Source organism: Rousettus aegyptiacus, unplaced genomic scaffold (assembly GCF_014176215.1).
Source record: "Rousettus aegyptiacus isolate mRouAeg1 unplaced genomic scaffold, mRouAeg1.p scaffold_m13_p_5, whole genome shotgun sequence".
NCBI classification, from domain to species: domain Eukaryota; kingdom Metazoa; phylum Chordata; class Mammalia; order Chiroptera; family Pteropodidae; genus Rousettus; species Rousettus aegyptiacus.
In genome coordinates, this window is record NW_023416308.1 from 44,169,459 (window position 1) to 44,313,637 (window position 144,179).

The window sequence follows — 144,179 nt, forward strand, 5'->3', positions numbered from 1 at the left end:
AAAGCTCAAGGAACTTGGGATGGAGGTTATAGATAGAAAACACTTATAATACAATGAGATAAATGCCAGCAGTTGAGTGAATTGGGGAAGATGGGAGTGAAAGAAAAAGAGCCCAGACTTAGGGTCGGATGAGGAGAGGCTTTCACAAATGGCGTTTGTGCTGGGTAAAGACAGTCAGCTAAGTAAGGAAAGGAAGAATGGGGCTAATAGCAGAAGGAATAACATGTAAAAAGACAGGATGGTGAGATGAGAGAGCATGATTATGTTCCAGGAGGCTGGCAAGCCTCACTTTGTAAAATGTGGGGGGAGGCAGGGGCAGATGATTCCAGATTCACATGAGTTGGGTGTATTAAAAAGTTCATGTTACAAAAAGTGTTGAGGGAAAATAAAATAGAAAGTGAAATATTGTATAAGTCTGTACAAGTGCTGTGATTATAAAGCTGTCTCCAAATGGCCTATAGCAATTATTCTAAAATGCACAACAGCTGTATTTGTCTCCTTTCTACCATTGCTGAAATTTACACTGTCATTGCTCCAGGAGAAAGGCTTGGCACTAATAATAGGTTGGCTGACTATGGCTGGAGTGTGACAGACCTCTAGTTAGAGCCCTTAAAGACTGTAAGCAGAGGAGTGGAAAAACGGAAAGCTCAGTGGAAATCAAAGTGAATGTAGTCAGAGCGCCGCCTTTTGGCGGCTGTCATGCCTGCAGCCCTAGAAAACGATCGATTTTGCCTTTTATTATACTGTGAACATTTACATGACTTGAAAGTCATGTTGTGCCTCTATTCATGACACTATACTTTTTTATTTGTTCTATATATCCCTCCTCAGATTCCCTAACACCAACTCACACCAACCAATCTAATTTATTTCTACTCTGCTTACAACTATCAACAAATTCTTTTCTGCTTACTTCTTTACTGTTTCCTCCAAACTCTTTGTCCCTAGGAGCTCCCAAGTTTCCCAGTGACTCAGTTACTTCCCGAGGGGTAACTTCTCTACTCTCTTCCTAATACAAGTAATAAATAAAGCCTTGGTTATCCACCTCTGAAAATAAACAGTATTATTTAAAGCCATGTAGAAATTTAATATTAGACACAAAGGACAAAATTTCATTAAGTTGACTGCATTCAGCTGGATTTTTTGAAGCATACCTGAGATAAGGATCTGTGTATGAGTGTTTATTATATAAATACTCACAAAAGGAATAGCTAAGGAAATTAGGTGGCTTTAGTCTGACCCTGCAGGGAAACTTGACAGTGAAAACTGCACTAAGAGTTTGTTCATTAGTAATGGAGCCTGGCTGTTATACTCTCATTCACACCTACCAGTTACTTGCTATGAGCCAGAGGGCAGTGGTGGCAGGTAGTGAACTCCCAGGTATTTCCTGCTCTTTTCTGGGGCAGGCAAAACTTTAGTAGTCCAAGAGAAGTCTCTAAAAAAGTTCTGGGTGTGGGTCTTTGGAAGCAATATAGCACACAAAGCCTAGAGAAGGGAGCAAGAAATAGTGAAAGAAGATCTGAGAAGATCTGGGAATACCACTGAAGGTCTCCACTGCAGAGAGAGTGAAGATTCATTGGAGGCACTAAGTTTCTTATTTCTTCAGAAGACAGTTGCTTTCTAAGGAATGTGACAATCAACTTTTCAGAGCCTAATCATATAAATATATGTGTGAGAGAGAGCACTGTTTTCTGATACTATTCTTGCCAAAGGAAGCTCTTCTCCCTTCAAAATACACAATGGTTTTGCCGTAAATATTTGCAGAGGCTCATGATTCCTAATTTGATCACATCTTTAAAGAATAAGATATGAATTTCTAATCAAGATGGTGGAGTAACTAAACAATGAACTTGCACCCTCTCATAGCCACATCAAAATTACAACTAAACTATAGAACAACAACCACTGAGAATCGTTTGAAGTCTAGCTGAACAGAAGTCTTATAGCTAAGGATATATAGAAGATGCCACACTGAGACTGGTAGGACGGACAGAGATGCAGAACAGGACTGTTGCCATATCCATGTGTGGTTGTTAAAACTTGGGATGGATATCCCAGTTGCAGAGTTTCCCATGGAGGAGCAAGGGTCTCAGCACCACACCAGGCTCCCCAGCTCAGGGCTCCAGACTGAGAAGTTCCTACAACTTCTGGCTGTGAAGACTAGAAGAGATTGTAACTGAGTGAGACAGAGGGCAGCCGGAGTCTCAGGTATTCCTCTAAAAGTGCCCACAAATGGAATTACTTGCTAACAAATTCGATCCCTCTGAGCTCCACCAGTGCTGAGGCAGCAGCTCAAAAGGTACCAGGGACATACAGGAAGATCTGAATTGTCTGGCTTCAGGGCAAGCACTGGAGGGGTAGCTTTCTTGCAGACAAAAGTGCTGGCAGAGGGCATTGTCCTTTTGTTGGGCCTTCCCCACTCTTGGCATGCAGATGCAGGTGGCTGCCATATTTGAGTCTCCATTCACCTGGCTAACATTGTTGGCCCTGCTCTGGTGATTCCCTGAGATCCTGCCCCACCAAATTTGCAGGCCCACACAAGCCACTTTCAGTGGCTTTTATATGCAAATGGCCTGTCTTGGTTCAGGCTGTTGACTTTCCTAAAATCTCTCCAAATAAGCAGCATCTAGCCTTGGCATGCCCCATTGCTAAGCAGCCCCAAGCCTGGTACTAGTGGCAGCTGGCCTTGGTTCACAGTTTAGCCTCTCCTAGGTACCTCCAAGCCCAGCACAATTTGCAACTATCTACAGATCATTCTGTAGCTAGTGGCCCTAGGCAGGACACAGGCAGCAGCCGATGGCAGCATACCTGATGGCAGCTTCAAACCACCCTGGAACACCACTGAGCCACCTCCACAAATGATACACCCAAATGGCAGACTGGGCAATACCAGAACCCTTCTAAAGTAAATCTTTCTTCATAGAGTTAGTCCCTGCACAATAGCTTTTGCACTGTAGTCCTGGCTAGTCCTCACAACTAATAAGCCTGATGGTTAATCCCTTCCACTGATGTACAAACAGTAACCAAGTCTCAACTACAAGAGACAGGCACACACACCCACACAAAGGACACCCCTGAAGCACTTGGCTCAGGTAACCAAGGAGACTGTGCCACTGGGCTTCACAGGACACTTACTACATAAGGCCACTCTACTGAGATTGGGAGACACAGCAGCTCTACCTAATACATAGAAACAAAGAGAGGCAGGCAAAAAAAAAAAAAAAAAAGGACAAAGAAACACTCATCAAATGAAATAACAGAACAAAGCTTCAGAAAAAGAATGCAACAAAATGGAGACAAGCAGATGCAGAGTTCAGAACACCGGTTATTAGGATGCTCAATGTTTTCAGCAAGAAATTCAATAAAGAGATAGGAAAAATAAAAACAAAGACAGAAAACATGAAAAAGAACCAGTCAGAAGTGAAGAATATAATAACTGAAATTAAAAATATATATACATTAGAAGGAATCAACAGTAGATTAGATGAAGCGGATGTTTGAATAAGCAATTTAGGTAAGGTAGCAGAAAATACCAATTAGAACAGGAAAAAAAAACGAGTATAGTTTAAGGGGCCTCTGGGATAACATCAAGTATACCAACATTCGCATCATTAGGGTACCAAAAGAAGGAGAGGGAGAGCAAGGAATTCAAAACCTACTTGAGAAATAATAACAGAACATTTCCATAATCTGGCAAAGGAAACAGACATACAAGCCCAGAAAGCACAGGGAGTCCCAAATGATATGAGCCCAAAGAGAACCAAGACATATCATAATTAAAATGCCAAAGGTTAAAGACAGAGAATCTTAAAAGCAGCAAGAGAAAAGCAGTTAACTATAAGGGAGCTCCCATAAGACTGTCCCCTGATTTCTCAACAGAAACTTTGTAGTCAAGAAGGGATTGGCAGGAAATATTCGAAGTAATGAAAAGCAAGGACCCACAACCAAGATTACTCTACCCAACAAATCTATTGTTTAGAATCAAAGGACAGATAAAGAGCTTCCCAGACAAGAAAAAACTAAAGGAGTTCATCACCACCAAACTGGTATTCTAAAGAAATGTTACTGGGGTTTGGGGGGAAAAGAGGAGAAGGAGGAAAGATAAAAAATATGAATAATAAAATGGAAATGACTACAAATCTACCAACAATTACTTTTTATGTAAATGCATTAAATGCTCTAGTCAAAAGATATAGGGTGGCTGAATGGATAAGAAAACAAGACCCTTACATACGCTGCCTACAAGAGAGTTCAGATCAAAAGACACACACAGACTGAAAGTAAAGAGATGGAAAAAGATGTTTCATGAAAATAGAAACAGAAAAAAAAAAAAGCTTGGGTAGCAATACTTATACCAGACAAAATAGACTTTAAAACAAAGGATATAACAAGAGACAAAGAAGGACACAGTAATCCTATCTCTGGGTATTTATTTGAAGAAACCAAAACACTATTTCAAAGGGACATGTGCATCCATATGTTCACTGTAGTATTATTTACAATAGTCAAGAATTGGGGGCAACCTGTGTGTCTATCAATGGAAAAACGGATAAAGGAGAGGTGGTACTTACACACAATGGAATATTACTCAGCCTTAAAAAAAAAAAAAGAAAGAAATCTTGCCATGTGCAACAATATGGATGGACCTAGAGGGTATTATGCTGAGTGGAATAAGTCAGACAGAGAAAGACAAATGCCATATGATCTCACAGGGAAAATCTAAAGAATGAAATAAACAAACAAAATAGAAACAAACTCAGATACAGAGAACATTTTGATGGTTGCTAGATTGAGAGGGGTAGGGGAGTTAAAGATGGATGAAAAAGTTGAAGGACTTAAAAAGTACAAATTGGTAGTTACAAAATGGTCACAGTGATGTGAAATGTAGCATAAGGAATATATTCAGTAATATTGTAATAACTATGCATGGTGTCAGATGAGGTGATCACTTCATAAATTGTATAAATGTCTAATCTCTCTGTTGTACACCTACAACTAATATAGTATCGTATGTCAACTATAACTGAAAAATAAAAAAAATTTTAAAAAGTAAATATGTGGTAATAAAATCTGAAGTCTTAAGTATACTAATGTGAAGTCTAAACAAGTAGTTTGCAATCCTGGTAGCAGATTAGGATTATCTGGAGTGCTTAAAAACCTTTTTTAAAATTACCTGGGATTTACTTCCACAGATTCTTATGTTACAGCACAAGGTGGGGACCAGGCACTAGCACATTTCTGAAACTCCATAGATGATTCTGATGTGTAGTTGGGTCTGAAAACCACAAGTTTAAAGCAATGCAAATAGACTCACTTGTAGATGGGTGGACCGAATGTCCCTTTATTCAATTATTATTAAATTCTGCTTTGATGCTTAAAAAAGGAAATTGTTGTGTTGTCTGTTTGGCACACATTTCCCTTCTCAGACAATTGCCTTTTTCCCCAGTTCCAGTGGCCTAAAAAAAAAAAAAAAAAAAAAAAAAAAAAAAAAAAAAAGTACCCTCTCTCACTTTTTACTTAGAGCAGCTTTGTGCTGATTTCTATTATTTGTAACTAAAAAAGGCTTTGTTAAAACAATGATAATGTGGCCAGGTACAAAGTTTGTGCCAAAAAAATATCTCTTAGATAAAGTATGTAGAAGAATGTGGTAGTGCATATACATTTCTGAGCCTGTGTAGAATCATTCCTCCCCACCATGTTTGTCTGCCTCACTAGAAGTCACTTAAAGGCAAGAGGCCATGCCTTAATCGGCCAGCCAGCATCTAGCACAGTACAGTCAGATAGTGGATGTTCAATAAATAATTTTTTAATTCAACTTTTAGGCTCGTCAAATAGAATATGTATTAGTTTGCTAGGGCTGCCATAGAAAAGTATCACAGATTGGGTAACTTAAACAACAGAAATTCATTTTCTCACAGTTCAGGAGGCTGGAAGTCCAAGATGGTGTCAAGAAGGTTGGTTTCTTCTGAGGCCTTGATCCTTGGTCTTCATGGGGTCACCCCTTGATCTGTGTGTTTCTGTGTCCTAATCTCTTCTTGTAAGGGACCCCAGTCATATTGGACTAGGGACTGCCCTAATAACTCAATTTAAATTTAATCACTCCCTTTTAAGCACCCTATCTGCAAATATAGCCAATTCTGAAATACTAGGTGTTAGGACTTCAACATAAAAATTTTTTAGTGGGGCGTAGATGCAATTCAGTCCATAATAATGGATGAATGTTCATTCATTTACTTATTCATACACTTTCATTTATTGCAATGAAACAAGCTTAGTATAATCCTCCCAACTAAAGACTCTTGAGTATATCATCATTGCTAAATGTGCCAACTCCTTTATAGTCTTAGTTTGTAATTCTCAAAGAATCCTAGAGATTGAATTAACTCCAAATTACATGATAACTCTTTGGAGGAAATCTAAGACTACAGACTTCAGAAAAATAGGTAAGTTCCCAGCACATAGTCTTATTATTAAAACTGGAATGGATAGAGTTTTTAAAATTTTTTGCTTCATTTCCATGTTTAAAAAATTAAGACTATTTTTAGGTCAATTTTGAATTCACAGCAAAATTTGGGAAAGGTACAAAGATTTCTCACATATGCCCTTCCCCTATACGTGTATTGACATTCCCCACCAGAGTGATACATTTGTTACAATTGATAAACCTACATTAACTTGTCATAATTACCCAGGCTATAGTTTATGTTACAGTTCACTCTTGATATACAATATGTGGGTCTGGACAAATGTATAATGACACATTGATATCATACAGAGTATTTTCACTGTCCTAAAAATCATCCTCTCTTTCACAACACTTGACAAACACTGATCTATTTACTGTCTCCATAGTTTTGCCTTTTCCAGGATGTCATATAGTTAGAACCAGACATCTCAGATTGGCTTGATAGCTCATTTCTTTTTAGTACTGAATAATATTCCATCGTTTTGATGTTCCATAGTTCATTTATCCATTCACCTATTGAAGGACATCTTGGTTACTTCCAAGTTTTGGTAATTATGAATAAAGCTGCTATAAATATTAGTGTACAGGTTTTGGTATGAATATAAGTTTTCAGTCTCTTTGGGTAAATACCAAGGAGCATCATTTTGGAATCATATGGTAAGAATATGTTTAGTTTTGTAAGAAACCATCAAACTGTGTTCTAAAGTGCTGTACTATTTTGTATTCCCACGAGCAATGAATGAGAGTTCCTGTTGCTTCACATCCTCACCAGCATTTAGTGCTGCCATTATTCCAGATTTTGACCATTCTAATAGATGTATACTGGTACTTCATTGTTGTTTTAATTTGTATTTCCCCAATGACAAGTAATGTGGAGCATCTTTTCATATGCTTATTTGCCTTTGGTGAGGTTTCTGTTAAGGTCTTTGGCTCTTTTTTTTGTTTGTTTGCTTTTTGTATTGTTGAGTTTTAAGAGTTCTTTGTATATTTTGGATAAGTCCTTTATCAGATATGTTTTTTGTAAATACTTTCTCCAAGTCTATGGCTTGTCTTTGCATTCTCTTGACATTGTCTTTCAAAGAGCAGAAGTTTTAATTTTAATGAAGTCTAGCTTATCAACTATTTCTTTCATGAATTGTGTGACTTTGGAGTTATATCTTAAAAATCCCAAGGCCATCCAGGTTTTTTCCTATGTTATCATACAGGAGTTTTATAATTTTGTGTTTTACATTTAGGTCTATGATTCATTTTGAGTTAATTTTTGTAAAGGATATTAGGTATGTGTTTGGATTAATTTTCTTCTGTATGTGGATATCTAATTATTCCAGCACCATTTATTGAAAAGACTGTCTTTACTCATTGTAATTCCTTTGCTCCTTTGTCAAAGATCAGTTGACTATATTTATGTGGGTCTATTTCTGTGCCCTCTATTCTGCTGCATTGTTCTATTTGTCTTTTTTTTTTTTTTTTTTTAGCTTTATAGTAAGTCTAAAATTGGGTAGTGTCTGTCAGTCCTCTCGCTTTGTTCTTCTTCAATATTGTGTTGGCTATTCTGGGTTTTTGCCCTATAAACTTTAGAATCAGTTTGTCAATATCAACAAAATAAGTTGCTAAGACTGTGGTTGGAATTACATTGAGTCTATAGATCAAGTTGGGTAGAAACGACATCTTAACAAGATTTAGTCTTCTTATCCACAAACATGAAATATCTCTCCATTTATTCAGTTCTTTCATTGTTTAGAGTTTCATAGTTTTCCTCATATAGATTTTGTACATATTTTGTTAGATTTACACCCAAGTATTTCATTTTGTGGGGGTATGTCAGCAGTGAGCTGATCAAGAAGGGAAGGCTTTGGTTGTGAGACACCCAGTTGAAAGAATGCACGAGGAGCCGAAATGAGAATGAAATGGCAGGCACCAACTTTATTGCAGGGAGAGTGCGCTTCTGTGCTAGGTGACCACATGGGCTTTATATGTGTCAGAACAATAGTGGCATTCTGCCACACATGCGTAATAAACAATAAGCTGAGTCATACTTGCATAAGTTAGGTGCAGGTGCCTTACTACATTAATGTAACATTTTAAATCCAGAGTCTCATCCCTAGCCGTGAGCCTGGATCATAGCCAGACCTGGGACCCACAGGGGTGACGTAAATAATTTTGTTTATAATTTCAAATTTCTCTTGTTCATTCCTCATATAGAGGAAAGTGACTGACTTTTGTATATTAACCTTGTGTCCTGCGACGTTGGTCTAATCACTTATTAGTTCCAGGAGGGTTTTTCTGGTCAATTCTTTTGGCTTTTCTACATAGACGATCATGTTTTCTGTGAATAAAGACAGTTTCATTTTTCCTTCTCAATCTGTGTAACTTTTATTTCCTTTTCTTGACTTAGTGCATTAGCTAGAAGAACTTCGACGATGACATTCAAAAAGAATGGTGATAGAAAATCTCCTCGCTTTCTACCTGATCTTAGTGGGAAAGATTACAGTTTTCCACAATTAATGTTAACTGTAGAGTTTTTGTAGATATTCTTTATCAAGTAGAGGAGGTCCCCCTGTACCTATTTACTGACAGTTTTTATCGTGAATGAATGTTGGATTTTATCAAATGCCTTTTCTGCATTTATTAATACGGTCATATGATTTTTGGAAATGGTTTTTCCAAGGCTTTTACTCCAGTTTTCACCCTAAATTTAGTCAAGTCACTCTTAAATTATTTTACTTTTTAAAATTATTTTCTTCCTTTCTGTGCCTTGTTGTGTTACTTTTCAATGGAAATAATTTAATATAGTAAAATGTACAGATCTTTAATACAGTCTGGTGAGTTTTGGAAAATGTATAAATTCATATAACCAACATCCCAATCAAGATATGATAAATTTCCAAAAAGTTCCTTCATGTCCTTTGCCTGTTTTAGAATTTCCTATAATTAAAATCATATATATATATAATATATACACATATATATATAGTAAGGCTTCTTCCTCTCAACTTAAGGTTTTTTTTTTGAAATTCACATGTTATGTATGTCAATAATACTTTGATTTTTATTTCTGAATGATATTTTATCATATGGATGTTACTCAATTTATTTTTCTAATTTCCTATTGATGGATATTTGGGTCATTTCCAATTTGAGACTATTAAATATAATATGGACATCCTGGAGTAAGTCTTTTTGTGGATGCACACTTCTATTTATCTTAGGTAAAAACCTAAGAATGGATTTCTGGGTATTAGGATAGATGTATGTTTAATATTTAAGAAACTACCAGATTTTCCCAAAGTGGTTTTACCATTTTATACACCTACTAGCAATGTATGTGAGTTTAGATTGCTCCACATCCTTGCCAACACTTTTATAAAGTCTTTTAAATTTTAGTCATTCTAGTGAGTGCATAGTTATATCACATTGTATTTTTAAACTGCATTTCCCTAATGACTAATGATGTATTGACCATTCATACTTTATATATCTTTTTGTTAATGATTTGTAGGAGTTCTTTATACATCTAGTTATAATTTTGTAAGATACATGTATTATATTTTCTCCCAGTCCATGGCTTATCTTTCCATTTTATTAACAGTCTTTTGAGGAGCATATTTTTTATTTTGAATAAGCCAACTTATCAATTTCTTCTGTTATATTGAGTGTACTTTGTGGGCCTGTCAAACTAATATTTGCCTATATCTAGGTAGAGAAAATAATCTCTTATGTTGTCTTATCTCTAGAAGCATTATAGTTTTACATTTAGATATAAAGCCCTTCTTGAATTAGTTGTTGTATATAATGTAAATTCGAAGTCAAGGTTCATTTTTTTATACAAATATCTTGTTTATCACCAATTATCAAAAAGACTTTTTCTTTCTTCCACTGAATTGTATCAGCACCTTTTCTAAAAATCAGTTGACTCGAATTTATTTCTGGACTCTCTATTCTATTGCATTGATATGTGTCTATTATAAGGTTTCTCAACTTGAGCATTACTGACATCTCAGGCCAAGTAATTTTTTGTTGTGGGAGCTCTCCTGAGAATTATAGGATTTTAGCAGTATCCCTGACCTCTATTAGTAGATATCTGTAGTACTTATTCCTAAATTCTGACAACCAAAAATGTCTCCTGGGGGACAAAACTGTCTCTGCTGGAAAATCACTGGCATATTCTTTTGCGAACACTACCTGCCTTGAAATGGTTGGAAAAGGCAAAAGGTGTATCTTAACATTTCTAATATGGTTAAATACTGAGAATGGTATCTTTTGATGAAGAAAAATCCTTAATTTTAACATAATTTATCAATCTTTCATGGATTATGCTTTTTGTATCAGATTTAAGATATTCTCTTTCCTCAAAGCATAGGATTCTCTAAGTGTTTTATGAGTTTTCGTTTTGCTTTTTTTCACATTTAAGTCTTTAATATACCTAAAATTAATTTCTATTTATAAGGCAAGCACCCAAAATTATTTTTTATATGGATAACTACCTATCTGAGCACCATTTATTAAGTCTATCCTATCCCCACTGGTCTATCATGCTGGTCTGTGAAAAACCAAGTTTGCGGAAATTAGCTTATTTCTAGTACTCTATTTTATTATTACCTTTTTTATCGGGAGGCAAAAGTTATTTTCACCTTATTGGTTCCCATGTGTTTAAGATATTCATGAATTCTTCAGAACTCTTGGTTTTAAGAATTTTTTTTTAGTATTTCTATATTTTCTAGAGAAATAAAAAGGGGATGTGACATTATTTTGAATACGAAGACCAAATACTTCTAAAATGAAAATTAACTCATCGACTTTACTGTAAGTTGTTTCAATTTTCCACAAACCACATTTGCCTACAAGACAAATTTCAGGAAGGCTGGAAACCATCTTTTTTTCAACTAGCAAAAAGAAAGCTGTTTCTGAAACATTTGCTTAACACCTGCAATTTAACCTTATACATCATCTAATTCTTTAATCTAGGGATTATAACAGAAATGTACATACTTTCTCCTCCACAGCAAGAAAGTCCATTTCCTAATTGCTGACAAACTGGCCCTTAAGGATATTTCTGACTAGATCATTCCTGGAAAGGATCTTAAAGCTCAAACAACAGTCACACCTGTCAATCAGCCTCAGCCATCAGCTTTCAAATCCAGTTGCTCTGAAGCCAGTGGCAAAACTATTTATAGAGTGAAGCCCAGAAGAATTATAAGTATACATTTTTTCTCCTTTTCTTTTTCTAACACCTTCCCTTCCTTCTCACTTATCCCACATAAACTCCATATAAGTACTTAATAATATTGAAATGGAGTTATTTCATTATAATATACACTATATTTTGGGTTTGAGGCAAATCAGAAGCAGAAATATAAATTCATTGACTTAGAAAATAACCTAGCATTGGGACAAAAAGTTTTCTAGGAAAGGGAAAAATATTTCAATTTCTCTTTTGGGAAAATACTCTGGGAACTATTCCCTTTTTTAACATATCTATTTGCTATTGCTTCTTCTTATTTTTTTCCTGAATACTCTTGAAATGATTATCAACTAATAATGTAATTATTCTGAAGCCTTTATGTATGGGTTTTAAGGAAGAATGAGAAGGGATTTTCTGTGGTGACAGCACACGTTCCATGATACCCACTTTTGATATCTGATCACCATGAAGCTTGCCAACTGATGGCCAAGTACTGATGTATAGTGTTCATTAAATGCTTTGGTTGGACAAGGTATCTATAGCTGATTACCATGTCCAGAAACCGGTGGTAGTTAAATCCAAGAGGGCTGAGAGAATTTTTCGTATCTAGAGCCCTCAAATTGATTGGATAGAATTTTTAAGCTGGTGCCCTGTTTAGAACCATATAGCAGAAAGATGTTTAATCAAAACTCAGGGGGTTATATTTACCAAATGGCCTGTACATACCTCTTTCAGGGACATGGGTATAGAATGTCTCTGGTGGTCTTTTAACAAAACTTTCATAAATAAGGGTAATAAGTTTCCACCCAACATTAAATAAGCAATTTCCTGAAATGAATATTCAAAGACAAAATAAGAGTTGCTCCAGAGACATGGTAAAGACACACAGAAATAAAGCTTTCCAGCAAAGTAGAAGCATGCAAATAAAATAAGCTAAGAAATCAATTTGTTTTGCAATGACCCCCAGGTTGAGGCAATAAACACACGGGTTTTGGTTACTCATGGGGGAATAAAAAGAAGGCAAAGCCACAAACAAAAAGTTCTAAAACCATTAGACATAAACATGATTAGCCTGTTGAATGTGGAAGATTCTGATCACTCTAGCAGTTTACCTGCCAGGGAAAGGTATCTCCAAGTGAAAGAAGAATTCCCAGTCCTGGTCCTGGCTCCTGAGAGTAATCAGGTCTCCCAAAGGAGCTGCACCTGATCTGTACCCGTTTTTTTTTTCTGTTTGTTTTTTTTTTATGCCACAAGCTGTGGTCACATGCAGGCCAGAAGCCTGTAGGTGAACCATCACAATCACATGGTTGCCGTGCCATTAGCATAGCAAAGGCCACCATTCGTATAAAATTCACACCAAAGATGCTGCTTGAGGCCTAGACCTGGTCAATAGTAATAGCAGTAACCCCTAAAAAGGGCTCCACCACAGCCAGCCTACATGTAGATTAGGGACAGATGAAAGTGTGCCAAGCGAATCACTGTCATGATACATGTAAATGTGAAACATGGTCAGTAGTTACAGTTTCCACCAAATTATTGAAAATACAACTCCATTAGGGCACCTTAGCTCTTACTGTGCTCTCATAAGCATCTGGCACAAACTTAAAATACTACAAAATTTTGCTTTGAGCTCCAAAAAATCTAAAATGGGACACCTTGGCAATTCTTCTCTATTTTATTATTTTTTAAAATTAAATTTATTGGGGGTAATGCTGGTTAATAACATTACATAAATTTTAGGTATACAACCTCATAATATGACATCTGTATACTCTATCATGTGCCCATCACCTTAAGCCTTGTCTCCTTCCATCACCATGTATTTGACCCCCTTTACCCTCTTTGTCCTTTCCCCATGCCCCTTCCTCTATGATGACCACCATTCCGTTGTCTGTATCTAGGTTTTTAAAATTTTCATTTTTCATTTGTTACTTTTTGTTTTAGATCCCACATACAAGTGAAATCATTTGGTCCTTGGTCCTTTTTCATCTTACTTATTTCACTTAACATAATACGCTCACGAGATTCCAAGTTCATAGATTGGAAGAATTAACATTGTTAATATAGCCATATTACCTGAAGCAATATACGGATTTAATGCAATCCCCATCAAAATCCCAATGGAAGTTTTCACACAACTAGAACTAATAATCCTAAAATTTACACAAAGCCACAAAAGACCCAGAGCAACCCAAAGAGAGAGAGAGAGAGAGAAAAAACCAAAAACCAGAGGCATTACAAACCCTGACTTCAAGCTATGCTGCAAAGCTACAAAAATCAAAACAGTATGATATAGGCTGAGAAACAGACACACAGCCCAATGGCACAGACTTGAGAGCCCAGAAATAAACTAACATATATATGGGTGACTAATTTTCAACAAAAAAGTCGGAAACATACAGTAGAGAAAGTCTTTTCAATAAATGGTGCTGGGAAAATTCGAAAGCCGCATGCTAAAAAATTAAACTAGACTGCTGACACCATATGCAAAAATTAACTCAAATACTCATTATTAAGACCTGCAATAACAGAAGAAAACATTATGGACCTTGGTTTCAGAGGAATTTTTAAAAACTTGATCCCAATGGTAATTCTTGCTCTTGATAAAAATTTTGACCAAGACTTTAAAGCACCATAACCAATGGGAGTGTGTGCAGGAAGAGCTAGTGTTTATGGGAAAACTCTACAGGAAGAACTCTATGCTTATGATAAAGCTCTATGGTTGCAACCCCTTTCCTTAACTTCCTTCTTCTCCTCTGTAAGTACTTCTCCATCTTGCCAGCAGTGGTGTGTGCACTGAGTTGCAACTTTTTTTTTTTTTTTTTTTTGTGATAAAACATCTAGCAAAACTTGTTTACACTGGACACTCCCCATCCCCATTTTAGTGTTAGGGAACCACGCTGGTCATCAGTGAATAGAGGCTCTGGTCTGTTTGGTTTAGACCACTCCATTTAACCCCCGCTTCTCTTTTTTAAAAGAATAATTTTTCGTGTCATTGGACTTCGAAATGGCTACAGGACCAGGTGGAAAACCATCTATTAAGCGGTCCCTGGACAGGATCCCAAAATGGAGAGCAGCTTTAAGGCATCCGTGGGGAACCTTGAGCCAGTAGTGAGACCTAAAACTGAATAAATCTTAAAAGCAGAAGGCGGAAAAACGCGCCTTGGGAGCAGAGCGTCCGCGGTCTTCTACACCACTTCCTGGGCGCCAACTGTCCGGGACGTAGTCGCACTCTACAGCGACGCTGACCGTTAGCCGCGGGCGGGGCGGGATCACGTGGCCGACGGCGGGTCAGAACCCGCTGTGCGCCAAAGTACGCGGAGCGGCTTGGCCCTCGGCTCCGCGCCTTGTATGCGCGCGCAGGCCCGGGGCGGGGCCTGTAGCTGAGCGTCCGGCGCGCGCTTGGGCGGAGGCGGAGCCGGGGCAAGGCGGAGGGCGGGGGGTGGGGCCTCCTCCTCCTCCTCCTACGGGGCTGGGCTGGCGGCGGCGGCGGCGGGAGGCGGGTGACCAGCGGAGGGGCCCCTCGACCATGACTGCGGAGCTCCAGCAGGACGACGCGGCCGGAGCAGCCGATCGCCACGGCTCGGTGGGCCCCGTGGGGGAGCGGGCTCCGGGTGCCAGAAGGGGAAGGGTGCCGGGTCAGAGCGGGGCCGCGGGGGCGGGCCGGGAGGGGGCTGCGGAGAGCGCCCGGGCAGTGGGGCGGCGAGGTTGAAGACGGGGGCTCAGCGGGGAGGCCAAAGTCTTTACAAGGCTTGAATCGCAGAGACTGAGTTCAAGGGGTATTAGATATTTTGGAAAACGAAATATAAAGGACTGGACTTGCTGTTGTCTGCATCAGGGATCTCTAAGAGCGCTTCTGGGCCCCGGCCAGAGGTGAGAAACTTCCAAAAGAGGCAGCTTTGGTCGTTTGGGTTTTTTTTTTTGTTTTGTTTTTAAAAGTCAATTTTATGGCGGTGTTGCTTTAAAGAGTCTCACGCAGAGCGAAGTTATCTAACTTAAAGCCAGTATTTATCAACACCTTGTGAAAGACCTGGGGTCCTAGTTCCTACTTCCTATCTTCCACCTCCCACCCCTGCTTTTTTTGTTTGTTTGTTTTAAACAGAGAGCAGCCGCCCCAATAGTAATAGTAATAGTAGCATTCATCACTCTAGATTTTTAAAGGAGAGGGCAGCGTGATGAACAGAAGGTATGTGATTGTTTTCCTATTCCTATTATCTAAGAAGGTTGAAATCAATACAAGGATTTCTGGGCTAAGATGGTGAGAGTAAAAGAACACTGGTTTGAGAGAAAATCCAAAGGCTAATGTTTGTGTGAAGAAACTTGGGAAGTGGGCAATTTGAGAATGTCTTCTAACGTTACTTTGGAATGTTATAACTTAACACTACCTCATCACCCCTTAAGCACTGCGCTTTTTCAAGACAGAGTGAGTAACCTGTGCCAAATATTCAAATTCAAGTTTGTAAGTGAAGAATTTCATAAAAAGATTTACAGTACGAAGTTGTCATATACCTCCAAGTGAGAAAACTTTTATGCCTTTTTACTCTTTTCCTGCTCTCAGGAGACCAGTAGTGTATAAAGTGAACACACTTCCTTTTATAACTTCTGTAGTGAAAGATACCTCCAGGTCCTGGGCACCAAACTGAGAGTATGTGCTGGTTTCTAAGGGAAATAGCATTGTTGGTGTTCAGTGCTTATTGGAATTTGAGTCACGATTTTCTCTGGTTTCAGAGATCCATTCTACGTGTTTTTAGGACAGTGACTTAAAAACAGGTGGGAAAATCTTACTTTTGAGACAGTCATGTTGATTTAGAGAAGAGACTATTTTAAGGGCGAGTAAGTCATATTTAAATTTGTCAGTGTTCTGTCAGTCGAAACCATGTGCCTGTTCATCAGCAGCATCTTCATTTCCCTGTGCCACAGTTTGAGCAGTGACCACTATCTCAGTACTCTCTGTTTGAGAGTGTGTATGTGAGGTGTTTGATGAGCACTTGTATATAAGTCATAGCTATTTTTGGAAAGCCTGGAACCTCAGTGGCCTGGCTGGCTGTAGTACCGTGATTCTTGGCCACCTGCAGAGTGATGACATTTGTTGTTCTTCCCAGTGATTCGCTCCACACAGACAGATGATAAGTTTGGTATGCTTGATAATGTTTGCCCTTTTTGTTTTTACTAATGTAAAATGCTTGAAGTTAGCAAGGCTAGATTGAAGGAATCTTACTTGGAGAAAGTAACTTTTACATTTCAGGGGAAAAATTTTAATAACTTCTTCCTCATCTTGGTAGGTTTCATGTTAGAATGGACTATATTTCTCTATCTTTAATTCTCTGAAGCATTCTACATTTTCCTTAGAGCAGCAGTTCCCAACTTCCTTGGCACTGGGGACCGACTGGTGTTCTGAGAATCTAATACTTGATGATCTGAGGTGGTGTAGCTGGGGAGTAGTTGCAATTGTGGATGACGCTTCGCACCCTCGCCCGCCTCTTGTCTTCTGCTATGCGGCCTAGTTCCTAACAGGCCGCAGACTGATACGTCTGTGGCCCGGGGACACCCGCCTTAGAAGATCTTTAGTTCTGGTTGAGAAGAGCTTTCCTTCTCTGACATTGAGAAGCTATTTAAAACCTAGAATGCTTCCCTTCCCTTGTTGGTCATTTGTACATGCGACAGACAGAACCCTCCCAAGAATTTTAGTGAGGGAAAAATGTACTCTTGAAAAATGTTCTCAGTACTTACTCGAATCTAAAAGAGGACACTTTGTGATAACACTAAATCCTCCAGACATATTCAGATGTCTAAGGAGAGTACTTACACCTTGGTGTATTTTAATCAATTCTTGACTTAGATTAAAAACAAAAAAGAAAAAAAAACAGCAACATTTACTGTTATTGTAGCATAAACAACTTGAAGTCAGATTGGTTCTTATAAACTTGTCATCCTTGACAGCTGTGCTAGGGTTTATCACATGTTCTTATGCTAACTGAAGCCCTGTGAAAACCTGCCAGTTTCAGTGAAAATTTAATGTCATTTTTGCTTTCCCTTGATTTATTGCCTTTTACTCCCTTTTATCTTGTCTCATTATTGTGGTTTTTGGAACATTAGAAAATTAGTGCTTAGTTGGCTTCCACAACACTCATGCCTCCTTAGCTATAAACAGTTTCTGTTTACACAGTGAGTACAATATTTATAAAACACATTGACAAATAATGCCTCAGTAGGCAGGATCTTCCCATGTGTTTTGTTTCACAAAGAAATTTAAAGCAATAGACAAGTGAAGGAGATATTTTCAAGGAAAATAATGATGCTGGTAGTAGTAGTAGCTAATATTGTGCACGTATTGTGTTCCAGACACAGTGTTCAGAATGTAACATAACTTGTTTCAGTACTTATGACTACTCCATCGAGTTTTCTTATGAGAAGGCTTATAGTTGTTAAATAATTTTCCCAGGGTCACCCAACTAGTAGATGGTACAGCAAGGATTGAACCTAGTTCAGTCAAGAGCCAAAGATACCCCTGAACCTGCTTCTTAATTGACAGACTCATTGTCCTACGTCAGAAACTCTTCTACTTTCTAGAACTCTCCGGATGTTTTTGGTTTTTAATTTTTATTTTTTTCAACTAAAGTTGACATTCAATATTACATTAGTTGCATTGCAGGTATACAACATAGTTAAGACATTTATATAACTTACAAAGTGACCCCCTCCATAAGTCTTGTACCCCCTGACACCATGTATAGTTATTACAGTATTATATTCCTGAAGCTGTGCTTTACATCTCCATGACTGTTTTGTAACTATCAGTTTGTACTTTTTAAAAATTTTAATACATTTTATTAACTCAGTATATCCAAAATGTTATTTCAACATGTCATTAGCATAAAAATATAAATGAAATATTTTGCATTCTTTTAAAAAGTATTTTGTCTTTGAAATCCAGTATGTTTTTGCCCTTACATAAGGTGACCAACACAATTTGTACTACTTAGTCCCTTCACCTTTTTCACTTAGCCACCTCCCTAGAATTTTCCTGATGTTTTAAACTTTCAATCCGCCCTGCACTTTCTGAATAGGTAAACTTTGCAACTTGACAGAGCTTCTTGACATCTTAGGAAGACTCTTCGTCTCATAGTTTTTTGTTTTTGTTTTTGTATTTCCTCTTCAGCATCTCTTCTCAGTGGAAGAGGTACACTTCCTTTCTTGATTTCTTAGAGATGAATCTAGATCACGGGTGTCTAGAGACATTTTTGATTGTTACTATTGGGGGAGGATGTTACTGGTATCTAATGAAAGCCAGTAATGCTGCTAAATGTCTTACAATGTACAGGATACCTCCTACCCACACAGACAAAAAGTTGTCTGATCCAAAATGTCAATATTGCTGCGGAACCCTGATATAAATGATGTCTCTCCTTATTCACCTGTATTATCTCATGTCTCCTTTATGCTAGCTCCCAGATGCATTCACTGTCTTCTACTCCCTCGCAACTCAAAATATGATCCATATATCTGTATTACCGAGGAATTTGTTAGAAATGTAGAAATTTAGATGTACCGGAGCCAGCTTGTACTGCCTTTCCAGGTAATTGTGTACATCTCTTCCCAGCTCTGTTCAATTATCTCATGTTGATAGTTTGAAATTGTCACAGTAGATATCAGAGCAATAAGCAAGCTCTGCAAATCATCATATCACTGTTTGGGCCTCCACCCTAGACCTACTGAATCAGAAGCTGCCATTTGACAAGATCCCTGGGTGATAAACTTCAAGAAGCTCTATCCTATTCCATAGAATTCCCATTTTCCATTCAGCTGTGAACATGTCCCTAATCCTCAAACAAAATAACAAAATCTGCTTCTGCCCTGTCCAAGTGTTGCCTTGTCCACCTCTTTCCTTTTATTTTATTTACTTTTTGAACAGTTTCTAAGTCTGCGTGTTTGTTTTCTAAAACGTTTTTCCAATTACAGTTTAATTCCAATTCATTGTAGGAAACCTGGAAAACAGACCTGGGCAACATTAGCCCTTGGCTGATAGGAGGCACAGCTCCCAGGCTGAGGCAAGTTGGTTCCCCGATTCTACCACAGCTTGAGGTGGCAGCAACAGGTTCTTCAAAAGCCCAGTTAAGAGATGACTGTAGGGACCAGTTTAGTCTCCAGCAAGAACAGGACCGATAGAGAAGCTGACCAGGTAGCAAAAGGTTAGGGCAACAAGTGATTTTATGAGATCAGCATCCCCGAGCTGCCCAACAAAAGCCTTGCAAATAGCAGGCCATTAGTATTTGTCATTAGCAAATAAAAGGGATATCTCGGAGGTGACTAGTGACCAATCACCTTACTACAAATAAAAAGTAGTAATTTCGTTTACTGTTCTCCCTTAGTTATTCGAGTACCCCTTGAGTCTCGTTCTTATGCTTTTATTTGTAATGATTGCTCATTGCCACTTTTTCTTAATATTTATTTTGGCATTTGATTTTATTGCTACCTATTATCAACTGTTCTGTTTTTTTCCTCAAAACTTCCAGTATATTTTTCACCATTTGCCATTCTCATTACAGACAGAAGTACAGTGTAGGCCCTCACTTCTGAATTGGATATATAATTTTACAATTTTCTTATGAATATGAGCCCTGTAAAAGATGTTTGAATTTATCTAATATCGCCTTTTTCATCTCATAAATGCAGTAATGGGTTTCGGCAGTTTATCACACAGTCTAAGGCAGAACCCTAGCTTCAGGCTGCAGTTTGGTGTCCTGTTAGTGCCTTTGATGCTACAGCTACCTTATTTCCTGAGCTCTCCTGCTTTGGACTTTTTGGCCCTGCGTTCGGGTTCTTCTCCCTTTCTTCTCTGCTATGGACTAAGCTGTTTGCTTTCTTGGCTCTTGCTGTCCTTTTATTAACTGTTTCCCAATCTCCATTTGTAATCTTGTACCCTCTATTTGTGAAGGCTTTGGAACAGTTCTACTTACATGTCAGCCCCCTTGGCCAAAAACATTTGCTGCATACCTCCTTTTCCTTCACTTATTATACTAGGCATGAAGATATATACTTGTGGTAATAACAATGGCCATATGCCAGCTACTGCCCTGAGTACTTTCCTGTACATTTCTAATATTCACAAAAACCCTGCAAGGTAGGAATTATTGTGTCAGATATTAATGTAGCTTATAAGGACCTGATATGAGATTTTAAACTCAAGTCTGTTTCCCTCCTTATTGCAGATGAGAAATCTGGCTTACTCAAGATTAAATGCTAAGTAGCAGAGCTGGGACTTAAAGCCATTTGATTCCTGCAGCCCTCCTGCCCTTGCAGTGCATGCCTTTCCAAAACTAAGCTTTTTGACTACCACTTAACAATTAATGAAGCACTTAACATATGTCCTCCGTGAACCTAAACAGCAACCCTATGAAGTCAAATTTAATGTGATTAGGAAATAAAATTTTTAAAGTGACATAGCTAGTGATAAAACCAAAATCAGCACAGGTAATGTTCTCCTAGGATATCAGTATTTTTCTTACAGCTGCTTGATGAGTTTCGTTGGGCAGGCAGGTCACAGTATTTTACATTTATATGCCATTTTTCATTTTATTAGTAGTTCCTATATACATTATTTCATTTGATAGTTGCACCAGTGTTGTCAAAGCTTATACAGTACTTTATTTTACAGATGTGGAAGTTGATAGTTACAATAGTTGAGATTGCCCAGAGGCAAATGTGTCATAGGATCTGGGCTACAGAGTGCCATTTCCACTATCTAAGCTTTCTACATAAAAAAAGAGGTCAGAATACCAGATGTAGAAAGCTGTATCAATGATCTGCATGAATAGGTGCTAGCAGCATGTTACATGATGGCTGGGCATCAGTTTTAACTTGGATGTCCTAAACAAATATTTTGTTTTTTCAATATTAATAACTAAGTTAGTACTTTCCTGGTGTTTTTTCTTTTTGTGTGTGTGTACGTGCATGTGTATGCATGAGCAAACACAAATATCTTAATTTTTATTCAACTGAGGTGAAACTTACATACAATTTACTATTTTAAAGTCTATAATTGAGCGACATTTAGTAGATTCACAATATTGTGCAATATCTGGTTCACAAAACATTTTCTATCTAGTTCAAAAACATATTCATCACTCTAAAAGAAAACCTGTATCCACTAAGCAGTCACTCCCTATTGCCCCAGTCTCCGGCAACACCAGTCTGCTTTCTGTCCCTGCATTTACCTATTCTGGGTATATCACATAAACGAACTCATACAGTATGTAACCTTTTATGCCTGGCTGTTTTCACCTCGTATGTTTCCAAAAAATTCATTTAAGTTGTAGCATGTGTCATACTTCATTTCTTTTAGTGACTGATTAATATTCCACTCTGTATATCTACTGTACTTTATACACCATTTTACATTCCCACCAGCGATGTGCAAGTGTTTCCGTTTCTCCACATCCTAGCCAAACGCTTGTTATTTTCCATTTTTGTTTTTGGTTTGTTTGTTTATTTTATAATAGCCATCCTTATATGTGAAGTAATGTCTCATTGTAGTTTAGATTTACATTTTATGAATGGCTAATGTTGGAAAGCATTTTTTCATATTCTTATTGGCCATTTGTATATCTTTGGAGAAATTTGTGTTCAAGACTTTAGCTCATTTTTGAACTTGGTTTCTCTTTGGTTTGAATTATAAGAGTTTTATTATAATCCAGATTGGTTATTTGAATTATGAGGTTAAATATAATCTGGATACTAGACCCTTGCCAGGTTTGTAATTTGAAAATATTTTCTCCCATTTTGTAGGTTTTCATTTAACTTTCTTGATAATGTCCTTTGATGCACAGAAGTTTTTAATTTGGCTAAGTTCTGCTTGCCTATTTTTTTGTTGTTGTTGCTCATGTTTTTGATATATCTAAAAATCCATTGCCAACTTCAAGGTCATGAAGATTACCTCAGTTTTCTTCTAAGAGTTTTATAGTAATTAGCTATTATGTTTAGGTTCTTGATCGATTTGGAGTTAGTTTTTGTGTGAGGTAGGGGGCCAACTTCATTCTTTTGCATATGGATATCTAGTTGTCCCAGTACCATTTTTTGAAGGGACTGGTTTTTTTTTTTCCCCATCAGATGGTCTTGGCATCCTTGTCGAAAATCAGTTGACCATAGATGTGTAGGTTTTTTCTGAACTCATAATTCTAATTTGTTGGCTTTCCTTATGCTAGTAGTACATTGTCACAATTACTATAGCTTTGTAGTAAATTTTGAAATCAAGAAGTGTGAGTCCTTCAACTTTGCCCCCCCCCCCAATATCATTTTGTCTATTCAAGGACTATTGAAATTCCATATGAATATAAAGATCAGCTTTTCCATTTCTGCAAAAAAGGTCACTGGAATTTTGATAAGGATTGCATTGAATCTTGTAGATCATTTTGGGTTATATTGCTATCCTAACATATTAAGTCTTCATGATGATTAATTTTATGTGTCAATTTGACTGGGCCATGAGGTGCCCAGACATTCGATCAAAGTTTATTCTGGTTATGTGTGTGAGGGTGCTTCTGGATGAGATTAACAGTTGAGTCTGTAGACTGCATAAAGCAAGTTGCTTTCTCTAATGTCTGTGGGCATCAGCCAGTCAATGGAAGGAAGACCTGAATAGAACAAATAGACTGAGTAAAAGGAAACTTCACTTACTTGGCCCCTGAGCTAAGACATCAGTTTTCTCCTGCCCTCAGACTGGAACTTATACCATCAGCTCTCTTGTTTCTCAGGCTTCCTAACTCAAACTAGAGCTACACCAGAGTTCTCCTGGGTCTCCAGTTTGCCAACACCAGATCTTGGGACTTTTCAATCTATATAATCACAAGATTCAATTTAAATCAATTTACCCACAACACAGGAAACTATGAATACAGCGTTGCTACACACACACACACACATGCACACCCACCCCCATTGGTTCTCTTTCTCTGGAGAACCCTGAGTAATGCAGTTTTCCAGTATATAAACCTGGATGTCTTTCCATTTATTTAGGTTTCCTTTAACTTTTTTCTCAATGTTTTATACTTTTCAGTATACAAATTTTTCATCTTGGTTATATTTATTCCTAGATATTTCATTCTTTTGGACACTATTGTAAATGGAATCATTTTCTTAATTTTTTTTTTCAGATTGTTCATTACTGCTTTACAAAGACAACAGATTTTTACTCATTGATCTTTATAACCACAGTTTTGCTGAATTTTTTACACTCGATCTTAGCCAAAAGGCTGAGAAGCAATGTTGAATTTTTTTTATTAGCTCTAGTAACTTTTTTGTGTGTGGATCTTTTTAGGGATTTTATAGATCATGTCATCTGTGAATAGAGATAGTTTTATTTCTTCCTTTCCAATTTGATGCCTGTTATTGGTCTTGCCTATTTGTTCTGGCTAGAATTTCCAGTACAGTGTCAAATAACATTAGTGAAATTGGGCATCTTTGTCTTGTTCCAGATTTTAGTGGGTAAACTTTTAGTCTTTTCACTATTGAGTATGAGATCAGCTGTGAGGTGTTTTTTTTTTTTTTTTTTTTTAATAAACGCCCTTTATCATGTTAACGAAATTCCCTTCTAGTCCTTAGTTTTCTGATTTTTTTTTTTTTATCATGAAAGGGTGTTGGGTTTTGTCAAATGGCTTTTTCTGCATCAATCAACATGATCATGTGTTTTTCCCCTTCATTCTATTAGTGTTGTGTATTAATTACATTGGTTGGTTTCCTTTCTGGTTTTCTTTTATGTCATTGGTGACAGCATTCTTTTGGGCATCCATTTTTCAGTATTTGACTAGGCTTTGTCTCTTTATTCTTTGAGATGTGCAGAGTATATCCTACCTTTCCATTTCTCCTCCCAGCATCCCACCTGTCTTCTCACACCCGGTTTATTCAGTAGCCCTGTAACTCAAGTTAAGCTTTCTTTTCCTAGTCTCATCCCACTTTGAACTAGTTATTCATATGCCCTAGATTAATCCCCTAAAGCACACTCCTCCCCCTCCCCCAGTATACCTGCTGAGGAACTTAATGGAAAATTCACTAGACCAAGTCTAAATTCATCCTGACATTTAGAACCCTTCCTAATCCAATCCCATATCACCTCTCCTGTCCCTGTTATTTATCAAGAATAGAGTCTACGGCCATGCTATCCTGAACAAGCCCGATCCTGTCTGATCTTGGAAGCTAAGCAGGGTCAAGCCTGGTTAGTACTTGGATAGGAGACCACCTAGGAAGACCAGGTGCCGTAGGCTTAAGAAAATAAAAAAAAAAAATAAGGGATTGTAAGATGACAAGGTCCTTGCAATCTGTGAGGTCAACCAAGGTGTTGCCTCGCCTAAAAAAAAAAAAAAGAAAGAAAGAAACTATACACTACTAAGCCGCACCTAATAACAACTTAAAATTTTACTGTTAGATTTCTAAAACTGATACAGGACAGGGCAAATTTCCCTGAGTGGGGAGAGACCAAGTGCTGTACCGAGAGAAGAAAAGGATCCTTTGGTGGAGAGTATAGAAAGAATTCAACACACACCAAAGTTAGAGTCAAAAGGAAAGTTTATTAGAAAAGGGATAACTTCACAGAGTGTGGTCTTCTCTCAGAGGCAGAGAGTGAGAGGGACCAAGAGAGACGTGGAAAGGTAGTGAGTGGGCCCCTTTTTCTAATAAACTTGCCTTTAAGTTTCGCGTGTATGTTGAATTCTTTCTGCCTTCTCTGCCAAAGGACATTCTTCTCTCAGTGAGGGGCTTGGTCTCCCCGCCACTTGGGGAAATTTGCCTTGTCCTGCATCAAAACTATGATCATGTAAACTTGATTTTTTTTTTTATATCTTTCTCTATAATTTCGTAGTTTCTCAATTAACCTTAGCAGTATATTGCTAAAAATGACATTTTAATTTCTGAAGATGCATTTCAAAATATGACCTATTGTAAAAGCTTCCCAACCTAATATGTATTTTGGCATGTATTCAAAGAAATGAAAACATATTGTCCTGATGTGTTCTAAAGTAAGAAAAAAAGTGAGATGTGGGTCATTATGGATAGTATAAAAAAATATATTCATATGCATAGGTCATTTCTGGAAAGATATATTCGAAACTATTAATAGTGGTTACTCCTGGGAAATGGGACTGAGATGTGAAGAGGAGGGAAATTTTCTTTTCATTTTATATCCTTTTTACTGTTGAAATTTCTTACACAGTGCATTTGAAAAAAAGATGAAAACATTTAAAAGTAAATAATGCTTAGTTCCTTTTTTCTTTTACTTCCAGTTCAAACCCTTCTACACCATAAAAGTGTTGCTGAATTTTAAAAGTTTTTAATTTTTTAAAAAAACTTTAAGCCAGTTGATGAACCAAGAGTCATTTTCATTGTGTACCTAGTATTTGCATCATTAAAATAAGTTATCAAATAGCCTTTTTCAGGAAATTTAGTTGTAGCCACACAAAAAAACTTCTTTTTTGTCATTTTTAGAGAGTCATTCTTATGGCATTGTTAACAAAAATTTTTGCCTTCCACTGCGGAAAAAAAAAAAAGCAAAAACCAAAAACACAGAAGAAGACAGATAATGGAGCATGGAATCTAAACCACAGCAGCACAGCTAGGTAGGAAAGACATGTCTGTTGTCCCAGTTTCACAAGCATTTTTATACATCAAGTAGGGAAGCGGAGAGAAAGGTGTAAGCCATTCTGAAAGGATTTACATTAGCTGTAGACAAAGGCGATAGGAGAAGGTGAAACAGAGCTAATTCTGGGATAGGTGCAGCAAGCAGAAAGAAGCGTCTAGTCGTGTGGATTAAGTGTGGGCAGCAGCACTTCATGTGTGCATGAGAAGTAGAGGCTCCTGGGGTTTGATGACACCTGGCTCTTCTTTCTTTTGGATGATCGAGGAAATAGCCACCTGGAAATTAATCCTAAATTCCAATAGATACACAGGAATGCGAGTAGTCTTTTGTCACAGCTGGTCCATAGCAATTAACAGGCTAACTGTTCTGTCTCTTTCTCTTACTCCGGCCTGTTCTAATTTTAATTTAGGTCATCTCAGAATTTTTTTCTCATCAACATGTTAGGTTTCTGCTTTATGAATAAATTGGACCAACATAGAATTGTTACTGGAAATACAACTGAAAAACACCAGGGCTCTATGGACAATTGTTCCTTGTTTTGTGGAAGTTGGAAAGTTAGTGGCAGTCTCAGAATGCATTTAAGACCCTGTTGTTCTGGATTTCTGGAGTTGCTGCTGTATATTTTCATTGACTCATAACATTATTATTTTACTTTTCTTGGATACTTAAATTTTATTTGAAAATCGTAAAACAGATCTTTAATTTTGGAGGAAATTTTATTAGGCACATGGTAGTTTTTTGGAGTAAATAAAGGAACATTTATCAATTACTTACTTAGCTTTAAATTTAGAATGTCTTTGTAAGAATAGACAATTGAGATCAGGAAATGAATGATGAAAGTAGCATTCCTGTTTAGAGGAATGGAATAGTCTAGAAAGCTCATCCCAATGCTAAACTGGGTGTTTTCTAAAGAGAAAACTCAATTCGTAATCTCACAAATTTGCCTCATGTGATCAAAGAGAGTTTTAATTAGTTGCAGTAGGATTAGGCCATTTACTGTTTATTTCAAAAATTTGATAGCTTAATGTTTTTACTGCCCGAATAATCCATTTTACTGCTTATTATTAGATGTGTTATTTCTTTGCCGTAAACCTTACTCCTGAGAAGACTGGATTGCTCCAAAACCACTAAGTAGCTGAAGTCAGAAAGCTTGAGTTCCTTCTTTCTAGAGATTTACGTGTACGTCTTTTCTTCACTGCCTCTGGGCAAGAAAAGAGAGTACTTTTTGTTTTATGAAAACAATGTGGGTTTAACTAAGGAAATGCAGACCTGTTGGCTCTTGCCAGTTATTTGACTTGATCATGACTGGAGCACAAGCTTTGTCTTGTCTCATGTTGGGTGTGTAGTATAATAGATAGCATCGTTGTTATGGTGAAGTTAATATTTAAACCAGCTTCCTGTGAAGTTCCAGGAGAAACTATGAGTTAGTAATACAGTAGGATCCAAACGAGCTTAGTTTGTTACTTTAAAATTAACATTTAATATATTGTACTTACTAGGATTTGGGTTGTGGGTTGAGAAATTAGATTTAGCTAAATATTATAAGATTGAGTCATGTCATAGAAATTGTTTATGTGTCAACAACATAGCTTAATCCTTGTGAAATTTGTTATTCACACTCAATGGTTATCATTGATTTGTCTTTTAATTCAAGACATATGATGACAAAATAAGTTTTGTAAATTCTCACCATGAAGATGCTTCTTAACGTTTTAAGGTTATTACAAGGATTACATATGTTAAACACCTAAGGTTCCTGGCACAAAGAAAGTGTTCAGTAATGTTAAAATTGTTACAAGCACTGTCCTATGGATAATTCAAATTAGGTAGTATGTTGTATAATTCTTGCCTTTACAAAGGCAAAAATTTCATTTTTAAAACAATTAGAGAACCACATGAGAAATACTGGTTAAAGACAGTCACATTCATTCACAAGCTCATTCATTCCCTCAACATATGAGGTTCGAAAGGAGTTAGAATAGTAAGGACCAGAGATACTGGGAACGACTTTAATGAATAAGATGAATTTATAACCCTTGACTGTAGGTTGGCATTCTATGGTTAAACAAAGGTAGAAGATATTACTAGAGATAATGGAAGTAACTCTTTAAGGCATGGGAGGATGAGTTTGTGAAATAAGGATTTGTATAGAAGAAAAGGTTGAGCTGGTAATGGTCTTTGGCAAGATGAGGAATTCGGATTTGAATTTACAATGAAGAACATTGTTCTTAGAGCTGTACAAAATGATTTTATAAAGTTGTCATCTCTGCCCATAGCTTTTAAAAAGGGGAAACTTATAAGTTTATTTTCCTCTCCTGAGTGTATTGATTTCCACTGCTACCTATTACAAAGTGGGGAGAGGAGAATGGGGCTTTAATCCAAGGCCAAATGTAATGAATAGTAAGTTATTTAATATTTGCATACCATATTTCATTGACTGAATTTATTTGGCATTCTGAGCTCTCTGAAATTGAGATGCTCCATACATTTACTGTATCCAAGTAGCAGATGTGATGTGGTTATCATCTGCACATGTGTGGGTTTGGTCATAGCTGTTTCTACTGTCAAGACAGTTGAGTTATGGGTACCACGCAATTAGTTGACCTGCCATTTCAAATGTCTTTTAAAAGATTATACTGTGATTCAGCATTTAAATGAAAAAAAAAAAAAAAAAACTCTAAAGAAAGGCATAGAAATAGAACCACAGAATATAAATTTGATTTTATGTGAAGCAAAATGGTTGCAATTTCAAATTTTTTTGCAAAGCAGTAATCAAGTGCTTTATGAGACCTAAGAAAAGAGGATGCCATGGGTATTTTAAGTTTTGTTACAGAGAAATATGGAAAAGAATTGCCTAACATGTTGGTCCACAACCTTTTTGGCACTACAGACCAGTGCTCCTATGAGAATCTAATGCCTGAGGTGGAGCTGAATGAAGCCTTGATGGCTAGACTGAGAAGTGGCTCCAAATACAAATGAAGCTTCACTTGCTCACATTCTGCTGTTTGGCCTGGTTCCTAACAGGCCACAGCCAGGCACCAGTCCGCAGTCCAAGGATTGGGGACTCCTGGCCTAATACATGCCAGGCAGTATACCTAGAAGCAGGGGAAATTGCTGTATTTCTCAACATAAATAAGAGCTACAAAAGGCTGATGTGACCAATTCTTGTGTCTCCTAGGACTGTCATGTCATGAAGATTTAAGGGGCAACTATTTTTCTTTTAGTGGTGCATAAAACAATGTTTTTATAACAAATATCAGCTTAGATTCAGTCAAAGATAGTTTTTACCTCAAATATTATGTTTTCTTGATGATAGCTTATTTAGAACTGATTGTATTATTAAGTAATCAAAGTTGTGATTATATATAAAGACTGGCAAAAAATAGGACTTATTAAGATCCAAAGGTCAAGGTCAAAATACAAGAATAAAATATTTGCATTATTTCGCATTAAATAGGTTTTCTTGCTTCTTTTCTTTGTCTTCTCAGATACAGCATGGCATAGAGGTTAGAGTGCAGACTCTGGAGTCAGGCAGCTTGGGGTCAAATCTCAGCTCCATCCCTTACTAGCAATAACCTTGTGTAAGTTACTTAACTTCTCTATGCCTCAGTTTTCTGTCAGATGGACATAATATCCATCTCAGGTTTGTGATGAAGGTTAAATTAGATAATATATATGGAGTGTTTAGGATACCTAGCTAAAAGTAAGCAGTGTATGTAATTATTTTTGACTGGGATTGTTTTCTGTGAATCTTAAATGTGAGTTGATATATAGAGTAATTTGAGGTGAGGATGTGATTGTTTATCCCATTGTTACCTTCTTGGCTTCAGTTTAGGTTTAATATGCTACTCTATTCCCCCTTCCAATATTATCGCACTTTTTGGTGGGGTGTATATGGGTTTTGGTTTCTTATAAAATTGCATATGATTGAGAGATACAGATTCACGTACTTTTACACAAAATCAAATGGAGTTAGAATTAGTTTGGAGAAAACTTTAATATTTTATTTTTCTAAAAATCACATGCTTTGTGTTTTCAGCTTTTGCCAAGGCTTAATCTGGACACCTGCTAGTCTGATAGTCACTCTCCCAGTGCATAACGACTTTCTTTGACAAGACGCATAGCCTCAAAGACTGCTGCTCTCAGCAAGGTCAGGTTCCATTTCTAGCCTATGACTGCGGCCTGTGACTAGAACAGAAAGACTGTACAGGGATGTTTCAGTTAGTTATTTCTAGTCGTGTGATACTTAAGTGTTGCACTGGGCCCTCAGCTGTTGAAGAACACAGGATACTGTTTCTATTACAGCTGGCAGTGAATATAGACAGCCTCTTGGAGATGTATTAGTAATTGAAAGACAGTTAATGGTGAAACATTAAGTATTGAATCAATAATTCTTGGATGACCTTAGGGATAATATAAATTAGATTTCTTCTCAATGAATTAAATTTGAACTATTTCGTTTTTCATATTCATCTAAATGAAAAAGAGTTATAAACTGATCTTGCAGTAGGTGGAAGTTACCACAAGATAGGTTTTTTTTTATGATTCAGATCAATGAAGAGAAAACATACCACAGTTTATTTCCCTGGGAATTTTATTCATAATTCAGAAAATTCTAGCTTTATCTATATTTCATTTTAAGCAGTCAAACCTAAAATTTTAAATATGTTGGTGGTGTCATTTGTTAATTACATGATCGGAAACTTATTGTCAGTGAAAAATGACACACACAAATGGCATGTGTGGCGAAGCTTAAAATAGCACATCATCACATCCATGCAAATTCCCTGGACTCTGTATATGACCTATTTATGTACTGCTCACAGAAAGAAAAACCCGAGACACTTTAAACATTCCTTAAGGCTAGAATATTATATTTAGATGTTTTATATGCTTGTAGTTTTACTGTTAACTCATATTTCTTTCACAAATGCCCGAAGGATTTTCCATGAGTAAGCTTTTAAAAGAGCAATAGATTTGGCGTTTCAGAATGAGTGACAGCATTGGGGCTGGAGAAACTTTCTCTCTAGCTCCTTTAGTTCTTTTGGCTGTTGGAGTAATTCAAATGACATACAGCACATTAACAGGAGAAAACCAAATTTTAATATGTATACACGGGGAATTCACACAAGCGTGAAAATTCCAAATACTGCGGCAAAATTAGGTATATATGTCATTTTGCACAAAGGAAAAAGGGATGGAAGGGTTTGGGATTTCCAAGGGAAAATAAGCAATTAAATAGACAGTTCACAGGGAAGAAAGTGGAAAACACATTCTTGCTAGGAGACTGGGAGACAAGGGGACACAATTCACATGTGCTAAAGTGAATATGCTAAGTTGATTATGCTAAGGTTCTCTTCTTGAAGCAGGTTTTTCTATCTGAATCTCTTTGGGTAGGAAAGGGAGAGGTAACTTTTCCTGTTTGTTGGGCTTTAATTGTTTTTAGCTCAAAATAATCTGCATGGCAGGATGGCACATACCAGGGAGATCCCACCCCCACAAAAATCAATACCTTGTGGCTTGGATGTTATCGGTTGTTTGAAGTAAAAATGCAAGTCTCAGGCCTGGTTATCCAGGAAGCTTGTACTTTTTAAATGTATCCAAGTTTACTTTTTGACTAACATATGTCTCTGTTTTTGTTTGTTTTGTTTCTCAAATGTAGAGCTCCCAAATGCTTTTAAATCAGCTGAGAGAAATCACAGGCATTCAAGACCCTTCCTTCCTTCAGGAAGCGCTGAAGGTTAGTTTCAAGGCTTCTGTTGATCAACAGGCTTTAAAACAGTTGCCCATATCATAGTTATGTCAATTCAAACTCTTTTTATGCCAAAATGAAAGTGCATATTAGGACAGAAGCTCTGTGGGTCAAATGACTCATTATCTTCAACATGTAAATTATAAGGGGAGTGGAGGAAGTCGGGGATAGGGAGCATGGGGATCCCTGCAGGGTAAAAAAGGTTTAAGAAACCATTTACCTTGTATAGACTTTGTGTGGATCCTGACTCAAATAAACAAAGAAATATTTGACTCAGGGAAGTTTGAAGTGGTTATTTGATAATTTAAGAATTTGTTACTTACTCAAGGTGTGATAATAGCATTGCAGGTTATATTTTTTAAAAGATACATAATGAAATGTTTACTGAGGAACTAATAAGAAGCTTAGGATTTGCTTCTACATATCTGGGAAGAAGGCAGGCAGAATGGATAAAACCAGACTAACCATGACTTGATAATTGTTGAAGCTGAGTGATGGGTACATGGGGTTTAATTATACATTCCCTCTATTGTTGTAAATGTCAGAAAGCTTTTCTAATAAAAATTAAAAACAAATAGAAATATGGTCACCACTATAGAATATGGTAACTGCTTGGTGTTTTTATTGTAGAGACTGACTTCATGTAGAATCTCTGTTAATTGCTAAGCCCCTTTTTGATAAATCGTGCCTTAGCTATTCTGTGAAATCAGGAATAGTAGCATACAAAGCAGTGAGAACAAATCTCCATAAAATTTCATTCTTGTTTGCATCTTGTGGTAAATTAGAGCATAATAACATCCTTCTTGTAACTAAGAATTTGATATATGCTTTAAGCATAGTAGACTTGCTCTCCTCCACCATACTTTTCCCCCCCTACTTTCTACCCCAGGATTCTGCCTAGACTTACTTAGCATGTCACCAGGGTAGTAAGTTATAACCAAAAAGCTAATTTGCTACTTATTTTAAATGTGAAAATTTACTTTTGAAATTTTTTTCCTCTCTTTAGGCCAGTAATGGTGATATTACCCTGGCAGTCAGTCTTCTCACTGATGAAAGAGTTAAGGAGCCCAGTCAAGACACGATTGCTACAGAACCTTCTGAAGTAGAGGGGAGTGCTGCCAATAAAGAAATATTAGCAAGTAGGTATTGCCTATCTTGATCCTGTTCTCAGCTTGCACAAACAAGAGATGAGTGTCTGTGAGTTTCCTATCAATAACATCAACCCTTTGGAAATAATGGTAATGATAACTAATTATTGAGCCATTACTATGTGCCAGGTACAATTTTAAGGACTTAAATGGATTCATTCATTCAGTTAGTCAGTCATCCATCCATTTAGCACTTATTCGGTGAGCACCGACTATGTACCAAGCACTCCTTTAAGTAGTGGAGATGAACAGAAGAAACAGAATCCCTGCCATCATGTAGCTTATTTTTTCATGGGGAGATCAACAAATAGATAATGAATTATAAAGTATATTACAACATTGTAAGTACCATATAGAAAAGTAAAGGATGGAATGAAAGAAATGAAAAAAGGAGTTCCAGGGATTAGATTTTAAATGGGATAGGCCTTCGAGAAGGGGTGAGTGAGTAAGTCATGTGGGGCTTTAAGATGGGAATATACATTGGAATATAAGGAGCAGCAGGGAGGCCAGAGCTGGGGCTTAGTGAGTGAGGAGGGCAGGAAGAGGTGAGACCATAGAGGGAAGGGAATAGGAGGCAGATCATGCAAAGCCTTCATAAGCTTGGCTTTACTCTGAGTTAGATGGCTAGCCATTGGAGAGTTTAGAGGAGAGGAATGTTGCAAACTGGTTTCTGTTTTATATGGATCATTCTGATGGCTATGCTGAAAACAAATGTTGGAGAGCAGGTAGTGAGCATGAGTCAGAGCATATTGCCTAGGACAAGTCAAGAGGCTATTGATGTTAGCATGGGCCAGGATGGAGTAGCGGAGGGGTGACAAGTGCTTACTATATAGGATTTCCTTACAGAGGAAATAAGGGTTATCAAAGAAAGAGGACTTAAAAGTGACTCCAGATTTTTTTCTACTAAGCAGTTGAAAGTGTGGAGTTGCACTTAACTGACATGGGAATAATTGCAGGTGGAGCATATTTGGGGTGGAAGATGAAGAGATCGGTTTTAGCATTATTAAGTTTGAGACGCTTGCTAGACATTCAAGTGGAATATCAAAAAGGCAGTGGAGATCCAAGTGTGCAGTTCGGGGAAGAGATCTGGGCTGGAGATAGGTAACACTTGGAATCATAAATTTATAAATGGTAGGTAGTTATGCAACTGGACGAACTCTCTGAGGCAGTGAGTATGGAAAAGAGAAAAGATCCAGTGACTAAGCAGTGGGTACTCCCAGTGTTGGGGTGGTGAAGAGTGCTGATGGAGTTTGGAGGAAGACCAAGAGAACCAGGAGAGTGGTACTCTGGAAGCCAAGGAGGCTTCCAGGAGAAGGGAACCATCAGCTGGGTCAGATGGCATTAATGAATATTTGGGCTGTTCATAATTTTGAGCTATTCTGAATAATGCTGGTGTGAATGTTCTTGTATATGTCTTTGGTGTACATAGTGACTTTTTTCTATCAGCATTTTTTTTTTTTTGGAAACTCATGTTGAAGTTTATAACTGTAATTCATTTATTTTCACTAGTGTGTAGTATTTCATGATCTGAATATACCACAGTTTAGTATTTATTGACTTTGGAGTTGCTTCATATTTTTTTTGCTGTTATAAACAAGGCTACTGTGTGCTATTTTGGTTTATGGTATTGTGCATGGCTAATGATGTTGAGCATCTTTTTATGTGTTTATATCTTTGGAGAAATGTCTATGCAAATTATTTGCCCATTTTAAAAGTTGAGTTATTTTTCTTTCATTATATAGTCGAAGATCTGTAGATATTCGGTATAAATCCCTTATGAGGTAACGTGATTTGCAAAAATTTTCTCCCATTGTGTGGGTTGTTTTTCACTTTCTTGATGGTGTCCTTTGAAGTCCAAGGTTTTTTATTTTGATATAAAATTTATCTTCTTTTTTTTTTGGTTGATTGTGCTTTGGATGTCATCTCTAAGATGTCATTGCTTAATCCAGGGTCACAAAGATTTATATCTGTGTTTCATTCCAAGAGTTTTGTAGCTTTTGCTCTTATTATGGGGATTTGATCCACTGTAAGTTCATTTTTATAAATGGTATGAGGCCTGTGGATTAAAGGTCATTTTTTTTGCATGCAGATATCCAGTTATCTCAGCACTAGTTGTTGAAAAGATATTGTTTCCTTGTTGATTTGTCTTGGTACTTATGATGAAAACCACTTGACCATAAAGATGAGAGTTTTATTTCTAAAGTTTCAATGATGTTCCATTGATCTATATGTTTGCTCTTATGCCAGTAGGACAGTCTTGATTACTACAGCTTTGTGTTTACAGAGTTTTTTCTTTCTAAATTAAATGTTCTTCATTGTTCGTATATAGAAATTCACTTAACTTTTATACATTTATCTTTTATCTAACTTCATTTTTCTATAGATTATTTTGGGTTTCTCTTTTAGGTGATCGTTATCTGTGAATAACGATAGCTTTGTTTCTTATTTCCAGTCTTCACATTTTTTAAAAAATTATTTTTATTGCACTGACTAGAACTTTCAGAGCCATAGTGCATAAAAATCCTGATAGTAGACATCTTTGCCTCAGTCTTGGTTTTAAAGGAACTGTGTTTAACATTTCACCATTAAGTATAAAGTTTGCCATGGGCTTTTCATGGATAGTCTTCCTCAGCCAAAGAATATTCTTTTCTCTTTCTAATTGGCTTGGAGTTTTTATCCTGAATAGAGGTTGAATGTTTTCAAATACTTTTCTGTATCCATTGAAATTATCATTTTTTCCTTAACTCTTAAGATAGTGAATTTTATGGGTCTATTTTCTAACATTAAGTGTTCATTCCTATAGTGAACTCAATTTTGTCTTACTATATAATCTTTTTATGTACGTATTAACAGGATTAAATTTGCTAATGTTTTGTTTAGGTTTTTTACATCTATCATCATATGCGAGTTTGTCCTTTGCCCTTTCTCTTATTGTTTTTGATTAGTTTGAGATACACCAAGGTGTTATGCCAACCACATAAAATGAGTTGAGTAGTATGTCTTCTGTTCTCTAGAATAGTTTGTGTGATATTGAAAATATCCAGTCTTTGAATGTTCAATATTTAGCCAGTGTTTTATAATGATAAATAAAGAGACTATTTATCCCATAACATACAGGTATGGGATAAATTTTGACTCTGGAATAAGACTGCCAAAGGGAATATTTGATTCATGGCCTTTTAGCCCCTGTTTATTACTGCACTGATAGCTAATCTTACTTAATCTTACAATAACTATAAGTTATTCGTTTAACTCAAGCACAGAGTAACAAAATTGTTGGTAAACAGATGAGCCATTGTAGTGAGAGGCAGGGAGTATATTTAGTTTTGTGAATGCTTTTACTTTTTTTCTAGCAATACAGACAGAAAGACAGTGCTTCCTGCCTGTAGACTAATTAAATTTCAATTTATCTTACAGAAGTAATAGACCTTACTCATGATAACAAAGATGATCTTCAGGCTGCCATTGCTTTGAGTCTCCTGGAGTCCCCCAAAGTTCAAGCTGATGGAAGAGATCTTAACAGGTTATCGATTTAATTCATAATCTTTATTTCCCCCACTAGTGTGTAGGTCAAAGGCAACAGCTCTGTGAATGCCACTGAGAAACAGTTCTGCCAGGCTCCTCAATGAAATTTCTTTTAGGAGAAAATTTAAATTTATATTGGCTTACTTATTCTGGTTCACTTTTGAAAAAGCCAAATATGATAACTGTCTTTTTGTACCCTGTGGTCTTTGAGTAGAAGCCTGCAGGCTTTGTAGTTCATACTTGCTAATTGAAGGGGAAAAACCCATCCTAGTCAAGTATCCAGTAGATATGTATGCTTTTTAAACTTTGAGCTTTTATAAACTTTGAGAATTTGCTGGCTATTTGAAAATGAAATTATGACTCAACTACTGTGTCTCAAAAGTGAACAGGGAATATATTTTTTGAATTGGTGCTAGTTTGGTGATTATATAGAATTGTCCACACAAATATCTAGTTCCAGTGGTGGCCTGTCAGTTCCCAGACATGTTTATTCTCTCATATGGTTGAGTTGTTTCTTTCAGGGAAACACAGGACCATAGTTTGTGTGCTAGACAGTTCAGAGTCTCTTATTTATAGTAGAGTGTCTCTCTTGCCTCTTTCAATGACTCAGTCTGGGATAGGGCGCTGCTGTTGAAATCTAAAACTAATGTGAAAGCCATAAATAGTCTTCAGATTCAATTAAGTACCAAAGTCATGGACCTTATTGGTAATAATCTCTGTTATAGAAGGATTGACATCTCTATGTTTAAATCTTACTTTTCACTTAAGTTATAAGCCGCCTATAATTATTATATAGCCACTGATTACCCAGTAAATAGTTTAACTGACATTTTGAATTACCTGTGAAAAGTTACCAACATCCTCCATACAGTATATTGTTCCTTAACTTTTTCTTTTCTTGATGTGTGGTTTGTTGGCACAACACAGGATACACGAGGCAACCTCTGCAGAAACTAAACGCTCAAAGAGAAAACGCTGTGAAGTCTGGGGAGAAAATCCCAATCCCAATGACTGGAGGCGAGTTGATGGTTGGCCAGTTGGGCTGAAAAATGTTGGCAATACATGTTGGTTTAGTGCTGTTATTCAGGTATGATGTTTTTAAGAGACAACTGTGTCTGCTGGGAATAATTTTGTAATTTATTAAACTGAAATGTGAGAAGCATAGCTTTAAAAAAATGGAAACATATATAAAACTAGGACGTTTTCCCCATGGCGTTGTTGTGTTTTGGTTGCTTTCTTGTGTTCCAGATTTAGATGCTTTGGTTTCTAAATCAGGCAAGACTAAAATCAGAATCTTCTGTGGTTGTAAACATGTTGAGTAGGTGTTTTGGATCAGCACTTAGTGAATACTGTTATTATAGCAGAACAAGAGTTAAAAAGGAGAAATCAGTTGTCGGGAGCTATTGTAAATATCCAGGTGGGTAATGATGGTGGCCTGGAATATAGTAGTAGCATAAGCCATGGAAGGAGAGAAGTACGAGCATTTTAGAGGAACTTAGGAAATCAAATCTACAGGATTTGGTGAGCTACTAGATTCAGGATATTTGCAGGAGAGAACTGAGAAAGACTCCCAAGGTTTCTAGTGTGAGTAACCAGGTTGATAGTATAATGCCATTTGATACTGGAGGAGATAATTTGGGTGTGTGTTAAGAGTGGGATTTAATTGTTTTATACATGCTGAATTTGAGGAGCCACATAGAGTTACCCTGTAGGCAGTTAACTCTGTAAATCTGTAGTTGAATAAAAATATCGAGGCTGCTGATAGAATTCTGGGACTCAGTAGCATAGATGGAGATAAAGCCAAGGGAGTAGATGAAATCTAAAGAGAGTTGCCTCTCTAGAAGTATCTCCAGGCATCTTAAACCTAACGTGGCCACAATGTAGCACCTGATTCCACCCCAGTATTCTCCGTCGTCATACTTGACGTCTATACAGCTGCTCAGCCAACAAAGTTGCCCTCCCTTTCCACACATAAAATCCATGGCTTGCTTAACTGTGTGCCTGGTGCTATTTTAGCACTGGGGAAACAGCAGTGAATAAAACAGGCTTTACTCTCATGGAGTTTACTTTGAAAAAAGTGGAAAATACAGTAAACAAAATATGTATCAGGTGGCAATAAGTGTCATCGAGACAAATAAGTGAGGGTAAGAGGGGCCTAGAGAGGGAAGGTGCTATTTATATAGAATGGTTAGGCATGGCCTTTCTGATAAAGTGGGCATTTAAGCAGAGGCCTACATTAGGCAAGGGAATGAGCCATATAATTACATAAAGAACAGTTCATGTAATTACATAAGGATCATTGGCATCCTTGGCATCTGTGTTGAGAATAAAATTTAAGAGAGTATGTAGAATTAAGGACCTCAGTTCTTTCCTTGAGAAATTGAGAAACTTCCCTGGATTCTCATCCCCTTTGACCTTCATGCTATGAGAGATACTGAGCAGAACTAATAGATAGAGGGGATAATTGAGGTTTCTGAGAAAGCATGAGGGAATAGGATATAGAACATATTGGGAAGAATGGGAAAAGGGCAAGAGAGTAAGAGGGGAAAGGAAAAAGAATAAATGATGGCTGTAGATTATTTTTTCCTCTGTAAAATAAGCAGCCATTTTCTGAGAGGAGAGAAGTGATAGAGTCAGACTTTAAATGGAGCAAAAGTTTAAGAGTTTTTGCAGGCATTTGGAAACCAGTTGGCACCAGAATACAATAGTAGGATTTCTAAAAATTTGAAGGTCTACTTGACGTTGTTGACTTTGAATGTATGGTGATATCAGTATGTCCTGCTTTTCTTGGGACTTCCTTTTAGCAGCCCTCTGAAATTTTTACATGGAAAATTAAATGTATTTAGTGTGGAGATTTTGCTGGATAAGGGCAAAAAGGCAGTTTGAGAATGTAATGAAGGGTGGTTAAAGACCAGAGAATGAAAGCTAAAGAGAAGGAAAAAATCAAGACAGGAAGGAACTAATGGTCTGAGAGAAAAGAAAGAGGTCAATTTGCTTGAGTTCTTGATGAAGTAAAAGACCATACATCCTGTGGGTAAACAAATAATCGAGAAGACCTATTATGGTTCAAGAGTGAGACTTTCTGAATTTGTGATCTGATAATTGGCATCTTTTTAGGTATTGACATACACTGACTTTGGATGTGGACGTGAGTATAGACATGAAATAGAAGAATATGTCACTAGAGAGAAGATGCTCAGGAAGTCAAAGGGTTGAATGGATGAGTACGTGTTCCCTCAATAAACATATCTGCTGTATGTCTAGTACTGTTCCAGGCCCTCGAGATACAGTGTAGGAGTGAACAAAACCAAGACAGAGTCTTGCCCTTATGGAATTAAAAATTCTTGTGTGGCAAGACAGATATGGAACAATACACTGAAAAAGTAACTAAATAAATTTATATAATATGTTAGACAATGATCAGGGATAGAAAAAAGAGCAGGGTAAGGGAGATTGGAATCCTGTAGGAGAGATGGGAGCAGGTTACAATGTAAACTATGATGTTAAGCCCACGAGATGAGATTGGAACAAATGCCAGATACGCAGAAGGCAAGGGAGTGAGGGGGAAGACCAGTGCAGGTGAGGGAAACCATGGGGCAACACCTTTAATGGGACTGTGTGGCTGGAATGCTAGGAGCAGAGGGGAGAGTCATTGGAAGTGAGGCTGGAGAAGTAACTTGTCTTTTCTTCTGAATGAGATGGGGAGTCACCTAGGGTTCTGAGCAGAGGAGTATTGAACTCACTTAGATCTGGGTTTTAAAAGGCTCACTCTGGCTGCTGTGAGAGTAGGTGGAGCAGGCAGGAATACAAGTGGAGAGACCTTTTATGGAGGCTACTGTGGTCATCCACATGAGAGGTAATGGTGGCCTGGACCAGTCTGGTAGTTGTTGAAATGAAGAGGTTGGATTCTTGACTTGCTCTGAAGGTGGAACTGATGTTACATGGATTGGATGTTGGCTGAAGTCACCTGGTAGGATAGTAAGAACTATTAACAGATAGTCTTCAGTGAGTCAGGGGCTTAATTTTGGTTGTTTTAGAAAGATAAAAGATCCTGCATGTAAGTGAATTGATACAGGACAAGGCAAGTTCTGGAGGCAGGGAGACCGTGTGCAGTGTTCCAGGTGAGCAATGATGGGCGTTTGATTAGAGCAGATGATAGGGACTGATAGGGAGGAAGTGGTTATAAATGGCACCCCAGAGGCTGAGTCCAACGAACTTTTTTCCTTATTGGATGTGGATAGTTAAGAAAGTGAAAGGATTTGAAAATAGTTCTAAAGTTCTAAATTTTGATGACTGGAAGAGGAGGATGCAATTGAATGATATAGATAATAGACAAAAGGAGATGAAGCAGATGTTGGAGGATAATCTACTGATACTGGACTTGGAAATAGGAGTGCACTTTTGTGGTTTTTACGAATAATGGCATCTTTGGGACAAGCCCAATTTTGAAGTGTAGCGACACAACCGAGAATATAAAGCCATATTTCTCATTGTAGAACGAAAGTCCTGGAAAATTTTGCGGAGTGGTGAGCAGCGTAGGAATAAAACCAGGAAGAATGTAGACAGATGGGGTGGAAAGAGAAGAAAATGGGTTGATATAGAGCTCAACAATCTAGTCCTGTCTGTAGATAGAACTTTGGTATAACAGCATGACCTGACTTCAAATTCTCTGTGCAATTGTACACACTTCAGCGGTTGAATCCCAGTAGGGCTTGTGATTGAGTGAGGGAAGTTGGAGGTCTATTGTCTACCCAGGATGCTGCTTCAAGAGTTCTAGTATACAGGCTAGAGGGACTTTCATTTGAGAATTATGCTGAGATGAAGATTTTTAGTCATAGAAGGGATTTTAAAAAACATTAACTTTCAGAGGATATTTATAGTAGAAAAATGTATGATTTGCAAAACAATGAAAAGAATCCTTCTTCCAAATTCTGTCAGCCACAGATCTGCTGTTAAATTTTTTTTAAAATGGTACTGTGATAGAGTGGAGAATAGTAAACACTGCTATACTCACCACTGGCTTCAGAAATAAATGTTACAAATCTCCGTACTATTAAGTCCCTGTAGTTACCATCCCCAGTCACGTCCTCTTTTCCCCTCAGATATAACTACATGTGTATGTATCCCTAAAAGGTATGTGATATCATTTTATATGTAAGTATATTTAATATAAACGATATAATACTGTATTTTTCTGAGGTTTATCCATGTTGATACATGTAGCTCTTGATCATTTTCACTGCTACATGTAGCTCTTGATCATTTTCACAGTCCAGTTTATGAAGACTTTTTTTTCCACAAAATTATTTTAATGATTACCTAATAGTCTGTTGTATAAATGTACTGTAGTTTATCTAATCTGTTCCTCTTGTTAGCCATTACATTTTTTTCTAGGTTTTTCCTAAAAGAATTAACATTATTTTAGCTAAATTTTTATGCATAGCCATTAATATTTTCTTAGACATAGTAGAATTACTACGTTGACAGTTAATACATACTTGTAAGGTAAAAGAAGAATTTTTTTTTTTTTTTTTGCTGCAGTTAATTTGAAAAAACAGGCCTTGAATCCATTTCTTTCTTTATTTCAGTCTCTCTTTCAATTGCCTGAATTTCGAAGACTTGTTCTCAGCTATAGTCTGCCACAGAGTGTACTTGAAAATTGCCCAAGCCACACAGTAAGTTGCTCTTGAGGAGTTTTCACTGTTAGTTACTTTCATCCCAAAAGCTTTTACATTGTTGGCTAAAGCTGACAACTGTAATGTTCTTTGGCTTGTGCTAATAACATTTTCATTTCCAGATGGCTTTTTCTTTTTTATATCTGATAAAAAATAAAGGTTTTCAAAAATGTGAAGTTACGTAGGAATACAATAAGAAAAACAGTTCAAAGAAAGTGATGTGTCACCCAGGTGGCCTCAGCATGTCTGCTTGTGGGTGGGAGCTTCAGAAATCTCTGTTCTGTTTGTGGCTTCCTTCACTACTCTGTTAGCCACTCAAGCTGAGCGATGTAGAACAGATGACCTGATGCTGGAGGTCTGGACCTTCTTAAGAGAAAAGGCTTTATTTAGTCTGTTCTTGCCAAAGGATGTAGCCTTCTGCCAGTGATGTAACCCTGCCTGGGATTTCACCTTGGTGATAGATTTTCTTAACAGAAGGAAAGACAGCAGCTTCAGAAAACCAACATTTTTGCTTTTCTGTCAATGTTACCTCTCTGGCTTCTACATAGATATTCTTTCAGTTTCGGATAATCCCCCCTCTACAGACCTTATCAGAGCACCTGTAACATAGTTTGAGACCTGACCCTGGTCTAGAGCTAAGTAAATATAAATTAGGGAGTGATCATTGACAACCTTTCTCTTTAAATGTTCTAATTTTTCAGGTAAGAGGTTTTAAGAGTACACATTACTATCTTTTCTACAGGAAAAGAGAAATATCATGTTCATGCAAGAGCTTCAGTATTTGTTTGCTCTGATGATGGGATCAAATCGCAAATATGTAGACCCTTCAGCAGCCCTGGATCTCTTAAAGGGTGCATTCCGATCATCTGAGGAACAGCAGGTACAAGAAACCTGTTCTTCATATGTTTTTCCTCAAACTCTGTGGAGTTTGAAATCATGCCTTTTAACATTACTGTGATGTTGCTTTATTTTAACTGTGTAATAAACCGAACATGACCTAAGTAGGACTATGGGTGCCTGCTTTTGCCTGTTATAATGCCTAAGGAGAGGTGGTAGAGAGAGAGGGAGGGAAGAAGGAAGGGTGGCTGTGTGTGTTTTGTGTAATGTGAGGGAGGCTGGCAAGAAGAAATAGTATTAGAACAGAATTATATAGAGCTGTTGAAATAGGAAGACATTGGAAAATATCACAGCGAATCCTAGCAAAGGATCACCAAGAAAAGGAAAGTCCTTTGTCTGTACCTTTGTCTTGGGATGGTCCAGATAGAAATTTTATTTTCAAAAACTATCTCTAAACCTGAGTTCAGCAGCTTTTCTGAGAAATCTTTCTCTTCTACATGTTAGTACTGTCTTTTCCCTACTTCCTATTAAAAAACAAAGCTGTCACTATTAGTGACATAAAATTAACTTTTTTCTCAATCTAAAGTAAAGATTCTACAGTTTTACAAAATCCTCAAAACATTTCATAAAAATTTCCTTTCTCCATTCATAAATTCTAGAGTACTGCAGTCTCCTTTTGGACTTTTTTTTTAAAGGCCTAACTGGAAGATTTTGTTAGTTACAAGCAGATGTAACTGCAATTGGTAGAGTTCCAGTTTCCTCCTAGCCACAATTTAGAGGTTGCCTCATGTGTATTCTATTTTATCTGTAGTAGCCGGGTTCCAGCGTTCCTTGTATTGTGTTATTTGACCCTAAAAAAGAAATCTTTTCATAGTAATAGAATCTTAGTCATTGGTTAGGTAAGTACAAATGTTCATTTCCCTAAGTTTAGTGTTGAATCTAACTCTTCTGCAATTTGTACCTCTCTTATAGCAAGATGTGAGTGAATTCACACACAAGCTTCTCGATTGGTTGGAGGACGCGTTCCAACTAGCTGTTAATGTTAAGTGAGTGTCGCAATTTTTTTTGTATGTCCTTCCTATTCACAGTGGTCCAGTGAAAATTATGATATGGGAGAAAGTTACTCACCTCAAGTAGGTTTTTTCGCCAAACCTTACAGGGTAACGACTCGGTTATTTGTCATTGCATATTGCTATTGCTTTGATTTTTCCTTCTCAGGATATAGATAATCATGTTAACTTACAATTTTTTACTAAAAGGGCCATACCTATTTTGTTGAAATCATAGCCTGTCCTGTAAAATGTTAAATCAATTCTGTGCTGTAAAAAGTTAAATCAATTCTAGATATGAATATGGTGGTATAATATGGTGGTATAATACAGTAAATTTAATCCAAAACAACTTGTAAAGTCTGTAGAACGTTAGAGAATAGCTTTTAGTTTTATCAGTTATTGACAAGTGAAATTCAGGGTAAAGAATGCAAGTATCCCTCACTTAATACAGGTGCTGAGAAATTTGTTTTCTAAATTATTTTAACTCTAGGTAGAATAAATATATATCATGAAATACCTTTGCAAATAGCAACTTATATGGTTAACGATTTAACATGGGCTTGAAGAAATAAACTATAGTTGACCCTTAACAACATTGGTTTGAACTGCATGGGTCCATATACGTGTGGATTCTTTTCAATAAATATATTGCAAAATTTTTTAGAGATTTGCAGCAGTTTGGGAAAACTCACAGACAAGCCTTATAACCTAGATATATCAAAAAATCATAAGAAAAAGTTAGCTATGTCATGAATATGTAATATATGTACCTATTTTCTTATGTTTTCTTTTCTCCAGCTTATTTTATTATAAAATACGTTATATAATACATAAAACATACAAAATGTGTGTTAATGACTGTTTATGTTATCGGTAAGGCTTCCCATCAACAGTATGCTGTTAGAAGTTAAGTTTAGGCGAGTTGAAAGATATAGTGGATTTCTGACTGTGCAGAGGTCGACACCGCAACCCCCTACATTGTTCAAAGGTCAACTATAATTTTATTACATTACCGTTGTGCCACTGGGAAAACTTTTTTCTGTTTATTTGCAGAACTGCACAGAGGGTTCCTTGTTACCTCTTTACTACTTCTATACCCTTTTACATCTATCATTGGATATAGATGTATACAAATACATATTTATGTCTGCATATGTGACTTCCCTGTTAAACTTAGAGCTCCTTATGGCCGTGGATCATACCTTGTCTTTGAGTCTTCAAAATTTAGCATTGTGCTGGGCATATACTTGTTCAATGAATATTTGAACTTTACTTTTAGACTGTCCCTGCCTCTTTGGAATTTGATGAAAATATACCATTTTTGCCTTTGAATGATAATTGGGTTTAGTGTAGTACTTATCCAAATGATACAGATTTGTCTTCTTTTTTTAAAAGCAGTAATCCCAGGAACAAAACTGAAAATCCAATGGTGCAGCTATTCTATGGTACTTTTCTCACTGAAGGGGTTCGTGAAGGTAAATTCTCTGCTATAAATGTTAATGCTAGTCCTGTGAATTATGTATTACTGTGTCCATGTGAGGAGGCAATATAATGGAAAGACTTGAGAGTCAGACAAATGCAGATCTGAATGCTGGTTCTGCCTCTTAGCACCTGTGTAATCATGGACAAACCATGTGAGCTCCTGGACCCTCAGTCTTCTCATCTATCAGATGGGCCCAATCTTTATTTCAGATTTGTACTGCCCAGACCTAGTATTAATGGCAAACATACAGTCATGTTACGTAACTTTCTCTGTGTTGTTTTTTTCCAATGAAATATCTCATCTCAAAAGGTTTTATTAAGTTAGACTGTCAAAAACACTTGTCTACTATAGAGACTCATCTAAACTCTGTGTTGGACACAAGGTTTTTTATTTTTTAAACTATGGAGAATTTTGAACACATGCAAGTGGCAACCTCCATGAACTCAGCAACCATTAGTGTGACAGTTGTAAATGATCAGTGCCTGGATCCACTGGTTCATTAAAGGTTGCCATATAGGCTTACGTGCACTTCGAACCAGATCTCAGGATGTTACTGAATTCAGAACACATTGTCTCTCTGGTGCCAGAGAAAAAGGGCTTTAGATAGTGGTAGTGATATGTTTTAAAAAGCAATCTGTTTCTTTCTAGGAAAACCCTTTTGTAACAATGAGACTTTCGGCCAGTATCCCCTTCAGGTAAATGGTTATCGCAACTTAGACGAATGTTTGGAAGGGGCCATGGTGGAGGGTGACATTGAACTGCTTCCTTCCGATCATTCAGTGAAGTATGGACAAGAGGTGAGTTGGATCTTTTTATCTGGTATACCAGTGACAAAGCCAGTTAAGTAGGACTGAGCTTTTATTGGCAAATAGTTTCCCATCATGTATTAAATAACTTTTACACCTAATAGAACTTGAAGTAGTCTGAAGTCTCTCATGAATTGATATGAGTTAGTGAGTGTTAGTATTTGATAAATAAATTCTTTACTAAAAGTATGAATTTGAGTTAATCATATAAAGGTTATATGCTTCTTCTGATGTTTTAAGTATGATCAAGTTTCTCTTTTTCTGTTGAAGCCTACCTGTACCTGAGTAGGGAGAACCCACTGCCTCCATATTTTCGGAGGGTAAAAGTACAGTGATTAACTCCTATGGTATGCCATTTAGAATATTTTCCCTATTATAGTGTTTACTGTTTTGAGTTGTAAATTCTGCTTTTGCTTTAAATTTTTAAAAATTTTATATTAATTTATTTATTTTTGTGGGTTGGGAAGAAAGGGAAGATTAAAGGGAGAGCAAGGGTAATTAATGTCTCAGAATTCCAGCTGGGTTAAGAATTTAGTGAATTTCATTTGGAGCATAATTGTCAGCACAACACAGCTTGGATTATTCTTCTTTCATCATACATTTTGAGACAAAATTGTGGCTTCTAAGAGTCCAACTCAGTAATTACTACAGGAAAAAGAAAATCTTTCTTGAATTAAAATAGAGAGCTTAACTTGAGCCTTGTCAAAGTGCATTGGTGGTGGAGCCCAGTTGGAACTGGGAGAGAGTTACTGCCTCCCTAGCTTTTCAAGGAAAATACTAATTCCTGATTGGGAGGCATATAACATTTACACCATCTGTGCAGAACTGAGGCTTGCTCTTACGAAAGAGGAGGACTGTTCATTAGCTGCTTAGCCCTCTGGAGACCTTTATTCAAGAATGGGAACTCTAGTAAAAAAGTAGAAAATCATGTTTGTTTAAATGTAGCCTTGAGGTAGTCAGACTGGCTGTCTGGATTCACCTTTTGCTGGCAAGGGTACGTAAAGGGAGCATAGCTCTTTGTACCTTTGATAAAGGAAACATTTTAAAGCAGTTCATACAGACCTCTGGCATATAGGTGAATTGAACAGAAATGCCATTCCTGGTTTAGATTTCCCTCACCTATGATCAGTGACAGTTGAGATCTTTTCAAGGTTCATTTCTCTGGTTCCCTTAGGAGATAACTTGTAAATCCTTGGAATTTAGAGATTTTCTCAGAAACTTGAGAACTCATAATCAAAAGGCTACTTCAGGTTTCCTTTTTAGACACAGAAAGCATTCAACTTATGGTTAATAGACTATAAGTAAATAGTATATAATGTATGCACATATATTAGTCTTTATAGCTGATTCATGGAGACAGTTGACTCCTTAGTTATATGCAGCTTAGATCACAATTTCTAATCCTTTGGTTAGGCTAGCCATTTTCTTCAGGTTTTGAACCTCTTTTCAGTACTGATGATTTAATGAGTGAGTTGTGTAGGTGCTTGTTGCAATTCACATATTCAAGGGTGGTTATTTCTGAGGATGATAGTTGAGTAGAATAGTGTTGACTGGCTCATAAATTTGGAGGATTGAGGAATATTTAACCATATTATCTAAGAGGGCATGATTCTAAGTGGTCATTTTCTTTAGAATTTGAGATTAAATAAACACTCTATTATATTGAATATAAATTCTATACCAATAGAATACATATATGAGGGATATTTTAAATATGGCTATTGCCATTTCCTAAAAATAACTTCTTTCTCCCACATTTCTACTCTTGACATAGTGTTGGTTTACAAAGCTACCTCCAGTGTTGACCTTTGAACTCTCAAGATTTGAGTTCAATCAGTCCCTTGGTCAGCCAGAGAAAATTCACAATAAGCTGGAATTTCCTCAGATCATTTATATGGACAGGTGAGTTCTGTGGTTGATTATCACCTTTTTGCATTGGAGCAGAAGTGAGCCCATGCTGAGTATATTGTGCATAGGAATCACCTGGAGGTCTTGATAATATGCAAATTTGGAGTTAGTGGATCTAGATTAGGGCTCAAGAGTTTGCATTTCTAAGAAGCCCACAGGGTGATGCTAATAATACTTCTGATCTCTGAACCACAATTTGAGGAGCTAGGCTTTAGGTGAAAACCCTGCTAATTTGTGGATGAAGCACACTGTATAGAATAACCATAGTTTATTTCTTTATAATCTGGTTTATTGATGTATAGTTTACATACAAAAGGAGTTACCATTCTTAGATATACAGCCACATGTATATAGCCAAGTAACCACCATTACAGTCAAGATATGGAATATTTCCATCATCCAAAAGGTTCCTTTGTGCCCCTTTGTAGTCGATCCCTTTCCTCCACCCCAAGCCTTGGCAACCAGTTACTTATTTTCTGGCCCTGTAATTATACATTTCTAGACTATCATAATTAGGGACATTAATATTCAGTATGTATCTTGTTGTGGCTGTCTTCTTTAATTTATGATTATGTTTTGGGGATTCACCCATGTTGTTGCATATATCAGAGATTTGTTTCTTAGCATTATTGAGTAGTAGTTCATTTTATGAATGTACCACGATATTTTTTTCCATTCACCAGTTGATGGACATTTCAAATGTATCCACTTTTAGATTATTATGAATAAAGTTGCTATGAACATTCACATGAAAGTCTTGATGTGGGTTTTAGTGTTTCTGGGTAAAATACCCAGGAGTAAGATTTCTGGGTTATATGAAAAGTGTATGTTTATAAGAAATTTCCAAACTGTTTTGTAAAGTGGCTATACAATTTTGTATTCCTACCAGCACTATATGAGAGCTCTGTTTTCTCCAAATCCTCTCCAATATGTGGAATTATCTTTCTTTTTAATTTTAGCCATTACAGTGATTTTGTAGGAATATATTTTCTTTTGATTTATGTTTCCCTGATAACTAATGATGTCGAGCATTTTTTCATATATTTAATTAAGTGTGATTTGTATATTTTCTCTGGTGAAGTGTCTGTTCAAACCTTTCGTCTACTTTTTAACTGGGTTTGTTGTGTTCAGACTGAGTTGTAAGAGTTCTTTATATACTTAAGATACAAATCTAAACATTTACTGTCTGTGCTTGTCTCTTCCATTTACTTCCAGTGTATTTAGAAGAGGAGGAATTTTAGTTTTGAGAAAGTGTAACAGCAGTTTTTTTTTATTGTCCTTTTTGTTTTCTGATTAAGAGATATTTGCTAACCCAAGGTCACAAAGATTTTCTTCTATTTTTTTTCCTAAAAATGTTGAAATTTTAACTCATATTCATGTCTATCATCCATTTAGAATTTATCTTTACATATAGTATGAAATAAAGGGTTGGTTTTTTATTTACAGGAGGGGGAAAGAATGCACGTGGATGTCCAATTATTCTAGCACCATTTGTTGAAAAGACTCTCCTTCTCCCCCCTACCCCCATTGAATTACATTGGTATCTTTGTCAAAAAATAATTGAACATATTTTTGGGTCTATTTTGGAGGGTCTCTTTTTTCTCTATTGGCTAATTTTATGCCAGTGCTACATTGTCTTGGTTACTGTGGTTTTATTGTCAATCTTGATATCAAATAGTGTTAAATCCTCCAACTTTGTTTTTTGTTTTTAAATTGTTTCATTTATTCTGATCCTTAGTATTTCAATATAAATGTTAGAACCAGTTTGTCAGTTTCTACCTAATAGCAATTGAGATTATATTGAATCTACAGATCAATTTAAAGAAATTGACATCTTAACAATTTTTAGCCCTTCAATCCATGAGCATAGTATAACTCCATTTATTTAAGTCTTTGCGAATTTTTCTGAGTGATGGTTTGTAATTTTTAGTGTACAGGCCTTGCCCATATCTGATATTCTATCCCTAAATTTATGTTTAATGTTACTCTAATTTTTTTAAATTCTACTTTGAGTATACAGAAATGCAATAGCTGTTTTTCCTCGTTTTTAATTGACTTTGTATATTTTGATCTTACTAAATTCACTTACTAGTTCCGATGCATTTTTATAGATGTCTTGAGATTTTCTATATAGATGATCATGTCATTTGCAACAAAAGGTAGTTTTACTTCTTCCTTTGTAGGACGTTTCCTTGTATCCCTAGTTTGCCTTGACTTTGCGTCATTGATATTTTTAAACTTTCGTTTTTGGGCTTATTTGCTTAGGTATATGTACAGGAGCAAAGAGCTTATTCGAAGTAAGAGAGAGTGTATTCGTAAGTTGAAAGAGGAAGTGAAAGTCCTGCAGCAAAAGCTGGAAAGGTGAGTTGTGGACACCTGTGTTCTTGGAGATACAAAAGTTTATAAACTTAAGATAATTTGCTTATATTTAAAATAAATTCAGAATTTAAGTATTAACTAGTATATTTTATAAAATGGCTAAGAAAGTTTTTTTAAGTGTGAAGCAGTGTTCAAGACGAGCTAATAGTATCTATGTGTGAACAGTAGTTTCAAGGGATTTAAGTGACAGTCACTGTTAGTTACAATCACAGTCAGTTATTGCAGTGTATTGCAGAGAACCGACATTCTGATTTTATAGCCCTTTACTTTTTCTACTCGCCTTGCTATCTTTGTCACAAATGTGAGAGGCTAACTGTCATAATACTGCAATCCCTTTGTCTTGGGAAACCAGGTTCTGAAGTGTCTAGGAAAAGTAAACAAAACAAACAAAACACCCTAGTGCAGTTCTACCTAGAACACTAACTGATTAAAAGAGCTTATATTACTGACACATACAAAGTCCTTTGTCTTATGAAGGAATTGTTCTCTCTCTCTCTCTCTCGCTCGCTCTCTCTCTCTCTCTCTCTCTCTCTCTCTCTCTCTCTCTCTCTTTTTGATGCTATATCTGTGTAATCACCCTAAGGAGGAGTCAGTGTAATTTCTTTTTAGTCATGATAGAGACCGTTGATATAGCATTGAAAAAGGAATCCCATGCAATGTCAGTGGCTTTTTTCCCTTTATCTGCTTAACAGTTCTGCTGCTACCATCGGCCCACCTCTACCCACTCCATTGCTAGGTCACTGATTTCCCCTAGAGGCAACATGTTCCACACCAACCCATGAGAGGCCTTGCACCTATAGGTACCCCCCACCTAAATTCCTTTCACTCACTTAAGAAGAACTTATCCAAGACATATTGTGATGAATCATCTAGTTGTCTTAAATGTAGACTCAAACTGAAGATTGACTCCTCAAATACTGTCCTGGAAGTGATTTACAGGATTCTGCCTACCACAATTTTTTACTTTTAAGGTTTTAGTGATACTCTGTAAGACTGGAAAGTGTTGTTTTCATAGATCCAAATAAACTTCATGTCTTATAGCTAAAAAATTCTCAATTTACTGGTAACCAACAAGGTATTCTGGCTTATTTGGATATTAAAATAGTGTGTGGGACTATGTCCTTTCGTACAATATTATTCTTTTTTAAATAAAATGACTTTAAATTTCATATAATTTAATGTGGATGTAATTTTTTAAAAAATTACTTGTGACTTACTCCTGGGAAAATATATAAGAAACTATTAATGGAGACCATTAGGCAGGAGAACTGAGATGGGGATGGATGACTTGACTTTTATGGTTTGTTTTATACTTTTTGTATTTGATTTTTCTTAACTGGTACTTGCATTATTTTTATCATTAAAAAAATAAAAATGTTTACTATTTCTTCTCTAAGATACCTTGATATAATATTAAAAGTAGGATTTATGTACAGCGAAGACAACTTTTTTGAAACTTTACTCTCGTTCTAAATTGAATTAATATTACATTGTATGAAGTGGTTGGTCTAAAGGAATTCAGTATAAGGACAGGAAAATGTCATAAAATCAAAGATAAGTTTCTTAGAGAAATTTTTTCTTGCAACTTTGCATGAGTATCATAATAAAATACAGCAAACTTGGGAAGAATTACAGGTATAAAATGATCGCTTAAAATCCTATGACATTATCAATGCTGCATTGTTAGTAAGAAAATACTTCCTTTTTGATCCAGGCCAATCGTGTATTGATTGATTAATTCAACAAACACTGAGGGCTTAGGAAGACATATTAACCATGTCCGTGGGATAGACGAAAAGTTTAGTTCATGTACTGAGGAGTTCAGGGAGGAAAGATGGTCCTTCCAGTGTTAGGGTTTGGGGTGGGGTGGTGGCGAAGTAAGGAAGATTTCATGGAGAGAGTAGATCTTAAAAGATAAATAGAATTTAGATAAGCTGATGGTAGCTGAAATTAAGGCAAGGAAATACATGTAAGGAATAGAACAGTTCTTTAAATTTCCTCTAGCTTTATGTATTCAGCATCCTTTTCAGTGAAAGCTGAAAGTAGCTCCCTGTGGCAGCCAAAACCACAGGAGAAATAATTGTTCTTGTAAATTAGTAAAGATGAAATGTCTCTGCTACATACCCTTTAACATGTAGTCGACTTTGAGTTGCACTATACTTATTTTCTACTAGTATTTTCATTTTATAATGTCTCTTATAATATAGAAACAATTTTCCTTCTTCCTGGTTCTTTCTTTCACTTTATTCAAAGAATAAAAGTGTGAAGTGATTCTGTATTTGTAAATGGAATCCCAGAGTTATAGTTTACCTGTACTATTTTAAACTCTAGTGAACTATAGAATTTATTAAAGTAAATCTTTTTACTGAGTCTAACATGTTAGTAATTGAGAAATTGGGTATTATTAAAATAATTTGTTGGTTATTTTTGGTTACATATTTAAGATATTTATTATTTACTAATCCCAAAGAAAACTTTAATAATTTGTGCTTGGCCTATGCTATTGAATGAGCATATGAATAATAAGGTACTTAGGACTCTGCAAAAGAAAGATTTGGCAGTTTTCTTAAACTCTGACCTTTATCAACACGTTCTTCCCATTTCCAGCTTTCTTTCTCTCATTTTTTCTAATAATTGCAGAATAGTTGATCTAAAGGACAGCAAAGAAAAAAAGCCCTTGTGTTCACCAGCATTATTTTCAGATATGAGTACTGGTACTGTTTCTGTTTTTCCATAAGAAACATCATTTACTTTTATGACCAGAGCCTATATGTGATATGATATCAAAAAAAAGCATAACAGGCATGACTTTGATTTGGAACACATTTGAAATGTTTTCTGCCAGGTATATAACATTTAGATTTTTGGGAATTTTTACTTTTGTGATTAGAGAATTTTTGCCCTATAGCTTTTTTGAGTAACATATTAAATATTGTATAGCCTTTAGGAATAAGCCTTCGCATTTACCCTTTGCACGATAATGGATAATTTTTCAGCAAGCCTTGAAATCTAAGACAGACCTAGCCAATAGTGTACCACTGTCTTTGCTGCTTAGGTATGTGAAATATGGCTCAGGCCCAGCTCGCTTCCCACTTCCGGACATGTTGAAATATGTTATTGAATTTGCTAGTACAAAACCTGCCTCAGAAAGCTCTGTGTCTCAAAGTGGCACATGCATGACTTTACCACTTTCTTCAGTGCACCGCTCGGTTTCTGACCTGACATCCAAGGAAAGGTAATATAAAGAAATTTTTTAAATTGTGTGTGTGTGTGTGTGTGTATGTGTGTGTATGTTGATTTAATTTGAACTATACACCATCTTGCTACCTGGTTAACACTCATCTCGTATGAGCTTAAGGGCTGTGAACTCTGTCTTAAAGCGGGGATGGATTTTGCCGACTTTCCCCTGGGAGAGTGCTCATAATTTCTGCCAGTGCGCTCATATTACCCGCAGGATGGTTGGGATTATTTCAGAAGATTCTTGAACTGTCTGTCGTAGCGTAGCGTTGTTGCTCCACCAGGGCTGCCTTGTTTTGAGCTATATATAAGCACACTGCCACTCAAGGCCTTTCTCAGAGGAAACCTGCTCTTCCAAGCTTCTTATTCTGTCTGCTGAAAAGTATGCACAACTAAGTAAACATTAAGGAAAGAGAGACTTATTCATAAATAGAAAGTTTGAACATGGAAAAAACTGGCTAGAAATTGAAGAGAACAACTTAGAAGGGCTTATCTAGTGAAGAAACAGGGAGGCCACATCATATGAGCCCCGTAATTTTGTTCCAGCTCAGCCACATGCAACAACCCTTGTGGCCTGGAGGAAGCAATGGGGTCACTTGGATCAAATTTATTGTGTGTCCTGACTAATGAAAACACTAGAACCTCTTTTAAAAAAGGTTTCATTTTTATGTTCGAAAAGTCCAACCATTTCCCCATCTCTACCCCTCACACATACTAATATTTATTCATCTATGCATAAAGTACTTATCTGGATAGAACATGCCAAATGTTAAGACAGATTATCTCCAGGGAGTGGCCTGAGGCAAGGGATGGAGAATTCTTTTACTTTTTATACTCTGTCTCTGTGTTTGGATTTTTATAGAATGTTCTTATGTTCTTTATGAAATATAAGTGGTTTTAATTTTTAAAAAGTAGTTGGCCAGTCTGTTTAATCACATAAAATAATACTGCCTACTGCCTAATGTTATTAGATTTTAAAGTTACTCTGCGTGTGTGTGTGTGTGTTCTGAGATTGAGATTTCTGATCTCTTGCTTATGTTGGGCTTATTTTTCCACATGTGTGGGTCCTTTGGGAAGAGATTTTTGCCATTATGTTGTGTGTGTGACAGCAGGTGGGAGGAGTAGAGATTGAGGGTTTAAGTTAAAGCAAAAGGAAGTTTGTGTTCATTTTTAGTGTGAAACAAACCTAAGTACAATTAGAAGCTTATATTCTATCTTGTTAGTCTATGTACAGTTTGACAATAGTTAATTAGTAGATAAATTAGTATTTATTTTATATACTTTATTCTCAGTTAGTTTAGGGCAATGGTGTAAAGAAGCTAACATATTTTTAGAGCTGAGTGTTAGATTACTTAACCTGAGGCTACTAACTTTTCCCTGGGTATTTAGCTAAGGAGTGGTAGAGCTAGGATTGTCTGCCTTTATGTTCTGCTCCCAGAGTGCCACCTAGGTCATATTCCTGTGAGTTGGGTGTTCAGCTGATACTTCATTTTTCTTGCTCTGTATATTTTGTTCCTGGATTCATCTACCCACCCCACTTCAGTCAGTTACATCTTGATTCCTCAATTTTTCCAGTTCCAATCTTCCCTTCTTCATGTTTTCTCTTCTTTTTTTCATGAAAAGGCATTATTAAAGGTGGTTAGAGAGCATGAACCATAGACTCAAAACAGATCTAGATTTAATCCCTTTCCTAGGTAAACTTGGGTAAGTTGCTTAATTTCTCTAAACTTTAGGTTTGAAATGGGATAATATGGATAGTAATCTTATCTGCCTCATAAGCAAGTTCTGTTAAATGAGATGATGCATATAAAGGAAAGGTTTAGCTCAGTACCTATATGGTAACACCAGCATATAGTTGTACCTTTCCATGTAGCAACTTGCTTTACAGAGCACATTAATTCAGGCCAAGGCGTATTTTGGAAATTACCATATAAACATAATTTTTGTTTTTCTTCAGTGCAAGTAAAGAAAGCTCTTCTCAGGATGTTGAAAGTACCTTTTCTTCTTCTGAAGATTCTCTACACATTTCTAAGACAATGAATAAGCCACTTACATCTTTCCGGTCTCCCATGGAAATGCCTGCACACCCAGCTCCTCGAACAGTCACAGATGAGGAGATAACCTTTGTTAAGACCTGTCTTCAGAGGTGGAGGAGTGAAACTGAACAAGACATGCAAGGTCAGCCCTTTAGAATTTGTCAAGCAGTTACTCTTCGCCTTTTCCATTTGTTTTACTGTTTAGAAGTTAGGCACCTTGGGTATACATCTGCCATTGTCATATGTACTGTTGAGTTTTGGCATGGAGATTGTAATTCTTTCGTACTTTTAGTTCCCAGTAATATTGGTTCACGCACTCCCATTATATGATTGTGGAAAGATCCTTCCTAGATGCCCTACTTAACATTTCAGGGAATTTCTGGGTAGCTGAGACACTTATGATTAGCCTTGGGTAGGATTTTTATGTATCCGCTGATTTTTTTTCTTGCAGTTTATCTGAACTCTGGCTTCAGTTGACCCAAACTTAGAATTTATCTTTTCCGGATTTTCACTGTTGGAAGTCTTTTCTATATGAAGTATGCTTTCCTGAAGGTTAATGAGGCAGAGAATATTTGAGCAATGCATACAATACGAAATTCAGTTATTCAACATTGTGTTCTTAAAGTTTTTTTTGTTTTTGTTTTTTTTGGCTCATGATCATGTTTCTCAGACTTTTCTCCCTTTCCTTCCTTTCTTTTTTTCTGAGGAACATAAAAATTAAAAATCCAGATTCCTCCCCAGTTCTTATTCACAGAAATTTAGCCCTGCCTTGCTCTGCCACCTTTTTTCAAGTCCTGTCTCTGGGACATTTATTTTACACTCAAGTGACCCATTAAGGTTTTTTTCTAAATAGCCTGTTTTCACTTTAACCAGTTTTGGTGCCAGTTATAAGAGATAGTTTTTTAAAATTGTAATTAAGAGTGAAGCTGAAATTATCAGGACCCTGGGTACAGATAAACAATACTCTTTGCTGTATTGAAGCAACCTATATGATGCAGAATGAAATTATTTTAACTAAGTATTCTTTTTTTAACAGATTTAAAGAATTGTATCGCAAGCACTACCCAGACTATTGAGCAGATGTACTGTGATCCTCTCCTTCGTCAGGTAGAATGCAATTGAGGGGAAAGTAGTCAAGGCATGTTCTACTGATGCTAATGGTAGATACAAAAAGAAAATTATATAGTTTTCTTTGAAACTGAATGGGAACCTCCCTGCAATATAAGAATAAACTTAGGAAAGAAATAGGTATTGTTCTGTTTCTTTATTTTAGGCTAAAAAAAGCAGTATATCTTCTGCCATCAATAGAACCCAAAAGGTATTTGTTTTGATTCTGCCATGTGTTTTATCTGGTGCTTTTTTTTTTTTATTTTTATTTTTTGATATATTAGAAAGGTTTGCTGTTGAAGTAATAAAAATTTGTCATACAATGGTGATTTAAGTAGTACAGTGGGGAAAATCTGAACTAAGGACCAGTTTATCCTTTCCAAAGTACCATGATCCTTTGTTTAGCAGTATGCTTTCAAACTTTATTTCTCTAATGACTCCAAAAGGGAGGTGAGCAGGACAAATTCTTATTATCCACATAAATTTTTGTTTAGGATAACATTCTGGGTATGGAGGGTAAAAAGGTCCCATTTAGTGATATGACCTCTTAGTGGCCTCCATGTGAACTGCAGGAGGAGAAGAGCTGTGTTTCCAGGGCTGCATGGGGACGCGGTTCTGTCACGTAGCTGGAATGCATTGTATAAACCTTGGGTTTTCTCCATTTTCTCTTTTGTATTATTTCAAGAATTTTGCTACCTGTAAAAACATGCCAAATTACTGATTAAATGTAAGTTTAATTTGATTCTATGGCTGACCTTCCCTTTTTTCCACCAGTAGTTACTTGGCACTTAAACATTGTTTTATTTTCTCAACATTGAAAAAAGAAATACTTTTCACGTATTGAAACAAACAAGTATATAGTTAAAAATAAACAAGTATGTAGTTACATAAAAAAGTATGTAGGGACCATGTGACTGATTCATAATGAAATGTGCTAACTTGATTTTTGGTACCAAATAAAACAGGCATAGAACAAGATAGCCATTTAACTCGTGGATACCAAATATGGTAAACGTTTTCTCAATATGAGTAGTCAAGATGTTCTTTTTTTTTTTTTAAATGCACCTGGTCTTCCTAAGTGGTGTCCCATCCAAGTACTAACCAGGCCCAACGTTGCTTAGCTTCTCAGGCATGTTCAGGGTGGCATGGCCGTAGAGGAGATGTTCTATTTTTAGATAAACTGAGTTTGGAATTAGGGGATAAATAGGTCTAGGTTATCTTAGATCTTAGATCTGTAATCCTCAGAGTTTAGAGTTGAATGGGGCCTCAAAGAGGTTATCTAGTTCAACTGTTGGTTTTCAGGATTCAGGAACTGAGGAAATTGGTAGATTTCAAGGTCATGTTTTTTGTTAGTTCATCTTAAAAATCAGTAAGATATTTTGATGTGAACCATATATCAAACACAGTTTTCTGTTGTCTGCTGTTTGGGAATAATTTTGAATTTTAATAACCTAACCTTTACCATATTACTTTGCTTAATCTAACTCAAGAATATGCCCTCTGATTTGCAGGTGCCTTATCGTTTGCATGCAGTTCTTGTTCATGAAGGACAAGCAAATGCTGGACACTACTGGGCTTACATCTATAACCAACCCCGACAAGTCTGGCTCAAGTACAATGATATCTCTGTTACTGAATCTTCCTGGGAAGAACTTGAAAGAGATTCCTATGGGGGCCTGAGAAATGTTAGTGCTTACTGTCTGATGTACATTAATGACAAGCTACCCCACTTCAATGCAGGTAAAAATATCTTAGCAGAAGCCAGAGGTGAGGGGAAATCTGTACTACTCAGGGAAGGGGAACAGTATTGTAGTTTATAAAAAAAATTTTAAACTAGGCTTTATTATAAGTAATAATGCATTTTAAAAATACTAACAGTACAAAAGAGAATAAAAAGAAAACATAGGTTTGCTTTTCTTTTTTCATCCTTGAGCCCAACAAGTATCTATTGTTAGGTTTCTTATGTAGTCTTCAAGAAAAGCTCTATGCAGATGCTAGATTTTATTTACTGACATCTCTCTCCTACCCTCTATTTTTCCCCAAATGGGATATTTTTCCATGGGATATATTTTTCCATGGGATATATTATTCTGTATTTTTTTGTTAATCGTGTATCTTAGCAATCTACATTTTCATAAATAAAACTGAACTCATTCTTCTTAACAACTGCATAATAATTCCATTCCATGGAATATGTACATAATTTATTAAACCAGCCTCCCATTTATGGACTTTTAAGTTGTCTCTAGTGTTTTTCTTTTTTAGTGACCTTTTTGTGCATATATTTTTGTACCCTTTGGAGAATAGCTAAATTTTACAAGTGGATTTGCCTGAATAATTTCATGGTTCTCCTAATACTACTGCTAATGCTATGAGCAGTCATACTTACCATTTATATTGGTGCCTTAGTCCTTACTGCATGCTTTCAAACTGCATTTTTCAAGCATATAACTCTAAAAGGGAGGTAGATAGGGTAGGAATTCTTATTATCCACATTTTTCAGCTGAGTTTCTCTTGTTTTCTAGTCATACAGCTAGTAAATAAATGGCAGACCCACAGTTCAAATTCAATTCTGACTCCAGGTTCTGTGCTGTTTTCCATTTACATTATTCTTTGTTTCATCCTGTCACATCTTCTCTGAGGTCTTATGACCATCATTTCACATCTAAAATCATAGAAGTTTTTTTCTTTTATTACTCATACTTTTCAATGTTGCATAGGTAAGAGGCAGCAAGTTTTCTTTTGGATTTTGCTAGTGAGATTAGGGGATAGAAAGAATGATCACTTGATAATAATTGATCTTCATACTTGCATATTTGCAATATGAAAGGAACAGCTGCTTGTGGAAGTTATTATACAAATGACTCTACTGGCTGTTGATAGTACATAGGAGCCTTGATAATACATGTATGGTTCATCTTTACAGGTACAAACAAGTGAAAACTGTCATTTGCTTACTGCAAAGACTAGTTAATGGCAGCTAGTAAGTGGATGTGTTGTTCTGTCATAGGTTTTTTATTGTTGGTGAGAATAAAAAAATGGGTTAGAAATGAAATGTAGTAAGTCCTGATATCCTGTCATTTTTCATCATAGCTTTTAATGAACCAAGTGTTATTGACCATCTAACTGTTGTATCAAATTGCTTTCTGAAAGCATTTAATTGTGTGAAACTTGAGGCAGTATGAATGTCTTGGAATTCATCTCTAACCGTGTTGAGATGGATATTCTTATCAATAATGACAAAACTATTTAGCTTTAAATTTTCATTTGATCTAATTTTCTGAATTTCCAAGAAATACTTGGTCCATTTTTGCTACCTTGCCAATGTTTGGCCTCTATTCCAAATCCTTACTACCATCCATTCATTCAATTAACAGATATTTAGTGTGTACCTACCTGCCAGGTACTGTTATTGATGTGCTGTAACTGTTGGCCTTATTTTCTTAGTACTTCTGATGGATTATGTATGTATATGTATGTATGTATATATTTTTCATTAGGAGTAAGAAGACAGAGTATCTTTCTTTCTTCCTTTCCTTTTTTTCCTTCCTTTCCTTCCCTTCCTTCCCTTCCTTCCCTTCCTTCCCTCCCTCTCTCCCTCCCTTCTTTCCTTCCTTCCTTCCTTCCTTCCTTCCTTCCTTCCTTCCTTCCTTCCTTCCTTCTCTTTCCTTTACTTTCTCAAAAGGACCTTTTGATTTCTCGTGACCTTTTGCTGGTAATACTTCATTTTAATTCTGTCTTTGTTCTTTTTTCAGAGGCAGCTCCAAATGAATCAGATCAGATGTTAGGAGAATTGGAAGCCCTATCTGTTGAACTTAAGCATTATATTCAGGAAGATAACTGGAGGTTTGAGCAGGAAGTAGAGGAGTGGGAAGAAGAGCAGTCTTGCAAAATCCCTCAAATGGAATCCTCCACCAGCTCAGCATCACAGGATTTCTCTACATCACAAGGTATCCAAGAAGGGCATTTATACCAGTGGTCTAGTAGCATCCATGCTACACTCCCTCAGCCAGCCCTGTGAACTTCAACTTATTGAGCAATGCCACAGTATGTAACTACAGTATAGTTCAAATATAATTGGTATTGCACAACCTGGTGAAATAACTCGTGGCTTCAGAATGTAATTCTGATGACTAGAAATAATAGCAGAAAGACTAGCTACCTCTATTTTAGTCTTTGAGTTTTGCTTATTTCCAAGGTTGTAGGGAGAACTAGGATAGGATTGTATGATAACAGAAGGAAACTAGACTTTGGATGGGGAGCACACAATAAGAGTACACAGATGCCGAATTATATTCTTGTACACCCGAAAACTTTTATAATGTTATTAACCAATGTTATCCCAATAAATCTAATTTATAATAGCATTAGTTATAATGTATATACAAATGTAAATGTATCAAAGCTCAAGAACTTTTAAAATATGATTAGAAAGTTTCTTCTTTTTAAAAAAGGTGATCTTCCTAACAGTTGGTTGCTCATAGGAAGTTTTCTTGGCATAAAGGAATATGACAACATTGCGAGGCCATTAAATTTTATAAGATCATCAGTGGGTTCTTGCTGAAGTAGCTGTTTCTTCTAGTCACAGTTTCTAGGGGAAACTTGCATAGATTTTTTAAAGGTTTGTTAGGTCGTATATTAAACTTTGTATCCATCCTGCTTCCCTTCTAGACCTTACCTATTATCAGATGCTAATTCCTTTGTACAATTCTTTATCAGAGCCTTCAGTAGCCTCTTCTCATGGAGTTCGCTGCTTGTCATCTGAGCATGCTGTGATTGTCAAGGAGCAGACTGCCCAGGCTATTGCAAACACAACACATGCCTATGAGAACAGTGGTGTAGAAGCAGCCTTGAGTGAGGTGAGAATAACTTAAGAAGACTGGCAGGCTTTCATCAGAAATTGCCAGTTTTCTCACATTTCTATTATTCTGTGTCTCTGCTGCCTTTAACCAATCCTTCTTTATTTCTCCTGTTTTTTCCTTACTTGTTCTCCATTCCGCTGCTACGGCTTAAGGAAGCTGAACCCAAGAAGTCCATGCCCCTGGAAACAAACCTTGCAGAGCAGTCAGAACAGCCCCAAAAGGCTAATGATGCAGAGTCTGCTGCCCAGCCTAATTCTGAGGTCTCTGAAGTCGAGATTCCCAGTGTGGGAAGGATTCTGGTTAGATCTGATGCAGATGGATATGATGAGGAGGTACAGAGATTAGTACAGGGTTTAGCTGTTTATTATCAGTCTTATATTCCTTTCTCATGTAGCTCAATATACTTTAAGGTGTTTGGCAATAATTAACATTTTCTCATTGAAACAAATAGTGGACAAGGGAAGGGGCTCCTCTGGTTTTGACCTTAGTCACTATTTTTAAAAAGATAGCCTTGTTCCCACTGTATAATGCTCCCTGTATGTATCTACCCATGTATATACTAATGGTGGCCGCTGCAGAGTCTAGGTGGCTCAAAAAGGTAGAATTTAGTTCTTTTTTTGGTATAATGAACAAAAAAATTGCCTTTTAATTTAGGAGGTTTTGTCTTTAATAGTATTAGTCAACTGTTTTTCCTCCAAGTGTAAAATTTTCACTTGTTTGTGAGCAAAACAAATATAAATTAAAGTTGTTTTTTAATGTAAAGCTTCAGGAAGAAGCTGTAGAATCCCAAGTTATTCATTGTATATCTCCTTTGCAATTATCACTGCAAGATAAACAATTACGAATCTTGTCCCTTGGGTTTCTATTTTTCCCTTGGGATATGCTTTTTAAAATCATCGAAAGGTTTTCATTTTATAAAGTCATATTTGTGCATCCCCTAGCTGCCAAATGTACTGTTAGTCCTAGTAAAAGTCTAAAATATTTGTGTGTACCCCCCAAACTACAGAACTAAATTGAAGTTTTCATCTCAGATACTTCTCTGAGAACTATAATTAACTTGATTCTTTAGCAGCACCATAGTAGATAATTTTAGACTTAAATTGTTATGCTTCTAAATTACAGAGAGTATATATGAATGTGTGTAGAAGGCCAGGGACTGTATGTGTATATGAGAATAGGGTGTGAAACTTGACTTGCAGTAGCTGCTGGCCAAGAAGCTACACTGCCATGCTTCCCTTCAGCAATCTTCTCTCCTACCTTTCATGCCATCTTCTTTTGAACCTGTCTTCTCCTTTTTCTTTTTATGTTTTGTGCCCTCTTGTGGTAGGTGATGCTGAGCCCTGCCATGCAAGGGGTCATCCTGGCCATAGCTAAAGCCCGTCAGACCTTTGACCGAGATGGGTCTGAAGCAGGGCTTATTAAGGTATCTCTGTTTTTTAATATCTCAACCTTATACCACAAGTATCATAATAATGAGATGGTAATTCTATTAGATGGTAAAAATGGCATTAAAAATGACTTTCACTGAAGTAGAACGTGAAACTCCCTTTCCTGTCCCGACAAAGGAATAAGCCATCCCACTGTACTGGTCGCTCCTCCTCTCTTGGCACTAGTGCAGCTTTGGTGGGCAGCACCATTCTGTGTCACACCAGCCTGGAGGGCTTTTTCTCGTTTTTGGGAAATGTCTATTAATAAAACTGTAATTGAGACATTGCCTTTGTATAATTGGGGGGCCAAAATATGAGACAGTAGGCCATGTTTTTTAAGGTACTTGAATAAAATTTGAAATACTCGAATAAATTGCATTTAGGTGGATTTTTAAAATTCAGGTCCTTGAGATGCAAGAGTATAACTGAAATAATCAAAGTGAAATATTTTTCTGAGAACTTTACAAAAAATGTTTCTTACGAGTATAGTATATTATTCATCCCAGGATGTTTGAGGAGCTTCATCTCTTATGAAGTGCAAACACCTTAGAGATTCCATAGTTGCCTCTAATTCCTTTGTAAGAAGAATTTCGGAGCAGTCTTCTTAGAGTTATGAAAACCTCTATAGGCCCTAGGCATCAGCTTCTGTGTGCAGAAGCCCACCATACACCCTTTTCTAACTATTAATTTTGTTTTTAATAGGCATTCCACGAAGAATACTCCAGGCTCTATCAGCTTGCCAAAGAGACCCCCAGCTCTCATAGTGATCCTCGACTGCAGCATGTGCTTGTCTACTTTTTCCAAAATGAAGCACCCAAAAGGGTAGTAGAGCGGACCCTTCTGGAACAATTTGCAGATAAAAATCTTAGCTATGATGAAAGGTGAGAAGGGGATTCTCAGGCAGATCCACCCTCCTTCTGGGTCTGGCTTGACTAAGTGCCCTAATGGGGAAGCTGTGCACTATGGCCTTTCATTGCTTTCTGAACTTTGTCCCACACAGATCAATCAGTATTATGAAGGTGGCTCAAGCTAAACTGAAGGAGATTGGTCCAGATGACATGAATATGGAGGAGTATAAGGTGAAGTCTTTTCTTTCAATCTACAAAGCCACAAACATTAATTCCTGAGGCAAAATTGACAATTTTGTGTTATCACAGACTGATTTGTTCTCTACCCAACCCCCACCCCCCCACCCCAAAAAAGCTGGGTAAGAATGGATAAATCTTTAATCCTCAGAATAATAGGTTTCTTTGTTCCTTTCTTTTATTAGAATGAATCAGTACTTCATTTTCTTAAGTTAACTACTTTAGCCTTTTCCTTTTGAACTCATGGTTTTAGTTTATTTTAAATTATATAGTTTTCTAATATTTCTCTAATAGAAATTAAACTTTTGTGCATTAAAATGCATATAGAACTACAAATTTTCCAGAAAAGCATTGCATTATACATAAAATAATGTTAGATACTGCCTAAGGTGTGCCTGCCACGCTTTTTGAGTTTGAGTGTTGACCTGCGTGATTGAGACAGCCTTGTTTTTTCATCTTCCCAGCATCTGGTTGCTTTCTTCTGAACTTGAGGTCATTCATTTAAATAGAGCTGAGTGACTCTGACCTTGGAGTTGGAAATTAAGATGGTAAATTCTAAAGCTCACATGAAATAAATATTTCTGTTCCTCAGTGGAAAAAAATTAGGGTTGATAGTGGGCTTTTATTTTAAATGTTGAATATGTTTTTATGTGAAAGCTTTTGTATTTGTTGCTTTTGTGCGTGGCCATATGTGCTCAATCAATATATGTATTGAATTTAAAACTTTCTATGGTAGAAAATGTAGAAATAGTTTATTGTGCTCACGATGATTAATGGTAGTCATTTTCTTTTCAGAAGTGGCATGAAGACTACAGTTTGTTTCGAAAGGTGTCTGTGTATCTCCTAACAGGCCTGGAACTCTATCAAAAAGGAAAGTATGTTGGCCTTTTATGTCATTAAGATTTTTCGATGCCCACTTGTTTATTGATGCCCACGCAGGAATACTAAGAATCGCAGCCGTGCATCACCTCCCTTTTCACATGTTACAGTGTGCCTCTACTTTTTCCACTGTTGCAATTCAGTTTTACTCTAAACTGAAAATGCTATGTGTTTTTTCATCCTTCACATAATGATAGATTTATTAGTAATGAGACATAATGGCCAGATTTTCTTTGTGATAAATGAAGATGAACCCAGAGAATGAATGTTAGAGTTAGCACGGACCTTAGTGAGCATCTAATCCACTTTTATTTTAGAGTTAGGAAAAACTGAAGCCAGGGAAGTTTCATTATTTGTCCTGGGTTTTTTTGGCTAATTTATAGAAGAGCTGAGACTGGCTGCAGTCTTTGGCCTTCAAGCTTTCCCCAGTACCCAATGCTGCCTCCATCTTTAAGACTTTTCCATAAGTGCAGCCACATATTAGAGAATAGTGAGGTCTAATCCCTGCATTTTGGAAAGGAGCTCTCAGCTATTGCTTATCTGCCATTTTCTAAGGTACCAAGAGGCCCTCTCCTACCTGGTGTATGCCTACCAGAGCAACGCTGCTCTGCTGATGAAGGGGCCCCGCCGGGGAGTGAAGGAATCGGTGATCGCTTTATACCGAAGAAAATGCCTTCTGGTTTGTGCTGTTTATAAAGCCTTGTGATTTTTATTGTTTTGTTGTCTTTACTTCTACTGCAAGCCATGAAGAAATATAACTTAGAAAACAAAATAATCTCTAACAGGTTTTGGATTTTTCCAAACTCCCCAGAGTAGTTTAACATTGAAACAGGTTATTTTAAGTTAAGTGAATATCATTCTCTTTTAATCCCTGGTAGAAGTTAGATTGAGAATCAGTTATCACTTTTTTGGTGTCCTTTATGTATACCTGCACTATAGCTTTTATCATGTCGCTTTCTTACTAGATCGAGAGTTCCTTGAGTACAGATTTTCTTATTCAGCTGTTTTCTGTGTCTGGCATATAGTAATAAATGTGTATTAAAGGAATGCAGTATTTTTTCTGTGTTCCTTGATGGTAGATGGAAGTTTTAGTGACTAAAAAGAGGCTCCGGTTTTTTTAAAGGTCTGAACCATAAGAATTGGCCCTGCCATTCTGTTAATATCACTGTCATACTGAAGATGCCTCTTGTCTGTTTTGCGTTTGGCAGCCACATGGAAAGGCAGACCCATATTCTATCTGCCTATCCAAAGGCTTAAACAGGTGCTTTTCTTTCAGAAAACCACAAGGAGGAGTCTTGACATCAGATTGTGTGTCGTGTTTGTCTTTCCTGAAACTCAGCAGAATAGCCCTTCGCAGGGAGAGTCAGACCAGCATTTTTACCACTGCCTTGCTGTTAATGCTAAATGGAGGAGATTAAGTCATGACGTATATTGACCTCAAAAGCTTCATTTTCTGATTTATACTTTGATTTCTGTATCACTTATAAGTGTGGCAGGGCACTTTGAAGTTGAAAAAAAGGGCCTTGTGGATTTGATGGATCTGAATTTTATTAGTCATGCTTTTTCTTTTTTAAACCACCAAATACAGATTACATTTTGAATGTTCTGCTCAGCTTCCACAGGAGGGCAGTATTAGTGATTTAGATCGTTTCCATCACTGGCTCTTTACCCTCAGTGTGCATCAGAATCACCTAGGGAGCTTTCACCAAGTGACGATGCACAGGCCCTTCCCCAGTCACTTTGCCCATTTCCCGTTTGCCCCAAGAATACACTTGCCGGTGGCACTTGTGGCTGCAGCATTTACTCTGAGATAACTTGTTGATTCAGTCCTAACCTTACTCCCAGAGTTTGCCACAAAATATCTTGCTTTTATTATTATTTCCATCTTGCTCTAGTATATCAATAGCCTTTGGAAACAAATGACATCATTCTGTTTATAGCCTTCTGTTTTTAGTAGTGGTATTTCCATTTACAAAATAGAGTAATTTTTAATCGCTGAAAATGTCAAATCCTAGGAAACGTAGCATTCCTATGCATGATGTTAAATTAACGCTGGCAGTGAGGCACACTTTTTGTTTTTTCTAAATAGGAAATGATTTAAATTGGAGTCTGGGCATCAACATACTTCTACAGGTGATTCTGATGTTCAGTGGAGACTGAGAACCATAGAATAGGCCAGGTATTGAGCATGACCTTGACTTGTAAGTTTAGGCCAGTGGGTCAGAGGCTTAGCTGCATTAGAATCACCTTGGGAGCTTTTTAAAAATTCCACTGCCTAGGTCGCCTGCATACCAATTACATCAGCATGTTTTGGGTGGGCCATCATGGTTTTTAAAGATTCTCTAGGCAATTCCAATGTGCAGTACAGTTTGGGAACCACTTATTTTGGATCTGCTAAAATAGATATTTATCATTCAGACCTTTTTTTCACTCTACCTTTTATCTATAGGAGCTAAATGCCAAAGCGGCTTCTCTCTTTGAAACAAATGATGACCACTCTGTAACAGAGGGCATCAATGTGATGAATGAGTTGATCATTCCCTGCATTCACCTTATCATTAATAATGATATCTCCAAGGATGACCTGGATGCCATTGAGATCATGAGAAAGCACTGGTGCTCTTACCTTGGGCAAGATATTGCAGGTATGTTGTGTTTAGGACTTCCAATAATTTCTAAGCCTCTTGAGAATTATAGACATTACAGTGGTCCTACTCCGTAACACTGGTTGCCAAGCCTTTTAAAGGGATTATTGGAACCTCCCAGCATCTAAATGAGTTGAAAGTAGATCTTTTCTACTGAAACAAGCAATTGGAGCCTGGGCCTCTGTTCTCCTTAGCTTCCCTTTACCTCTTCCGTAGCTGCTGAAGCATCTCCACAGACAACCAGGAAGCCTTGTTTGAAAATATCACTGCTATGGGCTATGGAAGGCCTGCCCATATAGTTGCATACTTACTAGTTTTCACTCAAAGATCTGTTTAGCTGTATATGTAACCAACCCTTTTTCCTCCACAGAAAATCTGCAGCTGTGCTTAGGGGAGTTTCTACCCAGGCTTCTCGACCCTTCTGCTGAAATCATCGTCTTGAAGGAGCCTCCAACTATTCGACCCAATTCTCCCTATGATCTTTGTAGCCGATTCGCAGCTGTCATGGAGTCAATTCAAGGGATTTCAACTGTGACAGTGAAATAAGCCCCCACGTGTTCAAGGCTTATCCTGGTCTTTGGTTGTACTGACGTTAGTTGTCACTGTTAAACTTGGGCAAAGAATTAGGTGAAAAAGTAAGATCGAGATCCAAACCCCAACCATGCTGTGTGTAACAAATGATTGAAAATAAATTGCACTTTTTAGGAACAGAATCACAAAAGCAATTTCACTAAAAAAGGCATGAACCAGTGTATTAAGGTATTTAATTATGCCAAAAGACCTAAAATGGCCTCTTCTACCTACAAAAATGCTTGGCTTTTCTAAGCCTTTGCCACTTTTTAAATTATCTTTCAGACATAAATATTTTTGACAGCAGAATAGAAAGGTGATTCATCAGAACCTGAACCAGATGAGCAGCTACTAGTTATTTTATCAAATACAGATGACATTTAAAAATTTTTAACTGCAAGAGATGGGGAATATAAACCTTACCTGGCTCCTGACATATGACAAAATGGATTGCTGATAAATCATCACCCTTTTACATGTGGGTAGAATATAAGGTCATATAAGATGCTGAAAAGTTAAAAGAAAGCTGCCTCCTTTTTCTTCTTTCTCTTTTATTTTATATTATTAAATAAACCAGAAAACCTCATGTTCAGTCCTGAAAGAAAGGAAAGCATTAAGGACTCTAGGTGGAATGACATTGTGAAACTTGTTAGGTGATAGGTATTTTTGTTTGTTTTATTTTTTAAATGAGAAGGTATGTGTATGTAAACTCTCGGGTGTCCCATACTAGTACAGTTGAGTGTTTTTTTTTTTAGTGGTTTGGGGGTGGGTGCTTTATTTTATTTTTTGTTATTTAAGTATAGCTGGTATACAATATTATATTAGTTTCAGGTAGACAGTATACTAATTCGACATTTATACACCTTATGATGTTATCACCACACAGTAATCATCTGTCACTATACAAATTTATCATGTTGTTGGCTATATTTCCCTTCCCCTTTCCACCCATCTTTCCACCCCCGACTCTCTGAATAAAGCAAAACAAAAACAGACTCAAAGAAACAGATTAAACTGATGGTTAAAGATAGCATTTTGATAGTTGTAAACCATTTAGGTAAAATTTTCTAGTGTCTGAAAATGATCAAAAAGATTCCTAAGGCTCCCGTTGGCCTCAAAAAACATTTTGATGCCCTCCCCTTTTTGCTTTGAAAAAATAAAGAATGTGGGTTTGTAAAAAGAAAAAAAAATCTATGTGTGTATATATATATGTGTATATGTAGAGAGAGAAATATTCCCTGTTGAGCACTTTTAAAAGGCTCCAGATTGAGTAGTATTTTAACCAAATTTTTAGATTAATGAGGGAATCGTGGAAGGGAAGAATGCTTGATACAACTATGCAGATTTTATAAATGTGCAATAAAAGTATTTGTTTTACCTTTGGCGTGTAGTATGGACTTTATTTAAATATTTATTTTCTGTTTTGGAAATGGGTGGACTCGGTAGGCATTTGTCATGTTTCAGTTTTACTTTTTTAAAAGAAATAAGATTAAAGGGTTAAATTTAATGGGGATGAAGTAAGAGCAGGCAACTGTCAGTTCTTGAACAGCACCTGGTGCTGACTGATACTTTTTATCTCATTTGCTAGTTTCATTGCATTTGAGTGTATCACTTTGTGAGTTGTCATGTTTAGAAGGCAAATTTTATTTTTTTAAAACAATTTCTTATATTTTGATTAAATTAATGTTTTGGCCTTCTCTTACAGGTATTCAGAGGTGCTTTTGTTTTGTGGGAAATAGATCAATTTACAGGTATTCAGAGGTGCTTTTGTGGGAAATAGATCAATTTTCTTATATATCGATTACCTTTTACGGTTTGAAATCCTGCATACCACCATTTGCCTTTCATTTTTAAATCCCTATCATAATTGAAGACTGTGCACAGTTACATTATTTCACTTAATGTAACAACCCTGAGGTGATGAGGACTATGGTTTGTCTAAGAAAGATTAGGTGTCCTAAGTAGTAGAGCCAGGATACTTACCCTTGGTGGTCTTACTTCATAGTCTGTGCTTTTAACAGCTACTCAGTTGTCCTTGGTAGTCTTGTAAAATCTTTTTGCTTTGTGCCTTTCCACATTAGTTATTTCCTGGTCAGCTATTAGGAATCTACAGTTGGCCAAGAAAACAGATGGACATTTATAGTATGCGGTGGTGGGTAGTTTGTAAGATTGGGATCCACTCAAACCACCAGGGGGGGCAGTGCTGAGAAGTAATTTCTATTTCCTCACATTAGCTGGCTGTCTTAGGTATAGCCTGGTTCCTTATAGCCTGATTTCTTACGGAGTCCACAAACTGCCTCAGGCTAAGAATGATATTTAAAGGATTGTCAAAAAAAGGAGGGGAAAAGAGGTGGGGGAGAGGAGGAAGAGGAGGAAACCTAGATGACCCTTATCTAAAATTCATTAACCATAAAAAAGATAAGTTAATTTTAAAAAATGAAAAAATAAAATGACTTAAGAGTTTGACTTCAGCATAAATTTCCTTAAGACCGGGTTTAGATTTAACATGGTTAACTGGAATTGCAGTCCTCTTCTGCTTGGATTTGTTAGCTCTTTTAAGAAGTAAACTCATTTTTACTCCACGCACTTCAAGAGAGGTGTGAAGTGGATGCGTACCACAGAATGATTTAAATAATGAAGTAGAGGCTAGTGTTAAATGACAGGGCTGGGATGTAGTAGGAATAAGATAGAAGGGGGAATTTATTGTAGCTGGAGTCTGTTTCCACTGCTCAGTTTATTCTATTTCATTGTATGAATATATCTTATAATTCTGCTAATTGTCATTCGAGTTGTTTTCAGTTTTTGGTTACTAATAATCCTGCCAGGAACATTCATGTGTATATTTTTTTGAGGCACACGTGAACGCATTTCTGTTGGTATGTAACTGTGAGTGGAGTTACAGGTCATATGAATAGATAGATATTTCTTTACTGTGTACTACCAGTTTTCCAAAGCAATTATACGAATTTAAACTCCCACCATCAGTTTATAAGAGTTCTAGTTGCCCCATGTTCTTGTCAGAATTTGGTTTGGTCAATATTTTTAAATTTAGCTGTTCAGGTAGATGTGTGATGATATTGTTTTAATTTGAGCTTCCATTGTATTAATGATGTTGAGCATCGCTTTATATACTTAGTGACATTTGGCTGTTCTCTTTTGTGAAATGCCTATTTAAGTCTTTTGCCTACATTTTGGTTGGATTTACTGTCTGTCTTACTGATTTATAGGAGTTTAAAAAACATTCCAGTTATGGAAACTTTCGGTCATAATGCATTGCGTATATCTTCTCTCTTTTTTTCACTTTTTATGTCTTTTGATGAAAACAAGTTTTTGATGTTAATATAGTCCAGTTTATTAGTCTTTTCCGTCACAGTTAGTGCTTAGTATATATACCCTGTCGAGGAAATTATTTCCAAGGTCATAAACGTATTCTGTATTATCTTTCAGAATTTTTAAGGTTTTATCCTTCAAATTTAGCTAATTGACTTGCACTGTTTATTGAAAACATTGTCCATTTCCCAGTGCTATATCTTTGTTATAAATCATGTGTACCTAATGGTCTGTTTCTGGACTCTCTTGTCTGTTTTACTGGACTGTTTGTCTACTCATAGCAATATCACACTGTCTTAACTAGTGTAGCTTTGTAAGTCTTGATTTATAGTACAGTAAACTATCCAGTTTTGAATGTCTTCAAGATCGGCTAGGCTATTTCTGATCTTTTATATTTCAATACAAATTTTAGAATCAGTTAATTTTATACAGGTGCACACAAATCTCCAGAGATGTTGATTAGGTTTACAGTACTATAGATAATTTGGAGAGAATTAACATCTGATCTATGAACATGGTATATCCTGTTTAGGTTTTCTTTAATTTCTTTATAAAAGTCATTAACATCTTTATGAAATTTATTCCTGAATCTTTGATGTTTCGCAAGCTATTGTAAATATTGTCATTTTTAAATTTTGTTTTTAACTGTTTGTTGCTGGTATCTACAACAAATCGATGTTTTTGTATCAACCCTGTATCCAATAACATTGATAAATTCATTTATTAATTGTAATAGTTTATCAGTAGTTTTTTTTTGTTTTAGATTTTTCTAGATACACAATTATATTGTCTGTGGATGATGACTTTTATTTCTTTATTTCGGATCCTTACAACATTCATTTTTCTTGCCTGGTCACACTAACTAGGACTTCGGGTACAATGCTGAATAGAAGTGATAGTAAGCTTCCTTGTCCCCCAATTTTTTTGGGGAAAGTTGTCAATATTTCACCATAAGATACTATAGGATTTATGTAAATTTTATTTATTAGATAAAGATTCCTTATATTCCTAGTTTGCAAAGATTTTTTTTTTAAATTATGAGTGGATGTTGAAATTTATCAAATGCTTTTTCTATATTGAAATGATTACATGGGTATTTCTTTTATTCTGTTTATGTGTGATTTACATTTATTAATTTTAAATATTAAGCCATGTGTTTCCAGAATAAACAATTTATGATATAATTTTTTCTGTATATAGAATTTATTTTTCATTTAGTTTATGATTTTTATATGTATATTCATGAAAAATTGGCCTTTAATTTTCTTTTCTTGTAATGCTCTTGTCAGTGTTGGCATCAAGATTATTCCAACTTTATTGAGTGAGTTGGGAAATGTACTCTCGTTTTCTACTCTCTTGAAGTTTGGATAAGATAGAATTATTTCTTAATGTCTGGAGGAATTCATCATTGAAGGTGTCTGAGCCTAGAATTGTTTGTGTATTTTATAGGAATGCTTTAATTAAGGATTTAGTTTCTTTTATACATACAGAGTTTTCAGATTTTTTTGGTTACTTCCTCTTTTGTCAGTTTTGGAAAATTATTAGAAAAATATCCAGTTATCTAAAATTTAAAATGTACTGGCAGAAAGTTTATAATATAGTATGTGCATGTGTGTGTGTGTGTGTGTGTGTGTGCGCACGCGCGTGCACGTGTGCATGTGATGATGACTTCAGGATCTTAGTGATGTCCCCCTTTACATTACTGATACCGAGTGACATGTATCTTCTTTTGGGTTATCGTTTTCAGGGGTTTATTGGTCTTTTTAAAGAACTGTATTTTATTTGTTATTCTCTTTTGTAAGTTTTTTTTTCCTGCTGTTTTCATACAAAGCTCTTCAGCCATGATTGTTAACCTTGGCCACCAATCCAGAATCAGCTGTGTCACTTTTGAAAACACAGCTGCCAAGTGAGCATTTGAGATCTTGCTCCCTGACATATGTTGTCAGTATGGCTCAAATAAACTTCTATTAAAAATAAATTAACAAACATATATATAGCCGCCAAGTCCTCAACTCTACAGATAATGATTTATTAGATTGGGGTTGGACCCTTGAGATTTTTATGCTTAGCATTACAGGTAATTCTGATACACAGTCGTGGCGGAAAGTACTTCATAGAACTTTTCATGCCTACTAAGAAAGTGGCTTTACATTATCATTAAAACACTGAATTCACTGGTTTCATAGAATGTCTATAGATCCTAATTCAATGATAGTTTACAGGCTTTCATGCTTTCAGTATTAATATGTTTTATCTTTGGCACATTCCTCATGTTAAACTTGACTTTGATGGAAATACAGAAAAACATGTCTTTTTTCTGTATAATTAACTTTTCCTTACCATAAATACATCAGTTTCTTAGAGTTTGCTCACAGGCTCAACTTCTCAGCTATTTAATCATTAACATTACTTTCCCTGAACCCTTAAAAAATCCTCCATATTCTTTTAAGTTGTTGAACAATAAAGTGGCATATTAATCGACAAGTCAGTTTGCTGACTTGTTAGGATGACCATCTCAACCTCCTTGAATTGTAGCAGATGGCCATTCATAGGTAAATGGGTCCTACAGGCCAGAAATTTTAACAGTAAACCAAGAACAGGAATATTAACTTTGAGTAGAAGGAGGTGTGACTTGGAATTGGCAAACTGGCATGAAAATGGTACCGAAGAACTGCCAGTAGTGAGCTTTGAAAATTGAATGTGTGCTAGGCCTATGCTAATTGCATTCTGGAGGGGTGGCCCGCCCGTTTTCCATCTAGAGTCCTAATGGTTCAAGGTATCACCGCATACCAAAGATGGTCTTCCCAAGTTAGCATTCAGATTTTAACAGTAAGGACAGAATCCAGAGCAGTGACCTGGAAGTAGCATGGTCATTCACTAAGCTGTCATGACCATTCCTAGTCATTCACACTACTTAAAGAATAGCCAGATCTCATTCATGAAACGGTTCTACAGTTCTGATTTATAAATCATTGCCAAATCAATACGACTCAGGAAGATAAGTTCATGGAAAGAGTATTGACATTGGAATCTGACACATCTGATTTCAAATAGTGACTGAATCTGTTTTCCTGGTCTCTAATATGGGAACTTACTTAACCTTGCAGTTATGTCTTCAGAGTTAAAGGAAACAGTAGATGTGGCAATGGCCTGATGTGAAGTGGAACTGCAGATTCAGTTCTCATGGGGAAATAGTTCATGCTGGAAGAATTTTAAGGCTTGGACTGTGTAGGGCCTATATGTGGGTTCTAAATAAGTCAGGCACAATGTATATATCCAAGGGATTATGGGCCTCTGACACGTGGATGTGTCCATTTTGACTGGAGGAGAAAGAATGTTGAAAGGATCAGGGTTTGTGTTGGATAGAAAAGTTACAGTATCTCCTGATTCTCTTCATATATATATATGTATGTATATATATATATACATATATATAAAAAACATTTTATCGAATGGTCTGAACTTGATACGATGAGTCAATAGCTTTCTTTTTGTTTCCATAGCTACCTTCCAATATGATCTTCTGGATCTCCTTTCCCTGCCCTTTGATAGCATCTCAGGAAGATCTCACCTTTATTGTAATGTTTGAGTATTAATACATAATACTTTTCATGTATGGTAATCTAGATCAAAATTCACTCATTATTTGCTTCAGTGCTTTTCTCCTCACCTTAGTTCAGACCTCAAGCCTGAAGTTCAGGGACCAGCAGTAAGGAAGGAGCCACAGCATGTTCTGTCACTCTCTGATTCCTCTCCTCAATGCCCCCCCCCCCCGACTTCTGGCTGCCCTAGAACCTGGGGTAGGTTTACAGGAGAAGGCAAAGAATTTTACTTCTTTGAGAAACAGCTGGTTTTGTTTGTAATGCAGCAGGCCCTTGAATAATGTCATCTATTCAATGTCATTTTGTTATTTTGATGAGGTAGATGCTGTGAGAGCTTAACTCTCCTTTATATCAATCAGCCTGTGGTAGAATTGGTTTTGTTTTAAGTTGTTTTGCTGCAGTTCCAAGAACCCATTAATGATGTTAAGTAAGGACTTACTGTACTCTCATGGTTCTCAGAGTCCTTTGTTATGGCAGGAACCCAATTGATAACTTTTGTCTGAGGCATTTTATGGGTTCTTCAGAGAAACCTGTAGAAAACCTCCACATTGTTTTTGGTGTGGCTTTTGGACTTTCTGGCGGAACTCTTACAGTCCCTCTTAGCTCCTGCCCTAGTCATTCACACTTCCAGCAGTGCTTGGGGACAATGTCACCCTGATGCCTTCCCTAGCACCCATTTGGGTTACAGAAAGCTCCATCCTTGCCCCATTGTAAGGCAGGAGTGCACATGCTGCTGCCATGTTCCACTCCAGCTAGCCCCCTGCTTTAGGCTGCTCCAGTGGTGGTCAGGCACCCTTCTCTGTGCCTCCACAACACAGGTCAGGTTTCCCCAGGAACTTTCTTGGGCACCATTCTGGTGGCAGCAGGACTGGGCCAGGAGTTTCGGCAGATCAGCAAAGGTAGGATGGGTGTATTTCAGGTACCAGTCTTCCTTCCTGGGAATAATTCCCATCTATGAGTGGTTCCCTTGAGGTTCATCTCCACCCAATTCCTCACAGGAAACATCACAGTACTCCAAACTGCTGTGAATTCCCTTTCAGGAATCCTCCCTAATGAATCTCTGTGCTTCTCTTATGTAGGCTATTTTGTGTAAAGAGTGGCCACTTTGGCTACTTCTTAACCACAATGTTTTGAGCCCTTGTCCTTAGATTATGACTCATATATCTCCCAAGAGGACTTGGCTTTGAGGCTATATTCAAACTTCTAGGCAACAGAATAGTCTATTTCACCTCCTATAAATATGGGTGAGGTGCAAGAAGAATGACTGGCTTAAAAAAATAAATCTGTCAATTAGTAGAGTGAAAAATGGACTTAGCTTCTTTCAGGTCCATATTAGAGGCCAATGACTCCAAAACGTTTTTCTAACCCTTGACTTTCTTACTCTTCTGACTATGGCTGCTAAGATGCATCTCCTGTCCATAAGCCCATTAAACCATTCCTGACTTCCTCCTAGGCCACAATGGGGTCCCATAAGACTTTTTCCCAAGAGCTAGTCTCAGATGCTCAGAAGGGTAACAGATGGATATTTTAATAGGAACCTTCTGGAATGCCTTATCTGCTAATGGTGAAATTTTCAGATCCAAAGACAGATTGGTGGAAAAGATAGCACTGAATGCATCATATTCTAACTACATCAAATTCGATGAGTCCCTGAGTTATTTTCTTTCAATAGGGTGCATACAATAAAAGCTTTTGACTTGAAATATTGATTGATGTCCCTTTCTGTTTCTAATACATATGACAACACACTTTTCTATGTGTAACCACAATAAAGAATTGTTTTTACTATTAGAATAATTTGCCACAAATGGATGAGAAAAGACTGAGTTGAACCCAAGTCTTAATTAGTTCTATTTTTATTTCTTATTTTCCCTGCAAAGCAGGTAGATAAAAAACGGTGGCTGTTTTAGGGGAAAAGCAGCTTCTTTCACAGACTCTCTCTAAAAGTGGATTCTGGCTAGAATGCAAATCACATTTCTTTCTGGGGATGACATAAATTATTGGCCACTGAGAATCAATCAATAGTTCCTGCTTCACTCCTATTTAAAAAATACCTTTGTGTCCTTTGTAAGGAGAGTTAGAAAGACAATTTTCTTAATAAATCTTTAGTTTGTGTGTTTTTTTTTTCAGAAGCAGCCATAATCATATGCTGATGAAAAATATCAGCACCTGCAAACGTAGAATTAAGGATGAGGGCTGCAAGCCAGCAGCAGGCACAGGTGAGCCACCTGGCAACAAAAACCCTGTTTAGAGCTCAACAAAAGCTCAGAGGACAAGATTCTTCTTTAGGTCTTTGGTTTTTCCTTCTGCTTTTCCTCTGCTGATTTTTCCTTTGGTCTGGTAGATTGTCTTGACAACCCATCACCATGAAGCAATAGGATTGGTGATGAAAGACTGACATGGAATCAAACCTTGGATTCTAGTCCTGACCAGCTAATTACTCACTGTGAGCACATTGCCTAAATTCTCTGAATATCAATTTCCTCATTAGCAAAACATAATGTCTTTATCTCAACCTCAAAAACAAAAACAAAAACAAAAACAAAAACAAAAACAAAACAAAACAAAAAAACAAAAAACCTCATGATGCATTAAATAAGTTTTTGCAAATAAAAATATGTGGAAGTTCTTTGTGAACTCTTCAACCCTACCCAATCATGTGACGGGGAAATTGCATAGGGACAAGGTATTAGAAAAGGGAAGGCAGACTCCTGCCGCAGCCACCTGGGGGCCGAGCTGCTTCCTGGCCGCTCGCTTGGCTTCCTGGGGCTCTAAGAATAGAGACAACTTCCTCAATTCAGTCTACAGGCCCTGCAAGATCTGGCTCCTTCCTAACTCACCAGCTTTGCCATATACATTTTTTCTCCTCCTTGTGTAGAACTGTGAAAGGTGTCTGAGCAAGCAGCACAGCCTCACCTGAGCTGGTAAAGTGCAGCACCTGTGTGGGGAGGGAGGCGTATCAGTTCTGCAAGCAATCCAGCAGGCCTCTGAACTAGGAGAAGTCACCTATGTGGGGACATTTGGGAACTATCACCCTGAGTTGTGGGATTGTCAACAAGGTCAGTGATAGCTCTCTTTCATTTAATTAAGGGAGTGGGGGACAGATGGTACAGAGGAACAGTGTGAATAGTGCAGGGTGATTTCTGTTAACAGGTTCATGAGCAAGCGTGAGGATCCTTCTCAGGACTTGCAGAAATGCCTGAGGAAGACGGGTGCTAGGGTGAAGGGTGGGGAAGTGGACATCACGTAGAGGGTCTATAGGTACAGGTGGGACAAACAAAGGAACTTGGGTCACTACTGTTGTAGCCACAGCCTGGGTAGGTCTGCTGATATTTGGGCTCAAATTTAAGGGATTGATATCATTTTGCATATGGTAAAAAAACAAAAAAACAAAAAACCATTTCTGAGCTGTTAATTCTCTGCACAGCCCCTCTGTAGTAACCAATAGGTCCTGGCTTGCCCTGGATTTTCCCAGTTTTCATATTCTGGGCAAAACAGGATGGTTGATCAACTTACCACTCACTCTATTTCTTACCTTCCTACTGGGGAGACAAGCAGACCACTCATAGCCTCTTAACATAGCAGAAACAAGACCATATCTTCCCTTTGGGATATTTAGAATCTACAAAACAGCAAAGATATAGTGCGAAGTTCCTTTTTAAATCGTGTACACGAGGCTGAAAATGCACACAAGGAGGGGGGATCCTATCCTAAGATGCTATTCTAGGCCAATAATTCATTTTCATTTACCAAGGCATATTCTTTAGCTTTTCTATCTGTATATACAGTGGCTATTCACATTTGACTTTCTACGATGGGTGTAACTTTTAAATATATTTTCCTTATTAATAAAAAATCAAGTATATAATTAATGTTATGGGTTCAAAAGCATTTTATAGAAATAAGATCTAAAGCAGAGAAACATGTTTGGTAGAAACTTTGCCTTGATTTGTCATCCTAAACTTAGGATCATTATGTCATGAAGATAGTCAAATCTTTCACAAATGGAAGAGTGACCCCCAAACAAGCAAACAAATACAAAGTGATGAAGGGGAAGGAAGGGAAAGGACTCTACCAATTCCTTTATTCCAGAGATTCCTTGGCAGAAGCTAGTCCTAGATGAACAGGTTCCTAGATCTTGGTATTTGCTGGAAGGAGCCATCAGACTCTTCTGCTGGAGCACAGGATGGTGGGGCTGTAGGGCTAGACACCCAGGGAGAGGGCACATCTTCTTTCCCCAGGCAGGCCGAGAAGCTGAGGAGTAACCCACCAAGAGCCAGGAAAATACCAGCAGCCCAGCCCAGGTAGAGGGCACCTCCAAACTCCCACCGAGGCACAATCTCAGGGATGCTGACATCCCAGAAGTCTTGAATTGTGATGTAGGCCACCCAGGAGACTGGAAAGAGGGTAGTGGCTGAAGCAAATGCCTCCAAAGTCCCTCCCAGGATGCAGAGCCACCTCTTAAACGCCCATCTGATCCTGTGAAACTGGCAGCATTCAGATCCCAAGCCAGAGAGCAGAAGCCCCAATAATCCCAGCCCATGGGAGGCCACCATGAGGATACGCGATACCTGGAGCTCCTGGGGCAGAGATAAGAAAGATTCGAAGGCCTGGCACACGGTGGCTACTTCCTCCTGATTCACGCAGACCTCCCAAAGGCCCATGATCCAGGTTTCCATTTCATTCAGTTCCAGATTGAGAGCCTTCCACTGGGGCAGGGCGGTGGTGACACACGAACAGACCCAGCCAAGGAGGGAGAGGAGCAGTCCGCCGAACTGGGCTTTCCCCTGGAAACTCCAGGCCATGGTGGCTTCCACCACAGAGGAAGGAAAAGAAGGACAAGTGGCTCACTGACTGGTTAGCAGGGAGTACTTTTGGGGCATTGAGTGGAAGGTTTTTCATATTTGGAGAGGATTCTTGTTTCAGTTGTCTAGGTAGCAGCTGAGGCAGGTGCCAGGAACTCAGCAATGTTTGGGTTTAGGGGGAATGCCTAAGATTAGATGTGGGTGTGGATTCTGGGGGAGGGTCCCATGAGAGGCAAAAAAGCCAGACAGTAAGCCATCAATACATATGTGATGAGTTAAGTTCATAAAGTTCCAAGATAACAAGAATGAGATCCTGGAAGTATATATTGATGTAATGTCTCTGGAGGACAATATGACTTCATGGTTCATATTTTAAATATATGCATACCCTGCCTCCAGGAGTTTACCGTTATTTAGTGGGAGTATATACGAGAATTTATGAAAATGTCCATTGAAATACTGTCAATAATTGCACATTTCAGTTAATACTAGGCAACTATTTTAAAGTGATGTAGAAAAAAATGTTAATGTGAAAAATGTGTTTAAGTGAGAAAAGCAGGTGACCAAATAGCATATAGAATATAATTTCACTTTCATAAAAAGTGTATTTATGTATATATACATTTATGTATATATATAGCTATATCTGTATCTATCTATCTATCTATCTATCTATCTATCTATCTATCTATCTATCTATACCACAGATGTTAAGCATGGTTATTTTAGTAAAAGAATTATGGGTAGTTTTTATTTCCTTATTTGTGGTTATCTATATATATCTTATAAATTATATAAATTTTTCACTTAGTATTTTTGTGAGCAGAAAAAAGCAGAAAATTCCAAGGATCCCATCCAGACCCAGAATATACCAGAAGGGAAGGGCTGTGTCTCCAGTCTCCTACTGCTGCTTGGGCAGCAACTATAAATAGATGGTAGTCATACCAGCTTCCATCCTTATTTGTTGCTGCTGTTAAGAGGCAGGTTCTGACAAGAAAGAAAATAATTTGTGTTTTATGAGTGTCAGACTTTGCTTAGATACTTCATCCTTACTTAATTTTCACACCACAACTGTGAGATGCATGTTAGGTAACTTGCCAAGGTCCCCCAGTTGGTAAGCAACAGATCCAACTTCTGAACCAGGTGGCTCAGACTGTGACATTTCATATTCTTGTCTCCAGGCTAAAAAAGTGATTCCTCCTGTAGTGCACACTGGTGACACAGCACATAGGTGACGGTCACTCTTTATGGCAAAACACAGAAGAAAATTGAGATTTTTTATATCGAAGACAGAAACATTGACCAACACATTTCCCTGTTCATATTTTAACCTATTGATTACCCTGTGGTACACTAGGAGGTGAAAGTAGAGGTGTGGTAAAGTTAGCAAGGAAAAAAAACAGTATCCCAACTTTATCTGAATGATGTCTCAGCACTTAGGCAACCAGATTAGATTGTCAGTGGTATGGTGGTAGAGGAAGGCAAGCTGAATCATCAGGAATACCTTTTTTTTCTTATGTTTCATTACATGAAAATTTCAAATGTACATAAAAGTATGTTTGAAGAATTTTTGAAAGAGATTTCGTGTCCTCTCCCCCGGGTTTAAAAATTATCTACTCATACCAATCTTGTTCCATCCATACCTACACCTACTCTCTTTATCCCTCCCTTCATACTATTTTGAAGCCATTGAATGCTCTTTCAAAATGTAATTATAACAACCATATGTTCTAATTAATATGATGACAAAATATTATACATCCCTGGAAAACACCGTCTACTTGTACTGTATCCATCCAGATTTGTATTTGATATATTCTTTCTGCATATAGGAGTGCCATACATGTGTCAGCCATGATAGGTCAGGAGGAGTCCTTTTCCAACATTGCTCCTTATTACCTCACCTTTTTTTCAGAGCCCTTTCTTGATGATTTGTGAAAATCTCTGTGTGGAGACATAAACCACGATAAGTATGAACTATGAAGGAGGTCAGGTTAGTGAGGGAAAATGAAACCTATTCATTTACTAATTTCTTTTTATTTATTCAAGTATCCATTTGTACCTGCATGCATTGACTGTAAGTAGCAATCCCACTCCATTCTCAGTGCTCTTTCTTTTCCTTCCTCGGCCTAACTCTGGTTTTTCCCTGTCTTTTCCAGGAACCTTGAGAAATAGTCTTTAGTGTATCCAGTGGCTTTTCTGCACAGGGAGAAGCAGAGCTTCTGTAGTTGTGTTTGTGAGAATGCATGGATCTCTTTCCCGGAGGAAGATCCCAGAACCTCAGCCTCAATGTAGCACCTCTTTCCATTCTCAGTTCAGATTTCTTCCTACCATGAAACCTCTCTGATTCAATCAGAGACTGAGTGGTCCTCCCCCCTCTGCCCTTTATACCTTCCTCAGAGGTGGATTAAGCTTTAGGGCTTATTAGTTGCACAGGCCCCTTCCAAGGTCCGTACCTAATTTTGTAGTTGTAACTCATATTCTTTTCTTTAGAATCCTACCCCAACCCGCACCCCAGCAGCTGTATAAGATTTAGGTCCCACACAATCTGGGTCCCTCTCTCATCTATCTCCAAAATAGTAATGATCATATTTTCCCAGAATTATTTATTCCCAGCCTAGCACAGTGTCTATCATATAGTAATTGTTCAATAAATACCTAATGCAGGAATTTTGTCTACATGTTCTTCTTTCTCACGGGGCATATATTGTTATTGGTAGCATTTAGAATTCAAAGCAAGGCTGACAGGTCTACCAAACAGAAGCTCATTTGATTTCCTAGGGAGAGGAACTTACTGGGATGTTATGGCTGTCCTTTGTGCTTCCTACCTCAATCCCAGTTTCATTTCCTTTGCTCATGTCTTAGGAAGCTGTCTCACAGATTGTCTTACAGAGACTTAAAAGTGGCAAGGACCTGAGGGTCAGCATCTACTTGGGGTTAACCCTCACAAGTTACTTTTTAAAATTTAAAGATAGCATTTTAATGAAAACAGTATATATTTATTGCAGACAAGTAGAAGAAAACAGGGAAAGAGAATAAATACCAGAAAGTATCAGAGAGATAATTTGGTGTACATCCTTTACCTCTATATATGTATCTATCTCTTTTTAAAGAAGAAATCATACCTGTACATACATTGCCAAAATCTTTAAATAATGAAACAATTTTTAAAAGCTTTAGATAAAATTGGTTTGTATTATCTGATATAAAGTGCTGAGTATCTTGTTTTAGTCCACACAGTACTGTTTATATCTAAGTAATAAAAATAATATAAACATGTAATGTATTATGTAGGTGTAATGTATGTATATTTTATACGTACAAAGATGTGTATATGTAAAATATATACATAGACGTATAAACTATGCACTAAAAAAGAAGTGCAATTATAGGCAGACTTTTATTTATAACGAGATGACGCCACTTAGTTGCACAACTCCAGAGGGCACCGTACATTTAGACTCTGATGGCTAATGCGGCCCGAGAGCGAATATTTAACGATAAAAGATCAAGATGGGCTCAGCAGGTCCTCTGCTTAATTTCACAGGTAAGTGTTTTGAAATTGAGAAAAACATGATTAGAACTGGTTAATGGGTAAAAAACAAAACAAAACAAAACGCATTTCGTTTCTTCTAGTGAAGAACGGGTGTGGAGGAATAAGCTCTTTGAAGACAAATAAGGAGGAAAACGCGTCTTCCCAGTTTGCCAACTACGAGACGCCGTGGACATTCCAAGATAGGAGAGTCGCGTTGCCTCCTGGGAGTTGTAGTGCGGCCGCCGCCTTCTGTGCAGCAGTCTGGGCTGCGCGAGACTTTACTTCCCGTCAGGCTGCGTGCCAAGGCTGCTGGCGGGAGTGGGTCTACTGCTCTGGCTACGCGAGAGTGACCCTGTGACTGTTGGGTCTTGTCGTGGCGATGGCCTCGTTCGTGACAGAAGTTCTGGCACACACGGGGAGTCTGGAGAAGGAGGATCTGGGCACTCGGATCAGCCACCTGACTCGGCGGGTGGAGGAAATCAAGGTATAGGCGGAGCAGCTGCTGACTGATTAAAAAAAGGGACGCGGGATCCTTGTGTGACCGAACGGAAGGGAGTGGGGGGCTAAGAGCTGAAGAAGTGGGTACGAGCAGTCAGCCGTGGGGTTGGGTAGGAAGAATTAGGGAAGTCTGTGGATTGATGAAGGAGCTAGAAGGGCGCCCAGACAGGGGTTGGGAACTGGGGAGGCGAGGAGGCCTGGGACAGTGGGGGGGAGATGCGGTAGGTGGGGGAATGTTGGGAGGTGGGATTATAAAGTATGCGAGGGATGGAGTAGAGGAACTAGGAGGGAGACTAAGTAGTGACCAGCGGAGCCTGAGAGGTGGGACTGGAAACCCCAAGGTAATCCAGGGAGGGAATATACGAGAAGGGTAGAATTTAGGACAGGATTCCCTCCAATCTGTGAGTGTTTTATTTCCTCCACTCTCTCCACTTTGTACGATTTGTTGACGAATATAATAGCTTTGGGAGGATTGTACCATTCTCCTCCCTGAAATTTTTGTCAAAACCTATCAATATGTTTATTAAACTCTATTCTCCATCCCCAGGCCCCTGAGGCTGTGCTGAGCGTTACAAACCATGTGAATGGCACTTTTATGGACCCTGCTTTCTTGAGATGGATACAGAGAAAAAAAGGCACATAGCCACACAGTTTAACTTTGTACTGCTGTTATTACCTTGCCAGCATTTGCCCACATCTTTGTTGCTTTCATTTAAAATTATGTGTACCACCTATGTCTGGATTTAAGGTAGTAAGTTTGACATTGTATCATCAAGGCACAAAAATGGTTTTATTTTTACAAAAATGATTTCCTAAATTTTAAGTATTCGTGTCACTGACATTGCTTCTATAATATGGCTTTAGAATTTACCACCACTTTTTGTGTAGGGGAAAGAAGGCAGACAAGCTACTTTAGAATGGATCCTATGTGTTCTGAACCTAACTTACCTTTCTTTTCACTAGTTTCTTTTTCTAAGGTGAATGTTCAGCCAATTGAAAATTATTTTTTATACTCTAAGCAGGCTCACTTTTCTCTTAGTTCCCTGATTTTGCTTCTGTTATCATTTCTCCATCTTTTACCAATAGTATTTCCACCCATTTTTCAAGTTCCATGTCAAATGTTGTTTCCTGCATGAAAAATAGCCTCACTTTTCCCTCAGGCAGAGGTGATATCTTTTTCATTTGTGCTCCTGGAAGTAATTAACTCTTTTGCTGTATTACATTTCTATATTCTGGTTACATATGTATGTACTATCTTTCCTGTCTAAAAGGAATTTATTCGTGGGGAAGCATAATTTATTTTTGTATCTTCTAAAGCATTGATTAATTCAGTGCAAATTATTCAATAATTTATTTAATCACTTTGAATTAAAAGAGATGATGAAACTCATCAGTTTAGGGTTATCTTAGGCCTTAAGCTAGAAATCCATAAATTGATTGAGGTATACAGATTATGGATTTAAATTATCCATTTGCTTTTTTCCCCATTAGATTTATGCTTAAAATTGTGGCTATAGTCTGAGCTTATATAGTTCAGTATAAGAATTTATGGCGCCGCCTTTCTCTCTTCCAGAATTTGTACCACTCTTGGACACTATTGGGATTTGGTGATCATTGTCTTCTTGCCCCCTAATAATGTTATGGCACCTTTAATGGGGGGAGATATGTGTTTTTCGAAGAAACCCGTTGATTTCAAGGGAAAATGAATGGGTGTGGGTAACTGGCAAGAAGGCTCCAACATAGAAGATGCATAATGAAAGATGAGCTGTATATTTTTAACAGAGTTCCCTACCCATCTCATTGTAATTTTTCTGTCTTACAGGGTGAGGTGTGCAGTATGATCAGCAAGAAGTACAGTGAATTCTTGCCTAGCATGCAGAGTGCACAGGACCTTGTTACCCAAGTGGATAAGCTATCTGATGACATTGACCAGCTGAAATCCAGGATAGAGAGTGAGGTAAGAATAGTTATTTGGTAGGTTTGTAGGGAGGCAGTTCAGTTTCCTTATTCCTAAGACATGTCAGTTCCATACAACTTTTTAGGGTCTCACTCTCCTTATTGTTTAATGGAAGTTGAATTAGGTGACTTTAGTGTGACTTCCAACTTTAAAATACAAATATTTTGGGTTTGAGGGTGATCTGGCTGTGACGTCTGTCACCTCGTTGATTTCCAGAGTTGATTCAGCTGATCTGGCTGACTAGGTGGGTGTCCCCTTCCTCTCTCACTGCCCCATTTATGTCCCTTCTGAAGGGGACACACGGTTGAAGTGGACGACCTCCGATAGAGAAGAGGACTGTTCTTCAGTCAAATATATATGAGTAGCTGCGCTCTCCTGCTAGAACCTACAAAAAGCTCTCAAGGTCCATTTATAGAAAGAACGTAGAGTAGTCAAGCTTCCAAAACTCCAGACACATCCAAATGAGGCACTGCATGAGGCAGTCTGCCTATCAAAAAGAAAAAAATTAAAAAAATAAAAGATATTTTCCAAAAATATAATGTAAATAATTTCTTTTTTATGGTAAAGTTTTTTAGCTATAATAATAATGTGTTGCATTTGAGTAGCATTTTATACATTAAAAAAAAATAACCAGGATTTTATTGTCTTCATAATAAAATAAAAACAGATGAAGCTTAGGACTGGATCATTTGGCCTTTTCTCTTGGTCCTTCTTAGTTCAAAATATTTGTATCTGTTAATGGCCAGCATTCTCTTAACATCTGCAGCTGGCTTCAACACATTCAAGCTTTAGCACAATCTTTGTCTTTTGGCCTTCTGGCAAATTGTCTCTTTATCAGTCACAGCCACTCTACTTCTTGTTACTCTGTGGGGCTAGTGCTTGCTGTACTTCTTATGGAAAGTTCGGCAGGTTTTAAGAATGTTTACTATGTTTGCAGAGTGCCATCATCAAAATTAGAAGTAAACCAGTCTGGAAACGGAAGTAGCTGTTTTATAATTTAAAAAATATTTTCGCATATATTTTCTCACCAAGTTTTCCCTTGCAGTTTTAGAAAAAATAAGCAGTTGAAAGAAATCAAGTTGATATTAGAGGTGTAAACAAAGTCTAATCTTAAGTGTTTTCTACATCTATTTCTGAGTTATTCAGGGCTCAGTCATATCCAAAATCAAGATGTTGAGCTATTCTCAAGGTCCTTAAGGAAAGACACCAAATCTCTTTTCTTTGTGATAGTTACTCAAAAAGGAAAATGAACAAATGTGTTTTCAAAAGTTTCCTATAAAACTTGAATCATAGGTGGGGAAACCACTAGTTGCCTAGAAAAATCTATTTAACAACCAGTTTACCAATCATTCTAATGAGAGGTTTTAATAACCATAAATCTGTTACTCTACAACTCTGGCTCAGTTCAAATATTTTTAATGTTGTATTTGATTAGTGAGTCAATAGTGCAGTCTTAGACTGTACTATTAGAAATGAAGTGTCTTGTTCCACAGTGCCATCAAGACAACATCCATGGAACAAGAGAGTAATGGGCTCTGTATATTTTTCTGGCCAGATTATGGCTGGTGAAATTTATTTATTTCTGGTTGTTGTTTTTTGAAAGATGGCTGGTCTAGATGAAAAGGTCCAGGCTTGAACACTGAACCATCTAAAGAACAATGAAAAAAACTGAGGGTCTTTAGCCTTAGTTAGAAATACTTTCAAGATTTGAATCCCTGTCATATGGGAGAAGGATTCAAATTATGGTTAGATAAAGGGAATTAGATTCACTAGGTGGATATTATAAAGGGATTTATTCAGTTATTTGGTATATTGAATATCCGTAAGATGCCGGACACTGATAGTTGCAGAACTAAACAGCTTTTTATTTCAAAATGTGAATTTTATGCCTGTTGTAGGTGAGTGGAATAGTGTGATCCATACTAAATAGGAATAATCTAGTGAGAGAGAGTAGATGTAGCTAAAGATGGCTTCCTGTAGGAAGTAGTGTCCAAACCAAAACCTGAAGTGATAGATAATTAGGCACAAGAGGAAGGAAGAGTGTTTTAGGTAGGCATAGGGGACAACATTGCAGAGGCATGGAGATAATGGGGAGATGCCACTTTTGGAGAGCTCAAGTATTCCCTGTGACTATGAGATTAGAAAGGTAAGCAAGGACCTTGTGTATCAATTTACGTAGCATGGATGTTGTCTTGATGGCACTGTGGAAACCATGGAGGATTTTAAGCAGGAGAGTGGCATCAAATTTGAATTCTAAGAATTCCATTTTGCTTGCAGTTCGAAGAAATGAGAAGGCAATTAAAGCAGTAGGAGGCAGTTCAAGTAATCAGGCAAGACTGGATGGTGACCTGCTCTAAAGTCAGCAGCAGTGGAGATGGAGAAAAGTGGGTGCATCATAGTGACATTTAAGACATAGGATCTTTAGGACTTTTTGATGTGGGGAGTGAAAGATGAAGGAATCAAGGATAACTGGGGAACTCAGCCACGAGTGTGCCATTCATTGAAGTAGAGAATATAGAGAAGGAGTAGGTTTTTATGGGGGAAATGATTTTAAATATGGGTGCCTAAGGAATATCCAAATAGAGCTGTGCAGTTGGATTGTATTAAGATGAAGGCTAGACTGTTGTAAAGAAAGGGGTTGGCGGCATGTGGGGCGATGGGGAGAGAGAGATTGATTGATTGAGAGAGTAGGAGTGAGTGAACTTGAAATGCAACGGCTCAAACAAGATAACATTGTGTAGTGGTCTAGGCTGTCAGGCTGATTCTACAACCTGAGATCTACTTCCCTGGTATAGTCTGTGTCAAGAACTGGGAAGGGGATCTGAGATTTTAACCTATCTGCAAATTAGCAAGTTACCCTGACAGTTTCGTGGCTGTGGATGAGAGATGAAGGACAGTTTATTATTCATAGCAGTAGCCACAATATGAGCATTTTTGACCAGTACCCCGAGCCCTAATTCCTAAAGGGCAGTGTGCGGTTATAGAAGAGAACTCCTGAGTTTAAGGGACCTGAATCTCTTATAATGAGTAGTAAACCTCCCTGGAGGGAAACACCATCTCTGTTTTCCAAGCTGTTTACTACACAAACATCCTTGAAAAGATAGTCCAGAACTAAAGATAGTCATTGGTTCACTTGCAAGACAGTACAGAAATGTGAGAGTCTCATAAAGAATTGTCTTCCAGCGGTTTGTAGAGCAACAGAATTGGCAACACCTGGTGGCTTGTTAGAAGTGGAGACTCTCGGGCCCCATCCCAGAGTTACTGAATCAGAGCCTGTGCTTTAGTAAGATTCACTAGGTGTTATGCATGTATATTACAGTTTGAGAAGCACTGCTGTAGGATTTTCTTTGCATAGTTGAAATTGGTCTCTCCTCATATTCAGATTGTAGCTGGAGGTTAAGGGCAAAGAGGGGGCACAGAGGAGGCGCATCTGTTTTCTTAGGATTCAGACTTGGAAATAGTGCACACCACCTCTGCTTAAATGCCATTGGTGAGATCTTAGACACTGGTCACACCTAATTGTGAGGGAAGTTAGAATATAGGCTAGTTGGGTGCTGTTAACTGTGGGAGAGTCAGAGAATGGATTTTAGTGAACAGTTTGCATATCACCCCATCCAGATACATGTTTGGAGGTTAGGAAAGTGATGTGGACTTGAGGTAGCAGCACTTAGAAACTAAAGCCCAGGGAATGGATGAGCTTGCTCAGGGGGAGTGAATAGAGCAGAGTTTCTCAACCTATGCGCTGTTGATATTTGGAGCTGGCTACTTCTTTGCTGTGGAGGCTGTCCTGTACATTGCAAGATGTTTAGTAGTATCCCTGCCTCTACTTACTATATACAAAACTCCTTCAGTTGTGACAAATCTAAGTGTCCCTGGAAGGATGTTGGGGAAAAAACCCTTATTTTTTAGAAACCACTGGTTCAGAATAAGAAGGGGGCCAGGAAGAAAGGAATATCAGTATTTATGAAGTGGGAAAATGAAGCTCCTAAAAGAAAATGAAAAGGAATGGCCAAAGAAAAGGAGGAAAATCAGTAGAGAATGGTGTTATAGAGTAAAGGGCAGGTAAGTATCAGTGTACTGATAAATAGTTAAATTTGATGGTTTATGCTTTTAGCAACAAGGAGCTGATTGGTGTTTTTGGCACCAGCTGTTTTGAATAGTTTTGGTGGAATGGTTGGGGTAGAAACCAGATCACAGTGTGTTATAGAATGAATGAGTGAAAAAGAACACACAGTGAGTCTGGATTTCTTTTGCAAGAAACTTGTTAGCAGGAGGAGAGAAATAAGGTAACTGCTAAGCAATAGGGTGGTTGCTGAGGTAAAAGAAATTTTTCTTAAAGGTGGGGGTAATTTTAACACATTTAAATTTGATGGGAAGAGTCATGCTTTAGTGAAAGTATTCAATCAGTATAACTTTTATGAATGAAGAATGAAATAGAGGGAGGTAAAAGATATAGAGGGGAGGAAATAATTTATAATACAAAGTCCCTGAAAAGGTGGGACAGAACAGGAGGTAGATTCTGACTCAACATAAAATCTTTCTAATAGAGCTATGCAATAGTAGAATGAGTTGGCCAGGGGGAAACCCTTCTATTCATCCAGGTGGGTGAACTCTGGTGAAAGATAACTGTTTAAACTAAGAATAGGTGGTGACGCGAGGATATTATGTTGATGGGAATGGGCATTCCTGCATAGGATAAGGGTTTAGACTAAGTGGACCAATCTTATTGCTTTTTATTCCAATCTTAACTGGCATTTAAATTTCAACATGAGTTATAGCTACCTAATAAAGCGTATTGATTAGCTATAAATTTTGTATTTCTTAGATATACTATAGCATAAAAGTATACTTGTTTTTGTTGCGCAAATTAGGTCCGCCGGGATCTTCGTGTATCAACCACTGAATTTACAGACTTGAAACAACAATTGGAAAGAGATTCGGTAGTCCTCAGTTTGCTTAAACAGCTACAAGAGGTTAGTAAATTCAAATCAAGCTTTAGTGTTTTGGTGATGATAAAGTTTTTCCCCCAATTGGTCTCATTATTAAATATGTATCCCCTGACTAGCATTTTTTCATATTTTAAAAACAAACAAGCAGAGGCTTGAGATAATAGAGTACATAAAACAAAATACCTAATAACGATACTTATCTTTTCAGTTTTCTACTGCTATTGAAGAATATAATTGTGCATTAGCAGAGAAGAAGTATGTCACTGCTGCTCAGCGTCTAGAAGAGGTATTAAATACTTTCTCCAAAGCATTAGCAGTTACTACTATTTTTGTTTTTAGTAAATTTTGTGTCCTTGTATTTCTTATTATACAAATATATTCTAATTGCCCTGAGTCCAGATGGAATGTTTAACAATGATTCTATTTCACTACCAGGCACAGAACTGCTTGAAGTTATTAAAATCCAGAAAATGCTTTGATTTAAAAATGTTGAAATCTCTCAGCATGGAGCTTACAATACAGAAACAAAACATACTGTATCACCTTGGAGAAGAGTGGCAGAAGCTGATTGTATGGAAGTTCCCACCATCAAAAGGTGCTGCTGACCTCAGGTGGACAGCTTTGCTTAATCTGCCTGAACCAATTTGAACTTTGAATGTATTCAAAGTTTACATTTTACTTTCTGTCCTTTCACTAGGAAGGAACAGAGAAGGAAGATGATTGGGTGGGTGGGATCCATGTGATGAGATTATGGTTGAGGAGGTGGTAGCAGTTTACCACCACACAAAGCTGCTTCTGCATCGTAGGATGTACCTGTTCCCAGGAGCCCTAATCCCAACAGTTTATCTTGGCTAGAATGCTTAAAGAAGCTGTTCAGCCATTCTCTCTCTTGCTTAGGAAAGAAAACAAGGGATCAGTGAGACAAGGATTTGGCTCAATTTTTCTCAGTCCTTGGGATAAAATGTTGACAAATCATGAGACCAAGGTGCTTTGTAAGATGAAGAAATAGGATAACTCTGATAACACACATTTATTTTTTGATATTTTGAAGAAAATAATCTAGAGAACTTTAGATTCAATATCCAAGCAGACTAAAATTAAGAGAAGATGGTAGCTGTATTCTTTGTTGTAACACACCTTCTTTTTAAATTTGTTTGGCAGGCATTTCTTTTAGAACAAAGAAGAAGAGGTCTTAAGTGAAACTATGATCTCACTTCTCATTCCTTGCCTTCATTCAGTCATTCAGTACATACTTAATAAGCATTTATTGTAGGTGCATCATTTTGCTTTTGCACTTAGTTCAATTATTGGAATATACTAAAACCTTTGTTTTAAAGTGATGCCGAGGATATAAATGTCATAATTAATATTTGATTGCATTAAAATTGTACTGTAATTATACTACCTCTTTAGGAATCTCAGTAGAGAATGGGCTCTGAGGAATGGAGTGGGAACATTTTACATTGCTGAGACAGCCAATGTTTTTTCCCTTTGTCTTAGATACGAGCAACTTAGAAGCTTGCCTACAAACAGAACTTCATTTATACACTGAACAGTCTCAAAATGAAGAGAAGACCCCTGTGCCACCAACCAGTTCTGTCCTCTTGGCATTTTCTATTCTAGGGGAGCTACACACCAAGCTTAAATCATTTGGTAAGACGTACACTACTTTGTGTCATTTACATGAAATCTCAGAAGGCCCAATTGGTTAAAGGAATGACAGAAAAAATCATAAAGTATTCTCTAGATAATATTGATGATGGATCGTAAGTTTGACCTCATGATTCCTCAAATGGAATTGTTGTAAATATTAACCTTTTTATTAAGTGCTTAGATACTTTATTTCCTTGTTTTCTTTTTTCTTTTCTTAAACTAGCTTCTGCAATTTATTTTATATGATTTTTTGAATAATTTAAATAAAAATATATAGATAATCTGGGAAACCAGTGGGAAAAATCTGCTTCGCATGTGTGGTGTATAATGTGATGTATTTTTGTTGTTAGATTCAAAGGTCTTTTTTTTTGACATGCTTTTATTTACAAGTTTCTTCTAGTGTTTTTAAATGAGTGTTCATATAATTTTCAGGTCAAATGCTGCTGAAGTATATTCTTAGGCCTTTGGCAACTTGCCCCTCCCTTTTTGCTGTGATAGAAAGGCAGCCTAACATCATCATTATTCGTTTTGAGTCTATGGTGACTGACTTGGAACATCCATCACCATCTGAAGTTTTTGCGAAGATCAGACTGGTATTGGAAGTGCTCCAGAAACAACTAGGTATGTATCTCTAAGACAGTGATTTTATATTTTGGAAAAGTCATTATGGTTTTTGAGAGTATTATTTCAGAGTGGATAAAAATGCCCACAATCTGAGTGAATGGAGGATCAGACATGAGTAGATTTTGTCATGGGAAAAACGTAGTTACCTTCTTATTTCTTGCTCTACTTTGTATTCCTTCTCTGCCCTGTATTGACAAGTAGGGTTATCAGTGGTACTCCAGATTCAGGTTTGTCAAATTGAGTTGAATTCTAGGATGCCCTTCTTTCACTTGACTTCTGGTAACATCACATTTTGGGACTCTTACTTTAATCATAGGAGAAGCAGAAAAGAACCAAGTGTTATTTTACATATCTCGGTGGAAAAATCCCTTAACCTGACATAAACAAACTAGGTTTAACATATGAGTGAATTATATTCCAACTCAAACTGATGGTTAGCTCTAAATACTATGAAGTTTTTGTTTGTTTTTTAAAGATCGTATCTCCTACATTAAATACTATAACCAAAATCCCCATTTTGCAAATTAAATCTTTAGGGTAGTCATTTATAAAAAACTTGTTCAAAATATATTGCCCAGTAATGTCGGCTTTATTGTAGCTATTTCTACTGTGTGGAGTTATATAGAACAAGTCTAATTCCTATTACACATGATGGACTTTCAAATTTGTACAGTAGCTATTAATTCCCTTACATCTTGTCACTGGTATAAACATCCTTAGGTTTTTTTGAATGATGTAGTTTAAGTTCCCCTTATCTTCATCGATGTTCTGTTAATATATTCCATTTCTTCTGTAGTCCACTTGTTAAAGTATGGTGTTCAAAACAGAACAAGTATTCTAGATATAGTCCGAACCCGTTCAGAATAGTATGGGAGCATGCATGCCTTCCTTATCAGTTCCATATTTCTAATAGGGTGGCCAAAGGCTATTATACACAGTTAACTCATTGAGATTAATGGAAATGAAAATCCTATGTCATACCCAATGCAAACTGCTGCTTTTCCATCTTACACTTGTACTTGATTTTTTTTTGTCATTAACATTAATCTTTGTTAAATTTTACTTGATACAATTTTCAATGTGTTTACTATTCTTTCTGTTTCATTTAATTGTAATTGATAACTATGTTTTCTTATAATTTAATCTGAGTCAGTGATGATACTGTTGCCTACGATAGGGCCAGATTGGGAGGGTGTTCTGGAGAATTCCAATAGAAACTACTTTCCAGTTTGATAGTGGTTCATTAAATTAATGAATAATCATCTCAACTTGTTTTCTTTGTAAGTTTTCTTAGCACCTTGGATATTCAGAGCAGAAGACAACTCTCTGTTGTTAGGTGCTCTTCTAATAATCTCTTTATGCATTTTAGGCTTTAGATTCTCTTTTACCACTTATTTTTTTCTCTTTTGGCTCTGAGATCATTATCTTTGACAAAGAAGAGGATGGTAAAACAGGAGTTATAATATAATTTAATATAACCTGAAAATTGTATTTGACTCCTTAGTTCTTTTTGGAATCCCCTACTTCTTTTGCTTTTAGTTATTCTGCAAATTCATAAAGGCTTTTTGCTCTTCCACTTACGTCTGAATATGTATTTTTCTCCCAAGTTTTCTATATTGTTATTCATCATCCTACCAATAAAAAAGGAGCTTTTAAGAAGAGAATGAATATTCTTTTGGAAAGAATTTGGCAAAATGTCTAAAAAACCTTAAAATGTTTAAACCAGAATTTCAGCTTCTAGGCTTCTGCCCTAAAAATATGATCTTAACTACATAAAACTGCTTATGTATAAGGATGTTCATCATGATGTTACTTATAATACTGAAAAACTAGAAAGTAATGAAATCTTTAATAGTAGGGAAATAAGTAAGTTATATAGCTGTATGGTAGACCAGTTTGCATATTGTTGTATTTTATTGATTTTTTTTAAAGTAAAGCTTTTTTTTAAAACTAATTACTTCTAAAAAGCCAGCAACAAGCATTCTAAAGGATTAAAAACTTTATTTTTATTAAAACCAGTTATAAGTCGAGAATGTACAGTATTATAAATATTCTTTGACATTGTTTTAGGCATTATGGCTTATGCAAAGAAGACAAATAAGCATGAATATTAAAATAAAGAGAAATTATCTTTACTTATAAATGATATAATTGTGTATCTAGAAAACCAATAGACTAGTAAAACTTTTATAATTAAGAAATTTACTAAGTTGTCTAGATACAATATAAAATATAAAAATTTATAACTTTTCTTTAAACTAGTAATAACCAGCCATAAATTAAAATATAAAATTATTTGTAATGACAACAAATCTATAAAGTTCTTAAATATTAACAAGAAAGGAGATTACATAAAACATAATTGAGGGCATAAAGTAAGACCTGAATAAAAGGGAGACTACCTTAGATCAGAAGATAGCCTCATAAAATTGTCAGTTGATTACAAATAAATTTAATACATTTACAATCAGATTCCCTTTATATATTTTTCAAACTGGACAAATTACTCTAAAGCTTACATCAAAAATACATTTGTGAGAATTGCTAATAAAGATTTGAAAAACACTAGTGAGTAGATTTTATAATTAAAATTGTTTTTTTGACACAGAAAATTCAGTAGAATGAAAAGAGTCCGGAAGTAAAGCCAAGGATAAAGTAGAACTTAACATTCGATCAAAGTCACATTTCAGCTTAGTGGAACAAATAGCTTCTTTAATAATGCTGCTAGCAAAATTCACTTACCTATATGAAATAAAACAAAGTTAGATTCCTGCTTCATACTTCACACAGAAATAAATTCTAGATGAATTTAAAGCCTTTTATGTAAAAAGTAAAACAATAAATGTTAGAAGAAAATTTAGGAGACTTGAATAGCCTGAGGAAAGTTAGAGTGCATAAAGGAAGGAATTCACAAATTTGCCTACATGTAAATGTTAAATTCTGTATGGTAAAACAATATCATAAAGTCAAAAGACAGTAGTGTACTGGAAGAAAATATTTGCAGTACATTGGACAGACAAGGAGTTGTTAAAAGGATTTTTTCCCCATAAAAACATAGTAGAAAAATGGGCAAAAAATATGAATAAGCAATTCACGGAAGAAAAGGTGCAATTTGTTGATAAAGGTATGTGTTGCTTAACCTTGCTAGTAGAGGAATGGAAATCACACTATCAAGGTAGAACTTTCTGACCTTAAGGTTGACAAAAGATCTGTGTAAGACACTTTTGGTGAGAAAGTAGAAAGTAGTCTACTTTATTGCTTTTTGTGAGTGTTTTTTAGAAAGTAATGTCTGAAGCTGTATAGTAATATATAAAATATGCATTCCTTTGACCCAGATATCCCACTTTTTAATTCCTTGCAGAAGTGATATCAATAGTTTATATATGTTTGTATGTGTGAGTAGTATATATACATGCACACTGGAATGTGCATCAATTGAGGAACGGGGATATAATGTATGGTTGAGCCATACCATGGTATATTATGCAGCTCTTAAAAATTAATGAAGTAGAATAGAGGTAGATATGTTGACCTAAAAGAAGGCCATGGTCTATTTTTAAGTGATAAAACAGTTAAGTATAAATCTGTGGCATGAGGTCATTTTTATAAAGAAGTAAGCAGCCCCTTATATGAGTAGTGCATTAGTTTGCCAGGGTTGCCATAACAAAATACCACAGGCTGAGTGGCTTAAACAACAGATGTTTATTTTTTCAACATTTTTGGAGGCTAGAAGTCCAAGACCTAGGTGTTGTCAGATTTGGTTTCTCGTGAGCCCTTTTTCCTTGCCTTGCATACTATACTGTCTTCTCACTATATCCACACATGGCCTTTCCTCTGCTGCATGTCTCTTTCTTTTATAGGGGCACTAGTCATACTGGATTAGGGCCCCACCCTTACAACCCCATTTAACTTTAATTGCCTCTTTAAAAGCCAGGCCCTATCTTCAGATGTAATCATACTGGGGTTAGGGCTTTGACATGAATTGGGGGAGGGACACAGTTCAGTTCATACAGTGTATGTGTGCAGGAATGCATGTATTTTGTGTGTGTGTGTGTGTGTGTGTTTGTATTTGCTAAATTCACATATGTGTATGTACATGTACACATATATATATATTTTTTTCTTCTTTTTGTTTGAATCTGAGAGTGGAAGAATACCAACTAAACTTAAAATCGGTCGCTTGGGCAAGGAGAGAAGGATAAGCTTATGGGTGTGGAGAGGGTAAATAAATTTGCGTTTTTTTCTTCATAAACCTTAGTGGTATTGATCTTAATCACAACTTGCATGTTTTGCTTTTACCATGAATAATTTTCTGTAAAGTATAAGTTACTAAAATTTACCAAGAAGCAGAAACTCTAAACATAAAAATAATTATAGAAGAAATTTGAAAGATTGTTGAAGACTTGTCACTAAAGAGCACCATCAGGAGTCACTAAAGGTTTTTGAGTCAATTCTTTGTGTTCTTCAAATTACAGATAATTCCTTTGTTAATCAAGGTCTTTGATCAATAAAAAAAGATTAAAAATGCCCTATTTTTTAAAAAGTAGCATAAACTTAATACTAAAATATAATAATAGTAGCTTACAGAAAAAACACTGTAAAAAGATTTTACATTTGCCTTATAAATGCAAAAAATAAATGTAAAAAAAAAAGTAAATTAAATCCAAAGTATCTTTAAAAAGGACATATTGTGACCAAAAGTTTATTCTAGGAGTGCAGAGATGGTTCTGCATAAGAAAGTTGTCAGATAGTTCATTATATCAGCACATTGTTACATCATTAGATATAGAAACTATTATGACAAAATTTAATGCCCTCTAATAAAAAACTAAGCAAAATAGGAATATAATACTTTTTAATATGTTTATGACATGATCTTAAGGAAAAAAGATACAATCAGTTTATATGGTGTGATGACAGCTATATATTACACCTAACTTTTTCTTCTCTGATATGTAGGCATATATACATTCAACAAATCATTATAGAGCATGGCACTGTACCAGCTGCTTATGCCACTTGACTAAGATGGTATCCGCATTTAGGTTCTATAGTTTTAATCAGCATTGTCTAATAGAAATAAAATGTTTGCTACATAATGTAATTTAAAATTTTCTAGTGACCACATTAAAAAAAGGTTAAATGAAACTTGAACTTTAATAATATATTTTATTTAGCCCAATATATCCAAAATATAATTTTAATATATAATCAGTATAAAAATTATTAATGAGATAGTTTATATCCCCTTTTTTACAGACTTGCAAATTATTTTATACTTATAGTATATCTCAATTAAGATGTAAATTTTCCCCAGAAATGATTGCTCTGTATTTAAATGTCATGAATTTACAGTTGAAAAAGTAGGTTCCATCCCCAAGTTGTCCCAAACATACTGAAAACTTTTCAAATAGCTGCCTTGCGTCCCCCCAAATCATTTTCTTTTAATTATTCTCACCTGCGTCAACAAATTTAGTTCATCCCTTTTAAATGAATAAATTTGACTTTGAAGCAAAGCATATATGTTTCACAACTATGAGTTAAATAAATTCACTAACCCATGTATCAAATTACTATTATTAACATGGAATTCAAAGTGATATTTCATAAATTTTTAAAAAGCTCTAAGTTTATCAGTATCACCAAAGCATTCTTTAAATTCTTTTGGTATTTTTGGCAGCTAATTCACATTGCAGATTTCGATCAGAATCTTTTGCATATTGAGTTTTGTTAGAAAAATGGTAATCTTATTGATTTGTATTATGAAAAAGTTTAATTTCAATATAAATTCTTGTATGTGTTTAGTGAGGTCACAAATAAGCTTTACCATCCCTTAGAACTTCACATTTAGCTTGTTTGTGTGCAGCGTGATCTCAGTAGAAAACGTAAAATACATTGCCATTTTTTATCTCTAATTATTGAGTATTTGGTAAGCATACTTTTGCTCCAAGAAAATCTTAAAGATAACAGTGCAGTAAATCTTTGTAAAACTCTTCTAGACAACTAATGATCATTGACAAAGAACATAAGATCCTATTTATTGTCTTTTGTTTATTTCAGCAGCTCCACAAATCAGTGATAATTTGGTGTTTGCATGAATATGCACTGAATGATTTTGACAACTGTATTCATAACACTTTTGAGAGTCTGTTTCAGCAAAAAACTAAACGTATATTATGCAGTAGAGATAAGCAATAAGGGTATCATCAGTCTCTTGTTATACAAGTCCAATAAATCAGCATTTTTTACTTAACAAAGCTTTGAAACACTTATGAATTTTCTATGTCTAGCTGAAATTATTTTTTGTCATAAAATTATGTAATTTTTAAGACTAAAATACATGATTTTGCAAGTTTGATATTTTAGGCTTGGAACTGACAATATTTCTTTGAATATTTGGAAGTCCTTTTAGACAAAATGCAGTCAGAGTATCACCTAAAGCTAAAGGAAACTTCAATTTTTCAGAAGTTGAATCAGTTGATCTTTGATATCTGTAGTTAGAAAGATCTAGTCTTCTATGGTCGGTATCCTATAGTGGCTTAATTGAAGACCTTTTACATTTAAAAAAATATCTTTTTCTTATCATTTTCTAACAAAGTGTTCATAACTGAAATCATAATTTTGTTCGCCATCTCTCTATCTAAAAATGGGGTGTGTGTGTGTGTTAAAATCCAAGCCATTTTTAGCTGGCCAAATTTACAAGCTCTTATCCTGTTAAAATCACATTTGGTTGGACATTTAAATGTGATTTTAGGTGACTAACATTGTTATTTTTTGAGAGTGAACCTAAGAAATTCCCTATGTATTTACTGCAAATGTCTCTTAATAATGTTTACTTTATTATTTAAAAAAATATTTTTGCTTAGCAAGCAAGCAGATTTTTTGTTTTGCTGTTTCAGCAAATTGCAGCTGCCATTTACTGTGAAATTTTGTGACATTTTCTTAGTCTCTCTTTTTTTCCTTTACTATTGCAGCGGTGCTTCTAGCTTCTGCATTTTATGATTCTACATCAATAATATACCTTAATTTAAAATGTAAAGGTCTGTCTATAATTGTTTTCTTAAACTCGAAAAATACATATAAGTATTTGAATTTAACTACTTTTAATAATTTATATATGTATTGCTGTAACTTGTGCTGTGCGGGTAAAATATTCAAATAAACACATTACAGTGTTACATTGGTGCATAGAAGAAACATTGTTCTGGTAGATGGAAACAGATTCATCCTGTTTACATCGACTAGATTGGAAGTATTAGAAATATGTATGTGCCTGACATGAGCACTAAGTACAGTATATATAATAGCTTACATGATGCAGTGGTTAAAGTGAAATGTCTTATCAAAACAACAAAGTTATGTTTAACAGAAAAGTATTTTATACTACTTTCTCTCTTTTTTTTTAAGTTTAAAAGTTTTATTTAAAAAATATGTACTGGTTTCATGTACCCGTCACCCAATTTTCCCCAGGAAATTGACTTTGGTACAATTCGCAGAGTGTATTCAGATTTCACTAGTTTTACCTTCACTCATGTTGTGTGTGTGTGTGTGTGTGTGTAGTTCTATGCATTTTTATCATGTGTAGATTTATGTAACTACCACAATTAAGATAAAGAACTAGTTTACCTCTTCAAAGCTCTCTTGTACTACCCTTTATAACCACACACCTTGCTTCCATTTTTAAACTTAAATTGAAATTAGTTAAAAATTTAAAAAATTTAGTTGCTCAGTCATATTAGCCATATTTCAAATGCTTGGTAGTAAATTGTGGCTGGTAGTATCATATTGGACAATGTAGACCTATACTTTAGACTTTGAAAGGTGTCTCAAGGCTCTGAGATTATATGGTCACTTTCTTTTAAGGTCCTAACCCCTAAGGTCTTTCTTGGTGAATCAGAACTAAGTTCAAAATAGCTAGTCCCTTTTATGGTTCCTCTTCCCTCTACATTGGTCACTAATTATTAATTATTAATTAATAGTATATTCTAAATATAATTCCCTCAAAATGCGTTGGAAAAAACTACCATAGGGTATATTATTAAAGAAGTTTGGCAGTATTCTGTTTGCTAGACTAGATATTATGCTATAATGAGGCATTTTTATTTATTTATTTTTTTGATATTTTACTTAGGATAAACACTCAGTGCCCATGCAGTGATAAAAAAATATGTTTATTCATTATTAAAGAATGGGGTTTTATTCTAAATAGTTTCAACTTGGTATGCAGAACTTCTGAGTACTTGTCATATAATCAGATCAGTAGATTAACAGTAGATAATGTAAATGGCTTAATACCTTATTGTTAAAGAGTATAGGTAGTAATACAGTGCAGACCATTCCTTTGGTCAGTGAAAATAAAATAATTATATGTCATGATTTGTTCCATGCAGTCAGTTGAGATAGCTGTAGAATTAACTGAGCTGTTTTCTTCCCCATTATCTTAAAATTAAAGACTTCTCGAAAACTAGGGAATTTGAGAATAATCTTGACTGTGAATGGTTTCTTGTTTAAAACTTTTTTTCTTTTGAATTCAGATTTTCCTCTTGATGCTGATCTAGAAAATGAAAAAACGTCTAAGATCATATTGGCTGAGATGCTTGGTGATACGATCTGGGAGGACTTGTCTGAGTGCCTCATTAAAAACTGTTTGGTTTATTCTATCCCAACAAATAGCAGCAAGTTACAGCAGTATGAGGAGGTAAGAGCAGAGATCTCACAGGTTTTAAGAGACTATAGGTTCCTATTGGTGTCTTTTGTTTTTTTATTTTAGAGATCTTTTATTCTTTATTGACAACTTTAAGAAAATTATTAATAAGGAGCAGATACAAATTCCCCCAAAAATGGCTTTTGAAAAACAATTGTTCTTTTATTTATACTTATATCAGCTATAGTAGTTACCATGTGATACTTTTTTAGTTTTTTTTAGTGTTTCCTTGAACACTAAAATAAGGATATTTATTTTAAAGATCTTTGCACCTCACCAAGTAGAGTCAGAAATTTCTATTGAAGATATTCTTCTTAATGAATTTAAGGCTGGAAAAATATATAATATCTTTATACCTAGTAATTGATGGTTTGTTCTAGAACTTAAATGACCAGCTGGTCCTTCTTTTCTGTACACGAGATTTGAAATTTTAATATTGAAATGGAAGAGATTTATATAATTTTTTTTCCCCTTGTTTTTCTCAGATCATACAATCCACTGAAGAATTCGAAAATGCCTTAAAGGAGATGAGGTTTTTAAAAGGAGATACTACTGATTTGCTGAAATATGCCCGTAACATCAATTCTCATTTTGCTAACAAGAAATGTCAGGATGTGATTGTGGCAGCTAGAAATCTAATGACCTCTGAAATTCACAACACTGTGAAGGTATTAGGATTATTGATTTAGGAAGCAGCTTATTTTTCAGACAAATGTGGTAGAATGGAAAAAGACATGACAGTTGCTAAGCTCACTGAGGGGAGAGATTAGTCTTCTAAATATTAGTTTTCTCACCTTTAAAGTGGTCCTAATAGCTACCTCTTTATAGGGTATTGTGAGGTCCAGATAAGAAATGCATATGAAAGCATTGTATAAATTGAAAAAGTCTACATAAATATAATGGATTACTATTTTCAAAGTTAGTATATTAACCTATAGATTTTTCTCAACTTTATTACTTGAGGTTTTAGTGCACAATTTTGTGACAGGTATAATTAGGCTTTATTTATGTCCAGAGATCATATCCTATTATGAGAATGTTGACTTCATCTCTTAGGCTAATAATTTTGAAGTTAAAATAGTAAAACAAACAAAAAGATATGATCTATGTAGGATATAAAGAAATTATCTATGAAGTCAATGGACTGATTAATTTGCATTGAGGGTAATTTACTCCTCTGATCCTTGATAATTCTCTATTTTTTTGTTTTTTTTTCTTGTCATACTTTACATATGTAAAATAATATTTGGTAAATGTAAGGCAATACTTAGATTAAAGCAACACACAGAACTGAGGTAATTCCTCAACAGAAAATACATCAGCCATTTTTCTTCTATCACTGCAGGTACTAGGCTCTTTTTACCTTTATCCCTTCTTCTGCCGGCCTTCATTTTCCTTGGGGGTACCCTGTTACTGTGTCCATTTCAGCAAAATACTAAATTAGCTGTTCGAGGGCACAGATATTAGCATGTTTTGAGGTAATTTTGGTTAAGAGAGCTGAAATGTATGTAGTACTAGGAACTGTGCTGTGAGTTTTTTTTTTTTCCCCTAAACATAAATATCACTTAATTATGTCACGCTTCTGCATTCTAATCTTAGCCATAATTGTGACTGGCAAGCCCTTGACATATGTCTTCTTATTTAAACTTCATAACAGCCCTGTGAAGTAGATACTATTATATCATTTTACAGATTAGGAAAGCAAGTCAGATGACTTAAACATTTTTATTACATCCAATTTTTTCTCTTTGAGATTTCCAGCAGAGGTCCAGCATGTGCAGGGCAGAGCTGCCCTTCTTGCAGCAGAAGTGGGGAACCTGCCACTTGTACCTGCTTAATATCTCGTTTTTTTGCTCCTGAGGCACCTTAGAGAAGAAAGGTTTAAAAACCATTATTGCAGTACAATTTCTTCTTTTTACAATGAAAAACCTGAGGTCCAGAGAGGTTAAATGACTTTGTCAAAAGTTAGGGTAAAAAATATCACTGATGTTTCCAGACTAGCAGCCTAGTATTCTTTCCTTTAGGCTTGACGAAGTCTGGGGATTTGTATCATGTATAAATTTTAGGGAGGCTTTTTTTGGTTTTCATTGGGATTTTTAAGGGAGGATGTGCTAGCCTAAATGATTTATTTCTTTGACTAATTCAACACATTTTCCTAGTGAGAACTGATTTGCTTAATGACAAGAACACAAAATCATACTGGTGTGTGATGATCTAACAGTCTAGTCTGAGAAAGATGATTTTGAAGGTCCTTTCGTTTACCCGAAATCTTGAGCCAGTTTCACAGCATTGCTATTTTCACCAAGATTGAGAATGCACAGAAAATTGGAAGAATTCTACAGTACAGGGGATTGCTTACTTCTTGTAACATGCTCTCAACCTAAGGTTGAGCAGTCATTAAAATACTGCCATATATACTCAAATCTTTTAATTACCCTATAGAGCCACAGCTTTATCATCATAGAAGCTACCATTATCGTGTATGCTTGCATTTGAATTCTGAGGATAACGGATTTTCTGTTTTTGTATTTGAATCTTAGATTACTCCTGATTCTAAGATAAGTGTACCTGACTTACCCAGTCCTGATGTGGATGACAAGCTACAATTACAGAAAATGTCCACAACTCAGTACAGTGAAGTGGTGAATTTAGAGCCTGAAAATACATTGGACCAACATTCCTTTTCTTTGCCCATATGCCGTGTCAGTGAATCTGTGAAGAAATTAATGGAACTTGCCTATCAGACTTTACTAGAGGCGACAACCAGCAGTGATCAGTGGTAAGAGTTCAGAGTTGTCTGGAAATGGCAACAACTTGATTAAATTCATATCTAAACTGATATTTTAAAAATTGACTGGAATTTGTTGAGTTTTCTTATCCCATTAGTTCATATTTTTTCCTAGAAAAACAGTGTAGCACACAGATATATATTGATAAAATTAACTTTTATTTATAATAACACATCTTACAACACAATATAAGAAATAGAAGCATGTGTAAGGATAAACAAATGCGTTTTTTGATGTTAAAATTAGTTTTTAACAAAAAACTCTTTAATCTCTTTAATTTTTGTTTAATTTTTACTTTTTATTTGAATTGAATGATATTACATGAGAAGGAAAGTGTAAAGAGCCTAGGATGCTGCCTGGAAAATGATTAAAACTTAGATGGGTGTTATTGGTGGCAGTGGTAATAATGTTAGTGATAATTATACCATCTTCTCCAGCCTGCTCTGGCTCTTTAACTTAACATTTATTTTACCTTTTGAAAGCCAGGCCCTAATTAATTTACATTTTAAGTGTTTATTTTTTAAAGCTGTTACCTTTTTGGGCAGCCAAATGTAAAATGGAAGATACCAAAGATCTGATTTCACCCTTTCAGGATGATTTCTCCTAATCAGCATTATGCACAGGGTACTCCAAACTCTGTTCCACATTTCCTACTGAATCTCTTTTTTGTAAGCTCCCTCCCTTCCCCTAGATAAATATGAAGAGAGAATGGTAGGCTGTAGCCCAAAGTGATTGTAGGAACACATTTATAAAAGCCACTTCAGTTCGTATCTATATATGGCAGTTTTTTACTTCTCATCCTCATAGTAGAAAACAATTTCAGTTAGGACTGGATTTAAATTGCATCTTCAGATGGGCTTCTAGACTTCCCGTTTTTATCTCCACATGTTAACAAACCCCTTTATTTTATTTGGCTCTAGAAAGAACATGTTTACCAAGATACTTCCATGATTTTAATGAATCATTATATTCACAAGTCCATTCAGTTTTGAACATAAATAGGAAGAAAAATACACGTAAAAGGAAGTATATACTCCTTTGGCAAAATAAAAAAGGTGTGACTATTTCTTCACATGACGTTCACCTGAAATATACCAGATCAGAAGTTAGGGGTGCAAGGCAATATTTAAAAAATTTTTTGTGAACACAGAACACCCAACAGTATTTTTGTATACCAAATACCTGTGGACATCCTTTCCTCTAAAAGAAATAGTTTTTAACAGGACAAACAAAAACATGACTACACTGCAGTAACCCAGTTCTCTATTATTAAACCTCAAAGAGCAACATATGCAGTAAAAACAAAATGAAATAATCAAGTATAGTAATCAATTAGTAACAGTGTTTAAGGGTATAGTAACCATAGCTCATTTTTTGAAATATTTGTGGAATTTCTGTGACTTATTTAAGATATGTAGTTTTAAGATATTTTTACGTAGAAGCAGGCTACACAAACTTGATATTTGCTCTAAGTGCATTTTCATAATAATCTTTAGGTATTCTAAGGCCAGATATAAAGGGCAAAAAAACCTGAAGTTAAAGTCTATTCTAGAAATGTTGATTTATCTCCTTGTATTGGGGTATGAAGGAGAAAAGGTGAAAGCTGAAAGTCAGACTGATTCTAAAAGAACCTTGTGAATGCCTTTATTGATATCTTGCCCTTTGCAGAATGCGTCAGTTGAGTAGGTAACATTTGCTTGAGGCTTAACTCCATTTGTTACTGAAGGGATACTCTGGATACTGGCAGAACGCAAATTGATAAAAGACTTTGGGTTGAATGCTCCTATCCTTAAAAGTATTCATGGATCCAGGTTTTAAGGGCTGCAGTCTAGTTAGTAAATACTGGTTGAGAATATATTGCCACCTAGATTAATGGTTTTTTCAGCAGTGACCAAGCCAGATATTCTCTCCAACTGTAGTTTTAGCTGATGATTCTTACTTAAGGTGAGCTTAGTTTGAATTTTTTTCTCGTTTCCAACATATTCTTATTCATTTCTTCTGTTGAAACTGTTTTTCTCTTAGCGCTGTTCAGCTTTTCTACTCAGTAAGGAATATCTTCCATTTGTTCCATGATGTTGTACCAACATATCATAAGTAAGTGCCACTGTATCTGATTTCAATATAATATTGTATGTCTAAAATATTTGTAAGTCAGGTTAAAACCAGTAATCTTATATTCACACCAAAGATGTTTGGGTTACTAAAATTTATAGTACAATGCAGTAAATCATTTTAAATACATTTTTAAAGGGTATAAGTCATTTATTAATAAATTAGTGAGGAAACTTCACCCTGTTTTTGGTGGTAGGTATTTTTAGAACTGTTTCAGTTTACTTGGTTACAAAACAAAAAGGCCATCACTCCATGTTGCTATCTAGTAAACACCACATTTCCTCTTGTCATTCATATCTTTACAGACTTAATATCACAAGAGATTGTTGTTTAAATATTCAATATGATCAGGTACTCTTCCTTGCTATCTTAGGCTGTATTTATCTAAAGTCTTGGATCTTTAAAGTTTCTTTTAATATTAATCTGAAAAGTTACTCATAACTTTAAGCCTCTAGGAGTGACTTTGTTATGCAAATTAAATATTTTAGATGTCTTATAAATGTTTTAAACAATATGTCAAAGTCAAAGGACTCCTAGTCAAAGTCAAGGACTCTGGTTTCAAAGAAGAAAATTCATGTAATATTTCTAGTTCAGAATTTTTAACAATTGAGATATTTAAGTAGGCCCACCTATAGTTTTTGTTATAAAAGAGAACTTATTTATTGTGAACCTTATAATTTTTATTTATGTTTTCTTTGCTGTGGTTTAAAATTTTTATTCACTTTCTACTTAAGACTTAAGGAAAAGAGAAAACATCTTTGAGTCAGCTATAGCTGTGTCCTTGGAGATTCAGAGACAGTTGGCGTAGGAGTTCCATGCTGAGAAACATTTTTCACACTAGTGTGAAGTTAGATTTACTTTTGTGTGGTCTTGGAACTTTGGGCTAGACCAATAGTTTACAAACTTTAGTGTGCATCAGAATCACCAGGAAGCCTTGTTAAAATACTGATTGCCAGATTCCGTGCCCAAGATTTTTAGATTCAGTAGGACTGGGGAAAAGCCTGGAATTTTAAACAAATTTTCAGGGAATGCTGATAGTGCTTGTGAAGAAACCACGCTTTGAGAACCACTGTCCTAGGTCAGGGTTCTCAGCTTTGGCAGTACTTTAGAATCTTATGTTGAGCTTTAAGAATATATATGTATTTTCCTAAGTCGGACCCCTAGAGATTTTGATTTATAGGTCTGGTGTAAGACAGATGCATCTTGTGGTTTTTTTTTTTAAAGCCCTACAAATTATTCTGATGTGTAGCCCAAAGTGAGGATAACTATCTTAGATTGTTAATTTCTGACTTTGTATATTCTAGCCTGACATTAATTAAATCAGCAAACTGGGAAGTATTAGTTGAATGACTGCTAGTGAATATATAGCAGAAATAAAAGATAAGATCTCTTCACAAGCTGAGTAGGGAGACTAACGTGTGAAGATTTAGAGTAGTGACTTTTGATCTTGTATGAAAATTAAAATCACTTGGGAAGATTTTAAAACATAAATACTGTGGCTTCACTCAGAGTTTGTGATTTAATTTGGGGCGAAGTCTAAACATCTATGTATTTTAAATTTCCTAGGTAACTCTAATCTGTAGCCAGCTTTGAAAACTAGTGAATTAGAAAATAGTTTAGTGCTTCATTATATAAATGAAATAGGAATTTGGAGAAAGGGGAAGCATACCTGTGTTTTTACAGTGGTAAATTTCAAGGGATTAATTATGTATAGGTATGCTAGGTTTCCAGTACAAAGACACAGGTAAACATCTTAATTCCCTTACTCTTTCTTTTTTGTTAATCACTGGGGTAGTTTTATTGGATAAGGTCACATTCAGGCAATACAACCTCACTCTGATTGAGTGGGGGTGGTGAGATTATATCTTGTTCTGTACAGCATTTGTACAGTAGACAGTGATTGAAGCCTACAAATAATTATAAGAGTAGTAACTTTTCATCAACTTCAACTCTAGTAACTGGTAATTTCTCTCTTTCTACTTCTCCTCCTGTGCTAGGGAGAACCTTCAAAAACTGCCCCAATTGGCTGCCATTCACCATAACAACTGTATGTATATTGCTCATCACTTGCTGACCCTGGGACATCAGTTCAGATTTCGTCTTGCTCCCATTCTTTGTGATGGCACTACTACTTTTGTGGATCTTGTACCTGGCTTTAGGAGACTTGGTAACTGATACCTTAAATTTAGTAAAACATATTGATTATGCATTTTCTTAGCCTAGTATCTTTGTGATTTGTGAATGTGGCTATATCGGAAAGTGGGAGGGCATTTAATTTGCAAGTATTCCTAGTTATTTAATTTTGTTAAGTGAATGCACTTTTTGTGGAAGCATTACATTTCCGTGACATGATTTCATGGTACATTAGAGTTCTAAACTGTATTGCTGATATGCAGTGAATTCTCCACATCAGAGTTATGTCACTAGAATGACAAATTGTAAGATGTGTATTGTGACAGTACTGTTAGCGTTGTTGGTAAGAGCTCACTAATGCCAGTGCTTGTTATTTTGCAAAACCTCAAGACAGCTCTCCCCTCTTCTACCTCCCTTAGCTTTACTTGGGATTATTAAAAATCAAAAGAAATGAAATATGGAGTAAATCAATATGTTTACTATAATGATAGCCTAAGAAAAGCAGAAAATCTATATGATTCACTTAGTTTTTCAATTCCTGACTTTTCCCTTAGGTGATATAGATCAATCAGAAGAATAAGTAGCTGCTGCTTCTGTACAAATATTTTTCTTACTTGGCCCTGGGCAAACTATTGGGAAAGACTTATTATCTTGAAGGTGGCTTTGGAGGAACTGGCTAATATATTAGAAGTGATCGTTTCTAGTAATATTAGGGGAACTTTATGATGTTACCTAACAAATGTTCTCAAATAGACAGAACAGATATATGGTAAATGCTTCTCTCCACTTCCACTCTAGTTTTGCAGTGCATAATCAAACAACTTTTAGAATTCTTTATTCTAATTTCTCATTATAGGGACAGAGTGTTTTTTGGCCCAAATGCGGGCACAGAAAAAAGAACTTCTGGAAAGATTATCAAGTGCTAGGAACTTTTCAAACATGGATGACGAAGAGAACTATTCTGCGGCAAGTAAAGCAGTCCGTCAGGTAGGAGGCTGTCGTTAGCTCTGTTATTTGTACTCTATCTTTAGATGTTTCCCTCTTGTTTTTAAGTATCAAAGAATATGTAGCAGGTATCTTAGTTGATTCCCCACAATCCCCGCTGGAAAATCTGAATACCTTTTATAGTCATATTTACGACCTTTCCCTTCCTCTGCCCCACCAAGCCAATAAGAAACTACCTTTCCTTCAGTGCAGTAGTGTGACTAGTCATTAATAAATCTGTCATAGCAAATATTTAACTCATGAACTTGAGTTGTAGTATTAACTTTTATCTTAATGCCCCTCTCTTTTGTGTGATTTACCTTTTTACTGCTATTTTCCCATCCTCATATCCTGAGTCTGCTTTTCATTTAGCAGAGATATCACTAAGGTTTAATAAGAAGCACATATTCTTTATGACTTTACCTTACCTTTATATAAAGCCTCTTCTCCCATAAACATATGTGAAAAATGTAAAACTGGAAAATAGAAGTTGCAACAATCTCTCTTCCATGTAAATAGCTATATTCTTCTGACAGGTACTGCACCAATTAAAGAGACTTGGAATTGTGTGGCAGGATGTCCTGCCAGTGAATATATATTGCAAGGCTATGGGGACTTTACTCAATACTGCAATTTCCGAGATCATTGGCAGAATCACTGCCCTAGAGGTAAGAGCCATTAGGTGCCTCACCAGACTTGAATTGCAAGTCTTGTTCCAGATTGTCACTTTACTGAGAAAATATTGTCGAAATCTCGTTTTTAGTCAACACAGATGGTAGAAGAAATCTTGTTCATGTTTTATGTCTAAATCATTATAATGTGTGTTTTTTTCCTTTAGTTTTGTCTTAATTCTGTCTTGCCGGAGACTTGCTAATTTCTATCTTTTATATCTACATAAGAAAGTAGGATTATACTACTTCTCCATCTAGCATCTGTGTAAATTATGAATGAGGAGGTTGCAAACTGGGTAGTCCCCAGATGGACTGTAAAGTGTGAAGTCATGTATTTATTTAATCAAAAAGTGAACTAAATTTAATTTAGTAAAGTGAAATGCAGCCTCGTGTGGGTACCACTTTTCCAACACACTCCTGCAGGTGGGATTATATGTTGTGCTCCTACAAAAGTTGCCTGGAATCTGCCAGCTCATGGCTCTAAAGTATAGATTGACTAAACCCTTATTTGTAGTAACATCCCCTGCTTTGCAGTAAGCTGTGTTATGTTCTACTGGAGAAATGAGCTCTTTCATGCAGGCAAACTAAATTCTTGACAATCTGTTAAAACATATTTCATGTCATTCTAGCTTTAGGAGTATTGCCAGAGAGCTGATAAAATCTAATGTCTAGTAAGATGTGCTAATTGCTTGGAAAACATTTTGCTGTAGCTGACCCCTTGGACAGCATGCACCGGAGATCTTTTCTTTTCTTACTATTAAGCTGGCCCAATTCTGTTCTTTATGTCCCCTTTGTGCAAAACCAGGACATCTCTACCGAAGATGGTGATAGATTGTATTCTTTATGCAAAACAGTGATGGATGAAGGACCTCAAGTATTTGTACCTCTATCTCAGGAAAGCAAGAACAAGAAATATCAAGAAGAGGTTCCAGTCTATGTGCCAAAATGGATTCCATTTAAAGAATTAATGATGGTGTTACAGGCCAGCCTGCAAGAAATTGGGGATCGGTGGGTATGACCCTTCCATAGAGGCATATATCTCTTCACCGTTCCAAAGAGTATTAGTGCCATCAATAGCAGTACTTTTCTATGTTTCTTTTTTTTTCTTTATTATTATTTTGTATGTGTGTGCGTGGGGAGAGAGAAATTTAAAAAAAATTTTTTCTATTACAGTTGACATACCATATTATATTAGTTTCAGGTGTACACCAGTGCTTAGACATTTATATAACAGAGTGATCACCCGATAAGTCTGGTACCCATCTGACACCATTCATAGTTATTACTGTATTCTGTTTCTTAATATTACTCAGGAAAGTGTTTCATATTAAATAGCAGTAGTTGAGGCATTTGCATTGTCCATCATAGTATGGATCACATTTACTACTTTCTGATATTTGTTAACATAAAAACTTGTTGTTTCGTATTATTTTGGTATTGAACATGTTGTTTTGGCATGCTGTACAAATGATCTTGCATTTTTAAGAAGTACAGCCTTCTGACACAGATGGAAATTATTGCTCATTATAGCCAACAGTGGATGCACTTAACATTGGCTTTGACACGTAAACAGAGAAATGAATTTTATTTATATTATTTAGCCTCAAACCATTGTTTGACCAGCAGTTTTTCTGCAGGGAGTATAGTAGGTTTAGAGATTAAGCATCATCCACATAGAAATAATTCATCTTAAATATAGTGGATGATGGTTTCTCTCAATACCATCAGTTAATTGCTATGCCCAGTAATTATATGCTGTCTATAGCATATCGTATTGATTGTACAGGGGTCGTTGATACCACACAAAATGGAATAGATGTGAGTTAGTTTCATAACCGTGGATACTTTTATCATTTTCTTGGTGGATTATTAACGAGTTTGCATACCTTGCATAGGGAGCTCCCTGAATAGGCCTTAAGGTCCATCTCCATCCCTATAGCTACTTGTTTATCTGCTTGGTTTATTTCAGATCCCCAATTATATCATATTCATCCTAGATGTGTCTGAATTGTTCTCAGCAAATATTGTCCATTCTAAAACAATGTAAATGAGATTTATACTTGAAAAAAAAGAAACATCAAAATACCTCTAACTATATTTAGTACAAAATTTGATTTATTTGTTATTTACATGTTTTTAGTAGGTATTAGGATAAATCTTTAAGACTCCAGAGGGCAGCAGATAAGAATTTTTCTTTCTGCTGTTAAAGGGTCCTCTTATAGCCTTGCTTGAAGAAAAATTGCAATACTGATATATCTGCTTCTTTTTTTATGCTTAGGAAGATTTTTTCTCAGAGATTTCAGTAAACATAGGATAATAACTAATTGAGAATTTTTTTTACCAAAGAAACAACCTTTAGTCATGTATTTTAAACATTTTACAATTATAAAATATACACATGAGGGAGTATGGTATATATAAGAATAACTCAGAGTTTAAAGAAAAAGTGTACCTATTACCCAACTTAAGACAAGTGTTACCAGTACCTTTGAAGACCTCTGGTACCCTGTTCCACATGCTCCACACCAGAAGTAACCACTGTCTTGAGTTTTGTGTTATTTCCTTGCCTTTTTTTAATAGTTTTACCACATTTGCACATATCCCTAAATAGTATAAAGTTTAGCCTTGCCTGTTTTTGAATCTTCTATAACTTGCTTTTTTTGTTCAGTATTATGTTTTTTTGAAATTCATTTATGATGGTACGTGTAGCTACAATTTATTTTCATTGCTGTATCGTATTCCATTATACAAATATTTTGTAATTTATCCCGTTGCTTCACATTTTCACCAATATTTGGTATTATCAGACTTTAAAATTTTTGCTGATCTAATAGTGTGAAATGATAATTATTGTCATTTTAATATACATGTCCCTAAATTTTAATGACTTCGAGTATCTTTTTATTGATTGATCATTTTTCTTCTATTGTAAAATACCTGTTCATATTTTTCACTCTTTATTTTACTGGGTTGTTTGTGATTTCAATATTGATTCATGGGAGTTCTCTATGTATTCTTTTTTATGCCAGTCCTTTGTCAGTTAACATTTATTGCCTGTGAGTCACTTTTCGAGTAGTTATAGATCCTACTACTCTATGTGACATATGAGGCCGTGGTCATGATTGTCAAGTTTAAGCAGGGCTTATTTAGTGAGTATAGAATAAGGGAGAGTAGTCTTATCTTTCTCACTTGGTCTCTTAATCTGTCTATGCCCGTACCAAAATGCAGCTAAGAAGCAGAAGAGGTCAAAGAGATTTGAGTGGTGGGTATGTAAAGAAGGGGAAGGATGCCAGGATTTGTTTTATTTCCATTTAAAGCAAATAAGCATTTGAGATCAAATGAGCAATTTTAAAATCTTGCTTATACTTTAGAGCTATTACAGAAAATAGAATTTTATCTTTTATTTTGCAGGTGGGCAGATGGAAAAGGGCCCTTGGCAGCTGCATTCTCTTCCAGTGAAGTAAAAGCTTTAATTCGTGCCTTGTTCCAGAACACAGAAAGAAGAGCAGCTGCCCTTGCTAAGATTAAATAGCTCCACCCTCCTGAGAAAGCCATGTCTTTACTATGTATTTCTCTCTTGGCATAATTACTCATTTAGAGACTTCTTTGAGTCACCCACTGGTTTTGGTGAACCAATATATCATGGAAGTTTTATTTCACCTAAGAACGCCTTACCTCTTGGCTTGTATGAGGCCATATTGAATAACTGGATGTTAAGATGTCAAGTGAAACACCTTACTTTGTTGACTTTCTAGCCCGCCCTTCTTTGATAAGAAACTGTAGACTAGCATTGTTTTATGTTGCTTCCAGGGCCTTCTGGGAACCATATCCATTGTAAATGTAGGCCCTGGCCTCAGATCAAGGAATCCAGGAGATTCCAGGAGTCAGGGTCAAGAATTTGTGAGCAAACAGGAGATATATTTCGGGGGGTAGGGGAACCATATTTGGCTTTGTAGAAATTAAGACTTCCTTTAAGATTTTTTCCAATAAATAATGCTTTTAAGAGTGAGTGTCTTCAATAACAATGGGAACTTTGACAAGAGACCAACAAGTTTTCTTACCTTCTGTGCCCTTCTTTTTGACATGACCCTTACAGAAGGCTCACTGACTTGTCACCTTTCTTCATAATGCTATCTGATAATTTCTGAGAATGCCTAGGACTCCTAGAACTTTCATTATAAATTCTTGCATTTTCGCTCTTTCAACTAAATTCTATTTTCTTGGTTGGATTTTTTTTTTTTTTGCCTTCTCTAGCTCCATTGTTTCTGTACCTATTAAGATTTTAAATTGCCATTGTTCCTTCAGCATGTATATGCCATGAGACGCCAACTCTGGGCTCTGTAGCCTACTCCTTTACTTCGTGGACATAGGTAATCCTTCAGCTCAACTTACTATGTTTTTAACTCTTTACAGCTGTTAGAGATATATATTCTGTTAAGGTTATCCAGGGTCTCTGTAGGGCTCTGGATTGTATCTTTTCATACTGAAATGGATTTTCTCGTGTGAAAAGAGGGTAAAGGGTATGATCTTTATGAGCTTTTGAAGGTGTTGTCTAGAGGAGGTTTTCAGGACAACAGGCATGTTTCCTTAGGCTTCAACCTCCCAGTCCCTGGCACACGTAACAGATCAGTTTTCCTCCTGCCTTCAAGTGTCCTGCCTGCCTTCACTCTTTCATAGTTCTGGCTTAGCTCCTAGTCATTCTGGTTGCATAATTTTTCTTTTACCTATTAAGGGGTTATGGAAAAATGGATAAGACAGAAGTCTTGGTTATCTTTTTATAATAGAACTCATCTGTGGTCAGTGACAAGCTATTTGTCCGTTCAACATGTCCAACAGGAAAAAGAAATGCCTAAACCAACTTTAGTTTTACAGAACAAAGAAGATATCTTTCTGGAGAGAAGAGGAAGGGGCCATTTTAACAGGTGAAGAAAATACCTGTTTTTGAAACTTTACTTTCAGGTTGCATTCTTTTCTCAGTAATTGAGAGGATAGGGAAGTCAGGATGGAACTGAAATAAATGCATCACAGGACTGTCACGTATAGAACAGCAGGTTTCTTTCGTTCACAGAAGCTGTTTCTGCTCGACACATACAGCAGGTTGGGGGTGGGATCTCTAATAACTGAAAAACCATACTCCTCACTCCTTCCCTCCCTTCATAGCACAAAAGACCGCATTTAAGTTCTGAGTCTATGTAAACTCTGACCCTTGGGATTTTCCCCTCTAATGAATAGTTTGAATACAATGGCACACAAAATGGAAATACTCTATCCTCTTCTCGGGCCAAGGCAGTTGATAGCTGACGATTAAGTAGATGTTCATTCTGGTTAGGGAGGAGCCATCTGAGCACATGGGAGTTGGGTTGAGAAGTTCACAGGGACCTCACAGGTACGTACCTACTCTGACTGGAAACTTGAATTAGAGTAGAAACTTCTTCCTTTAGAAAGAGTGTGTCGATTATGGGAGGAAGGGAACTTTAAGAGGCTTGAGTCATTTAGTGTATCTGTGGGCCAGCTAGAAGAACCCTCTTCCCAAATAACAATCAGAAACCATAAAATGACAAGAGAAATGAAGTTCGAGAAAGTTTCCCCCAAATTTTAGTAAAATGGGAAATTTTGGTTACGGCAAGACTGCAAACAACTTAAATCCAAAAGGTGACTTAATAAAAGGGGCTCCTGTTATTATGTGGCTCCTGAATTGGTGAAATGTTCCATAATCATTTTGCACAGGGGTTTCTCTAAAATGGACATCCTCCAGATGGCACTCTTTCCTCAGGCCTGGGAATCCCACCAGGAATCTAGGCCTGGTCTGTGGAAGTGGAAGGTGGGGAGCCTGTCCATTTTACCCTGGGCTTCTCTTCTGGCCTGGTCTGCCCGGGAAGATTGTCTAGATTCAGAACAGCATCTTTACTGTAAGCTACAATCACTAGTGAATAGATCAAAGGGCATTTTCTTTGATTAATATCGTTAAAGGAGGTTTGGATAATCCTCTTCCCATGCTTGCAAATAAGCTATCACTTAAGGGAATGGTTCCCTGCCTTTTATGGGGTATCATTGTTTGATTTCCCAAGATTGTGTCTATCTTCTGAAAGTTCTGAATGGTGCACACATACGCATGGGCACACACACTCACCCCTAGGATATTTTTGTCTTAAGAAAATTGGCCCAACACAGTAGTTTATTAAGTTCCACAGCCAGTTTGCATCTTGGATAAATGAAGTGTATAGGAGTTACTTCTTTGCGAAGGAAAGTAGCTGTAAAATGCAGAGAGGGATAAGGCTATTTATTGGAAATTGCCTCATATATAAAAAGTCTTGACACAGAGTATTCTTTTTAATTTGGGATTTTGATGCCTACATTCTTCCTAATCATAGACCTGATTTTCCACATTTGTTTTGTGATAAGTTCCTCCTAAAAATATGCATTTCGCTGGAGCTCAAAATTTTCTGAAAGCTACAAAGCCCCAATTTTGAGAAGTTTTTCTATTATTACATGGTTTAGACAGAAATTTCTCACTTTGTCATGAGTTTTGTTGAAAATTTTATGATGTCACATATAACTGGAGATAGCTTTAGATGTTTCAAAACCAAGTTATTAAATCTCTGCTTAGAGGTTGGGGAGGAGGGCAATAATTCTTATGAACTATGTATAAATTCTTCACTCCTCCTCAGAAGTCAGGTGCCCTAGATAACTCGAGTAGTGCAAGAGTGGGGTGGGAGTAGATGTGTTAGCTCCTCCAGCTATTGAAAGAAGACACTAGTACCAAGGCCAAAGATATCTCCTCCCTTTTATACAGCCTTAAGTAGTTTTAAAACTTCCTACATTTATTCCACTTAACATTTATTGGTTGCCAGATGTGGCTCTAGTCACGGAACAACCCCCCACCCCCTAAAAAAAACACCACAGTAATTTCCTGTCCTTATGATTTAAATTCTAGTCGCAAAGACAGGTAATGAGATAAGTACATTAAGTAATATACTTGAAGATTTTAGATGCTATGGAAAAAATGAATATAGGGTGATAAATGTGAACTTAAATGGAATTCCAGAAATGGGGGAAAGAGGAGTGAACTATTCTCAATAGGTGAGTAAGCTATGTGGATATCTGAGTACAGACAACTCTGAGCAGAGAGACCAGCCCTTGCAAAGCCCTAAGGTGAGAGGTGTGCCTGGTGAACTCAACAAATAGCAGGGAGTAGGAGGGAAGGAGGCTAGAGAAGTAACAGGAGAGGAGAGGGCGAGATTGTGGAGGCCATTATAAAGATTTTTTTAAAAATTTGAGTCCAATGGGAAACCTTAAGTATCTTTAAAAAAAACCTTAAAAATTGAAAATGTATAAAATAGCGTGGTGAACCCCTAGGTACTCATCACTCGTGTCATCAGTCATCACACAGCCGATCTTGTTTCATCTGTGCTCCTCCCTCCTTGCTCCCACAAACACACATTGGAACGTTGAGGCCAGTGGCAGACGGTGTACCGTTTCAAACCCAGGGCTCATTCCTGTGAAACGTCTGATTTTTGTTTCATTTTTGAAGCTTTCTCTTGCATCCTTCTTTCAGCTCTTTGTCATTCCCCCGTCCTCCGCCCACAGGAGTTGTCCTCTGGCTGCCAGCTTCCTTCCCTTTTTTCCTAGTCATGAAACAACCTCAATGCCCTACTCAGGCTCATCCTGTAATACTCCGGTCCCATTCCCTGAATATCGGGTTTGAAATAACAGATGCCTCAAATTCAGCTGACTCATGCCACCATGTCCCTTTGAGTCCTCCTCCTCTTAGCCCTATCCACTTGCTCTAGCTAACCAAATCCCATAGTTTGAGTGTTCAGAAGGTGCCCAAAAAAGACTTTCCTCTTGCTGATTGCTTCATTAGTATATCTTCGCCCCCTTAGAACCAGATTCTACTGGGTTCCTTTCACAGAGAATCCCAGTAAAACATGGTAACCTAGCTCCAGTTACTTGGTCCTAAGACTGGCTGTTGGCTGGAGTCTGGGGCTGGCTTGATTTAAGTCAGGGCAACTCTCTGCTCTAAGGATTGTCTGGGCGGAGTGGTGTGAGAGTGGAGCAGCCACTGGATGGCTTCTGTCTCCCGCATTCTCTGACTTTTGAAATGCTGCTTTAAAACAATATTAATTGTTTTCATTTGCATAAAGGGCTTCATATATATGACAATGATAAAAGTATGCATAATGTCAGATTAATTTTGTTATAAATTTTATTTAATTTCAGTACTAAGCTCTGTTCCTAAATGCATAGTCTTAATAGTTTGCCATATCTGTATCTACATTATTATTACTTAAAACTAAAAAATTTAGGACTTCTTGATCACCAACCATCTATTTAGTAATCTATTCTAGGATCTTTTATAAAATTTCATTGCATTGGTCTGAAGTAGCAGTAGTTCTTTTACCCCCTTATTGAAAATTGGAATGCTTGCTCATCTCATGAACTATGTAACATGGTTTTGTGATTATATCTATAGTTTCTTTTATTTTTAAGTCTTATGGGATATAATTCATCTGAATCTAGAATTGTGAACTCTTTAAATCTAAGTTTTCTTTTTCTACCTTTTCACCTATCTTAGGCTTCACTTTCTCTCATCTATATTTGATAATTTCTAGGTTGAAGGTAATTCTCACTGATAGGAATATAGAAGCAAAATAGTGTTTGAGTTGTCCAGCTTTCTTTATGTCACTTTTTAACACCACGTTACCAACTCCAAGTACAGCCTAATTCTTGTTTATTTTTTTCTTTCACTGACCATACTCCCTCCCTATCCCCCCAAATCCCTTGAAATAATGTTTTTCATAAAATTCAGCAAATTCTGGGCTTTGATCTTCACGACACTATTTTTTCATGTCCAGGCTATTCTTATATTTTTGCTTTGAGGGGCCTGTTTGCTTTTTTTTTTTTTTTTTTTTTAGAACTCATTGCTGGTTTTCATTTTGCAGCCACACACCTGTTTCTATTGTATCATATTATATGGTCACATTTTCAGTTTTGAACTGTCTCTGCATCAACTTTCATTCATCATTCATTCATTATGTCTTTCTTTAAGTCTGGATGTGAGATAATTTCTGACATTTTTCTGTGCTCTTTGAAATATATGCTTTCCTAAAGGCAGGGCCTGTGCCCAGGACAAACCATTTCTTCGTGGCCTATTGTGAAATTTGCAGTTGTTCTCTAACTGATGTTTGGATAGAAGTTCCCCTCTTTGCTTCTTTGACTTTCTGAAAATCATTTATCATCTAGGCAATTAAAAAGCACATTGGACAGTCTGTTGTTTAGCAGAGTGAGAACTCAACTCTAGCAGACTTATGGAGAGCTGAAATCCCCTATATTCCTGTGTCAATTTCTTACTCATTTTAGAAAAATATCAGTCACCTCTTCCACCTGACTGGGTGGTAAATGCATGTGGCAGGTTTTAAATTTTTTTTCTGTTCCCAAGTGCCTGGTTGTTTAATGTTCACTTTATCAACCTATGAGAATTTAACTTGAGGTCCTTGAGAACTTACAGAATCTTAACTTTCTGGTTTTTGCTTTTACTACTTTCTGCCAGTGAAGCAATAAGAAAGAAAGAGTAGCTCAGTTAGGGGAGACACAGATGTATACAACTGTTTTTTTATAAAGACAGTGATTAGCTCATTAAGAAAGTAATATTCTTCCATGAAGCAAAGACAATAAAACAGCTTTTTGATTTGCACTGAAGCATATTTCCTCTTGGAATTTACCTCAGAGGGGAAGAAAAGGACTTCTAAGAAGCGCCTACTCTTAGTTCTCTGTTTTTGTTTGTTTGATATGAAAGATTAGTAGGAGCTGTGAATGAATACGTGGGGATGAAAAGGGAAGGGATGGCAGCAGAAGGGACCTAGTTCTGATCCTTTGGAGGATCTTTGCAGTGGTCAGCGGTGTAGGTGGATTTGGATAAGTGCAAGGGGCAGGATTGGAGGGGTGAAGTCCCAGCTTGGGCTGTGGAGTCACATTGGTCTGGGTTTCATACCCAAGTCTATATATACTTAGCTCTGTGACGTTGGACAGGTTATTCATTCTCAGACTTTTCAGAATCTTCATTTGTAAAATGGGGATAATAATATGACTGACCTTGTGGGGGCGCTGAGGAGGTGAAATAGATAATCCATGGAAAACACACAGCACACGGCCTGACACAGAGTAGGGATCATAGACCCATTAACTAGTGTTCAGCACATCGAGCTCAGTGCACACAGTTTAATTATGTAGGTAGTTCTCCAACTAAACTGGAATTCTTTGAGGGAAGGGATGGAGTCTAATGCTTTGCTTGGTGTGGAGTTGGGCAGAGTGAGAATAAATAATCATGGGTTGATTTGAGGTCAGCCCACATACTGTGGCAATGTGGCCCCAATAAAGAGAACAGGGGCACCTTCGTGGCATGAGCTGGAGTGTCCTTGTAAGTAATCCGTGAGACCTCTATCATGGGAAGGATTTGATTTTGGGTTCCAGGAGAGCTGCTTCCCTTGGCTGTGTGTGGATATTTGTATTTTTATATATGTATAAAAGCCTGTTTGTTGAGCATTAATAGCACCTGGAGGCACAAATTATCTCTGGTTCTAGTTGTCAGGACTCTTTAGCACTAACTGAAGCCCTGATAGTGTCCCTGAAACAGCCAAATTCTGCAAGGCTCCAGAACCAATAAAGGTCAAACCATCATGGGGCACTTTGAGTTGAGCATATGTGATGTATAGTCTAATTCTTTGAAAGTTGTTCTTCAGCTTTGCTAGGGTAAATTTCAAATAGAATAGGCAGTTAACCATAACAGCCAACTTCCCAGGAACAAATAGGGTTTTATTACATGATATTATTATTATTATTATTACTGGAAGTAGATTTCCATTTGATTTTATTGTGATGATTATTATTCTGAGGTGGAGGTGGGAGAGTTTAAGTAAGAAGCAGTTGTTTTTGTTTTTTTTTTAACCAGGCAACAAAAAATACAAAGGTGGTTTTTTTTTTGCCAAGTCTATATTGCTGTCTCTTGGAGTGAGAGTGAAGTGGTAAGAGGCAGGCTCTGGGGACTGTTGGATGCATGTTCCCTTCCTGGCCTAGGTCTGGGAGGAGAAACAAGGAGAGGGACTTCTGAGCATAAAGCTGAAGTCTCCAGTCAAAGAGGCAGAATGAGCAAGTGTGTGAGAAATTCAACGGGCAGAAAGAACGTACAAGGGAAGCATTCATCATAATCTCAGAATCCTGTAGAAGGTGTGGTAATATTAGGCTAATGTGCACTTTGTAGTTATTTTACAAAAGTGACTGATATCATCTTTGCATTGGCGACTATACCTAGTTGCTGAGAGGCAGTGTGCAGTCTGGATCTGTATAAGCCAAAACTGTATGTTTTCACATTTAATCCTGAGAATATTCCTTTGAGGAAGATGTCGTTGTTCCTATTTTACAGATAAGGAATCAAGGCACAGGGAGTGTAAGTGTCTTGCCCAAGGATTCACAGTGGGTAATACAAAGTCAGGAACCCACCCCAGGTTGGGTCTTTTTGCCCTTTGTCTCCAGACATATTAGTTGGCCAGGGCTACTGTAGCAAAACACGAGAAACTGGGTGGTTTAACCAACAGATGTATCATTTCACAGTTCCAAAGGCTAGAAATCCAAAATCACGGTGTCAGCAGAATTGGTACCTTCCGAGGGCAGTGAGGGAAGATCTGTTCCAGGCCTCACTTCTTGACTATCTTTCCTCTGTGTCTCTTTATATTGTCTTCCCTCTGTGTGTCTCTGTATAACTTCTCTTTTTAAAGTACACCAGTCATGTTGAATTCAGACCCATCCTAATGAACTTTTTAACTTGAGTACCTCTGTAACGACCCTATCTCTAATTAAGGTCACATTCTGAGATACTGGTGTTAGGACTTCAACATATGAATTTTTGTTAATGTGTTGGGTGGGGGGGGCACAATTCAACCAATAACATCAGACAAATCTCCTACAGGTCACACACTAGCAGCTGTGCTTTAGACCTTTTATTTATAGTAACAGGACTTTTCCTATTGCCCCTATTATCTTTGTCCATTTTATTTAATCTGTTAATAGCCGTGAACATAGTCACCTTCCAAGTGGGCCTGCTCACTGGAGTGAGCGTCAGGTCAGTAAAGCATTCAGTGGCCTCTAATTTAATTAGCCAAGTTACTGTGACAGCTGCTTTGTAACTCTGGTTCACAGACTGCCAGAGCACAGAGAGGAGACTGGCAGAGCTCATTGTTGCTTCCGGGCATCCCTGGTGTAGCCCTGGGCCCTAGGAGCTTTGCCCCTGTTCTGGCAGGAAAAGTGAGAGAAGGTGAAGTGGTATTTGGGATTTTCTACCCTGGACATATCATTTAAAATTAAATGGGAACCAGAATAAAAGTCAAAGCCCTACAGTTTCAGTCCCCTCTTTCCTCATCTTGCCACATAGTAAGTCAGTCCTCTCACACAATTTAAAAGGTTCCTGAAAATCTCCTTCTCTATAAAACCTGCATGGCCTGATACCAGATTTGCTTCCAGCTGCTTCCACCTACCCATCAAAGTTGACATGGTTCCCCAACCTAACTCTGTCTTCCCCACCTGAACCCCAGCCTTAGGGGCACTGACCTGGTAAGTCTCTCACTGGTCTTCCCATGTTTGTGGGACACAGCCCTGGAGGTGGGGGGAGAACTCTGGAAAACCTGGCTTTTCTTTTTTCCCCCTGTCACTTGGCCCACCAGCATGAACTTGGGGTAAACCATTTAGCCCCTCTGCTCTCACTGCGGTCACTAATCAATTGGAGCTAGAAATTTCTGCCTTGCTTACCTCCCAGGATGGTGGTAAAGATAGAATAAACTTCAAAGGAGCTGTCTTCACACACGCTGATGTGAAAACAAAGAAAACTCTGCTTATGTTGTATTTACTGTATGACATATGACTGGGGTCATTTTTCTATGTTCTGCATGTGTGTATCTGAGCTGAACTGTGAATTCTAAGCGAACAGAGAACTTCATACAGTGCCTCACTCTGCACTATGGGCAATTAGGCATTAATGGGCTTTGAATGATTGATGAAAGCCAGTCTCAGAGAAGAAAGAAAAGACCAGCCGGTGACAAAGTGGATATCAAAGAAGGTTACACATGAGAGAATGACTTGTTTTCTCTGAGTCACAAAGGTTTTACAGTCATGTCAGTAGTTAAACATTGATTTTAAGTGTTAGCTATTGCTGACCTAGAGCAGATGTTTAGGAAGTTATTTTTAATCCGCCACATGATTGGTATTCTTTGCTACGCCTTTGTCTCCTAGTTAAAGCAGTTGAAAAATGCCCTTTGTGTCCAATAGTGACATCACTGCCTCACCACGCGGGGAATTCTTACAGTCCGTATTCTGCTGAGTATTTCATAAGTTTAAGTCTTTAGATATAAATCTGAATTGCTCTCAAAGTGAATGGCTTTTAAAGTAAAAAAAAAAAGTGGTTTAACAAAATGAGCAATTTGGTATGTATTTTACAGTATGTAAATTATAGTATGTGAATTATAAACTTCATATTTTATCTCCGAGCTTGAGAAATCGTTAAGAAGCAATGGATGGTTTTTTGTAGGCTTAGAAATTATTTCCTAGAATACAATGGGTCATTTTTCATCTCAATAGTTGAGCAAGGGAAGCCTTGTTTCCCTTTTCTCCTGGGAATGCATGCTCCCTCCTAGGGAAGAGAGAGCCGCTTTTCCCATCCCTCTCACTCTATGGCTACTGTAGGGGGAGTGCAGTGCAAATGGTTTTTTTTTGTTTGTTTTTGTTTTTCTTTTTTTTAGGACAATGATGTGCTGGTTATTGGGCAGGGTGCTAGGAATAACTATTCAAAAATAAACCACTAATTCTGGATTTGGGGAGTTAGAGAAGTTTTATGATGGGTTGGTAGTTGAGCTGTATCTTAACGAGCTGATAGTTTTCTAATTAGGAAAACGAGGAAAGGACATTCTAGAGAGCACAGTCTAAGCAAAGGCATGGGGTGGGAGTTGGTCTACTTGGGGGTTAACCTAAGACTTTGAATGTATTTGGCATGTAGGGGACAAGGAAGAAAAGGGTGCAATGAAACAGGAGGCTGGAAGATTAGTTTGAGATTGGAGCATGGAGTGCATAAAATAATTAGCTTAAAGAATTTGAATTTGATCCTGTCGGCAATGGGGAGGCAGTGAAGGTTTATATGAGGAGCAGATGGCCTGATCTGACCTTTTTTAGGAAGCAGCACTGGTAGCCACATGGAGGAGGGATTGTGTAGGGGAGAGGAGGGAAGCAGGGAAATTTTTCAGAAGGCAAGGGAGTGATAGGAGTCTGAACTAAGACAGTGTGGTGGAACTTTCCTGATTGGGCAGGATGGTGAAGGGGAGGAAATAAAAAAATACTGGCAGCTGTACATGTTGATTGATTGAACACACTTTTACTGAGCACTTAACCACATACCAGACACTGTGCAGGTGAAAATACAAAGATGAGGAGGACTGGGTCCCCATTCTTGAGGACCAACCACTGACTAGGCCTCACCGTGCCCCATGTGAGAAGGGTAGAGGAGCCTGTACAGGACAGGGCTGCCAGATGTATGGGGGAAGGTGGAGGGACATTTGACTTGGGTCTTAAAAGGGTGGTGGCAAGCTGGTCGTGTCCCTGGGCTGCTTTTTAAATGGTCGTCATTGCTCTGGGAAGAAGGACCCATCTACCTCAGCTCTAAAGGATCAGCCTAATCTGATTCACCCATTGCACCAGATTCTGCTCACATCATCTCCTTTTAGCTCTGATTTATTTCAGTCCCTTGGGGGCACCACACTCTCTCCTGCCACAGGGAATTTGCCTGTTGCGTCTGCCTGAAGAGTTCTATCCCCTCCCAGATCCCAGCTGAATCATCTTTTCCTTGGAGAAGTCTTCCCTGAGTCTTCAGACTCATTCATATCTCTGTTACATGCTCTCATCAGCACCTTGTACCTCTCTCTCTTGGCACTTTTTTCAGAGCTATCAATGTGCTCCTTAAGTAGTCCTTCAATTCATGTGTATCTCCTCCCATTTTAGGGCAAGGTGTAGTGTCTGGTTTTGTTCAGCATTATATCTTTGGTGTTTGCACGGTGCCTAGCACATAGTACATTCTCAATAAATATATATTGGCTAACTGATGGACTCAAATAATCTATTATTTAAAGGAGAAAGACATTTCAGGAATGGGGAACAGCATAAACAAAGGTGCAGTGGTTTCTTCCAGGGATACGCTAGGAGCAGCTAATGACTGGCTAATGGGAGGGTGGTTAAAAGGGAGGAAGAAAGATGAGGATAAAAGAGTATGTCGGGTAAACTTTTGGAAATAACTTTCTATGCCATAGTTAAGACACTATGTGCAAGATAGAGGCTCCCCAAACACTCTGTTTTTCCCCTATCAGAGGCTATGCTATAATTGTTGGCTTGAGAGAATTAGACTCTCTAAGCTCCTTGAGGGCAGAGACTGCTTAACTTGTTCATTAATGTAATTCCAGGATCTAGAACAGTGCCTGGCACTTGGTAGGAACCAACAAACACTTACTGAATGAATAAGTGAGAAAATAAATGAATGCTTTAATCATGGGAGCTTTGGGGAGCGATGGAAGGTTTTTAATATATTTAGATTTGCTCTAGGAAATGTTACCTTGCCAGCAGAGAGGAGAAGAGAAAGGTCCAGTTTTCTTTTTTCTTTTTCTTTTTTCCTTCTTTCCATTTTGATAGTTGAGTGTCTGGATTTGCTTAAATAGAGTAAAGGTACAGACTGATTAGAATGGAATAGACTGGAGGCAGGTAGATTGGGCAGCTGCTATAGTAATTTTGGGGAAGGTGCTGGTGGACGGTTAGAGTGGCGACTGTGGGGTTGTAAGAGGGGGAAGATTTGAGAGAGAGCCAATTTGAATGACTGGATAGAAAGTGAGGAGTTGGGAGCAGGCAAAAATGTCTCCAAAATATTAAAGATTTCTGTTTGCCAAGGAAAAGTCAAACTTCTTCTCCCCAGTGGAGTCTTGCTAGGGAGGGGAAGTAGGAGCGAAGGGAGAAGACTGAGTGGGAGCTACCTCCAGGCTCTCAAGGACACTTCTGAGGAGGCTGGCCTCCACACTTGCTTAGACAGCCGCTATGCTGGACTCTGGTCAGAATAAGGAGACGAAAGAGAGTACTCAGAAGGCAATATGCTAATGAAAAAGAAGCTGATTACCATATGAGACCACACGGCTTTTATTTTCTTCCTAAATACACGTTTATCCATTTCTTTGTCTTTAAAGCAAGCAAAATGGCAACAGACACTCGAGGTGTCTTCACTGGCTATTGATAACACAGTGATGGTCTGGAATAAGTTAACCAGATCTAGCATTTTTCCAGTTTTCACTCATTAAAGCTTCTCTCTTATTAGACTTAGGAACCATTAATTTCTTTATTGAGAAAAACTACTTTCCAGAAGCCTGAATGGAAAGAGGTATATGGTTGGGCCTGGGGGCTTGAACTAACCCCAGTGGGATAATTCAAACTGAACTTGGTGGGGGTGAGGGTTGTTTGAGGAGACCTGAATATTTTGTAGATGCAGGCGAATGGTACTACAGATAGAGACTAGAAGAGAATGAGGGACACACCTCTGATAGAGGCAAAGCCAAAGATGGGAATGGGATGAGAGGGGTGTGCAGAGTTGTCCAGAATCTTGATCTTGCATCTCACTCCATGTATGCTTTCATCACCTCTACCTGGAGCCAAACTTTCCCTCTCTTGGAGATTAAAGAGAGAGTGATTGTGGGGACTACCTAAGCAAGTCTGAAATCTGTAAGACAGGCAGACAGGAAGAGAAGATCATGGGCAAGCATAAGTCCAAAAAAGGACCAAAGCTGTCATCTACTGGCAGACAGAAAGGGAAGATCATAAGTAGGATGGAACTCTGTAGGCACTGGCCAGAGCTGTGGTCCACAGGGGGAATTTTTTCTCTCTGAGCCCGCCTATTCAGTGACTACATGAATGTGAGGCGTGTGTGTGTGGTGGGAGTGGGGAAAGACCCTGGACCAACTGTCAGGAGACCTGGCCTGGATGGCCTCCAATGTCCTCTGGCATGTTCACCCTTCAGAGCCTCAGGTTTCTCCTCTCATAAGAGAGGTGGTAGATTCAATCATTTTCTTCAACAAACTGTAAATCTAGAATTTTGTATGACTTGAACTTGGGTATTTACATTCGGGGAGAGGAGAAAACAATAGTGTGGTCTGACTCAAGGTGCCAGGACCCATCTCAAGGACAGTTGAGAAAGATCCTTGTTTTGACAGAAGAGTTCGAAGGAAAGAAAGCAAGAATTTCAAGGCTCATGAGTCAGGACTCATCCAGAGATACGGTCCTGGAGAGTCAAGGAGGTGTCAGTGGGGAGGGGGCAGGAGCAGAGCCAGGACTAGGGTGAAGCTACATTCAAACCACTAGGGTAAAAAACCGACCCAGGGCTCCCATTCAGAGGGGTCCAGATAGGGCACCGGCAGATAGGAAGGGAAGGGCACAAAATTTAAGAAGGTATCAGTCGGTATTCAAGAACCGACTCTCCACTTGCTAGTGAGTGCCTGCTTAAATTTTGTACCCTAGGCTCCTGCTGCTTCGGTCTAGAGGTGGGTATTTTGTCCAAATCAGGGGAACAGCCAGGGCAACCCAGAATAGCTCATCTGGGATGGAAGGCATAGCAGAGAGAGGAAGAGGAGAGAGGCTTCTTGGAAAGCCAGGAAGAGAAGGACGGCCAGCAAGAGGCCAGCACCAGTTTAATCTAGAATCCACTCTTTAAAGTCAGCCTTATTAAGGCATAATTGACAAAACTGTAAAATATTTAAAGTTGTTATGATTTGATATCTGTTTGCATTGTGAAAGGATTCCTTCCATCTAGTTCATTAACCTATCACCTCACATATTTATCTTTTTTTTTTTTTTTTGGTGGCAACATTTAAGTTCTGTTCTCTTAGCAAGTTCAATTATACATTACATTGTTATAAACTATAGTCACCATGTGATAATTTATAAGATGAATAAAATGCTCAGACCTTACTCACCTTATAAAAGAAAGATTATACCCTTTTACCATCCTCTCCCTATTTCCCCCAACCCCTGGCCATTACTTTTTTACTCTGTTTCTATGAATTTTTTTAGATCTCACATATAAGTGATACCATAGTATTTGTCTTTCTCTCTCTGGTTTATGTCATGTAACATAATCCCCTCAATGTCTATTCATGTTGTCACATGGGAAGGATTTCCTTCTTTCTCATAGCTGAATAATATTCCATTGTATATATATGCCACATCTTCAATATCCATTCATCCATTGATGGACACTTAAGTTGTTTATATGTTTTGGCTATTGTGAATAATGCTGCAATGAACATGGGAGTGTAGATATATCTTCAATGTCTTGTTTTCATTTTCTTTGGATATTTACCCTGAAGTGGAATTGTTGGACATAAAGAAGTTCTATTTTTAATTTTTGAGGTACTTCCATACTGTTTTTCATAGTAGCTACACCAGTTTACACTTCCACCAACAGTAAACAAGGGTTCTCTTTACTTCACATTCTTGCCAAACTTGTTATCTCCTGTCTTTGTGATGACTGCCATTCTAACAGGTTTGAGGTGGTGTCTCAAGGTGGTTTCAATTTGTACTTCCTTGTTGCTAAGTGATGTTGAGCACCTTTTCATGTACATGTTGACCATCCATATGTCTTCTTTGAAAAAAAAGTCTATTCAGATCCTCTGCCCATTTTAAAAAATTTATTTGTTTTTATTAGTTTTAAGTATACATTGGTTAGACGTCTATATAGTTCGTAAACGGTCCTCCCAATTGCTCACTCCCTTCCTTGGCCCTCCACCTAGCCAACCTATTAATGCTGACTGCATTCTCTATGCTGTGCTCCCCATCCCCATGACCTTCCATTAGCTACGAATTTGTACTTCTTTAACCCTTCACTCCATTCTCCCAGCCCCCCAAATCTCTCTCCCCTCTGTTTGACACCAAATTGTCCACTATATTTGTGAGTCTGTTTTTGATTAGTTTGTTCGCTTTACTCCTTAGATTCTGCATGTAAGTGAAATCATATGCAGAATTTATATGAAATCATATGCAGTGTTTATCTTTCTCTGTCTGGTTTAAATACCTTCTAGGTCCATCAAAACAATATCTTTTCCCACCTCTTTCTTTTAGTCTGTGTGTGTCTTTTAATCTGAAGTGAGTCTTCTGTATTTTTTCTTCTTAAAGAAGTCTCTCCAACATTTCTTGTAACACTGGCTTGGTGGTGATAAATGCCTTTAGCTTATTTTTGTCTGGGAAGCTCTTTATCTGTCCTTCCACTGTAAATGAAAGCTGGATAAAGTATCCTTGGTTATAGATCCTGGGTCTTCGTCCTGTTGAATATTTTTTTGCCAAGCCCTTCTGTCCTGTATAGTTCCTTTTGAGAAATCAGCTGCCAGTATTATGGGTAATCCCTTATAAGTAATTATCTGTTTTTCTCTTGATGCTTTTAATATTTCTTTTTTGTATTTAACCTTTGGAATTTTAATTATGATGTGTCTTGGTGTGGGCCTCTTTGGATCCCTGATTTTTGGAATTCTCTGACCTTCCTGGGGTATTATGCCCATTTCCTTCATCAGGTTAGGGAAGTTTTCCATCATTATTTCTTCAAACAGCTGTTCAACATCTTGATTTTCTTCAGTTACGGCAATCAGATGGATATTTGGACCTTTAATAGTGTCTCATACATTCCTTAAATTATATTTATAGTCTTGGCATCTTATCTCTTGCCATTCTGATTGCATGTACTTGGCTTTCCCATCCTCTAGATAGGGCATTTGATTTTTTTCTTTATTCACTTTGTTTATTCCTTTCTTTATTCCATTTAATATACTTCTCATTTCAGATAATGTGTTCTTCATTTCAGACTGGTTCCCTTTTATAATTTCCATTTCCATTTTTATGTTTTTTTAAATCTCTTTGTTGAAGTTCTCATTAAATTTATCTACACTTCCCAAAAGTTCATTGAACATCTTTATAACCAGTGTTTTAAACTCTGCATCTGTTAGATTACTTGACTCCATTATATCTGGATCTCTGTTCTGTTCTCTCATATGGTTTCTGATTCTTTGTCTTCCTATTTTGGCTGCCTTTCCATGTCTGTTTCTATGTCCTAAGCAAAGCTCCTAAGTCTCCCAGTCTTATTAGTGTGGGTTTGTGAAGTAGGTGTCCAGTGGCACAGTTCTGAGAGGGGTTCACCTGTAGGCCAAATTTAGCCCAAGCCTCTACGCCTCCATGGCCACCTGTTAAGATTCAGCAAACAATCCATGGATGCTGTGCGTAGAGTTGCCTCAAAAGGCCACACCAGAAACCGAGGCCAGCTGCTTCCAGTGTGAGTCTAGGTAAGGCTCAGCAAAGAGCACCTGACTCACTGAGAATATACCTGGATGTAGCTTGAGTGGTGCCGCCAGTTGGGGGAGGTGGAGTTTCAGGGAATCCTCTGGGTGGAGTGACCTCCGTTATCCAGTTTGATGATGTCATGGCTGTGGTGGCACCGTGTCCTTACACTGGGAGGGGGAAGGGCTCAACAGGGAACAATGGATACCACCAACACTTCTGTACAGAGCAAGTCTTTCTTCAGCTCCCACTCTGCCAATGTTTCCCTGTACGTCCCTGGTGCCCTCTGCGTGTAGCTGAATCGGCACTGGTGCTCAGAGCAAGCAGGTTTGTCACTATGAAAATCCGCTTGCGGATGCAGCCCTTTTAAGAGGCATCTGCCACTGCTGCTGCTGCCGCAGCCTCCATCTTACTCAGCTGTGTGAGACAGACAGTCCCACATCCTTGCTCCATCCTACCTTCGGCTCTTGCAGGGTGATTTCTTGGACTTCTCCTTAGTTGTATGGCTTCTTCATCAAGATTCCTGGTGATTTTTCCTTGCTGCTGCTCCTTGTTTTTGTTACAACTTTGATTTGGTCACCAGAGGGATGAACAGAGCCTCTATCATCTACGCCATGTTTTTTCCTCTCCCCTCTGCCCATTTTTATTTGCATTTTTTTTTTTTGCTATTAAGTCATATGGGTTTTTTAAAAAATATATTTATATATTAACCCCTTATCAGATATATGATTTACAAATATTTTTTCCCATTCTGTATGTTGCCTTTTTATCTTGATGGTTTTCTTTGCTGTGCAGAAACGTTTTAGTTTCATGTAGTCCCACTTGTTTATTTTTGTTTTTGGTGACTTTATTTTTGATGTCAAATCTAAAAAAAATCATTGTCAAGACTAATATCAAGGTGCTTACCCTCTGTGTTTTCTTCTAGGAGTTTTACAGTTTCAGGTCTTAAATGTAAGTCATTAATCCATTTTGAGTTGATTTTTGTGTGTGGTGTAAAACAGGGTCTAGTTTTATGTGGCTGTCCAGTTTTTACAATACCATTTATTAAAGAGACTGTTCTTTCCCCATCGTATATTATTGCCTCCTTTGTCATAAATTAAGTGACCATGGATTTATTTCTGGGCTTTCAATTCCATTTCATTCATCTAAGTGTATCTTTTTACGCCAATGTCATATTGCTTTGATTACTATAGCTTTGTAATATAGTTTAATGTTAGGGAGTGTGCTGCTTCCAGCTTTGTTATTTCTTAATATAGCTTTGGCTATTTGGGTATTTTTTGGTTCTATACAAATTTTAGGATTGTTTGTTCTATTTCTGTGAAAAATGCCATTGGAATTTTAATAGAGATTGCATTGACTCTGTAGATCATTTTGAGTGGTAAGTACATTTTAATAATATTAATTTTTTCCAGTCCAAGAGCATAGGACATCTTTCTATTTATTTGTGTCTTCAATTCTTTCATCAGTTTCTTATTATTTTCACCTTCTTGGTTAAATTTATTCCTAGTTATTTTATTCTTTTTGATGCAATTGTAAATGAGATCATATTTTAAATTTCTCTTTATGATACTTTATTAGTGTATAAAAATACAACAGATTTTTGTATATTGAAATTGTATCCTGAAACTTTACTGAATTTATTAGTTCTAACCGTTTTTTTTTTGTGTGCGTGTGTGAAGTCTAGGGTTTTCTATATATGTTATCGTGTCATCTGCAAATAATGACAGTTTTACTTCTTTCTTTCCAATTTGGATGCTTTTAATTTCTTTTTCTTGCCTAATTGCTGTGGCTAGGACTTCCAATAATACGTTGAATAAAAGTGGTGAAAGTGGACACCCTTGTCTTATTCCTAATCTTCGAGGAAAAGCTTTCAGCTTTTTACTGTTGAGTATGATGCTAGCTGTGGTCTATCATTTTCTTGAATAAAAATATTGCTGTAAGACTTTGGTTAACTACTTGAGTTCTAAAAAAGTCGATTCTGAGAATTTTTTTTTTTTTTTACCAGTTTTCTTATTGCTTTTGTGGAGGAGAGAGTTAGTTTTCTGAGGTCTTTACTCTGCCATTTTCACTTATATCACCTGTAACGTATTTGAAATGCCTTTCTATGTTATTGGCTTCTCATTTCTCAAACTTATCAAGGGTCTCCTCCATTGTGAAGTCTTCTCTGGGTTATCTGGGGAAAGGTGTCAGCTCTCTCCTTCTTCTTCTCCTATACCTCTGTATCCATGCCTCTGTTCCTTCACTTTTCAAAAATAACAATTATTTAGATCTGTTCTTGTTTCTCCTCCCAGCCTTCAAACTCCTAGCTTGTGACTTATTCATTCTGCATGTCCGGACTATTTCCTGACACCCAGTAAGTATTCAGATTTATAGGCTGAAGAGTATTGTCATAGGAGATCTCAGAGCCTAGCTAGGGGTTTCTCAGCTCCAGCCTTGATGTCTTTCCTCCTGCTTCTATGATTCATGGGAGACTTCTGTCTCTTTGTTGTATTGTGTGTAGCGAGCTCTGTGTGATAACCATAAGCTCAGAGTTGACACACTGAGTATATAAGGAAAATAGGGAGCAAAAATAAAAATAAAGCATGTATGGATCAGATTCTAGAATAGTAGTAGTAGTAATAATAATAATAATAATAGTAATATAATAGCTAATATTTACTGAGTAGAGTCTGTGCTAGATACCAGACTAAAAATATTATTTAAAAAAAATCTTTCCTTATTTATTTTAAAAAATTAATTTATTTTTCAGTTACAGTTGATATACAATATTAGGTTTCCGGTGAACAACATAGTGATTAGACATTTATATATTTTATGAAGTAATCACTCCAAGACTAAAAGCTTTATATTCAATATCTCATTTAATTCCAACATCAACTCTATCTATGAGATAGGTACTATTATCCTAACTTTATAGGTGAAGCTGGATAAGGGACATGACAGAACTAGGGCTAGGTGAAGGTCTGACCCCAAAGCCCATATTCTTAAACTATCCTGTTTGAGGGGTCTACGAGAGATGTTTAGAGAAGGAGGAGCCATGCCAGCCTTTCCTTTCCTGGGACCTGCTCTGCCTCTTCGACTAAAGAGATGTGGCTCCTGGGTGTGTTCAACCCATCTTGGGCTCAGCTGGGCCACCTGTACTTTCAAGCAACATAGCTTTTAAGGGGCCCCTAGGGCAGCTTGGCCAAGAGACCCTATTTTCCTGGTTCTGGGGTGACAGGTGCAGCCCTGAAGAGACAGCGACAAAGACCACTAATCATCATCCCAATTCCAACATGGTGACTGCCTGGAAAGTCAACTCACATAGTGGCTAGGTAGAATCCAGAGGGCTCAAAAACATTTCAACAAATGCTAATATCGGTCTCTCTCTTATAGCCCTGTCAGCAGGAATGGGGAATTGTGCTAGCATGCATGGGGCACACTTTTTGGGACAAAGGACCTGGTTGCTAAGCAACGGTAGTTGGCCTCCGCTCCTCCCTGTAACATTTTTCTGTTTCTAAGCTTCTAGTTAGCAGATGGGAGGGGCTGAGGCTGCCCAGCCCAGCCCTCAGCCCCCTTTCCTGCAACAAGGGGTCTATTCATAGTTTCTGAGCAGAGTTCATTGTCTCTCTGGTGTGTGTCTTTGTGCGTGTGTGTGTGTGTGTGTGTGGAGGGGGATGAAGGGAGGGGCCATGTGTGAACTAGGGAGACCTCGCCCTCCAGTCAGGGTATTTAATCAATGCTGATCTAGAACAGAAGCAGAACTCTTCCTAGCAGACCCTGGGGTTTTACATTGGCGCTGTTGACCCAAATGGTAAGGCTATATACTTCTGCGCCATCCCTGATCTGGCCTCTCTTTCTCTCTACCACCCACCCTGGCCCTTGGGATTCTTGGCTGTTAGAAGGAGCCTCCTCTAGCACTCTGGCGCAGGGGCTAGATACTAGAGGGGGCCCAGTGTGGCCAACCTCCTGGTTTTGTGTCCTCCAGGAGCCGACTTTATTCTCTCTTGTTCCCTATATGCCTAACCAAGTGCTTTGAACATAGGCAGTGCTCAGCAAATCATTATTACACTGAACTCCTACTTAAAAGGAGGACCAGGAGATCCTGTACAATTAAAAACCATTTTCCTAGGCTACCACACGAGTTTAGACAAATGAGGTTTGAGGTGGGGCAGCACCTGAAGTGAGGCCAGTTTTTCCAGAAGCCGAATTGAAAGAAAGCCAAGTTCCCTCAATACTGAGACAGGAAGAAAAAGGCTGGGCATGCCCTGGAATTCTCTCTAGACCAAGCTGTATTGACAGAGAAAGGTGGTCTGCAGGGGAGATGGGAGTTACTTCAACTTTAAGGGGTTTTGTCTACTTTACTAGATTACAAGTTCCTTTAAGAAAGGATCCATAGCTTATACATATTTCTTTTTCTTATTCCTAATGTTTGCATTGTACTTTATAAAATCCTTTTAATCTTGTTTAGCCTCCTATCCCTCCCTCCCTCCCTTCTTTCTTCCCTCCATTCCTCTCTCTTTCTCCCTTACCTCTTTCCTCCCCTCCTTTCATTCAGTGTACCTTAACTGAATTCCCATTTTGTTCTAGGCCCTAAGCTAGGCCCTGGGATGCCCAGACCAGTAAGGAAAGAGAGAGAAGTAGATGAACATAAAAGGGCCAGCTTCTTGGGAAAGTCACATTTAAGCTGATTCTTGAAGGGTCATAGGAGTCAGCTATATGGGGAGGGGACAGCAGGGGCAGCACTCTGTGATGTGAGAGCCTGTGGAGGTGCTGAGGACTTGCATGTGTGTTAGTATGACCCTGAGTTCTGCTATGGAGAGGGTTAGTGCTGGCAGGTATGGATGGAGGCATAAGGAAAGGCGAGATCATAGAGGAAGTTGTGAACCATGCCACAGAGCTTTGGATTTACCCTGAAGGCTACAAAGCTTCACTGGGTACTTTAAAGGTGGGGCTAGCTTGCTCATGTTTGCATTTTAGCAAGATTGCTCTGGCATGGAGAATAAATGGAGGGAGACAAGGCACTAGAAGTGAGGAGACCACTTATTGGGAAGTGAGGTTATCACTTCTATTTTATAAATGAGGAAATTGACTTTTGGAGAGACAGTGAGTTGTTAAGTTTACATAGTAGACTGTAGACCTAGCTTTGAACTGCTGGTCCAGTATTTTTTCCAGAATCTTAGTTTTGATTACTCTTCTTCATGGCACATGGACTTTAGGCAAATGTATAACTTACTCTTACTTCCATGCCTTTTCCTCTTCAATCACTTTTTCCTGGAATTCTCAATGGGCATATATGTCAGTTCAAATCCTAGTCATCTATGAGAGCCCATCTCAGAAAATGCCTCTTCTAGAAGGTCTTTTTTGATTTCCCCAGTGAAAAGTAAGCTCTCCTTCTTAGTGTACTGCTTTGTTTACATGACTTATCTTCAGGACTCAAATGCAATGTCCCCGAGACAGTGATGATGGAGATCCATGTTAATTTATCTTGAAGTCCTTACAATATCTCCTGTTGTAGCCTGTCTACTTGAGCTAAATACTGTTTACTGAGTGAATGGATGAATGGTGCACTGAGGAAGGGTACTTCTTTCTCTGAGATAGGAGGGAATGAAGAAGGGTGGGATCTTGAGGCCTGAGGAGGGATACCGAAGGACTCAGCAGATGCCCTCCATGCTCATGGGAGGCAAGGTTTGGAGGTGGTAAATATCGTGAGCTTTGGAGTCAGCCCAATCTGGGGTCAAGTCTCTGACACTTACTGGCTGGGTGAGAGTAAGGTGTGTGGGGTTAGGGGTTCCAGGAGAGCATAGAGGGCCTGGAGGGATATCTGTGGGAACACACAAGGACTCTCCAAGATGAAAAAAGGCTTGCAAGTGGCTGCGATAGCATGGCCGGGGTTAGAGAGTAGAGGCTTGTAGTGGGCTGTGACTTCTCTCCTTGGCGTGAGGATCCTGAGTGACTGGCAACTATTTCCCCAGAGCCTGATGCTGGATGGTCAAGCCCCCATGGAGGCTCAGTATGCAGAGGAGAGCCCAGGACCCTGGATCTTCAGAGCAGAGCTGGGAGACCCACTGCGGAGGCCTGAAGCCCAGCAGCAACCCAGTAGGGCAGACTGGGCTATCGGGAATGATAGGGTGGGGGCAGTGAAGGGATAATCTTCCTATCCCCTCCCTGATTCTCTTCTTCAGATCCTACTTGGGTCAGCCCCAGATGATTGATGGGAGAGACTATCTTGCTATTTATCCCAGACCTGATTTTGTTCTCTTTTTTCCATTTTGGGGATTGAGTGGGATCTGTGGGCTTCAGGAGTGATGGGAAGGGGGAGGTGGGCACGTGCAGCAGGGCAAACTCCTGCTGCAGCTCAGTGGCTGCCTAGCCCCACAGTGGTCCTCAGGGTGGAGTGAGGCTGGCAGCCAAGAGCAGGGCACTCAGACATTGCTCTGCCGTCCCCCACAGTCTCTCTGGCAGGGCGTTGGTGCTCCAGGCGGTGCGGCTGTGCGATGCTGGCAGCCCTGGGGCTGCTGGCTGGTGCGAGTGTTGGCTCATGGCTTCTAGGTCAGTACTGGGACCTTTCAGTGATCTGGGGATGGACAAAGAAGATCTGAGGGATGTTAGAAGAGAGAGCTGCTGCGTGCAGATGTTAAAGGCAGATGGATGAGCGTCTCTCTCATCTCCTCTGAGCAGACAAGGGGAGATGTGGTGAAACTGCAGCTGGAGGGATTTAGGCTCTACATGAAGACAGTTTAGGCTTAGAGTGAGAAGTGCAAGGTACCCGAATGGGTGAATTAAGGAGGTGCTGGCCAACCTTTTCCTAGAAATCTTTCCCAGTCAGAGACAAAGAGAGATGGAGAGAGCACTGTGGGGACCTGCATAAGGTGGGGTGGTTGATGAGGTGTCCCCAGATGGCTGCTTTTGCCTCTCTCTGCTGCAGGTGTCTTCTTCTTCCCCTTGTCCCCCACCTGTGGGAATCCCTCCCATTTCCCCAGCTTCTCCTCTGTGACTGTCTCCTTGTGCTTGTCCTCCAAAGCACTGCATCTGTGGCCAGCTGCCTCTCAGCCCATTCCCGGGGCCTTGCAGGATGAGGCTATGACTTTGAGCTGCTCAGAGGCCAATGGAGAGGAAGCCCTGCTCCCCTCACTTCCCAGAACAGGTGGGCCACACCGCATGGCTACAAGACTCCCTAGCCCTGAGCCCCTTCGCAGTTCTGGACCCACCTCCTGCCTGGGGGCAAGAGAACCAATGTGAAGGCCCCTGACTTTGCTGCTACCCATCTGGGTCTCTTCCTCTGGTGTGAGGGTGTGACATGGTCTAGCCTTGGAGAGCTGATCTCTAATTTGGGGCTTTCAACCCCCCCTGGGGATTGCCTTGACCTCTAGCTGGGGAATATGCAGGAGCCCAGGCTGTCAGCAGGGATGGCAACTTGCCATTTTGGTCAGTGAGCCAGCAAGGGGCTGGGGGAAGAGGAGCCAGGTATGTGGGGAGATAGTATGTGACTGGCATGTCTTCATCCAGTTGTCACCTATAGGGCTGGGAACATCACTATACCTTGTCATCCCTTTACCCTGACATCGTCCTCTCCTCTCCAGGCAAGAGTTGAACATCAGAAAGTATGATGCTGCCGAGGCCGAGGTTAGAATCAGTTCTAAAAGTCAGTTAGAATTAGCTTGGAGCTAGCCTTTTGCTAGCTGTGTGACTTTGGGCACATTACTTCTTTGAGCTTCCAGTTCCTTCTCTATGAAATGGAGATAAAAATATCCACTGCATGAAGTTGTGAGGGTAGTATGAGGTAATACATAAAAGAGCTTAGCACAGAGCCTGGAAAAAAACAGAGATGTTCAATAAATGGTAACTATTACTAGTATTGTCACAAGATTCGAAATCAGAAGACATAGACTTAGTCCTGGATCCATTGCTTGCAGATTTTGTGGTCTTAGACAGGTTGCTTAAGATCTATGCCTTAGTTCTCCCTCTGCAGAATGGGAAGGATGATAATACTCACCCCACAGGGCTGCCATGACGATGAGCGATGGATCGCATGTAAAAGCATTTGCACAAGACTGAAATGCTACACAGATAGGGCTATTTTGTTCTCAGAAACAGCCTGATGTCCTGGGGAACAGGAAGCCTGACACTGGGTGACCCAGACTCTATTATTAAGGACTCTTCAGATCCCACAGTGGCCAGGTTCAGCATCCCCTGCCCACCCCACCCCTGCACCCCACAGCAGGTAGGATGTGGTTTTCATGCCATAGTTCAGTATCTTTCAGAATAAACACTGAGGACTTCTTGCTGCAAGTACAGTTGAGGGCCCGGCCAGACTGGCTCTTGGTCTGCCATGAGGGCTGGCGCTCTGCCCTGGGTATGCAGATCTGCCGGAGCCTTGGGCATCTCAGGTAACTTGGGCCAGAACTGGAGTCTGGGGAGGGTGGAGGGCTGGCAGCAGGGAAAGGGGAGTTAGTGACCTTTATGTGCCTGTCATGCTCAAAGTGCTCAGGGACTGGCAAGAGGTCATTTTGGTCATCTCCTGGCCTCTGGACGTGAGGGTGCCCCAGCCTGTATCTCTCCCTTGAGCATCTTTGTTTTCTAACAAACACAAATCTCAGAAGAGGTAACTGTTACAGCCATGCTCAGTCACTATCCAGGTGCAGTATCTCATGCAGGTTCCAGTTATTAACCACCACCTCTCATGCTGCGGCCAATTTCCTCCTGTTCTATTCTTTTCTTCTGCCAAGTCTTATTCACCACAAGGGAGTGAACCTGTCTGACATCAAGCTCAACAGCTCTCACAAGTTTGCTCAGCTCCTCCGTCCTAGACTGGGAGGTGTCCTGGAGGAGGTGTGGCAGCCCAGGTAAGGCTTCTGAGGAGATGAGTCAGGTCCCTTACTTCCTGGTGAGCAGTCCGGCAAAAATCTTCCCGTCACTGGAACCTGGTGGCTTGGACATTGGTGGTGTAAGATAGGAAGACAAAGAGGAACATTTTCTGATCAGAAATTACAAACTCGGTTCCACGCGCCTGCCCATCCGAGTTTCACATATGTTATCTTACTTGCCCCTTGCAAGAACTGGGGGATGGGTTGTTATTGTCACAGTATTTGATATGGGACTCTTATTCCCACTTTACATGTGGGTAAATTGAGGCTTGATCAGGAAAAACGCCTAGTCCAAGGTTCTAGAACTAATAAGCCACCAAACCAAGTCTTAGAACCAGGCTCCTATCTCCAAACTGAGTCCTCTCTCACCCCTGCCACATTTTATTTGGATAATTCTCGAGTCTTGGATAAGTCTCAGGAAAGAGATGGTTGCTTTGTTCTGGTTCAGAACTGCTTCGATCCTGGAGACCCTCCAGAGAAGAGGGCTCTGGGCTGGAGTGAGTCCTTCCCCAGATTGTGGGGGTGGGCGCATGCTGAGAAGGTCTTTGCTCTGCCTGAGCTTCTTCCAGCTGCCCAGCAGCTTCCTGGGCTGGCTGGGCTCCCCGTCACCGCTCTAAAGCGTTCTTATCTTTGTACCACTTTTCCTGTCTGAACCCGTTTCTCAGGCCCTTCCTATCTAGCTCCCCTGCTCTGAGGGCACATCATGGGAACGTGGCTATGGATTAGGGAGGCTTCGAATGCTATCTTTGAGACCTGAACAGACAAAGGGAAGCAGGGGTGGGACTGACTCTGCCAGGAGAGCCGGAGGGCTGTGGTTTTGAGAAACTAGAAGGAACTAAGAATCCAGGCACTGGGCTATTAGGGGCAAGACATGAGAGAAGAACGAAAAGAGGGCTTTGGAATTAAAGTTTGTGCTAAGGAAGAAGAAGGGAAAGAGGAGAGCAAGGATGTGGATATTCAGGGCCAGGCAAGGGGCTTGGAATAGAGACTAGAGTAAGCCTGGGAAGGAGCATGGGCAGAGAGTCCTGTTCACTCACCACTCGTTTCTTCACTCATCCACCAAACACACATTTACTCAGGGTCGCTTGGCAGGAACAGCTGGGCTTTCTCATTCATGAATACTTGATTCATAACTTTGGGCCCTACCCAAAGCAACCCTTGAGAACCGTGAAGTCTAGCTGGTGTTTTGGGGCAACTGGGCAGCGTGCACACTGCTGTTCTGGAAACCTGTTTTGAGGAGGGTCTTAAGGGCTTGGGTAGGGGTGGGAACCAGATGGCTATGGCTGCATGAGAGGTCTCCTCTGACTCCAGCCTTTCTCCATGCTCTTGGGTGGATGCTCAACCTCGAGTGGGTCCCTGCCCAGCTTCTTGCTGGTGCCTCTGTTTTGCAGGGACAACTGTGCTTCTGGCCAAATTGTTTCCCTCAAATGCTCTGGTGAGTCATATCTTGGATCCAGGAAGGTAGTAGTGGGAAGAAGGAATCTCTCCTCACCCCCACCCACAACCCTGTGTGCGGAATAGCCCCATAGAGAGGCTTGGTCGGGTCTGGGGTAGGGTTTCCTGTCTACCTGCCCATCTGCCTGCCAGGACCCTTCTTGCAGACACGGGTCAACCCAAATAGAGCCCTGTCTAAGTCATATCGTCTACCAGCCACTGGCCCAGGCAGATGGTCTCCTTGCTTCACTACCTGACGTGGCCTGCCTTGGCCTCTGATACTCACTCCCCTTTTCTTCTGGAGAGCCTCAAAGCTGGAATTATTACTGGTTATTAACCAGTTAGCAGCTTCAGGAGATCAAGGAGGGTACCGAACTAGGGGTCAAATGGGAAACAGTCTGTGTAGTTCCTTTCATTTCTCTTCCCATGCATCCGTCCATCTCTCCACTGATCCTTCCATGCATGCACCCACTCACCTCCTATGGGACAGGTGTTTTGATAGGTATTGGGGCCCCATAGATAATACAGCCATGGTCCTTGCTCTAGTGAGCTCACAGCCTGGTAGGGCCCTCAGGTGTGTAATCAACATTTCCACTTTCCAAACCCCCAATACTTAGGACCGGGAATAATAAATGTAAGGTATTCACACTGGACTACACTCGCTGAGCGTTAGGATGTGCCAATATCCACATCTCTTTCTTTCCAACGTACCAGTACTTCTCTGTTTGCAGAGTGTGGAGCAAGGCCCCTGGCTTCCCGGATAGTTGGTGGGCAGGCCGTGGCTCCTGGGCGCTGGCCCTGGCAGGCCAGTGTGGCCCTGGGCTCCCGGCACACATGCGGGGGCTCCGTGCTGGCACCACAGTGGGTAGTGACCGCTGCGCACTGCATGCACAGGCAAGTCTCGGGATGCTGGGGAAGAGAGTGCCTCAGTCACCTTTTCTGTTTGGCCATCCGTACATCCTGTATAAAATGTCCACATCCAACTGTCTGCCTCCTCATGTCTGCTGTGAGTGGGCACGGTGGCGTTTGTGAAATTCTCCCTGTTCAGTGCCAAGAACAGCTGTACATGAGCAGCTGTAGTGGTTCTTTATGTTTGTTCAGTTTTAAGCTTTTAAAGTGCTTTCATGCTCATTGCAGTCTGTGTTTCTTAACGTTTATCACCACTCTAATTAAATCATTTTCCATGTAATTATTTGTTTAATGTCTTTCTTCTCCTTTAGACTGGAAGCTCCACAAGAGCAGGGACTCGGTCTTGTTTTCCACTGAATCCCTCTGTTGACTTCCCCACTGCCTTGTCCCCATGGCCTAGAACAGTCCTGGAATACAGCAGGTGCTTAATAAATACTGGTTGTAGCAATGAAGGATGAATGATGAGTGAATGAGCTCTTTGGCCTTCTTTCCTTGGTGGTAAGCAGGGCAGATATCGTAATCTTCATGTTACAATGAGGAAACTGAGGCTGGGAGAAGCGAAATTACTTCCCAGAATCACATACTGTAAGTGGAAAGACAGGACTGATGGAAGTTTTTCTGACTTAGAGTTACATCATACAAGGCCCTTCGATGTTTGTAGTAACACTTGGAGGCGAGCTATGTAGGGGAGAGGGGGTGGTGGTTGCAGATGACACATCGTGTCTTACTTCTCTATCCATCAGTACTTGAGCATTTATTAAGCACCTACTGCATGCCCAGTGTCTTGCCAGCTGTGAGGGGGTACTAAGGGGTTCTAGGAGCTTACAGCCTAGTGATGGGGGTCCCCACTAATAGCCTCTCTGGTCAGCTTCCTCCACCCTCCACCTCACTTATGTCAACCTCTTCTGCCCCTTCCTTTCCCGGGCTCAGCATGGTTCCTGTGTACAGTTTCAGGCTGTCCCGCCTGTCTAGCTGGCGGGTCCATGCGGGGCTGGTCAGCCACAGTACGGTCAGGCCACACCAGGGGGCTGTGGTGGAGAGGATCATCCCCCACCCTCTCTACAGTGCCCAGAATCATGACTACGATGTTGCCCTCCTGCGGCTCCGGACACCGCTCATGTTCTCAGGTGAGGCGCTGGCTCTGGGCGAGCAGGTAGGTGCAGGCTGTGGTGAGAGAGGGGCAGGCATAGGGAGAGCTGAAAGGCAAGATTTCTAAGGTTTCCTCTTAGTGCTGTAAACCTTAAAACAGGGGTCCCCAATCCCTGGGCCATAAACCAGTACCAATCCGTGGTCTGTTAGGAACCTCACAGCAGGAGGTGAGTGGCGGGTGAGTAAGCGAAACTTCATGTTTTTGTAGCCGCTCCCCAGTGCTAGCATCACCGCCTCAGCTCCACCTCAAATCATCAGCCATTAGATTCTCATAGGAGTACCAATTCCTGGTGCCAAAAAGGTTGGGGACCGCTGCCTTAAAGCATTCAGTTCATTCGGTGACTGTACTGAACTTAGCATCACCTGGACCTGAAGTGCACAAACTCTTCTACATGTTTTTTTGGAGACAAAGGTTCCGGCCCTTTTCATAGC

At 37.8% G+C, this 144,179-nt stretch overlaps 4 protein-coding genes and 2 pseudogenes across 14 annotated transcripts in view; 4 read left to right on the top strand and 2 right to left on the bottom strand.

Moving 5' to 3' along the window:
- The first annotated feature begins 15,116 nt into the window (after positions 1-15,116).
- USP28 (ubiquitin specific peptidase 28) lies at positions 15,117-70,066 on the top strand. 10 transcript variants are annotated; one of them, XM_016148979.2, is made up of 28 exons: positions 15,129-15,234; positions 29,760-29,852; positions 30,311-30,421; positions 31,934-32,011; positions 33,030-33,162; positions 36,589-36,694; positions 37,624-37,783; positions 42,285-42,371; positions 43,114-43,251; positions 44,181-44,254; positions 45,656-45,735; positions 46,392-46,540; positions 48,324-48,451; positions 50,723-50,818; positions 53,892-54,071; positions 56,031-56,251; positions 57,146-57,216; positions 58,728-58,956; positions 60,972-61,166; positions 61,936-62,075; positions 62,231-62,410; positions 63,406-63,501; positions 64,208-64,386; positions 64,506-64,584; positions 65,386-65,465; positions 66,025-66,148; positions 67,919-68,114; positions 68,485-70,066. In XM_016148979.2, exons 4-28 carry the CDS (start codon positions 31,943-31,945, stop codon positions 68,658-68,660), a joined length of 3,366 nt encoding a protein of 1,121 aa, XP_016004465.2. In that variant the 5' UTR covers positions 15,129-15,234; positions 29,760-29,852; positions 30,311-30,421; positions 31,934-31,942; the 3' UTR covers positions 68,661-70,066. The 10 variants fall into 10 exon arrangements, with proteins under 10 accessions (XP_016004462.2, XP_016004470.2, XP_016004471.2 ...); XM_016148981.2 differs by lacking the exon at positions 30,311-30,421; XM_016148980.2 differs by lacking the exon at positions 29,760-29,852 and having other exon boundaries at positions 15,146-15,234.
- On the top strand, positions 24,786-24,904 carry LOC118603371 (annotated as a pseudogene).
- A 9,665-nt stretch (positions 70,067-79,731) lies between the features above and the next one.
- CLDN25 (claudin 25) lies at positions 79,732-80,421 on the bottom strand. Its single transcript, XM_036221033.1, has one exon. It carries the CDS (start codon positions 80,419-80,421, stop codon positions 79,732-79,734), a length of 690 nt encoding a protein of 229 aa, XP_036076926.1.
- A 3,819-nt stretch (positions 80,422-84,240) lies between these two features.
- Positions 84,241-115,039, top strand: ZW10 (zw10 kinetochore protein). 2 transcript variants are annotated; one of them, XM_016148987.2, is made up of 16 exons: positions 84,241-84,440; positions 86,277-86,411; positions 91,283-91,384; positions 91,569-91,646; positions 91,796-91,955; positions 92,861-93,013; positions 93,446-93,634; positions 102,172-102,335; positions 102,827-103,009; positions 104,882-105,120; positions 107,153-107,224; positions 109,240-109,409; positions 110,232-110,362; positions 110,896-111,027; positions 111,836-112,038; positions 114,442-115,039. In XM_016148987.2, the coding sequence occupies exons 1-16, from the start codon at positions 84,336-84,338 to the stop codon at positions 114,560-114,562; spliced, it is 2,337 nt and encodes a 778-aa protein (XP_016004473.2). In that variant the 5' UTR covers positions 84,241-84,335; the 3' UTR covers positions 114,563-115,039. The 2 variants fall into 2 exon arrangements, with proteins under 2 accessions (XP_016004473.2, XP_036076925.1); XM_036221032.1 differs by lacking the exon at positions 84,241-84,440 and adding an exon at positions 84,732-85,202.
- Positions 87,086-88,677, bottom strand: LOC118602831 (annotated as a pseudogene).
- Positions 115,040-135,143: 20,104 nt separating the features above from the next.
- The window catches only part of TMPRSS5 (transmembrane serine protease 5), a 13,602-nt gene continuing 4,566 nt past the window's right edge, over positions 135,144-144,179 (top strand). The window contains exons 1-9 of the mRNA XM_016148989.2: positions 135,144-135,202; positions 137,364-137,487; positions 137,842-137,940; positions 138,413-138,535; positions 139,643-139,778; positions 140,118-140,234; positions 141,647-141,690; positions 142,421-142,583; positions 143,547-143,725. Of these exons, the coding sequence (XP_016004475.2) occupies positions 135,200-135,202; positions 137,364-137,487; positions 137,842-137,940; positions 138,413-138,535; positions 139,643-139,778; positions 140,118-140,234; positions 141,647-141,690; positions 142,421-142,583; positions 143,547-143,725 (988 nt within the window). The 5' untranslated portion in view covers positions 135,144-135,199. The remainder of the gene's footprint in view (positions 135,203-137,363; positions 137,488-137,841; positions 137,941-138,412; positions 138,536-139,642; positions 139,779-140,117; positions 140,235-141,646; positions 141,691-142,420; positions 142,584-143,546; positions 143,726-144,179) is intronic.

Bases quoted from the DNA above. Each gene is read 5' to 3' on its own strand.
- USP28 (XM_016148976.2), top strand. From the start codon at position 15,178: ATGACTGCGGAGCTCCAGCAGGACGACGCGGCCGGAGCAGCCGATCGC. The intron at 32,012-33,029 runs GTTAGTTTCAAG...TCCTCTCTTTAG, and splicing joins TCCTTCAGGAAGCGCTGAAG to GCCAGTAATGGTGATATTAC. The intron at 54,072-56,030 runs GTAATATAAAGA...GTTTTTCTTCAG, and splicing joins GACCTGACATCCAAGGAAAG to TGCAAGTAAAGAAAGCTCTT.
- CLDN25 (XM_036221033.1), bottom strand. From the start codon at position 80,421: ATGGCCTGGAGTTTCCAGGGGAAAGCCCAGTTCGGCGGACTGCTCCTC.
- ZW10 (XM_016148987.2), top strand. From the start codon at position 84,336: ATGGCCTCGTTCGTGACAGAAGTTCTGGCACACACGGGGAGTCTGGAG. The intron at 84,441-86,276 runs GTATAGGCGGAG...TCTGTCTTACAG, and splicing joins GGCGGGTGGAGGAAATCAAG to GGTGAGGTGTGCAGTATGAT. The intron at 93,014-93,445 runs GTAAGACGTACA...TATAATTTTCAG, and splicing joins CACCAAGCTTAAATCATTTG to GTCAAATGCTGCTGAAGTAT.